This window comes from Armigeres subalbatus, chromosome 3 (genome assembly GCF_024139115.2).
Source record: "Armigeres subalbatus isolate Guangzhou_Male chromosome 3, GZ_Asu_2, whole genome shotgun sequence".
Taxonomy (NCBI): domain Eukaryota; kingdom Metazoa; phylum Arthropoda; class Insecta; order Diptera; family Culicidae; genus Armigeres; species Armigeres subalbatus.
In genome coordinates this window covers 67,762,454-67,905,581 of record NC_085141.1, presented here as the reverse complement: position 1 = coordinate 67,905,581, position 143,128 = coordinate 67,762,454, and the positions used below count along the sequence as shown (strand labels likewise).

The 143,128-nt window shown below is 41.7% G+C and overlaps 9 protein-coding genes and 1 long non-coding RNA gene across 29 annotated transcripts; 5 read left to right on the top strand and 5 right to left on the bottom strand.

The window, feature by feature from the left end:
- Positions 1–30,379: 30,379 nt before the first annotated feature.
- On the bottom strand, positions 30,380–33,546 carry LOC134228120 (leucine--tRNA ligase, mitochondrial). Its single transcript, XM_062709900.1, has 4 exons — positions 33,301–33,546; positions 31,437–33,234; positions 30,904–31,379; positions 30,380–30,834 (listed from the first exon to the last, which is right to left on the bottom strand). Exons 1-4 carry the CDS (start codon positions 33,409–33,411, stop codon positions 30,535–30,537), a joined length of 2,685 nt encoding a protein of 894 aa, XP_062565884.1. The 5' UTR covers positions 33,412–33,546; the 3' UTR covers positions 30,380–30,534.
- Positions 33,547–34,774: 1,228 nt separating this feature from the next.
- On the top strand, positions 34,775–62,636 carry LOC134225423 (dynein heavy chain, cytoplasmic). 8 transcript variants are annotated; one of them, XM_062705492.1, is made up of 12 exons: positions 34,775–35,171; positions 38,339–39,960; positions 40,019–40,528; positions 40,741–40,779; positions 43,276–47,499; positions 47,636–47,662; positions 47,783–50,803; positions 50,865–51,105; positions 51,195–51,396; positions 57,765–57,882; positions 58,029–61,364; positions 61,419–62,636. In XM_062705492.1, exons 1-12 carry the CDS (start codon positions 34,901–34,903, stop codon positions 61,860–61,862), a joined length of 14,055 nt encoding a protein of 4,684 aa, XP_062561476.1. In that variant the 5' UTR covers positions 34,775–34,900; the 3' UTR covers positions 61,863–62,636. The 8 variants fall into 8 exon arrangements, with proteins under 8 accessions (XP_062561476.1, XP_062561480.1, XP_062561478.1 ...); XM_062705493.1 differs by lacking the exon at positions 51,195–51,396 and adding an exon at positions 51,915–52,113 and having other exon boundaries at positions 34,776–35,171; XM_062705496.1 differs by lacking the exon at positions 40,741–40,779.
- Positions 62,637–66,788: 4,152 nt separating this feature from the next.
- Positions 66,789–71,172, top strand: LOC134228170 (conserved oligomeric Golgi complex subunit 1). Of its 2 annotated transcripts, XM_062709959.1 has the most exons (5): positions 66,789–67,033; positions 67,108–68,866; positions 68,928–69,608; positions 69,690–69,721; positions 70,876–71,015. In XM_062709959.1, the coding sequence occupies exons 1-4, from the start codon at positions 66,894–66,896 to the stop codon at positions 69,708–69,710; spliced, it is 2,601 nt and encodes an 866-aa protein (XP_062565943.1). In that variant the 5' UTR covers positions 66,789–66,893; the 3' UTR covers positions 69,711–69,721; positions 70,876–71,015. The 2 variants fall into 2 exon arrangements, with proteins under 2 accessions (XP_062565943.1, XP_062565942.1); XM_062709958.1 differs by lacking the exon at positions 69,690–69,721 and having other exon boundaries at positions 70,876–71,172.
- LOC134228171 (uncharacterized) lies at positions 71,031–73,415 on the bottom strand. 2 transcript variants are annotated; one of them, XR_009983854.1, is made up of 4 exons: positions 73,316–73,330; positions 72,942–72,994; positions 71,519–71,793; positions 71,031–71,394 (listed from the first exon to the last, which is right to left on the bottom strand). It is a non-coding gene; the product is annotated as an uncharacterized LOC134228171 (long non-coding RNA). The 2 variants fall into 2 exon arrangements; XR_009983853.1 differs by having other exon boundaries at positions 71,519–72,994; positions 73,316–73,415.
- Positions 73,416–82,684: 9,269 nt separating this feature from the next.
- Positions 82,685–87,091, bottom strand: LOC134228166 (erythroid differentiation-related factor 1). Of its 2 annotated transcripts, none has more exons than XM_062709953.1 (4): positions 85,889–87,091; positions 83,894–85,750; positions 83,511–83,828; positions 82,685–83,445 (listed from the first exon to the last, which is right to left on the bottom strand). In XM_062709953.1, exons 1-4 carry the CDS (start codon positions 86,857–86,859, stop codon positions 82,839–82,841), a joined length of 3,753 nt encoding a protein of 1,250 aa, XP_062565937.1. In that variant the 5' UTR covers positions 86,860–87,091; the 3' UTR covers positions 82,685–82,838. The 2 variants fall into 2 exon arrangements, with proteins under 2 accessions (XP_062565937.1, XP_062565936.1); XM_062709952.1 differs by having other exon boundaries at positions 83,511–83,831; positions 85,889–87,090.
- A 1,648-nt stretch (positions 87,092–88,739) lies between these two features.
- Positions 88,740–89,312, top strand: LOC134228169 (protein PET117 homolog, mitochondrial). Its single transcript, XM_062709957.1, has 2 exons — positions 88,740–88,994; positions 89,077–89,312. The coding sequence occupies exons 1-2, from the start codon at positions 88,903–88,905 to the stop codon at positions 89,240–89,242; spliced, it is 258 nt and encodes an 85-aa protein (XP_062565941.1). The 5' UTR covers positions 88,740–88,902; the 3' UTR covers positions 89,243–89,312.
- A 1,066-nt stretch (positions 89,313–90,378) lies between these two features.
- On the bottom strand, positions 90,379–107,693 carry LOC134228168 (peroxiredoxin-5, mitochondrial). The gene is made up of 2 exons (XM_062709956.1): positions 107,439–107,693; positions 90,379–91,202 (listed from the first exon to the last, which is right to left on the bottom strand). Exons 1-2 carry the CDS (start codon positions 107,556–107,558, stop codon positions 90,744–90,746), a joined length of 579 nt encoding a protein of 192 aa, XP_062565940.1. The 5' UTR covers positions 107,559–107,693; the 3' UTR covers positions 90,379–90,743.
- LOC134223103 (craniofacial development protein 2-like) lies at positions 92,393–101,993 on the bottom strand. The gene is made up of 3 exons (XM_062702233.1): positions 101,474–101,993; positions 93,891–99,122; positions 92,393–93,843 (listed from the first exon to the last, which is right to left on the bottom strand). Exon 2 carries the CDS (start codon positions 96,310–96,312, stop codon positions 95,371–95,373), a length of 942 nt encoding a protein of 313 aa, XP_062558217.1. The 5' UTR covers positions 96,313–99,122; positions 101,474–101,993; the 3' UTR covers positions 92,393–93,843; positions 93,891–95,370.
- A 642-nt stretch (positions 107,694–108,335) lies between the features above and the next one.
- On the top strand, positions 108,336–109,337 carry LOC134228167 (NADH-ubiquinone oxidoreductase subunit 8). The gene is made up of 3 exons (XM_062709955.1): positions 108,336–108,496; positions 108,560–109,011; positions 109,077–109,337. Exons 1-3 carry the CDS (start codon positions 108,460–108,462, stop codon positions 109,236–109,238), a joined length of 651 nt encoding a protein of 216 aa, XP_062565939.1. The 5' UTR covers positions 108,336–108,459; the 3' UTR covers positions 109,239–109,337.
- A 3,132-nt stretch (positions 109,338–112,469) lies between these two features.
- LOC134221071 (PAX-interacting protein 1-like) lies at positions 112,470–142,816 on the top strand. Of its 10 annotated transcripts, none has more exons than XM_062700256.1 (7): positions 112,470–112,831; positions 115,615–115,822; positions 134,267–135,322; positions 135,383–135,591; positions 137,235–141,280; positions 141,435–141,663; positions 141,732–142,816. In XM_062700256.1, exons 2-7 carry the CDS (start codon positions 115,619–115,621, stop codon positions 142,303–142,305), a joined length of 6,318 nt encoding a protein of 2,105 aa, XP_062556240.1. In that variant the 5' UTR covers positions 112,470–112,831; positions 115,615–115,618; the 3' UTR covers positions 142,306–142,816. The 10 variants fall into 10 exon arrangements, with proteins under 10 accessions (XP_062556240.1, XP_062556242.1, XP_062556241.1 ...); XM_062700258.1 differs by having other exon boundaries at positions 115,475–115,822; XM_062700257.1 differs by having other exon boundaries at positions 115,468–115,822.
- Positions 142,817–143,128: the final 312 nt, after the last annotated feature.

Below are 143,128 nucleotides of genomic sequence, written 5' to 3'. Positions count from 1 at the left end.
TTGATTCATGATGTCCGAAATATGAATCCAAATCAGCTGCTGTCCGAAATTAGAATCAAGCAAATGCTGGACATTTTCATTAATCACAAATATTATACGCAACAATATGGATATATTTAATCCGTAGTTCAAAGATGAATAGTATATGTTATGGTTGCAATGTTAATTTGAACTGAGTGGCTTAAAATGTGTGATTGCAGATTGATTTTAAACCAGAAAGTGCTTAAGCGTCCGAGGTTTGAGTTTGCACGGTATATCAAAACGAAATTACCTCAAGAAGTCAACACAAGTAGAGAAAAGACAGCGTTTGTTGGAAGGAAGGTGATTCCGAACAAGCAGAAGCAAGATGTTAAAATCGAAATCGAATCGAGATCTGCGGAACATACGAAAAAGGGAAAGGACCGAAATGCAAGTTTTGTGGTAAATTTGGACACATTACAAGACCAAAAACTAGTACAGTATTAGCTGTCAATCGAGGTGGCGATAATGACCATCGGGTATTCCACTCTGGAGCCTATCACTTTACGAAGAACCGTGCATGCACTGTTTCTAAATCCACAGGAACCTAGCGGTGCAGTAGTTGCTGCTGATCAGGCTGTGATGAACATTTAGGCGGAAGGTGTTGTGAAGCTTGAAACTAAATGATGCTCAAAAAGTGCTCCCATTGAAGTCAACAATGTCAAGTACAATCCTGGTATATCAAATGGGGGCCCGCTTTAGCCTAGCGGTAAGATGCGCGACTACAAAGCAAACCCATGCTGAGGGTGGCTGGGATTGATTCCTGGTGCCGGTCTAGGCAATGTTTCGTTTGGAAATGGTCTTGGCTATTATGTGGAATGCTTAGAGAACACTAAGCTGCGAGGCGGCAATGTCCCCCCTGGGATGTAATGCCAATAAGAAGAAGAAGAACAACTTAATATCCGTTAGGCAAGGAGTGAGCTGCTCATAATCGCATATTTGTAACACGCGCATTTTTGTTCATTTTGAAAAAAAAAGCCTGTGAATCGTTCAGAAAGCTCAATTTACTGCATCTAATCCCACAACAGTGAAATAGGCTTTACTACCTTGCTTATCTGTGATAAGCTGGAAAATTCTTGAGTTTATGTGGAGGATTGACAAACGATTTACAAAATCAACTGAAATGCAAATGTTACAAATAAGCGATCATGGCACTATGGGGCGGCTCCATACAAAGTAGTGGCCAATAATATTTTTTTGGTTTTTCTGCATTTTTTTAGTATTCTAGTAAGATTAGCATAAGATTTATCATATTTATGTATTTTCATCGCATCCCGAAGGTGTAACTGGTATTTAACCCAGTAATAAGCTACGTACTCTTGAACAATAAACTTGAACGATTGTTTTTAATTTCAGGGGCAGTTAAAATGCAAATCAAAACTACAATAAGGTTGCTGTGCATAATATTAAATAGGAAAGGTACAACTAAAAGCCCAGACCCCTTCCCAATGCCACCCCCGCTTCCCCTAACCAGGTTCTGACCGCTGCACCATTTATTTTTTAAATATGTTGTATAAGATATACATATCCCCCCACTGGAGATATTTTTCTCCGTACAAAACATTTAAACTAGTTGAAAGGATTATTTTTTAATATGTTTCCATTATTTTTACTGAACACATATCAACATCTTTAACTAAGTCCATATTTCATACTGCATGGATGGATACATATAGGGAAACTATTCCGATCTCCATCTCACTGACTGAACATATTTATCTCATCGCGAAATAAAGAAATACGGCCAAGGATGTTGACGATCATTTAGTAATTCGCGTTCAATCATTGTCAATAACTCATTCCAGAGGCTGAATTTCAAAATGTATGTTATATGGTGGACTTCTAGTGCGAAGGATTTCATACAACTCTGCCTAATGGTTCGTTGTTAGAATTTGACTAATAACGGAGTTGGCACGGTAAATGCTGGGTAAAGCGTTCCATTGGTACTTCGCGTACCTGAAGGAATAAAATAGATCCCATCTCGCGGTTAGCCTCTTACCCAGCAACTCCTATCCCTACCTCCCCGTGGTGCTGACTGGGATACGAGCAACCTTAGGGAAGATCGAGTAACCAACCCCGGTGAGAACAGGGAAGGGGGGGAGGTTGCACCTCTCCGGAGGTGCAAATCTTACTGAGCGTCTGTTCTCCATGTCTGGATCCGCTCACAACAGCGTCGATTTTCCATGTTAGGGGCGGTTGATCATTGTCCGAGTGCCAGCGAGGGACTCTTAGTGAAACTGTGCACCATGGTCCACCGGAAATAAGGAGGAATGGTCCTCCGGAAATTCAGAGGGTTTTGTGTCAGGCCCTGCAAGCCAGCCAAAAAAAACTCACGCAACGAACAATCAACAAGAGACAAAAAGAGACTAGTGATTGGAACTGTAAATCTCTCAACTTCATCGGGAGCACACGCATACTCGCCGATGTGCTCAAGGACCTTGAATTCGGCATCGTAGCGCTGCAGGAGGTTTGTTGGAAGGGATCAGTGGTGCGAACGTTTAGAGGTAATCATACCATCTACCAGAGCTGCGGCAACACACATGAGCTGGGAACAGCTTTCATAGTGATGGGCGATATGCAAAGGCGCGTGATCGGGTGGTGGCCGATCAATGAAAGAATGTGCAGGTTGAGAATCAAAGGCCGGTTCTTCAACTTCAGCATAATCAACGTCCATAGCCCAAACTCCGGAAGCACTGATGATGATAAGGACGCATTCTACGCGCAGCTGGAACATAAGTACGACAGCTGCCCAAACCACAACGTCAAAATCATCATAGGAGAATTGAACGCTCAGATTACCCAAGAGGAGGAGCTTAGACCGACTATTGGGAAGTTCAGCGCTCACCGGCTGACGAACGAAAACGGCCTACGACTAATTGATTTCGCCGCCTCCAAGAATATGGCCATTCGCAGCACCTACTTCCAACATTGCCTTCCGTATCGGTACACCTGGAGATCACCACTGCAGACAGAATCACAATTCGGCTACGTTCTGATTGATGGACGGCACTTCTCCGACATTATCGACGTCAGGACATATCGTGGCGCTAACATCGACTCTGACCACTATCTGGTGATGGTTAAACTGCGGCCAAAACTATCCGTCATCAACAATGTTCGGTACCGACGATCGCCGCGGTACTATCTAGAGCGACTGAAGCAACCTGATGTCGCCACTGCATTTGCGCAGCATCTCGAGGCAGCATTGCCGGAAGAGGGTGAGCTCGATGGGGTCCCTCTTGATGACTGCTGGAATACAGTTAAAGCAGCCATTAACGACGCAGCGGAGAACAACGTCGGGTATGTGGGACGAAGTCGACGGAACGATTGGTTCGACGAAGAATGCAGACAGATTCTGGAGGAGAAGGACGTAGCGCGGGCGGTCGCACTGCAGCAAGGTACCCGGCAGAATGTGTAACGTTATAGACGGAAGCGGAGACAGCAGACCCGCCTTTTTCAGGAAAAGAAACGCCGCCACTAAGAAGCGGAATGCGAGGAGATGGAACAGCTGTGCCATTCGCAAGGAACACGCAAGTTCTATCAGAAGCTCAACGCATCCAGCAAAGGCTTCGTGCCGCGAGCCGAAATGTGCAGGGATAAGGATGGGAGCATGTTGACGGACGAACGTGTGGTGATCAAAAGGTGGAAGCAGCACTACGAGGAACATTTGAATGGCGCTGAGAGTACAGGTAGTGAAAGTCAAGGCAGCGAAGGAGATGACCACGTCAGTTCAGCGGACGATGGAATCCAACCAGCCCCCCGCTCGACAACAGACCAGATCTTTACTATACGGCAAATCCTTCAAAAATGCCGTGAATACCAAGTCCCAACACACCATCTGTTCATTGATTTCAAGGCGGCATACGACAGTATAGACCGCGTAGAGCTATGGAAAATTATGGACGAGAACAGCTTCCCTGGGAAGCTTACCAGACTGATCAAAGCAACAGTGGATGGTGTGCAAAACTGTGTGAAGATTTCGAGCGAACACTCCAGTTCGTTCGAATCGCACCGGGGACTAAGACAAGGTGCCTGTTGTTCAACATTGCGCTAGAAAGTGTCATGCGGAGAGCCGGGTGTAACAGCCGGGGTACGATTTTCAACAGATCCAGTCATGATTAATTATTTTAGAGCGTCTTAGGGGAAATGCTACAAGGTTAAAAGACTATTATTCTTCCATTTACTTCCACTATTCACTTTTTATGTATCAACAAACAGATACGTATTTCGTTTCCTACTTGGAAACTTCTTCAGTGTTTTGTTATCGAGTCGATAACAAAACACTGAAGAAGTTTCCAAGTACGAAACGAAATACGTATCTGTTTGTTGATACATAAAAAGTGAATAGTGGAAGTAAATGGAAGAATAATAGTCTTTCAACCTTAGATCCAGTCAATTTATTTTTTTTCGCGGATGACATGGACATTGTCGGCCGAATATTTGCAAAGGTGGCAGAACTGTACACCCGCCTGAAACGTGAAGCAACAAAAGTTGGACTGGTGATGAATGCATCGAAGACAAAGTACATGCTTGTGGGCGGAACCAAGCGCGACAGGGCCCGCCTGGGAAGCAGTTTTACGATAGACGGGGATACATTCGAGGTTCGAGAAATTCGTCTACCTTGGATCCTTGCTAACGGCTGATAACAATGTTAGTCGTAAAATACGAAGGCGCATCATCTGTGGAAGTCGGACCTACTACGGGCTCCAGAAGAAACTGCGGTCAAAAAAGATTCGCCACCGCACCGAATGTGTCATGTACAAGACGCTGATAACACCGGTAGTTCTCTACGGACATGAAACATGGACAATGCTCGAGGAGGACTTGCAAGCACTCGGAGTATTCAAGAGACGGGTGCTTAGGACCATCTTTGGCGGCGTGCAAGAAGACGGTGTTTGGCGGTGAAGAATTAACCACGAGCTCGCCCAGCTTTACGGCGAACTCAGTATCCAGAAGGTAGCTAAAACCAGAAGGGTACGATGGGCAGGACATGTTGCAAGAATGCCGGACAGCAAACCTGCAAAGATGGTGTTTGTTTCCGATCCGACAGGTACGAGACGGCGTGGAGCACAGCAAGCAAGGTGGGCAGACCAGGTACAAAACGACTTGGCGAGCGTGGGGCGCATTCGAGGATGGAGAGATGCGGCCTCGAACCGTGTATTGTGGCGTCAAATTGTTGATTCAGTGTTATCTGTTTAGATGTAAACTAAATAAATGAACGAATTTACAATATTCTCAACTCAGATGTGAATAAGTGCATATTATGATTTGAAAAATGTATTGGACAGAGGCGTCGCGTCCGCATATGTCACCTGTGCACTGCACAGGTCAGGGCACAGGTAGCAATTTTGTCCCTAACATTTAAACTCTCGATAAATTGCTTGCCATTCGTTTCCAAATGTATATTTGAATTATGTGCATTTATCATATGTTTTGTACAAATTTGACGATCAATAAATACATAATCGTAAAATATGCAAAGATTTTTTATAGACAACATGTGATATAAGGCAGGCAACTGAAACGCTGCGATGGGGGCGCGTTATATTTTACTCTACGATGCCGAAACGACGCACAGCCACATGTTGTCCAACACGTGCATTTACAGCCGAGAACGGTTTGCCATATGATGCGTGTATGATGCATAATTTTGTATGTGTAGGTCATTCGCTCTAACCGCAATCAACGATGTATAGGTGGTCAAAGCGTTCTTCGTTGGGAGTGCACGGTTTGGTGCCGATGTATAAAAGCACCGGTTTGGCTACGGCGCATGCGTGATTGGGTGCAGAGCGCGTCCATCGTTCAGACAAATTATTTAAAAAAAATGCACTAGCAGATGTGTACGCTGATGAAGGGCAGTACACATCTAAAACTGTTGGACTTCTGTCTACGTGGTATGAGAACAGCCCTTACGAAAAAAAAGCAGAATAATCCACCTACAGTGAGATTTTGGCCCTTCCTTAGTTATACGGATTTTTTTTCCAGACTCCAGTATTTAAAACGAGATAAAACTACTCAGCTTCCCACGGCGATTTACCGTAAAAGTGACAAAATAATTGCCTACCCAAAGGTGGATGTCATGGGTTGAGTGACAAGTCAACGAATGATAACGCACTGTATTTCATGCTGCCTATCTAAAAGGCTCAACGGATTGAATAGCGATTGTGACATGCTTAGTAACTGTCGTAACGCTGGTTGCATATATTGTACTCGTAATTTCCAGAGACCTCGATATTTATTAATCCAAAACTAACTAAATCAGTCATTAATTTGAGCGAAACTCAATAGCGTTCAATAATAACATATAGTTTGCCTAATGGATGTTGGTAAAACTAAACTTGTTTAATACCTTAAAAATTAGTTAGATTTATATGGTAGCAAAATTTCAGAATTTGCACACACACATGCATATAAGTGGTCTATTAGTGTCTCAAAACATGCTCACATTTGCTATCTAGCTTCCACTGAAGAAATTTTTGAAATCCGTTTCAATTTTAACGTTTTTGCTTTCTGAGATGATTTTTTTTGTACATGCTTCTATGTGTTCCTCAATTAAAATCATATGTTTCTTTGAAACAAATCAGAAAAATAGGTATATTTCCATAACATATCAATTGTTATAATCATATTTTCAATATCAAAATTAATTTGTTTCAAATACCATAAAATAATTCACGAGATTTCTTGATAGATTAATACGTAACACATCTGCGTAACGAAAGAAGCGTTCTATGCGCAGCTGGAGCAGACATACGATGGATGCCCACTGCGGGACGTCAAAATCGTCATCGGTGACATGAGCGCTCAGGTAGGAAGGGAGGAAATGTATAGACCGGTCATCGGACCGGATAGTCTGCATACCGTATCGAACGACAACGGCCAACGATGCATAAACTTTGCAGCCTCCCGCGGAATGGTAGTCCGAACCCGCAAGAATATCCACAAGGCCACATGGAAATCACCTAATCAAGTAACGGAAAACCAAATCGACCACGTTCTAATCGACGGTAAATTCTTCTCCGACATCACGAACGTACGCACTTACCGCAGTGCGAATATTGAATCCGACCACTACCTCGTCGCAGTATGTCTGCGCTCAAAACTCTCGACGGTGATCAACACGCGTCGGAGTCGTCCGCCGCGGCTTAACATTGGGCGGCTACAAGACGGTAGACTAGCCCAAGACTACGCGCAGCAGCTGGAAGTGGCACTCCCAACGGAAGAGCAGCTAGGCGCAGCATCTCTTGAAGATGGCTGGAGAGATATTCGATCCGCCATTGAAGCACCGCAACCGCTGCACTAGGCACGGTGGCTCCGGATCAGAGAAACGACTGGTATGACGGCGAATGTGAGCAGTTAGTTGAGGAGAAGAATGCAGCATGGGCGAGATTGCTGCAACACCGCACGAGGGCGAACGAGGCACGATACAAACGGGCGCGGAACAGACAAAATTCGATTTTCCGGAGGAAAAAGCGCCAGCAGGAAGATCGAGACCGTGAAGAGACGGAGGAACTGTACCGCGCTAATAACGCACGAAAGTTTTATGAGAAGTTGAACCGTTCACGTAAGGGCCACGTGCCACAGCCCGATATGTGTAAGGACATAAACGGGAACCTTCTTACGAACGAGCGTGAGGTGATCCAAAGGTGGCGGCAGCACTACGAAGAGCACCTGAATGGCGATATGGCAGACAACGGTGGCGGTATGGTAATGAACCTAGGAGCACGCGCGCAGGACATGCGACTTCCGGCTCCGAATCTCCAGGAAATCCAGGAGGAGATCGGCCGGCTGAAAACAACAAAGCCCCTGGAGTTGACCAACTACCAGGAGAGCTGTTTAAACACGGTGGTGAAGCACTGGCTAGAGCGCTGCACTGGGTGATTACCAAGGTTTGGGAGGATGAGGTTCTGCCGCAGGAGTGGATGGAAGGTGTCGTGTGTCCCATCTACAAAAAGGGCGATAAGCTGGATTGTATCAACTACCGCGCAATCACATTGCTGAACGCCGCCTACAAGGTACTCTCCCAAATTTTATGCCGTCGACTAACACCAATTGCAAGAGAGTTCGTGGGGCAGTACCAGGCGGGATTTATGGGTGAACGCTCTACCACAGACCAGGTGTTCGCCATACGTCAGGTATTGCAGAAATGCCGCGAATACAACGTGCCCACACATCATCTATTTATCGACTTCAAAGCCGCATATGATACAATCAATCGGGACCAGCTATGGCAGCTAATGCACGAAAACGGATTTCCGGGTAAACTGATACGGTTGAGGCGACGATGGATCGGGTGATGTACGTAGTTCGAATTTCAGAGGCATTTTCGAGTTCCTTCGAAACCCGTAGAGGGTTACGGCAAGGTGATGGTCTTTCGTGTCTGCTATTCAACATCGCTTTGGAGGGAGTAATACGAAGGGCAGGGATTGACACGAGTGGTACGATTTTCACGAAGTCCGTCCAGTTATTTGGTTTCGCCGACGACATTGATATCATGGCACGTAACTTTGAGAGGATGGAGGAAGCCTACATCAGACTGAAAAGCGAAGCTAAACGGATTGGACTAGTCATCAACACGTCGAAGACGAAGTACATGATAGGAAGAGGCTCAAGAGAGGTCAATGTGAGCCACCCACCACGAGTTTCTATCGGTGGTGACGAAATCGAGGTGGTTGAAGAATTCGTGTACTTGGGCTCACTGGTGACCGCCGATAACGATACCAGCAGAGAAATTCGGAGACGCATAGTGGCTGGAAATCGTACGTACTTTGGACTCCGCAAGACGCTCCGATCGAATAGAGTTCGCCGCCGTACCAAACTGATTATCTACAAAACGCTTATAAGACCGGTAGTTCTCTACACAGTTCTGGAGGAATTCCTGGTGACTTCCCGAGGAACTTCGGAAGGACATCCTCGAGGAACTTACGGAGGAATTCCTAGAGAAACTTCCGGAGGAATTTCTGGACGAACTTCCGGAGAAATCTCCGGCTAAATTACTGAAGGAACTTCCGAAAGTATTCCTTAAGGAACTTCCGGAGGAATTCCTGTAGGAGCTTCCGAAGCAATTCCTGGAGGAACTTTCGGAGAAACTTCCGGAGGACCTTCCGGAAGGTTGCCAGGAGAAACTTCAAGAGGAATTCCTGGAAGGACTTTCAGAACTCTTCCAGGAGAAGCTTCCGGAGAAATTCCTGGAGAAACTTTCGGAGATATTCCTAGAGGAATTTCCGAGGGAATTGCTGGATTGAATTGTTAACTAATTGATGAACGAAACGAGGATCCTCCGGAGGAATTGCTGGATGGATTTCCTGAAAAATTTCAAGTGGAAATTGTCTGGAGGAATTCCCAAACGATCTTCCTGAGGAATTGTTTGCGGAACATTCGAAGAAATTCTTGAAGAAACTTCCTAAACAATACCTTGAGGATCTTCCGGAGGAATTCATGGAAAACTTCCGAATATATTCCAGAAGGAACTTCCGGAAGAATTGCTGGAGGAACTTATGGAACAATTTTCAGAGGAATTTCCTGATAAATTTTTGGAGGAACTTCCGAGGGAAATCCTGGACGAATTTCCGGAAGAATCTGTGGACGAACTTTCGGAGAAACCCCTTCCGGAGAAACCCCTAGCCAAAAAGTTCCTGGAGGAACTTTTTGGGTAGTTCTTGGAAAAACTTCCTGGGAAATCCTCCAGGTATATCTTCGGGAGGAGTTCTAGAAGGTATTTCAGAAGGATTCCCGGAAAAATCTTCCGAATAAATACCGCCGCCTCTATTGCTGATCACCAACAGGGTGACGCCGCCACGCCGCCGCCGATAAAATATAATAAATAAATAATAATAAAATACATATTAAATAAATTTTATAATATATATAAACCGTGGTCCTCCGATAATTTAAATGGTTTTTCATTCTAAATAACGGGGTTAATGATTTAATGTAAACTTTTGGTTACTTTAACGAAATGCTAATAGAATATTAAGTTGAAAAGCAGGCCAAGTTCCAGTAGAGCCATTGAAGAAGCAGAAGAAGAAGATGAACTATTTGTAGATACAATAAAATGAGTTTATTCGAATAAAATTTGAAATTGTTGCATCAGAAAATGTACTTTCGAGCATGAAAGAAAAAAATCCGAATACCCCTAACCCCGTTCCCAAAAGCGGGATTCATCCTGACCGGTTTTTACGTCGTTTTTCCCAGTTACATCAAAAATATTACGTCGAAAATGAATTACATTGCTTAAACTTGAAGACGAAATATCAAGTACGTCAACTTTTTGTTACGTCATTCAGGTGTAATAAAACATTATATTTACGACGGCGATGATGTGCATCAAATCTGATGTGATATTACTTTTTATTTTTTACTGTGTACGGACACGAGACCTGGACGATGCTCGTGGAGGACCAACGCGCACTGGGAGTTTTCGAAAGGAAAGTGTTGCGTACCATCTATGGTGGGTTGCAGATGGTGGACGGTACGTGGAGGAGGCGAATGAACCACGAGTTGCATCAGCTGTTGGGAGAACCATCCTTCGTTCACACCGCGAAAATCGGACGACTGCGGTGGGCCGGGCACGTAGCCAGAATGTCGGACAGTAATCCGGTGAAAATGGTTCTCGACAACGATCCGACGGGAACAAGAAGGCGAGGTGCACAGCGGGCAAGGTGGATCGATCAGGTGGAGGACGACTTGCGGACCCTCCGCAGACTGCGTGGTTGGCGAAGTGCAGCCATGAACCGAGCTGAATGGAGAAGTCTTTTATGTGCAGCACAGGCCACTCTGGCCTTAGTCTGATGATAAATAAAATCTGCGTAACGCATACAAAGTGAAATTATAGACACTTCCGAAGGAAGGGTCAAAAATTCGACAAAGGAATAAACTAAAAATAGAATAATCAATAATCAAGGAACGTTTAGATTTCATTGTACAATGTACGGACACCATGTGTCTGATATGTATGACAAGCCAATTACAAATGTGTATTATCCGTCTAATCATATTTTTATATTTCAGTTTTCTGGTTAACATATAATAATTAAGAATCTTATGCTACAAAAAAGCTTGAATTAAAATTAAAAGATACCATTCCATTGAACAGATGAATAGATGTCTTATCTGTCATATTAAAAAGCATAACGATTCTCATGGTGGTATTTTTTTTTAATTTAACGCACTGTGACTTTAAGTTTAGTTTGAGCTTAATTCGATTCTTTTTTTTCATTACTTTATTTTTGTGAATTTCGATACAGTGATCAGTTCTTCACTTAATTCGATGAATGGGATGTTGCCTAAAAGAAGATAGACGAAACATATGGGAAACACACTTGAAGATGAAACGTTTATATTGAATTAGCGGACCCGGCAAACTTCGTCTTGCCCAAAATTGATTGATTGAATGGTAACCACATTAACCATTCTACTTTTTACACAATTTTTGATCAAACATTTCCATTGATAGCATATGAAGACGAATTTGGAATTATACGTTACACTTCTCAATATATTTATTTAGTTTCGATTAAAACTACATTTACTTAAATTCAGGTTAATTTAATGCCGCTTGATACACATTTTTTGTTTTATTGTCCGGTGCGTACACAAACAACGTTGAAGGTCTGCCTACGCGTGAACATGCCACATACAGTTGCCCATGAGAAAAACATGGGGATTCAAGGTTTAATCCACATACTTCCAATGTTTAGTCTTGCGATTTGATGATGGTCATTGCGAACGATAAGCGAATTGGAAATTGAATACGTTTAAATTCAAACGGCAAATCAGTTGGAATTATCGGGATTCTCGGGATTAGCACTTTTTCACTTTAAATTTTCCTTCGAGCAACGGTGCTTGAATGACATTATTCTTGAGTTGATTCACGACCAACCTTGTTCCGGTGCACATTTTTGGTTGATTCAGATTCCGTAGCACCATTATGATAGATCCAACTTTAAGGTGCAAATTGTGCGGTGGTAATCCAGGCAAATCCAAAGAGTTTAAAAACTCCGTTAGATAGTTGGTTGCTTCGTCCAAATTAGTCACAACATCAACCGATTTGTAGGAATGTGATTGAACAATTGCATTTTGAATAATATGGAATTATTATCAATTTCAAAGAATCCACTTCATTATTTTTCGCTGAAAGAATTGCACGTGCACTCAACCAATCGTGGTTTGAAATATTCTGGTCGATGTTAGGAAACACTTTTGAAATAAGCTCCTCTTTCGTTGATGGGAACTGATAAAAGTTTGGTGGAAAAGATATCAATCCGGTGGCAGCGTGAACCGGTATCGATCCATTCCCAATCGCCAACAATTGGTTCGAAAATAGTTCGGCAGAAGGATCATCTTGAAACGTTACTCGCATATTCGTTGTCAACCGCAATTTTGTCACATAACGACACAAATACGAAAGCTTCAGGCAAGCATTGATTTCATCGGCTGCCGTTGACCGGGGAATGGCAGGGAGTGTTTGACGAAAATCACCCGCCAGCAGAATCATTGCGCCTCCAAAAGGTCTTGAATTATCACGCAGATCTTTCATTGTGCGATCAAGTGCTCGTTTGTGTGCCATAGTACATTCGTCCCAGATAATAATTTTACATCTTTGTAACACCTTGGCATTCACAGAAGTTTTTGAAATGTTACACGTCGGTTCTTCAGTCACTTGAAGATTTAACGGTAGCTTAAACGCAGAATGAGCTTGTCGTATTTCAACGTGCCTGCACCAGCCGAATTGAAACAGATGATGCAACCACTGTAGAAACAACAAGCACGATGCGTTTGCCTCAAAATCAGTCAGTAAACTGAAACCCAACCTTCGTTGCTTCAATCCCAACGGCGCATCCGACGTTCGAGTTTGTTGCAATCTCACACACACCACTAAAAGCCTATGCGAAATTGACTTCATCAATTCTAGGAACTTTTTTCAAATAGGCGTAACTGTATTTGACCTTGAAATTTGAAACGGTTAGTATTCTCTCAATTCTCCACATTTCGTTTAACAAACGTTACTACCAGATAGTTCGGAATCTATTATTTCTGTTAGGCACATAAGTTCACCAAAATGGTATTATTGAAGAGCACAGTCGCCGTTCCAAAAATCAAGGTTAGAATCATGTACGCCCATTTGAAAAAAGTTCCTAGAATTACTCTTTTCTTGACGTCTCTCATATTCATAACCACGCATCTCACTGCACAGCGTGTGACAAACGGACAGAATTAAGAACGCTTTCATACAGAACCTTAACATATGTTCGTAAATGTAACTGAAGCATGATGTACTATAGGGCATATCAAGTTAATAGTTTAATATAATTTATATAATATTTTCTACTGCATTCACCACATCTTTTCCCTTCTCCACTCTTTAAACACATTTTTCCAAAATGTCAAAATGTAGATGATTGATTTGGCTTTCGTTCCTCATCAATCCTCATCATTCACAAGTTCAATTCAAATCTTGTTCACACCACCTATAAAACCCTTCAAAACTCCGAACCTAATTAAAATTCAATCCAAATCCGCAGTGAATCCTATTTCAATCCAACAAGTAATTTCTTTCCATATCTATAGTCCTAATCCAAATTTAAACCAAATCCAATTCTTATCCAATCCAATTGCAATTTAAATCCCATCCAAATCAAAATCTAATCCTATCCTAATTCAAACCAAATCCAATCCAAGCCAAATTCAGTCCAAATCCAATTCTAATCCAATATATATATATACAATCGATATTCAATTCTAATCGAATCGAGATTCAATCCTAATCGAATCCAAATTTAAGCGTAATCCAATCCAAACCAAATCCATTTCAAATCTAATACAAAACTAATCCAAACCGAATTATAATCCATTCCGATCCAAATCCAATCTTGATCCAAGTCCGAACCGAATCCAATATAAGTGCTAATCTAAATCCAATCCAGCGGAATAACAAATAATACCTCTGAGTTTACTCGTTCCGATATGAACAAAAAAATGGCTCAAAGTCCTTCTCGCGCCGGAACAAACAAAAAGTTCCTCGGAGTCCTCTCATTCTGGAATGAACAAAAAAAATTCTTCCCAATTCGGAATAAACAAAAATTTCCACGAAGTCCTCTCGCTCCGGAATAAACAAAAAGTGCCTCGGGGTCCTCTCGCTTTGGAACAAACAAAAAAGTGCCTCGGAATCCTCTCGTTCGGGAATAAACAAAAAATGCCTCAAATTTCTTCTCAATTCGGAATAAACAAAAAAATTGCCTCGAAGTCCTCTCGCTCCGGAATAAACAAAAAGTGCCTCGGAGTCCTCTCGCTCCGGAATAAACAAAAAAGTGCCTCGGAATCCTCTCGTTCCGGAATAAACAAAAAATGCCTCGGAGACCTCTCGCTCCGGAATAAAAAAAGGGCCTCGGAATCCTCTCGCTCCGGAATAAACAGAAAGTGCCTCGGAGTCCTCTCGTTCTGAAATAAACAAAAAAAAGTGCCTCGGAATCCTCTCGTTCCGGAATAAACAAAAAAGTGCCTCGGAATCCTCTCGTTCCGGAATAAACAAAAAGTACCTCGGAGTCCTCTCGCTCCGGAATAAACAAAAAAGTGCCTCGGAATCCTCTCGTTCCGGAATAAACAAAAAATGCCTCGGAGACCTCTCGCTCCGGAATAAAAAAAAGTGCCTCGGAGTCTTCTCACTCCGGAATAAACAAAAAAATGCCTCGGAGTCCTCTCGCTCCGGAATAAACAGAAAGTGCCTCGGAGACCTCTCGCTCCGGAATAAAAAAAAGTGCCTCGGAGTCTTCTCACTCCGGAATCAACCCCAAATTCTTACCTTGATAAACTGAAAAAAATCATAAGGGTTGTGTACAAGACACGACCGCCCGACGTAAACTACGTAAAACCGTTTGGTGAAATGAAGAACCTAGCAAGACCCATAATTCATGAATATTACAAAATTCTCGCTTAACTTTTCAAAAGGACCTAAGTAACATTTTTTTCATGAATTAATTCGAGTACTGCAATCAAAAGCTTTCATATTTCTCTGTTGATTGCGCTATTCAAATTAATTCATGAAAAAAATGTTACTTAGGTCCTTTTGAAAAGTTAAGCGAGAATTGTTTTTTTGATTACTTTTGAGACAACACTGGTGTCGAGCAATATTCAAAACATAAAATTTGTTGGATACGACAATTAAAAATATACATTTTGAAAGTAGCTGATATATTCATGTAATTAAGTCAAAATTTTTTAATTCTCGAGTTTTATATAATATGAGAAGTTTAGTTTTGTTTGTTTAATTTGTTAGGAGTTTCACTTTAAAAAATCAATTTCTTTGATGTTTTTCCTTATTTTTCGAAAAATATTCTGAATATAATAATTTGCACTTTGAATAAAATTAGTTTCGGTTAATATTCTTTTGTATAAAATTTTGGTTCTAAAAAGAACCGATTAACCTTCGATAATGTGCAATTCCAATCCCTAACAGCAAAAATGAAAATTTTAGCTGACTGCTACTGATATCATCCTTGCATTTAAATTTCCTAACTAACCGAAGTTCTGCGTAACTAACCGAAGTTTGTCTCCAATTGACCAATTTTATATTGTTATTTTTCTCAATGGTACGCATTGGAAATCACTGACAGCACATAACCAAATTCAGAATCTTGCTAGAAGATTTTACTGAACGCCAAGAGTGTGCTGGTCACAAGTTGTTGCACTTTGGAAAATCCTCTCAGCTTAACACCATTTTTCCACGGTAATGATGGTAATCCAAAGAATTGATTTACTTTAAATGACTCCATTCACTATCGGCAATTACCGCAGCACCACCATTGACGACGCGACCAACATCAACGCGGCAGCCGTTGTCGCTTGGACCGCAAGCGGGCAAAATTTTCACTCCAGTGAGGCTGCCGTCCCGACCGTCGCTCCACCATCGTTGACTATCGCTGTGGGATGCCTTTGTCTCCGCCCGACAATCGCCTCCAATGCTGGCTCAAGGCTACAAATGAAGTATCGTGTCCGCTCTCTGAGAATGCTCGAACGAAAATGACGTGCGCGTATGAGACACGAGTCTTTTATGCATAGAAAAATGGAGCGATGGGCGAAAAGGACCGTAACTTATATCAACCTCATGTCCGTGTTGGGGTTGCAGGATTATTGATTGGGTCTGAATTTTTACTGGGTTTGGAAGGAATTAAAATTTCCACTAGTTTAACGTTGATAATCAAAAATTTCAATAACATTTGCAAATTGGTGGAGAGTTTCCGATTCATTTGATATATAAATCTCAAAAATCCATCAAAAGATAAAGATTATCTTTTAAAATCTTACATGACTACGTGACGGTCCCCAATTTTGAAATTTTCATCTTATACCCTGTATCAGAGTCTCCCCCGTAGTTCACGTCAAAATGCGATCACATTACCAATTTACCATTCATATGAATATATTTACTCCAGCAACTCCCTCCGACGCACGCTTGTGATTCACTTCCGACATTTTTCACTTGGCTGCCACTGATGCCATTCATACGAATTCATATTATATAGAATCTCCCCCCGGGGCGCAATCGTGATTCTGCTACGGACGGCAACATTATGGCGTCGCCAAGTGGCTAATTTGCTCTTTGAATAATATTCGCCTCGCCTCTTCCTTTGTATAGAATGGTGGCCCTGAGAAGAACCGATTAATTCTCTCAGCAACTCCGCCGATGCTGGAACCGCTCTCCACGACATTTCAAATGAAATGCCTCGCGCGCGTAGTAGTAGTAGTAAAATTCTTCTTTATTGTTTCATTTTCTGTTCTACAATTATTTTTTACATGTACAGTGCTCGGCCGGCTTGGCCCTCCAACTTCAATTTTAAATTTTTATGTTTACATTGTTATTTAAGTGTTTATATGATATACTGTTAATATGACGGCCTTTAGGAGGCGCTGGTGTGTTTTTTTAAATTTGATAACCTAACTACTATGTACACTAATATTTACAATAAGAAATTTGATAACCTAGATTGGAACTAGCGCCCTAATTGGAGCCTGATCCGAATGCAAGCAACGGACCCTAAACTTTTCTTTACACTCACCAAAGCGTTCATGTAAGGTTTTATTCCGGCCAGACGGTGGACCTCGGATGTTCTTGTCCTGGGAGGGTGTTGAGGATCATCCTCAGGAATTTGTTTTGGACCCGTTGAAGTTTGAGGTGGTGGGTTTTAGCGCAGCTCTCCCAGACCGGCATGCCATATTCGATCACAGGAGGATGATTTGCTTGTAGACAGCAAGCTTATTTTTCAGGGACAATGACGACCGGCGGTTGATCAAAGGGTACAGTAGTTTCAACAAGACGTTACACTTTGTCACCGTTTTGTCAACCTGTTGCCTGAAAATAAGCTTGCTGTCGAGGGTCAAGCCAAGGTAGCCGGCCTCATTGGCCCATTCCACGGTCGTGCCATTGAGGATGATTTTACAGTCCCCAGGCGGAACAAGTTTAGGGGATTTGGAGTGGGGGAAAATGATGACCTGGGTCTTCGCCGCGTTGATACAGATCTTCCAGCTGGTGAGGTACTCTGTCAGGGCATCCAGGCCTCGTTGGAGTTTTGCCACTAGCGCTCTGATCACTCTACCGTTGTAGACGATGGATGTGTCATCTGCGAACAGAGACAGAATGCCGCCTTCTGGAGGTTCTGGCATGTCGGAGGTGAACAGATTGAAAAGCAGGGGCCTGAGGATACTGCCCTGGGGAACGCCTGCGACGATGTTGTGCGCATTGGAACTCGCTCCGCTGATTGAGACCCGGAATGTCCTTGCCGACAGGTAATTGTTGATGATTTTCACCAGGTAGCTGGGAAGATTATAGCGTTGTAGTTTGTACACCAGGCCATCATGCCATACATTGTCAAATGCCTTCTCGACATCGAGTAAGGCCATGGCGGATGTTTTCGAGACAAACTTGTTCCGTCTGAGGACGTTGGTAACTCGGGTCAGTTGGTGTACAGTTGACCGACCGCGTCGGAAACCAAACTGTTCCTCTAGCAAGATGTTGAGATTTTCGGCAGACTCAAGTAACCGATGATGAATAGCTTTTTCGAATAGCTTGGATAACCCTGAGAGAAGGCTGATGGGTCGATAACTTTTGGGAGAGGAAGGATCCTTCCCAGGCTTCCGGATGGGGATGACTTTCGCTGACTTCCAGGACGATGGGAAGTAGCTAAGCCGGAGACACTGATTAAAGATCAGCGAGAGGTGCTCAAAGAACGGAGCACTCATGTGTTTGAGCTCGAGATTCAGGATGCTGTCGAAGCCTGGGGCCTTCATGTTCTTCGACGATTTGATATAGGCCGTCAATTCGTCAGCTGAGATCTCCAACTCCTCCGAGAAGTCGTTGGGAATCAAATGGATGTTGTTAGCATGCTCGTTGACGGCTGCTTCGTGTGGACTGACGATGTTCTGCCCAAGATTGTGTGAGCTGACGAAGTGACGACCTATTTCAGCGACCTTCTCTGCAGGAGTTATCAAGCGATCCTTAGAGCCATTATTGTCTAGTGGGATCAAAGGTGGAATGGGCCGAGGCTTGGATTTTAGAATTTTGGTCATTTTCCAGAACGGCTTAGCATAATCTGGGAGAGTGCGGATCTTATTCGAGAAGTCGTTATTTTTGAGGTCCACCATTCTGGCCTTGATCATTTTTGTGATTCGATTGCAGCGTGCCTTAAGCTCAGGCAGTCCAGTACGCTGAAACTGCCTGCGAGTGACATTCCGCAATCGAATCAAATCTTTGGTGAGTGTATCGATGTTTAAGGAGTTGCTTACCTGCCGAGCCGTCGGTACGTGTTGCTCTCGGGCCGCCGTGATCGCCTCCTCGATAGCGCACAGCTGGCGGTCGATACTTTCCGGCGTCTCCGGACGCACCTCGTAGTCGACGGTGTTATCGACGCACTGCTGGAAACGCTGCCAGTTCACTCGGTGGTAGTTCCGCCGTAACTGCTGGTGCCGATTGACCGAGGAGCCCAGTTCCGCCACCACCGGATAGTGATCCGAACTGAGCTCCTGGTATACAACCGGCTGCGAGACGTGGTCATTCAGGTTTGTTACGTAGAGGTCGAGCGTTGCGTGGGCACCGGACCGACTCAGCCGAGTGGGGAATCTGGGCTCAGGATCGTGTAGTGGCCTTCCTTAATGTCGTCGCTCTAGATGGTGCCGTTTCGATTGCCGCGACTGTTGCCCCTGGCATGATGCTTGGCATTCAGGTCTACGGCAATGATATACTGACCGTGTCTCCGCGTTAGCTTGACGTTGTCCCTCCGAAGGGCGGCCGATGACCCATCGCCGACTTTGGCTTGGGTTGGGCAGTACGCCGCGATGAGCGTGATTGTGCCAACAGAAGTGATGATTTCGATACCGATGGCCTCGATGACACTGAGCTGGAAGCTTGGAAGCAGGCGACAGTTGATGTTGTAGCGAAGAGTGATGGCCACACCACCTCCCCAGGTAGGCCGGTCGAGTCGCACGATGCGGAAGTCCGGGATGTTGATGTTCACCTCCGGTTTTAGGTGCGTTTCGGTGATGAACGCCACGTCTATTTCCTTCTCCTCAAGGAAATCCTTCAGCTCGATTGTTTTGCTCTTTAGCGAGCAAGCGTTCCAGTTGACCAGGCCCACCCTAGCAGCCATTTTCAATGATGAACATGCCAAGTGTGAAGACCTGGTCGAATCGGGTTTTGCAGCCGCGCAGTCGAGTGGCGAGCTGCGCGAAGATCGGCATCAGTTGCTCCGGAGTGTACAGCGGGGCAGATTCCTCCGGTGGGACGGCTTCGTTCTCCGACTGCCGACGGAACCCAGGAGGAGGGAGCAGGGGCCATTCGCTGGTGGATGGTGCCGACGATGTTGGAGCTTGGACCGATGCAGCTGCCGCTGCCAGTCGCTTGTGCGGCTGTAGCGGTGGGAGTATTGGAATCACACGACGGGTAGCAGGGATGGCTGGAAAGTTCACCTCGTTGATTACAGGAACACGGTTCTTCTTCGGCATGGTCTTGGTGGAAGCCTTCTTCCGGATTTCCAGGAACTCGGCTCGCTTTGGGCAGCCCTTTGTGGTGGCCCGATGTTTGCCGCCACAGTTGGCGCACTTGGGATCTGCCACCTCCATTTTGTCGCACTCGTCAGTCGGATGGGGTTCGCCACACTTGTTGCAGCGCGGCTTCATGCGGCAGTTCCTGGTGCCGTGCCCGAAATTGAAGCAGTTGGTGCATTGCGTTACATCGCGGTGCACTGGCCGATATCGCTCCCCAGTCAACGACGGTGTAATTTATAACGCCAACCAGCTTCAGGTCCTTCCAGGTAGTGGAGCCGTGCTCCAGATGGATCAGGTAAAGCTGGTCGCGATATTTCCTCGCCTTGTCGTGACGAGCGATCTTGTGGACGGCTACTGGCTTCAGTCCGCAACTTTCAAGCTCTGCTTGGAGCTCTTCCTCCTTCATGTCGTGAAGTCCTCGCAGCAAAGCCTTGAGCGGCTTCGTGCCGGGATGGTCATGAGTGTAGTACTCATACTTGTGGACCTCGAGGAACTCCACGACGGATTGATGATGGTCCCTGTTGGCCGGCATCACTTTCACGCCCTCGCTGCAGAGCCGAAAAGTACATTTCAGCCCCTTAGCGATCAGCTGGCGAATTTTGGGCGTAAATCCGGCGGATCGCCCTTCACAAACACGGGCGGGCACTTCTCCTTCCGCTCCGGTTGCACCTGCGGCAGCTGCGATTGCTGCTTCTTCCTCTTTTCGGCGGATTGCCGGCGTCATCAAGCGGCAACGGCGAGAACACGTTGCTCTGCAAAAGCTGCTTGGAGGGTTACCCGCGCCTCCAAGAGCAGTGCGCTTAGGCACTTTTCCAGCGACCGAATCGGCCACCGAGTCTCCCATGACGGGTCCGGGAGAAAATAACGCCAACGCGACAAGCGGAAACGTAAACAGCGAACGAACGAGAAAAAACACTTCGAAAAAATGCGCGAGCAAAAAACACGTCCGTACGTGTTGCTGTCTCGAACTGGAATGCTTCGAGCCTCGCGCGCGCGGGAGAGCAGTTTTCTTATAATCAATAAAGATGGCTCATTAGTCCCGCCTCTTTGTTGTCCGGTATGAATGCAAATATTGTGCAACCGTCACACACTCACCAAAGGGGCGTGGCTACAGGTTCAACTTTATTGATTACAAGAAAGCAGCCCTTCCGCGCGCGCGAGCCATTTCGTTCGAGATGTCGCGGAGAGCAGACCGTGGTAGTGATACCACTACCAGTAGTGGTTCGGTATCGGCGGAGCTCCTACCGGAAATTTTATTCCCGGCGATGGTGTGGGTCGCGCGGTCGTCGTCATCAACATTAGCAGCGCTCAGATTGAATTTTCTTGTCTGAAATAGGAGGAATGACGGCTTTGGCAGGTTTTGTTCTATTATTGTCAGGGGGGTTTTTGTTGACCAAATTTTATGGAATTTGGCCACAATATTCTTTGATATGCTATGATATGATATGATATTTGATATGAAGTACAAACGATCGGCTACCATCAATGAAAGTGGCTCTTGGGAGCGTCCACAAATTACGTAACGCTTAGGGGGGGAGGGGGGGGGGTTTGGCGAAGTGTGACGACCCATACATAATTTTTAGATGCTTCATACAAAAAGTGTGATATAGGGGGGGAGGGGGGTGGGTTGAAATGCCCAATTTTTGCGTTACGTAATTAAAGGATCTTCCCTTAAGGTGACTCGGGGAGGCACTACACACTGTGTTATTTTTCCTATCTTTTGTCTCTTTCTAACATTGTCACCTCGTTATTTTGGAGTGGCGTATTTCGGTTTTCAGTTGTTTGATGTAACTGTAAATGTATCAGCATGTAGATTGTGAGTAAGCACGCGCCGGTGATACTTTTTCAAAATCATATTTGTTGTAGAAAAAATTAAGCATTAATGATAATCAATAGTATCAATAGAACTGGCAAATTGCTGAAGGGTTTCCGAATCGATTGATAAGCAAATGTCGAAAATCCATCGAAAGATAAAGACGCTGTTAGCGTTTGAAATCCTAATTCTTGTGACAGTCTCGAATTTGGAAATTTCCATTTTAAACCCTGTATCTGAGTCTTCCCTTAGACGAAGTTTACGTGAAAAATCTGTAGCAAACATCAATACTGCCATACAATCCATACAATTTGCTTCAGTCATAATGCGAATCAATTGTTTGCATGGTCTCTTTCCGATACTTGCTTGGGATTCAACTACCGACGTTAGGGTTGCGCTTTGAATAAAGTTCATCTCGGAACAGATTTCTTTTCAATCATCAACAGGAAAATACAAAATTAGAGTCTCGCGGGAAGTTTCATGTTGTGCCGACAACATCCAAATCGTTGCAAACGCCACATTAGTGAATAAATTGCTGTAGCAATCTTCCGATGACAGCCTATGCTCGGACCGGCACTAATGCTATGATTCCGCTACCGATGCCAAACAATTATGCTTTGTTCTATGAAGAAAGTTCGTCTAATATCAACATTCTCAATCACTAAAATCATATAACTCCGAATTACGCTAGAAAATTTCACCGAAGAATTTTCCAGTTCCTAACGGTTGCACTTTAGGAAAATTATTTCAACTTAACCTTCCTCCCAAATATAATGATGGTCCTGAAAAGAACCGATTAATTGCCACTTATGTACCTTATTAACAGCAGCCACTGGGCTGCGCGACCGCCATCCGATGATTCGGCTCAACAAACGCCGTCGATTGCCAGATCCGCCGAAGATGGGACACGGATGAAAATGATGTGCTGCTGCTTCCACGACCGCCACCACCACCGACAGAAAAAATTTCATCCGCACCACCGTTGTCACTGGGACCGCTTCTGGACGCCCTGGTCTGCTCGCCGTGACATCCAGAATGAAAATGACGCGCGCACGCGAAACACGGGGCTTTTTATACACATGGAAAACGAAGCAGTGTATCAAAAGGCCCGTACCTTACTGCAATCTGATGTCCGTGTTGGGGATTTATGAACGAAATTGAATTTTTCACCCGGTTTGGAAAGAAATAACATTTCCAATAGTTTAACGTTGATAATCAATAGAATCAATAGAATTGGCAAATTGCTGGAGAGTTTCTGAGTCGATTGATAAGCAAATGTCGAAAATCCATCGAAAGATAAAGACGCTATTAGCGTTTGAAATCTATCCTAATTTCGTGACGGTCTCGAATTTGGAAATTTCGGTTTTGCACCCTGTATCTGAGTCTTCCCCTTAGACGTAGTTTACGTCAAAAAAATTTACACATATAATACACTAAAGCACAAGTATTGTGTTGATCGATCCAACTCCAGCCATTGTATTGATTTTACAATACAAAACAACACTCCTACCGACCGCGTCATGTCGTATTTCAACGTGCCTGCACCAGCCGAATTGAAACAGATGATGCAACCACTGTAGAAACAACAAGCACGATGCGTTTGCCTCAAAATCAGTCAGTAAACTGAAACCCAACCTTCGTTGCTTCAATCCCAACGAACGGCGCATCCGACGTTCGAGTTTGTTGCAATCTCACACACACCACTAAAAGCCTATGCGAAATTGACTTCATCAATTACTCTTTTCTTGATGTCTCTCATATTCATAACCACGCATCTCACTGCACAGCGTCTGACAAACGGACAGAATTAAGAACGCTTTCATACAGAACCTTAACATATGTTCGTAAATGTAACTGAAGCATGATGTACTATAGGGCATATCAAGTTAATAGTTTAATATAATTTATATAATATTTTCTACTGTATTCACCACAGAGCTGTTTGACCTCCTTCTAGCAATGTGGCTGCACTTCCTGCAGACACAACCGCCAGCGCAATTTCTGCTGTTGAACGGACTGAAGCAGTAAAGACATGAGGAACGTTTTGCCAGTTCCTCCAGGTGCATCGATGAAGAAAATACCTCCATTTTGATTTTCGATACCCGTCATCAGAGTGTCGTAAATTGTCTTTTGCTGAGGAGTCAATAACGGAACATTCGTTTGAACTTCCTGGCACAAAGCATCTCGATCATATTCTTGTTCCCGCGCAAATTCTCGATTGAATGCATTGTGCACAGCAATTGACTCAATAAATGACCACACATGAGTAGACGCATATCTTCTATTAAAATCAACGCCTCGTTGTGCATCTCATCGTTCACAGGCAGTTGGCAACTGCCTGTGGCTGTGCGTTTTTGATGCAAAATATCGTCAGTCTTGTCGTCTTTATATTCTCAATCCAGTTGAAAACCGGAATTGGGGGATAGCGAAGTTGGATTTTTCTCACAATCCGTACGTTAAACCTAACTTCGGAAGTTGTGCGCTGTTTTCATATCGCGAAGCGCTATTCAGCGCACCACTTCCAAAGTTAGGTTGAACGTACGGATTGTGAGAAAAATCCAACTTCGCTAGCACCCAATTTCGGGTCTCAACTGGATTGAGTATATTTGTTCCACAACTCGACTGGATTTGTGGATAAAAAATGTTGTTTTTTTCCATAGTCTTCTCACAACATAAGGTTGAGCCGTGTGAGAGAAATTCTATTAGAAATGGTTTAATATATAGATAATAGAATGATTAAAACAACAAAAACAAAAAAAAATCGTGCAAAATGCATAATAAATCGATTCATCGATAATGTTCGATTTCGGTTTTAAAAGTTTACCAGTTATATCATAACATTCTTCCTTGTAAAAAGATGAACAAAACGAATATAGAACCGTTCGAATCGGTCTACCCATTCCCGATTGATGCGCATGCGGTCGTACAAACACCAACTTTGTTTTATATATATAATATGAATGAATGAATGAAAGATGTGTCAAGGGACCTGTTTAAACACGTTTTTCTCGAAATATATCACTTCAATCAAACGGTGCACAGGTTGAAGAATTGATCACGCGACGCCTCTGGTATTGGAGGTAAGTACTTTCTCTCGATAGGACTCGATCCCACGATCCCAGACTGATGCTTAAATCAACTAAGCTACGAAGGACCTCCGAATAACTTGTTTGAAGAAATCCGAACGTGCAAATTTATGACCAATGTTCAGCTTCTGATTTTTAAGAATTTAACGGTAAATCGCACATTGGCAATTATATTACTCAAATGTCCAGAGAAAAATGAATGAAATATAATAAATTAGCAATGATTTGTCATAAATTCAAGAATTTTGTAGAACAACGGCTTTTAGGGGAAACAGTGTTTTTATGCACTTAAAATTCCGAAAATCACTTCTTGGTAAAAAGTAAACGGAACGAATCACAATGTTCACAAGACTTGTAGAGCACACCAATAGCTTCCGTATAGAGGTTGTTGCGATAACTTTTTGGCGTTTATATCTCTTGTTAGATTTGTTAATTGAAAATAGCTCAAAAACACTTAATCGACTTAAGCCACCTCGAAATTTTATCCGAATTAGCTGAAAATTCGACAGGTTTTTTTTAACTTATTAATTAATTAATGTGTTTTTTTAATTCTAGATTAAGTTCAACACATGTGGAAACACAGAGTGCATATGTATAACAAATGAAGAAAGGCGTAAAAAAATCATACGGTTTAAAATACACTGTTCATCGAAAACTAGTAGCTGTCACTGGAGCAAAATACAATCTTTGATTGATCCGTTTTGTAGATAAATCATGAGGTCATCAGCGTAGGCTTATCGTGGAGTTCTAAGAAGGAGGTGCTCATCGTTAAAATACAGAAGAAAAATTGAAGGTCCCAAATGGCAGCCTTGCGGGATGCCTGATGTGGAAATGACGCCAAATCTTTCCATTTTCGCAACCGCAATATCGTGGTTTGCAATGTCGAAGGCAGCTGACAGGTCAGTATAATATGACGTCAGTTTGGGCATGACTGACCATACCTTCCGTTATAATATATTATCGGAAGTTAGGCATAGAAGATTTGGAGCCGTTGAATGTTCAGACATAAAGCGAGTTCGAATAGTTTCGAAACAGCGCTCAAAGAGGTGATACCCCGGTAATTGTCGACGTCTCGTTTATTTTCCTTCTTGTAAACCGAAAACCGGAACCCTCCTTAGCCGTGCGGTAAGACGCGCGGCTTAAAAGCAATACCATGCTGATGGTGGCTGGGTTCGATTCCCGGTGCCGGTCTAGGCAATTTTCGAATTGGAAATTTTCTCGACTTCCCTGGGCATAAAAGTATCATCGTGTTAGCCTCATGATATACGAATGCAAAAATGGTAACTTGGCTTAGAAACCTCGCAGTTAATTGGCCCTGACGAAAGCGAGAAAACAAAATGGCGGCCGGCTGATGCCTTTTTATTTCACCCAGCAAGGGATATAGGACGTCAATTTTAAAATGCTTATTAAAGCGTTAAAACACATTTTAGCCTAAAATTGTTCACTTTTTTGGGTTAGAAATTTAATTTACTTTCATATAAGTAACACGAAAGTTGAATTATTTTGATTAAAAAACCCAGATTAATCCACCTAGCGGTGATGGCGCCTTTCTCGCGCAAAAAAGTAATAAATGTAGCCTTCACGCTTACACCTCGATGATGTACAAGAAAGGCAAAACAGTTACACCGTCGAATGTTATGATAGAAAATTTACACTAGTAGACGACAGATGGCACTGCCAAAAGTTTCTCGAAATTCCTATGTTCGAATTTTAACTTTCGGACAATTTCATAGTACTATGAAACTGAACGAAGAGCATACTTACGCCTAAATGCGTGCAACACGAGCATCTTTATAGTACGATGAAACTCTTAATGAGAGCAAGCCGCGGATAAACTTTAAAAATATTCATAGATGCAAGGCATTTTTCATAACACATTATTGTTCTATGTCACTATATCTCATCACTATTTTAATATTATCTATTTTTTGCAATTTGCAATTATTATGAAATTCAATAGTGATCAACAGCGTTTTAGTCTCTGTCGGATGCAACTTGTTGCAAGAAAATCGGTTAAGAGTTTCTATGTGAAAATTTGGCTAATGTTTTTTATGGCATTTTGTGCACACACACACGCACACACATACACACACACACGCACACACGGACAGACAGACATTTTTTCAGCTCATCGAGCTGAGTCGAATGGTATATAACACTATGGGTCTCCGGGACTTCTATCAAAAGTTCGAATTTGGAGTGAAATGATAGCCTTTCGGTACAACTTAGTTGTACGAGAAAGGCAAAAACATGTGTAGATGAGGAACCTAACATGTAGTTTTTCAAAATTCTAACCCTACGTATTTGGAAATGGAAAAGGGAACGTTTGAAATAGGCAAGTGAACTGACCTTCGAATCCATTGGTCAAGTAAATCTACAATAACATTTTAAAAGCATTTTAAAATATACTTCCAATACTTCACCATGTTGAAAAACAGTGATTTCACGCACACGTCCGTCGCCGCTAGATGGCAACAGCGCGGCTGCGTCAAAGCGAATAACTGTGGAATTGCTTAATGAACCTAAGCTGCGAGGCAGCTCTGTCCCAGTGTGGGGATGTAATGCCAATAAGAATAAGAAGAAGACCGGAAACGTGTTCGCTGACTGCAAGGGAAAATGCCGCTTGCAATAAATCCACAAAAGATTACGAAGGTAAAGGTAAGTTGTCAAGTGAAGCATTAGATGTCAACGAAGAGCTAATACACCGGTTCTGGAACATTCTGATGGCGATAAACTGCCAAAAGCCAATCAATCCTGAAAAGCTAGACAGTTATTGTACAGCCGGTTATATTTGCAGCTGTATGACTAGTATAAAATTCCTGCTACGGTACATAAAGTCCTTGCCCATGCTGGAGATATAATAATTCATTCACCAGCACCACTTGGAATGTTGGCTGAAGAAGCAGCTGAGTTTCTACATAGGCACTTAAAAAAAAGTCGAACTCATCATGCCAGGAAAGCTTTAAGAGAGGATAATTTACATGACGTTTTCATTCGTGCTAGAACTCGAGCAGAACTGCAGTACAACGCATTTGAGTACAGATAAAAATGCTTTTATTACATGGAGTTCGTATAGCTTTCATAGAGCTTTATATTGTATTCCCTTTATTTGATTTGAGGGTTAAGAGTTTGATCCAATTTGAAAAATCCTTAAAAGACAACCTGTTGCGCTTGTGGACAACCTGTGTGGACCATATTGTCACGCTCCGCATCATTCTGGAACCGGTCAACGAATTCCAAGAGTCCCTTTACTTGGTATCCATTGACTACGAGAAAGCTTTCGACCGTCTCAATCACGAGAATATGTGGGGCGCCCTGAGACGCAAGGGGGTTCCTGAGAAAATCATCGGCCTCATCGAAGCACAGTACGAGGCCTTTTCGTGTAGAGTGCTGCACAATGGGGTCCTGTCCGACCCTATCCGGGTCGTAGCTGGTGTGAGGCAAGAATGTATTCTATCACCGTTACTGTTCCTCATCGTAATCGATGAGATTCTAGTAGATGCGATTGACCGTGAACCAAACCGCGGGCTGTTATGGCAGCCTATAACCATGGAGCACCTAAACGACTTCGAATTGGTTGATGACGTTGCACTCCTCACGCAACGGCGCTCTGATATGCAGATTAAGCTCAACGACCTTGCCGAGCGCTCCTCCTCTGCAGGTTTAGTCATCAACGTCAACAAAACCAAATCGTTGGATGTAAACACGTTGACTCCTTCCAGTTTCACAGTAGCCGGGCAACCAGTGGAGAATGTTGAAAGCTTCCAATATCTTGGTAGCCAAATGGCGTCAGACGGCGGTACCAAGATCGACATAGGCGCACGGATCAAGAAAGCAAGGGCTGCCTTTGCGAAAAACAGGCAGATAAGTGAACGCACCAAAATACGAATTTTCAACTCTAACGTAAAATCTGTGCTGTTATACGCTAGCGAAACATGGTGTGTATCAGTGGAGAACACTCAACGGCTGCAGGTGTTCATTAACAGATGCCTGCGGTATATAATTCGGGCCTGGTGGCTTCACAACTGGATCTCAAACAACGAACTCCATCGTCGTTGACACCAGAGGCCGATAGCAACAGAAATTCGGGATCGGAAGTGGGGCTGGGTCGGCCACACTCTACGTAGGGGCGGAAACGAAATCTGTAAACAAGCATTAGACTGGAACCCAGCGGGACATCGCAGCAGAGGCAGAGCCAGAGGCTCATGGCGGCGAAGCCTCAATAAAGAAATAAAAGAAGTCGACCGAAATCTAACCTGGCAACAGGTTAAAGTGATAGCCGGGCAACGCTCAGGATGGAGATCTTCCAAGTCGGACCTTTGCACCACCGGTGGTGTACAGGACCCATAAGTAAGTAAGTGTTGCGCTTGTAGATGCAAAGGCCTGTATTCCGCGGAGTCTTTGGGCAACTTAGAACATATGTAAAATTCAATACACTCAAAAACAATATACAATTTTCTTGTTCGAACTCTACAAGTCTGTGCTTCTATAAAATACATATTTATAGACTACTGTATACAATGTACATGTTACGTTCGTAAATAGCATGGATATATTCCATGGAGATTAAAGGGCGGTATTCCAGGAAGTTTGGAGTCCTTAGAAGCAATAATGACATACATGCAAAACAACTATTTCACATATTTTAAACATTAATCTACGATATGAGTGTGAAATATTGCTGAAATGAAATAAAAATATTTTCGGCCACCTACTTGTATGGAGCCGCCCCATAGTGGGGTGGTAGCAGCTGTTACTCCATTGAACGTCATTTACGATGGCAGTCCAGACTTCTTGTGCTTCACGGAATGAGTGCCTGTCTGAGTGTGAATGAGCGAATACAATAAGTACTGCCGGTACTGCCTATTCCCCAGAAGTAATGCTGGGACGCAGTTCCTGGGGGAAATTATGGCGGAGCCCAAGGGGAGTGTAGTCGGTATTACATGTCATTGGTCGAGCCCGACACTCCAGTACACCCCCGTGTAGCTTTGCAACTACTTAGCACGTGTGCTGGGTCGTGCGTAAAAGCATTCTCTCCGGTAGCAAAAAAACACTGGGCGAAACGTTAAAGAAGTATGAATCTAAACAAAACGGTACAACGAAAAATTGTAAACCGCAATATTATACGAAACGTTATACCGCCAAGAATACAGGAAAATGGTTCAGACTATAGGAATCCTACATTCAGAGATATGCGAAAGCGGCCATCTTGAGCATTGAGAGCTGCCAGAATCTGAGCCATATGAACATTGTTATTTTTGCGGATTGAGAGGTAGTGCGATTGTAATGAAAAAAATTTTACGAAAAGTTTTGTCGAAAAAACAATTTGTTTTACATTGCCCAGTTGAATTAGTCCAGTTTGGCGGTCGTGTTCGTGGGAAATATCGGCGAGAGCCTAACACCTACTAATGTTAATGCAAGAAACCAGTAAATTGTGATGGCTTTCCGCATGCAGCATTGCAATTCATTAAACTTTTTGACCTTATTCTTATCACTAACAGAGTTTCGGAGCATTAAAACCGTGAAACAGAAGGCTGATTACATTTTGAAATTAAATTTAGCCGCCACGCTCCAGCTCACTGCTTAACTACATACTTCCTTTTGCTTTTTGCTTCTCTTCTTGTCATTTTTGGATTTCGCTTTCACATCACCAATTTGTGTTTTCAACTGCTCCTTATCTTCCTTAGATAATTGATTTAAAGTTATACTCAAGATGGCATCGCATCCAGGATAGAGCACGAAGTCAGTGTTGCGAACCTTACGCTGACCTATGTAACTCAAGACCGCGTCTTGGCCAAAGGCAAGATCCAGTGATTGCTGGTGTGTCAGCTGGTTGAGATCCTTTACAGGAATTTTGAGTATGCAGCACTCAAATCCATTGACCTGGGAGTGATAATAATATTTGTAAAAGCTCAAAATCCTATGCAATCAACTATGCTTAATTATACTAACCTTAAATGTTAAATCCAAAGGATAATCTTCATCTACTACGGGCCAGTTTTGCTCAAACACCCCTCGATCCCACTGGATTTCATCCGAACTGATGTTCAACCTGTGAGGCAGTGCCTGAAATTGCTCCCACAGTTCGGACGCAAAATGCGGTGCCATCGGTGCCAGCATTATAATTTGTGCGGCTATCGCCCGCTCATACTGCTCGCTAAACGCTACGACTTCCGGTGCAGAGCGTCGAATTGCATTAGTGAGGCCTTGCATTTTGGAAATGCCCACGCTGAGCTGATGGGAGAATTTATAGTTGAAAGTTGCACCAGCGGAGAAATAGTTTCTCGCATCCCACAGCTTGCGGTCCTGCTGGCGGAACTCTTCTGTATCCGGTGGAGCTTGCGCCAATTGGATGGCTGATCGATATAATCGGTAGTCATGCATGGTCATCCAAATGCGCTTTTGCCAGTTTAGTATTCCGGGAAAAGCTGGAAGAAAAACGATCGAATGTAGTTTAAAGTTTTATTATGGTTTTAGCAACATACTTGCTTCGGACCAATTGCGATGTGAAGTGGGCGCCACATCTCCTAACAATATCATCCGTAATGTATCACACCCATGCTGCTTCAGAACCTCCAACGGATCCACACCGTTCAATTTGGATTTGGACATCTTTTCCCACAACGTTACCACCTGTGATCCAGTTGCTTTCTCGATGGCTTTATTTTTCTTCTCGTCAAGTACTTCCACTTCGTCGGCAGGGAGATATTTGCCACTGCCCTTTAGTCGATATGATCGCCCCATAACCATCCCCTGTACTAGCAGGCGTTTAAATGGTTCCGGTGTGGAAACAAATCCCTTACTGTGCAAATAGTGGTTCATGAACCTGGCATAATACATGTGCAAAACGGCATGTTCTTTTCCGCCGACGTACAAATCTACCGGCATCATTCGACGGGACAGGTCAGGATCTACAAGCTCCGAAGGATTCTTGGTGTCAAGGAAGCGTAAGAAGTACCATGAGCTGTCCACAAATGTGTCCATCGTGTCGGTTTCTCTTCGTGCTTCAGGCGAGTGGCACTTTGGACAAGCTGTTTTAAGCCATTGTTCGTTCTCAGGCAGTGGGAGGCCTACAGAGTCTAGAGGTAGCTTAACGGGTAGATCGGCAACTGGAACAGGAACTGGTCCGCAACTTTCACAATGAATAATTGGAATGGGTGTTCCCCAAAACCTTTGTCTTGAAATTAGCCAATCCCGTAATTTCGAACTAACAGGATATCCACCCATTTTCAATTTAAATGCTTGATCTAAAATGTCTCCACGGAAGTCTTCATTATTGCTCTGAGGTTGTACATCTAACGGTAACTGATAGTGCAACGCAAGCTGGCAATCTGCTTCCACTGATGCTACTCCCAGATAACAATCGTTTCCGTCCGGATAATTGACTTTCTCTGTTACAATAACAGGCAAATTGTGTCCCAAAAGAGGGTTCTCGACATTTAAATCAAGCTTTCCCTCATCCGTTTTATAATGATTCCAGATGCTGGTGGGACGCACAGCCACAAAAAGTGCTTCCTTTAGTTGTTCCGGATATTTAGTCCAAACAGGGATAGTCTTTTTTTCACCAACGATTTTAAGCTCAAAATTATATCCATCGCACTCACCAATCCAATGTTTTTGAAGTTTTGTTATGTCTTTCCAATCCTCTAGCGTAGGATCAGCCAAACCATCGTACAATGCTTTGGCAAACCTCGTGGTTTTAATAAACCACTGCCTCAGAACCTTCTTCTCCACTTTAGCTCCAGACCTCCAAGAACATCCGTTGTCATCTACCTGCTCATCGGCCAGAACTGTCTCATCAATGGGATCCCAGTTGACCTGGGCCTCTTTCTGATATGCCAACCCATCTTCATATAACATCAGGAACAACTTCTGCGTCCACCGATAATACTCCGGATCACACGTCGCAAATTCTCGTTCCCAATCGAAACTAAATTGCAACTTTTCCAACTGTTCTCGCATCTGGGCAATATTCTGTTTTGTCCACTTATCCGCCGGAATCTTCCGCTGCATAGCAGCATTCTCTGCCGGCAGTCCGAATGCGTCCCACCCCATTGGATGTAGTACATTGGCCCCGTTCAGTCGGTAATAGCGGGCCATTGCATCGCTGATAGTGTAAACCCTAACGTGGCCCATGTGCAGATTCCCCGACGGATACGGAAACATTGCAAGCACATATTTTTTGGGTTTACCACTTGCAGGATCGAACCGATAATCGCCCAAATTGTTGCGCCACTTTTGCTCAATCTCCAGCTTCATATCGGATGTGAGGTCTCTGTTTTCCTGTAAAATAGATATGTACAGTAGGTAGAGAATATAGATCATTCGTTTCAATCGAATGATACCCACCAGCAAATTGGATCCGGCTATCGAACACATTCGGCGGCGCCATTTATTACAATATCCAGCAGAAAACTTCTGCTGGAGGGTTTTAAATGCCTTCAATTGAACCAGTCTCATGTTTTCGTAAAATCGTATTTAATGCAACGCGTTTAAATTTAAGCCGAAAAATAATTACACAATCTAACGTATGAATTAACACCCCAGACCACGGAAAACTCTACTGTCACTAATGTGAAAACAACAAAACAAACACCGCCCACGTTTACGAATGTGATAACAAAACAAAATCAATTACCATGTGCGCGGCGCCGGCGGCGTCGTCACCATCGTCATCAGCTGATCTTTTGATCGATTATTTTTCCTGATCTGACAGTAATTTCGTCGATTTCTTGCGTGCATACACAACCACACCAATGAGCTAGACTTAGACTAGTAGGTCTAGCTCCTTGCAACCACACGCCTAAAGCGTTTACCGTGAAAACTGATGAAAATAAGGCTAATGCAGTCCCGCATAATAAATAAAAACACAATATTGCGCTTTTTGCACTTTATAAGAGTATTGCGAGATTTTTTTTCTCACAGTCATCTTTTTCTCACACTCAATACACTCAAAAAAGTTTAATTTTCCGTGTATAACATTTGTGTGTGAGTGCTCAATCTGAAAACAAATAGACGTCAAATCATGGCGGGAATCGATTTAGTGTACACGCTTACATGTGACTAACGAGTAATGGGTTATAATTGGGTAAATTTCAGTAACAAAAATCGATCAATCCGAAATGAGAGTGGGTGTGAGAAAAAGAAGCGAGCAAAATCACAATCTACACATAACTCTTCAAATTGGTGAAATCGGCAATATTTTTCTATAGATATTTTTTATTTAAAAATGGTCAGAATCATCAATATGTATTATATACGATGTAAAATATAGCGTCACATTTTACAATACGGTTATCAAATAATTCTCGGTTGTTTCGATAACTACTCGACATTAACACTTGCATAAGTAGAGTTCAATATCACCGACAAAAATAAAAATTGTTCTATAATTGATCCCCGAAACATTTTAGTTTACTCACGACATGAAACACACGACATGTTTTTAAGATACTGATATAAAAAAAATACTATTCCTTCATAGAGACACCATGTATTGTCTAAGTCCCTTTAACTGTAAAAAATGTTACAAACAGTATTTCTCTTTTGAGGTGAGCCAGCCAAGGGCTGAAAGCCTTTTTAATAAAGATAGAAATAAAATACTTCTATTGGCAGGAGGTTGAATAATACTATTGTTACATTCCTCGAGACATTTTTATTCAGATATATTTTTAAAAAGATTTTGAAACCCGTTTAAAAAGACAAATAAATATGCCGCCTCACGCCCTTCTTCTCGCAAGAGCTTGAAATTTTAATAAAATTTGGGATTTGATTTTGACTTATTTGAGCTAACCGTGTATGAACTGTCAAAAATTTCAATCACTTTTCGAAAATTTTCTGCCGAGTGCAGACGTGTCTAACCGTTTCATCTGGAGAAATTTAAGAAAAATTAGGAGAAAGTTGTGCAAAGTTTGTGATTTTCAGGAACGGATTTCCCATTGTACTCACTATGGGAGATTCACTGGAGGCGACGGTCGGCAGTATGGGTAGTGATCCGCCCCCGTCTGTCGGGGTGGATGCCGAGTCGGTCGCCATTATGGATTACGATGGCTTTACCAATTATATCAGGAAGGCCGTGACTATTCTGCTGCCGGAGGAGGATGTCGTTCCGGTACCGCTGAATGCTGCTCTCGATGATCCCTCGAACCAGGAGTGCATCCGCAAGTTTTTGAGCGATCCGCAAACGCAAGCCCTCTACATTCAGCGGTCCTGCTTCAAGGGTGAGTCTACGGAAAGATATTTTTTTCACTTTGCCAAGATGGCGCACGGCCAGTAGGAATTACTGTTATTTTTGTTGTTGGGTCACTTGGGTGTGTATTGTGTGAGTCATGCTGCGAAATTGTGGCAAGTTTGCAAAAAATGAAAAGGTAAAAATCGATTCTATCCGCTCTTGCCTTATTTTAGGGATGTTTTCTCGGCAAGGTTTTCGCTTTTGTACTGATATTGATTTTGAATTCACTATAAACTATATTTACTAGGGGGAAAAACGGCTTTGGCAGGTTTTGTTCTATTGGCAGGAGGGTTTTTGTCGACCAAATTTTATGAGATTTGGCCACAATATTCTTTGATATGCAAAGAATGCCTAGGCCAAATTTGAGCATAGTCAGTCATAAAAAACCCCCCTGCCAATAATAGAACAAAACCTGCCAAAGCCGTCATTCCCCCTACTACAACTCTAATAAATATAGTAAATAATGGTCAAGTCTTCTTCTTCTTATTGGCATTACATCCCCACACTGGGACAGAGCCGCCTCGCAGCTTAGTGTTCATTAAGCACTTTCACAGTTATTAACTGCTAGATTTCTAAGCCAGGTTACCATTTTTGCATTCGTATATCATGAGGCTAGCACGATGATACTTTTATGCCAGGGAAGTCGAGACAATTTCCAATCCGAAAATTGCCTAGACCGGCACCGGGAATCGAACCCAGCCACCCTCAGCATGGTTTTGCTTTGAAGCCGCGCGTCTTACCGCACGACTAAGGAGGTCAAGTACATTATAAAAATCAATATTAATCCACCTAGTGGTGACGATGCCTTTCTCGATTCAGTCGTTCGGTTTCGCCTTAGTGCGATACACATCATAAATAATTGCCTACATTATGGCTCTTGCAAACTGTATAGCGAATCAACCAACCAAGGTTATATGGTTCAACACACCATTTTCTTCATAACTTTTGAACGCAATGACCGATCGTGATTATATTCAATAGTGATCAACTAGAGTTTGTTTCCCGTCTAATTCAACTTGTTGCGAAAAAATCGGTTAAGAATTACTATACAAAAAAGTGGCTAACGGGTTTTCTCACACACACATACACACGGACTGACAGACATTATTTTGTTCAGTTCGACGAGCTGAGTCAATTAGTATAAAAAAGCAGAATATTGAATATGATAGATTGCTGCCATTGTATTATCCTTCATAAGTTTGTTGTATAATCATCGACTGAAGTATATAATTGCCCACACAAGAATCTTGTGCACAATTTCCCCTCCTGCCTTATTGAAGGTTTTGAAAAATTTGAATTGAATAGGGGAACTGTTCCGATCTTCATCTCACTGTACATATATCCATCTCATTGCTAAACAAAGAAATACGGCAACAATTTCGTCGCTTCTTTTTGTCAACATGCGTGCTCACTGCTGAAAAAAATCATAAAAATAATAAACCAAATTCCTATCCATTGGTTTGTTTTTGATGGGACGGAAATAGGAGCTATGAGATGAAGTGGCGAACCATTCCCCTACCACCCATTTGAGACACTTGAGAACCGCAATCCACCAAAAAGTTGTCCCGAGGTTTGAAGCTATACAAAATTTCACCCATATTCTTGTTTACATTCGAATGCTCATTTGATCGAATGTTGTTGCTCATTCTTGTTTAAGCCAGCAAAATTATATGAAAAAACGGTTCGAACGAATCGCATTTGTTCAAAAGTATCATTCGTCCGTAAACAAGAATTTTTGTGAATAATGTTATACTTTTCTGATCTAGGACTACGCCTTTGTTTTCTATACGAAATAGGCATAGGGGAATTTGTAAATATAAGACCGTCACGAAAAATTGATTGGTTTTGGAAGCGAATACGTCGTCAACGGATTTCTATGATTTTGTATAAATCTATTGCAAATTTATCTAAGATTCAGAATCACATTTCAAATCTCATAATTTTCTATATTAAACTATTCACTTGTGCTCTATTTTCAAACACTATTTGTTGCCATTTTCATCCAATTAACATTAACGCATAATTTCACTCCCCCAATATCAGTTTCCATCTCTCGATCCACTCGAAACAACTAGCCCTTTGTTATATTATAACGTATTAAAGTGGCGAACTCTCGCAAGAGCAGCTATTTATTGATTTTCAATTCTTTGGTAAAATTTGTAAAAAAAAATACAGATACTTGTATTTATTCGTACACTGCCGTGAATCGCATATTTGTCTCATAAGAATAGGAAACCCAGCAAAGATAGGACAGATATGCGATTCACGGCAGTACAGTTCATAGAAATGTCCCCTAGTTTTTTTTATTGAAGCTTCTGTTTGATTTGATGATATTGTAGATCCAGTTGAAAACCGAACTGAGCTCTCGTGACAATCGCATTTTCTCCCATTTCCGAATGTCGCGACTGTATCGCGAGTAGTGCGCATGATGGCGCACGGCTATGACATAGATGCGCATTACTCGCGATGCAGTTGCGACATCCGGAAATGGGAGAAAATGCGATTGTCGCGAGAGCTTAGTTCGGTTTTGAACTGGATCTACAATATTACATACGACGTATGTAACAAAAGTAAACAAAACGGGGTTTTTAATACAACGTGACAATCACACGCGGCTTTATATAATACGCATCGATTTTACTGATTTCAGATCTTAAAATTCTTCAATTCGATCTTTTTGCGAATCGACGTATGTAAAAATTTCTATTTTTGAAGTCTCACTGTTACATACGTCGCTTTAACATATGGGAACTGAGAGCGACCTATGTAACAAAAAAAGCAAAACAAAACAAAACTGCAGTTGCGTCAATCGTGCAACTATGGAAAACCGACCAATGTACACCGACGTACGTGTAGCATACCGGTGTATGTATAATTTTATCGTTTTTCACAGTGAACTTGAATGAACTGAGCTTTGCTGTGAAGCACGCTTATTACGTGTCATGTAATGATGGATGCCAGCGGAAAAAAGTATTGAAAAAAGATTTAGTTTTAAAACAGTTTTAGAAAAAGTTTTGCCAACTTTCTGCAAAGGATTTCTCGAATCCTCATAATTGTTACATACGTCGTTATGAAAAATTATGCTTGATATATTAATGTTAACATAATGGGTAAAGTTGAACATAATAATAATCAACCAAATTTGTTTGGTTTCAGACGACGAAAATGAGCCGCCAACAGAAGGCGAAGAGGAGAAAGATGCCGTAGCGTACTACATTAGCAATGATGTACACTTCACCAATCAACGGATGGCTTCGTTGGTTTGCATCAAACGGGGATCGGTGATCGAAGCAGATAAGTCGATTCACTCTCAAATTCGACTGATCAACTTCTCCGAAGGCTCTCCTTATGAGACGTTGCACTCGTTCATCAGCAAAACTCTTGCACCGTATTTCAAGAGCTACGTCAAGGAATCGGGCCGTGCAGATCGCGATGGCGATAAGATGGCACCCTCGGTTGAAAAGAAGCTCACAGAATTGGAGATGGGTCTGTTACATCTGCAACAAAATATCGACATCCCTGAAGTTACTCTAAACATAAACGGAACCGTGGCACAGGTCGTGAAGAAATGCGCCGACGAAGGTCGTAAGGCTAAGATAACCGACTTTGGCGATAAAGTTGAGGATTCCACTTTTTTGAATACGCTACAAAACGGAGTTAATCGCTGGATCAAGGAGATTCAGAAAGTTACTAAACTGGATCGTGACCCTTCCTCTGGAACAGCTCTGCAGGAGATTTCATTTTGGTTGAATTTGGAACGTGCGTTACATCGTATTCAAGAAAAGCGCGAATCTCCTGAGGTTGCACTCACTCTGAATATTTTGAAACATGGCAAACGATTCCATGCGACCGTTTCCTTCGATACCGATACCGGGCTGAAGCAGACTCTTGCGATGGTGGCCGATTACAACCCGCTGATGAAAGATTTTCCAATCAATGATTTGCTGTCGGCTACCGAGCTGGACAAGATTCGTCAAGCCGTTCAATCGATTTTCAATCATCTTCGCAAGATTCGTAGCACCAAGTACCCGATTCAACGTTGCCTGCGTCTGATTGAAGCAATTTCGCGCGATCTCAGTCAGCAGCTGTTGAAGGTGCTCGGCACTCGGAGATTGATGCACATTCCGTTTGACGAATTTGAACGCGTGATGAATCAATGCTTTGAAGTATTCAGCTGTTGGGACGATGAGTACGACAAGCTACAGGGAATTCTACGCGATATTGTCAAGAAAAAGCGAGACGAGCACATCAAGATGGTGTGGCGCATTGCTCCAGCGCATAAGAAGCTTCAGCAACGCATGGAGCACATGCGCAAATTCCGCCGTCAACACGAACAGCTGCGTACCGTGATCGTTCGTGTTTTGCGCCCAGCTCGCCAGCCTGCGGGAATATCCGGCGGTGGAGATGCCAGCAGCGCGGACGTTAAGCAACCTTACAGTTTGGACACGGCCGACGCAAACGCCATCGAAGAGGTCAATTTGGCTTACGAAAATGTGAAGGAAATTGAGTGCTTGGACATTTCCAAGGAAGGTTCCGAAGCTTGGGACGCCGCTATCAAGCGCTATGAGGAAAGAATCGATCGAGTTGAAACGCGCATCACGGCTCATTTGCGTGACCAGCTCGGAACAGCGAAGAACGCCAACGAGATGTTCCGCATCTTTTCGCGCTTCAATGCACTGTTTGTGCGGCCGCACATCCGCGGAGCAATTCGTGAGTATCAAACGCAACTGATCCAACGTGTCAAGGATGATATAGAAGCTCTGCACGAGAAATTTAAGGTATGCAAATGGTGGGGATTATGTGGCTTGAAATTATGAATGTTATATTTTTTCGTAGGTTCAATATCCGCAAAGTAAAAGTTGCCGATTGTCAATCGTTCGAGATCTTCCTCCGGTTGCGGGTTCGATTATTTGGGCTCGTCAGATAGATAACCAGTTGACCATGTATCTCAAACGTGTCGAGGACGTTCTCGGAAAAGGCTGGGAATCGCACATCGATGGACAAAAGTTGAAAGCCGACGGAGATAGTTTCCGCGCAAAGCTGTCTACTGCGGAAGTGTTTCAGGAGTGGGCTCGTAAGGTACAGGAGCGCAACACCGGAATCACCGGACGTATCTTTCTGATCGAATCCACTCGTTCTCGTACCGGTCGCGGCAATACTCTCCGTTTGAGAGTCAATTTTCTGCCCGAGATTATCACCCTGTACAAGGAAGTCCGCAATCTCAAAAGCTTGGGCTTCCGTGTACCATTGGCCATTGTCAACAAGGCTCACCAAGCGAATCAGCTTTATCCGTTTGCTATATCTCTGATCGAAAGTGTGCGAACCTACGAACGCACCCTTGAAAAGGTAAGTTACTTTATTTCCACATTTAGCTTTGCTTCATCTCACAAAGTCGTAAAATTGGTCATCAACGCCAAATGTTGAACTATCAGAATTTCAATTTGATTACACCGTCATTCACATTCATCATTCCACAATCCCACCCTCCAATTGATATCGCTCCATCCCAAGATAAAATACAAACCAGTATTGTACAACGATATTGTTTTTCCATGCAGCTAACAAATAGGAGTTTAGCACAAAATTCAGTATTCAAGGTAGAGCTAGCAAAAAATAGCATTAGTTGTTTATTTTTGTTCCGTCACTTTGTTTTGCTGTCTTCCTTATTCTATTGTTTTGCCGAATAATGCTTCTTATAACGGAATATTGGTTCACTCATTCTTTGGGATGGAATTATTTTTTGTTGCCCAGTATATATTCGGAAGAGAAGCTTTATGGTGTCAATTATTGGTAACCGCTTTACATGGATGGTTTTTTTTTTCATTCGAAGCTTGATAACATCGTGATAATAGTAATGCTTCCAACTATGGGCCCATTCGTGACTATAAAGCCCAACCCATTGTGACAAGCCAGCATATTACGACCATTCTTCCTACTCTCAGTTGCACCATACGCGTTAGGAATTGTAATTGCGACGCAAAACAGATACCCGGGTAGAAGAAAACAGCAAAGGAATAACTTTTTTTACCATTAATTTATTAATAGCTGAATAGCAAAATCTGATATTGGTTTGTTTGAAATAGTTGCTAAACAAGCAAAAATAATAACATATTTTGTTCGAGCAAATAACTCATAAAAAACTCATTTTGCCATTATTAATTTATTTAGTGCTGGTCCATCTTACTACAAAGTCTTAATAAATAAAACAAATGTACATGATTTGCCATACCACACGAACAATTACGCCTACAGCAATGACGAACGACGAATCTTTTCGAAGCGCGTACTTGTTTGATCGAAATCGTAAAGATCTTCAACTACCGTGAATGTCCGGATCATCGACGATAACGTTGTAGCCGAACGCAGTTCAATGGAATCGGTCCTGTAGCAATGATCGTTGCCGGAGAGGACGTTGAATTGCACAGAAGTCCTTACCAATTAGTTTACATCAATCAGGGTATGCTGGACGATTCATTGGATCACGCCAAGGCAAGCTACGTAATGCCAACCGAATGAACCTCTGCTGAACACGTTCAAACCTTAGGGACCATGATACACACAACACAGTCCATACAACAGAAGTGGTCTCAAGGATAGGTCGTACAAGCGCACAATATGTACAGAGACTTGAAGCAATACGGATGGAAATCTTTGGAAATTTTAACAATAAAGCCCATCTAACGATTTGCTTTGGAAATTATTGCTGTATAGTGAGAGTTAAATGTCAGCTTTGGATCCAACATGACTCGCAAGATTGGAAACCGTCTCAACTCTTTCAAGTATCGTGCCGTCTATCCGGTAATCGAACAATATTGGCTCCTTCAATCGATGGAACGTCATCACAGAACATTTCGGAACACTGATAATAAGGAAGGCAACAGTTTCCTTCCAGTTAGGTAGGAGCTGATGCAAATTTTGTGGAGGTAGCGAGACCAAAAAGTTTGGTCAGCAGCATGCTGTGGTCGATCTTATCAAAGACAGAGCATAGCGGCAGAAGTTAAAAAGAACAAACTTCCTATCCGGTCGCTCGGCGGTACGGTTTGTGTTTATCAAGACTTTTACGTTATTGTATTACAAGAAAAAAAAACATTGATTGAACTCGATAAAGTGTCATTTTGATATTTTTTATATTTTTAATGTTGTTTTACATCTGATTATACGCCTAATCCCTAGTATGAGGACACATTCAAAGTATCATATACTTTTAGAATGTATAAATCCTTTTATTTTAGAATTATAACGAAAGAAACCTGAAAAGTGTTGCAAGTCACCCCGTTTGACGGTATATTATTCTTTTGCTGTTTTCTTCTACCTTTTTTGACACACCCCTCTTAATCCGCAATTGCATCTTTAAGTTAATTTTCAACTAGCTGAATCGTAAATGCTCCAGGAGCACACTAGGTTACGGAAATGTTTTGGCAAATGGGAATTGGACCCTGTCGGGCATACCATCCATAACCCTATAATTTGTTCATTGATGGGCAATTATGTGAGCTAGGTAACTGACAGAGTGGCCTACATAAAACACAAAAAGTAAGAAGAAAAACAAGATAAGATTCAATTCTGATTAATTTCTTATTTCGCATTTCGGTACCACCAAAAAACCTGAACTATATTGTATTTTTTAATGCCAACCAATAGATTTTTTTATATCATAATGCTAAACACCCATAGCATTAAAAGTTCATAAATATCTGCTTTTTAGCTGTATTATTTTTGCTTCGTAATTAGCCAACCATCTACGTGCTTATTATTAATTCCAATGTTTTGTAATTGTCGTTAGGATCTTTTAACTATTTACAAAATTTTGATTTTTATCAGTGATGATCTTAGTCCAAATACTTAGGAAGCAGTAGCACCTTTAAATAATCAGTATTCAATAGTCAACATAGATCCTACTTGGAATTTCATTCAGCATTCAACCATGTAACAGTACACGCTTCAATCGCCGGTATTTCCATTCTTGCACGAATCTTCAAATGTTTCCCGCTTAGTGTATACCTACTTATCCGAATCCGCTTATGACCATATATATCTGCGGCGTGTATTTGTTCGAAACCTTCAACTAATATACATTCTCTATGTTCACACAGATCGAGGATCGTGCCAGCATCATCCCGCTGGTTGCCGGTTTGCGCAAGGAAGTGCTGGCCCTCATCTCCGAGGGCATCGCGCTGGTATGGGAAAGCTATAAGTTGGATCCGTACGTGCAGCGGCTGTCCGAGAACGTGACCTCATTCCAGGAGAAGGTCGAAGATTTGCTGGTCGTTGAGGAACAACTGGATGTCGATGTCCGTTCGCTGGAGACATGTCCCTACAGTGCGGCGACATTTGCTGACATTTTGTCGAAGATCCAACATGCAGTTGACGATCTATCGCTCAGGCAGTACTCTAATTTACATGTTTGGGTCGCCCGCTTGGATGAAGAAGTAGAAAAGAAGTTGGCTGCCAGGTTGCAAGCCGGTATTCAAGCGTGGACCGATGCCCTCACAGGTAACAAAAAGGAAGTTGATCTCTCAATGGATACAGATGCACCAGCTCAACCCACAATTAAGCCAGGTGGTGACCCACAAATCCAGAGAGCGATCCACGAAATTCGAATTACCAATCAGCAAATGTATCTTTACCCTTCGATCGAAGAAGCTCGTTTTCAAATCATGCAGCAGCTATTCGCGTGGGAAGCCATTGTTACATCCCAAACACGACTACAGAGCTCTCGTTACCAGGTTGGACTGGACAAACCCGTATCGCAGACCTATCGGAATTTGTTGACCAAACTTCCTGGAGGTTCAGATCCATTGGAGGGTGGCTATGCCGCTATCGAGAACCAGATCTCCGAGGTTCGCAACTACGTCGACGAATGGTTGCGTTATCAAAGTCTATGGGATCTGCAAGCCGACACTTTGTACGGTCGTTTAGGTGAAGACATAAACCTGTGGATCAAGTGTTTGAATGACATCAAGAAGTCACGTACGACCTTCGACACTTCCGATACCCGCAGGGCTTACGGTCCAATTGTCATCGATTATGCTAAAGTGCAAGCCAAGGTCACACTGAAATACGATTCTTGGCATAAGGAAGCCTTGAGCAAGTTTGGACAACTGTTGGGCAACGAAATGTCCACTTTCCATGGAAAGGTGTCTAAGAGCCGCAGCGATTTGGAGCAACAAAGTATTGAAGCTGCCAGCACATCCGACGCAGTGTGCTTCATTACTTACGTACAGTCGCTGAAAAAGGAAATGTTGGTTTGGGATAAGCAAGTTGAAGTGTATCGCGAAGCTCAACGTATTCTTGAACGCCAACGTTTCCAGTTCCCAAGCAATTGGTTACACGTAGATAACATCGAGGGAGAGTGGTCCGCATTCAATGAGATCATGAAGCGTAAGGATTCCGCAATTCAAACGCAGGTTGCCAGCTTGCAGGCCAAGATTGTTGCCGAAGACAAGGCTGTTGAGTCCCGCACACTGGACTTCTTAAACGATTGGGAAAAGAATAAACCAACTGGAGGGCGTACTCGTCCGGATGATGCATTGCAGCAGTTGCATATCTTTGAAACCAAGTTCTCGCGATTGAAGGAAGAACGCGACAACGTCGCCAAGGCTAAAGAAGCCCTCGAACTGCAGGAATCTGCCATTCCCAACAATAGTACAGAGCGAATGCATGTTGTGCTGGAAGAGCTTCAAGATTTACGTGGCGTGTGGAGTGAACTTTCCAAAATCTGGGCTCAAATTGACGAAACTCGCGAGAAGCCGTGGTTGTCGGTACAGCCTCGCAAACTGAGACAATCGCTCGAGGCGATGATGAACCAGCTCAAGGAATTGCCTGCACGTTTGAGAATGTACGAGAGTTACGAATACGTGAAGAAACTGTTGCAGAGCTACATCAAGGTGAATATGATGATAGTCGAACTGAAATCCGATGCCTTGAAGGAACGTCATTGGAAACAGCTGACGAAACAACTCCGCGTCAGTTGGGTACTATCTGATTTGACGCTTGGACAGGTTTGGGATGTGAACCTTTTGAAAAACGAGTCCATTGTGAAGGACATCATCTTGATCGCCCAAGGAGAAATGGCTCTTGAGGAATTCTTGAAGCAAGTTCGTGAGAGCTGGCAGAACTACGAACTAGATTTAATAAACTACCAGAACAAATGCAGAATCATCCGTGGTTGGGATGACCTGTTCAACAAAGTCAAAGAGCACATCAACTCAGTGGCTGCTATGAAGCTTTCTCCATACTACAAGGTTTTCGAAGAGGAAGCTCTGACTTGGGAGGAAAAGTTGAATCGCATCAATTCATTGTTTGATGTTTGGATCGATGTTCAACGTCGCTGGGTCTATCTGGAGGGCATTTTCTCCGGAAGCGCTGACATCAAAACATTACTCCCAGTGGAGACATCTCGTTTCCAAAGCATCAGCTCTGAGTTCCTTGGATTGATGAAGAAGGTGGCCAAGTCACCGAAGGTCATGGACGTGTTAAATATTCCCGCTGTACAAAGATCGCTGGAACGTTTAGCTGATTTGCTTGGAAAGATTCAAAAGGCACTGGGAGAATATCTCGAACGCGAGAGAACATCGTTTCCACGTTTCTACTTTGTTGGTGATGAAGATCTGCTAGAAATTATCGGAAACAGTAAGAATGTTGCCCGCTTACAGAAGCACTTCAAGAAAATGTTTGCAGGAGTTGCCTCTATTTTGCTAAACGAAGACAATACTGTTATCCTCGGCATCGCATCGCGAGAAGGCGAAGAGGTGAAGTTCATCAAGCCTGTGTCAACGATCGAGCATCCGAAGATTAACGAGTGGTTGACCCTAGTCGAGAAAGAAATGCGCTTCACTTTAGCTTCCTATTTGGCACAAGCTGTTCAGGACATCAAACAGTTCAAGGACCAAATTGATCCGCAAAAATACATGGAATGGTGTGATAAATACCAGGCGCAAATTGTAGTACTGGCTGCGCAGATCCTGTGGTCCGAAGACGTGGAGGCAGCTCTGCAACAGGCTTCCGACAATCCTGGCAATAAATCTCCTTTGAATCGTGTTTTAGCCACCGTTGAAACAACGCTGAACGTATTGGCAGATTCAGTTCTGCAGGAACAGCCACAGCTTCGCCGCAAGAAATTGGAACATCTAATTAACGAATTCGTACATAAACGTACCGTAACACGCCGATTGATCGCCCATGGCGTCAACAATCCCAAGTCGTTCCACTGGCTGTGCGAGATGCGATTCTATTTCGATCCTCGTCAAACGGAAGTGCTGCAACAGTTGACGATTCACATGGCCAACGCACGCTTCTACTACGGCTTCGAGTATCTCGGCGTGCAGGACCGTTTGGTTCAAACACCGTTGACGGATCGTTGCTATCTTACAATGACGCAAGCACTGGAAGCCCGACTCGGTGGATCACCGTTCGGACCGGCCGGTACTGGCAAGACGGAATCGGTTAAGGCTCTCGGTAATCAGCTGGGTCGCTTCGTGCTCGTGTTCAACTGCGACGAAACGTTCGACTTCCAAGCTATGGGCCGTATTTTTGTCGGTTTGTGCCAGGTCGGCGCGTGGGGTTGCTTCGACGAGTTCAACCGTCTGGAGGAACGTATGTTGTCGGCCGTTTCGCAACAAATTCAAACCATCCAAGAAGCGCTCAAGTCCCTCCAGGAAGGCTCAATGAAGGATTCCCAGAGTATTATTGTCGAACTAGTCGGTAAGCAGGTGCGCGTGTCTACTGATATGGCCATCTTCATCACAATGAACCCTGGCTATGCTGGACGTTCCAATCTGCCAGATAATTTGAAGAAACTTTTCCGTTCACTTGCTATGACCACTCCCGATCGCCAGCTGATTGCCGAAGTAATGCTGTTCAGTCAAGGTTTCCGTACAGCTGAAAAACTTGCTTGCAAGATTGTACCTTTCTTCAAACTGTGCGACGAGCAACTGTCCAATCAGTCTCACTACGATTTTGGACTCCGTGCGTTGAAATCGGTGTTGGTGTCCGCTGGAAATGTGAAGCGTGATCGTATCATGAAGATTAAGGATACCATGAAACAACGAGGCGACGAAACAATCGATGAGGCCTCGATAGCTGAAAATTTACCCGAGCAGGAAATTCTAATTCAATCGGTTTGCGAAACCATGGTACCGAAACTGGTTGCAGAGGATATCCCACTTCTGTTCTCTCTGTTGAGCGATGTGTTCCCGAACGTTGGCTACACTCGTGCTGAGATGAAGGGTCTCAAGGATGAGATTCGCAAAGTATGCGGTGAAGAATATCTAGTGTGCGGAGAAGGCGACGAACAAGGTGGCGCTTGGATGGAAAAGGTGAGTTTTCAAAACTTAATTACATCTAGAAGAGTACTAATCAATAAACCAACATATGCAATCTTTCTTTCTATTCCCTATTGTTAATCAAACTAATACAATACCGTCAAAATTGAAACAAATTTCAAACACACAGGGATTCGGTGAAACATGGGTGGACAAAGTGAGTTTTACCCGCTTTCTGTCTCGAATGTGTTGTTCTTTTCCTTCGCTTCTGCGTTTTGTGTAGTTTAGTTTCCTACCTTTGCGAATACTTTTTAATTCCGCCTTTCATATTACGCAGGTTCTACAACTGTATCAAATCTCCAACCTTAACCACGGTCTCATGATGGTAGGCCCATCAGGATCAGGAAAGTCTACCGCATGGAGAGTACTGCTTAGAGCTCTAGAACGCTTCGAAGGAGTCGAAGGAGTGGCCCACGTCATCGATCCCAAGGCCATTTCGAAGGAAACATTGTATGGTGTTTTGGATCCAAACACTCGCGAGTGGACCGACGGTTTGTTCACACACGTTCTGCGCAAAATCATCGATAACGTACGTGGCGAAATCAACAAACGTCAGTGGATTATCTTCGATGGCGACGTCGATCCTGAGTGGGTTGAAAACTTGAATTCGGTATTGGATGACAATAAGTTGCTTACGCTTCCGAACGGTGAACGACTGTCACTTCCACCAAACGTTCGAATCATGTTCGAGGTCCAAGACTTAAAATATGCCACCTTGGCAACAGTATCGCGTTGCGGTATGGTTTGGTTCTCGGAAGATGTTCTGTCTACTGAAATGATATTCGAAAATTACATGTCTCGATTGAAGAACATTCCATTGGAGGATGGAGAAGAAGAGAGTTTCACAACGCAGTCCAAGGCTGCTGATAAAGATGACGAGATGACACCAGCATTGCAAACGCAGCGTGAAATTGCCTCCCTGTTGCAGCCGTATTTCTCTTCAGATGGATTGGTCGTACGTTGCTTGGATTACGCAATGGGTCAAGAACACATTATGGACTTTACCAGACTTCGTGCGCTGAGCTCCCTGTTCTCGATGTTGAACCAAGGGGCACGAAATGTACTGAATTTCAACCAACAGCACCCCGATTTCCCTGTTCCTCCAGAACAATTGGAACAGTATATTCCGAAACTGTTGATCTATTCATTGCTTTGGTCGTTTGCAGGAGATGCTAAACTGAAAGTTCGTTCAGATTTAGGAGACTTCGTACGGAGTGTAACAACTGTCACATTGCCAGCCCAATCTGGCAATCCGATAATAGATTTCGAGGTGACACTGCAAGGTGAATGGGCTCCGTGGTCCAACAAAGTACCAGTTATCGAAGTGGAAACGCATAAAGTTGCTGCCCCAGATGTGGTCGTTCCTACTCTGGACACCGTGCGTCATGAGTCGCTGTTGTACACCTGGCTTGCCGAGCATAAGCCTCTTGTTCTTTGCGGTCCACCAGGTTCTGGTAAAACTATGACTCTCTTCTCGGCTCTTCGGGCCTTGCCGGACATGGAAGTTGTTGGTTTGAATTTTTCATCCGCCACCACGCCTGAATTATTGCTGAAAACCTTCGATCACTACTGCGAATATCGCAAGACTCCGAACGGAGTGGTTCTTGCTCCGGTCCAACTAGGAAAATGGCTGGTTCTGTTCTGCGATGAAATAAATTTGCCCGATATGGACTCCTATGGTACGCAACGTGTTATTTCGTTCCTTCGACAGTTGGTAGAGCACAAAGGATTCTACCGTGTCGCCGACCAATCGTGGGTTTCGCTTGAACGAATTCAATTCGTCGGAGCTTGTAATCCACCAACCGATCCGGGTCGTAAACCACTATCCCATCGTTTCTTACGGCATGTTCCCATCATCTATGTGGATTATCCGGGAGAGACTTCGCTTAAACAGATCTACGGCACGTTCAGTCGTGCAATGTTGCGCCTGATGCCAAACCTCCGTGGCTACGCTGAACCACTCACCAACGCTATGGTGGAGTTCTACCTTGCTTCTCAAGATCGCTTTACACAAGATATGCAACCGCACTATGTTTATTCCCCGCGTGAAATGACCCGTTGGGTACGGGGTATTTGTGAAGCCATTAGACCGCTGGATAATTTGCCTGTCGAAGGATTGGTTCGTTTGTGGGCTCACGAAGCTCTTCGTCTGTTCCAAGATCGTCTGGTGGAGGAGTCGGAACGGCGTTGGACAAACGAAAATATTGACTTAGTTGCCATGAAGCATTTCCCAAGCGTGGATCGCGAAAAGGCTCTGGAAAGACCAATTCTGTACAGCAATTGGTTATCGAAAGACTACATGCCGGTAAATCGTTCCGAATTGCGAGATTACGTGAAAGCTCGTCTCAAAGTGTTCTACGAGGAAGAATTGGACGTTCCCTTGGTGTTATTCGACGAAGTGTTGGAACACGTACTTCGAATTGATCGTATTTTCCGGCAACCGCAAGGTCATTTACTGCTGATTGGCGTTTCTGGAGCCGGAAAAACTACGCTATCCCGTTTCGTTGCTTGGATGAATGGATTATCCATCTTCCAGATTAAGGTTCACAACAAGTACAATAGTGAGGACTTCGATGAAGACTTACGTTGCGTGCTACGGAGAGCCGGTTGCAAGGACGAAAAAATTGCATTCATTCTAGACGAGTCGAATGTGTTAGATTCCGGATTTTTGGAACGTATGAACACATTGTTGGCCAACGGAGAAGTTCCTGGATTATTCGAGGGAGACGAGTACACAACTCTTATGACACAATGCAAAGAAGGTGCCCAACGGGAAGGATTGATGTTGGACTCGAGCGATGAACTGTACAAGTGGTTCACTCAGCAAGTTATGCGTAATTTGCATGTGGTCTTCACAATGAATCCATCAACTGATGGTCTGAAGGATCGTGCTGCAACGTCCCCTGCATTGTTCAATCGTTGTGTCCTTAACTGGTTCGGAGATTGGTCCGACTCGGCGCTGTTCCAAGTAGGCAAAGAGTTTACCGTTCGCGTTGATTTAGATAAACCGTTGTGGAGTGCTCCTGACTTTTTCCCGGCTGCTTGCCCGCTTATCAGCAACGCACCATCGCATCGCGACGCTGTCATCAATGCTTGTGTATACGTCCATCAGACATTGCACAAAGCGAATGCACGCTTGGCCAAGCGTGGTGGTCGCACAATGGCCATTACTCCACGTCACTATTTGGACTTTATACATCACTTTGTGAAATTGTATTCGGAAAAACGCAGCGATCTGGAAGAACAGCAACTGCACTTGAATGTCGGTTTGAACAAGATAGCGGAAACAGTGGAACAGGTTGGTTGTTCGTAAAGTTAGGTTTTTGAACTAAAATCTATCCACGCCTATTTGTTTTCAGGTTGAAGAAATGCAAAAGTCTTTGGCCGTAAAGTCTCAGGAGTTACAGGCCAAGAATGAAGCGGCGAATGCCAAGCTTAAGCAAATGTTCAAGGATCAACAAGAGGCGGAGAAGAAGAAAGTGCAATCACAAGAGATTCAGCAGCAACTGGCAGAGCAGACTATAAAAATCGAAGAGAAACGAAAGGACGTCATGGCAGACTTAGCCCAGGTCGAACCAGCAGTTATTGACGCTCAAGCAGGTACGTTTCTTTGTTCTTTTCTTTTTTTGCGAATGTTTTTCTAGAGTTTCAGCATTTGACATTTATGATAATTGATGTTACACTATTAGCTGTGAGTAATATTAAAAAGAAACAGTTGGCCGAAGTTCGTACCATGGCCAATCCTCCAGCACCGGTAAAGCTGGCACTAGAGTCGGTATGTCTGCTTCTTGGTGAAGACGATCGTGGAGGAGATTGGAAAGCTATCCGTGGCATACTGGTCAAGGACAGCTTCATTACATCTATAGTCAAGTTTGACACATCACAACTAACGTAATTATCGTTCGGTCTTAAATTATTTCTACCTTGTAACTATAATCAAGATATGTGTACGATAATCGTTCGCTAATTACGCTGAAAAACTAAAATCTTGCAACCGCAATGTAGCTTTAAGTGATGTGATCAATATTTATCCAATCTTGTTCGACTTGTAATGTGATAACGCCGATACGAATGTGGAATGAGGAGCGAAACAAATTAATACGCCCTGTTACTTAAACCTGGGAAGGCAGCTAATACAAAGACAGAATTCATTTCATCATTCGCTCCATTATATCGATAACTGCCACTGCTCACACATAATGTAACTAAATGTTGCAATATCTCTCTTTTTCTTTCTTTTTATCACCATTGCCATGAACAACCACGCACCTAACATCCAACTACAAAATCTGTCATAATCAATACTCGACCATTTAACCTCTGGAAATATATATCCAATCAAATCAATACTAAATCCTAAACCCGACCCCATAAAACAATAACCATTACCACAACGATTACGGAAATAGCGGTGAAATCGATCAAGAAACAGCATCTCGTCGAGGTCCGTTCGATGGCCAATCCGCCAGCCGTGGTCAAACTTGCCCTGGAGTCCATCTGTCTGCTGCTAGGAGAGAACGCCTCCGACTGGAAGTCGATTCGTGCCGTCATCATGCGGGAGAACTTTATCAATTCTATTGTGTCTAATTTCAGTACCGAAGACATAACGTAAGCATGATGTTTTCTCTTTCTTTCTGCTATATATTTCTCTTCTCTTCGGTTGTAGTTCGGCGAAGTATCCATATTTCGGGTAGAGTTCTAAGTTTGCTTATCGTGTAGTTGAGCTACATTTGTTCTATGGGTTAAACAATTCTGAAGGTTAAAAATTGTGTCTTTTAACCTACATATAGACAGAGTTCTGCAAAATCGCCTTTTTGATTTTGATCATGAAAGGAAAACAGAAATTATTTCATATCTATTCTTGCCCATATTTGTTACAGGAAATCCTCAGTTATGGCCTTGAGGGATATCCGATACGATTTGTAATAAGTTGGATCTGCTAGACGAAAACTTGGGCCAAATTATGAGTAATTTCTGAGTGACCCTTGGTGCGTTTTTGCAGAACTCCGGCCATATGTTGTCAAGAGCGACGATCTAAGTTACCAAACTCATTCGGAATATGTGTACTTTATAGATCAATATGGTTAACTTCTTTTGTTAGTAGCACGTTAGAACTCTGCACACTTTTGTGTCGTTTTCTGTGATTTGAGCTCTTTTATTTTCTTTCTATTTTCTTGATTGTAGTGCCGTGTTTCGTAGGTAATTAAATAAAGTTCATTGACTCTACCCTTGCATGATTCCCTGGTTTGAAAACCTTATATAGTTATCTATTTTTTCGCCCGTAGCTAGATGTTTCAAATACCCCTTTTTTCGTCCTTAAAAGCTGAATATTTTTTCTCCTTTTTGGACTGGTTATTATTAAATAAGTTTTATAAACTACGCTATGCTAACGATCAATTGAAGTAAACTATTATTAAATTTTATTGTTTGAGCAGTTGTACGACATTTAGTGATAAACTATTTTTCGATTTACCTTTTCGCAGTGTGCCATTTTGCGGTATTTTATTTCGCAGTTTAGAGTTAGTCGGTCTTGGGGTGGAACCAAAGTAAACGCGATTCCATAATTTATTAATATTCTGGTGGATCTAGTCATTCCCAGCAGCTTTACTGTTTTTCAGCTCACTTAGTGCCTTCTTTACCTCATCCAGTGTTGGTGGTTCCACAGCTTGACCGCTTCTTGATAACACCTTCATTTTCATCGTTCAACAAATCCTCGAAATGCTCATTCCACCTTACTGGTACCGTAGTTTTGTCTGTCAGCAAATTTCCCTAACGATCACTGCCATGGCAAGCACTGGCGCAGTTTAATGCCGCCTACCATTGAAAGTCGCGTTAATCCTCCGCATATCATCCCTATCCATGTTATCTTGCGCTTCAGGTATCACACTTTCTTTGAGCTACTTTTTCATTCTGCGGTGGATTCGTTCCTTTTCTGCCCTTGCTACACTGTACCGTTCTCTATTGTATTGGGTACCTCGTCCGTCACTTGCTGTCCAGTGCCTAATACTTCCAGCGCTGTTGTAGTGACCGTTTCATGAATATTCTCCCACAATCTGTTGACGTTCTGGCGGTACTATTCAGCAACCCTTTCAACTGGCATTGGATATTGAAACGCATGGTTGATTCTGTTATTTCCTGTATAAAAGTGCTTATTCAACACTAAGCTGCTTCTGATTAAGGATGCTATGCTATTAAAAGAAGAAAGAAAAACGTCTGAAACAATGTAGACCGCAAAATGGCACATCGTGAAATGATAGAGTGGTTTCCTGCGAAACCATATACAACGAAATGATTTACCGCCAAATGTTATACAATCGTGTGAACAGCGTGTTGCAGCAGTATGCGATGTGCTTTACTACAGGTGTGGCTCAAACCTCAAAGTAGTATTTGTTCAACGAAAATTCGCTCTTTCGAGAGAGAAACTCTCAGCTGGGTTGCCGAAGATGGCCGAAGGCGACAGAATGTGACGTCACGTCTGGCATACTCAGTACAATTTTTATAACAGACGTGACGTTTCACTCTGCCCGCCCACTGTGGGTGGCGATGTTTACATTATTTTTTCGACTAATACAGCCATAAAGGAGTTTGGCCCACACCTTTATAGCCTATTCAGATTACGCCATTAATGACATAATAATTGGCGTTTCAGGGTAAATACGCTTTATGTCATTATTTACGTAATATTCCATACATTTTGCGCTGTCAAAAGATACCCGCTAAAAAGATTCATAAAGAATTTATTACGAACAATTCAAGACAAAATTTTCAAAACGACTTATCTGCTTTCGTAAACAAAGATTCAAACGACGATTTGACGAATCTGATAGCTCTCCCACGCAAACCAACACCATCAACAGGTAGCGGAAGCCTTCATCTACCTATTGATGGTGTTAGTTTGCATGGGAGAGCTATCAGATTCGTCAAATCGTCGTTAGAATCTTTGTTTACAAAAGCAGATAAGTCGTTTTGAAAATTTTGTCTTGAATTATTACGAGAGAGCTTTCGTTCTAACTGGGATGCAGGGAGAAATTCAACAAAACAAAACTGACAAGCGTCACGCTCTCTTTGCCAGAGAGAAAATTCTCTCTGTTTTCATTTCGTTCCGTAGTTGACAGTCATGCTCTTTCTGTCGCAGCAGGGTCGAATGCATGTTAGATGGAAATCTTCTGAACGCTGAAGACTAACTCGGATTGTGATGGTTTTGTGGAAAGCATTTTATATGATGAAAAATAATGATGATAATTATTTATTCTCCACTTATTCAACATGAATTGTTTAAAAAACAGATGCTCTCTAGAATTAACATGAAGTATTTAACTTAAACCTAGATTTAATAGAACAAATCGAATAAATTTTCAAAGTTCAAGGGCCAATGCGGAAGACAATTTAAAACGTAGGAATGGTTGTAAAACGAATATATTTGATGAATAAACATGATTTCATAAATTGTTTCAATTCTGCTCCTTGAATGGTTTAATATACTTTGGATTTCAACATTTTTCACGTGGGACAACTGTACGATTTGAATCGGATGTATATATAAAGTAGAATAACCTTAGATAAAACATGGATTGGTAATGCATTAATTCATCCAAAATCCAGTTTAAATTATATCACATTCACACGATTCGATTTTGTTAGAAGCTGTATCATTGATTGTCGAGTAGAACGCAATGGTTCAGTTTCCATTTTTGAAAAAAAAATTAAATTGCCGAGTTGCCCTTCATACATTTTAGTTCGATAATATTTCTTGAAAATTGGTCCAATCGTCCTTTTTTTATTTATTTGTGAGAATTCCCAAAAGGATCTAAATTTTTCTATCAAATGTCTGTTCGATCATAGTACAGAATCAAAATACTTTTTAAACTTAAAAATAAATTGAGGAATAGTCTGATTCCCCGAAGAACGGCGCACCCAACTAATGAATGTAGCTTCGCTCATTATCCTTAATGAGAGCTTCAAATATTCTTCGAAAATCCCTTTTCATATTTTTTTATATTTTTTTTTCGTAGAAACTTTGTTCAGAAAAAAATGTTCGATTGTCGCCACACAAATGCTTGATTTCGCAAATTAAATTTTAAAACTCTCCTTGAATTCAACCCTGTATTAGCGTGCAAATGAGGAAACATGGAAACGTCAAGATATATTATCTTGCTGCAGTCTGAACACCTCGTAATAATTGGATACCCTCTCACTTAACAAAGTCATAAATAGCCCAATCTGAATAGGCTATTACTGAAGCACATCGAGCAGTATGTTAAACAAATGGTTTTTAAGAAACATCAATCAAGTTCAAAACTCGATCAAAAGTTCACATGTTTTTCTGTAGGTTGATGATATTGTCATGTAGGTGGATTTTAATTCACGAGATGTCATCATTTTTTTTTTCTTTAGAAGTTCGTCTACGAACACAATATTCTTAAATTTTTTTTTGACCTCATTTTTTATATGTTTTTATATTTTATCAGCGTTTTGTTTGTGTAGATAGATCCTGGGCAAAAGCATTGTTTTTGACGGAACTCCAGCTACAAGGCTAAATAATAACGAAAGGCTGGAAGGATAAGAAGCTGTTTTTGCTAGAAGTATCATTTGACGTGTCCCATTATTTGTGAAATACAGGCTTCGGAATTCTCACTCATATGAATAAAAACCCAGGATTGATCCAAACAGCGGAGTGTAATTTTTCCATATTCTCCTTTGAGCAAGTGTTCTCACACGATATTTTATCTGGATAGAAAGACGGATGATAAAGTCGCGAGCGCCGGCTTACCGGGTAATTTAGTTTTGGGCCTTCAAATTCTCCACCTCGCCACTTCTCCAGATAAGTTTTAAAAGCATATTCACAAAAATGTAGGTCCGCGACGGGATTCGAACCCAAAAGAATTTTAAAATGTGTAGAGCGCCCACTATAACCACGCCACCACACGAACCGATTGAAGGCAAATAGAACCTACTACTTATCGTGGCGCATCGTCGTATTGAGGTCTCCAAGCAGATTTTACCAACACTATCACAGAGTGAATTTTTTTTGCTGCACACTGAATCAAAATGAAAATTATCATTTTCACCTGATGTCTAGTTCAAATTTGCGATATTTTTCTTAGTGTTTCCACGCATTGTTTGTTGTTTTCTAACAGCAAACAAGAAAAATATGACAGTTCTAACAGCAACCAAAGGAAAATTTTGTAAACACAGCACCAATACCAATGGGGATGGAGAGGGCTATGCAATCAGTTCGGAGAAACAAAGTAAGCAGCATTTGATTTTCGCGAAACATGGGAAAAGGGATAACAATTTTTCGCACCATCGCTTGTGCCGGAGTTTATCGCACTGTAATTTATCCGGATAAAATGAATGGTGGAGCGATCTGTTGTCGCGTGAGTGAGTGAGAAATCCGAACCCTGGTGAAATATGTTCGGGACTAGCAGACGACACAAACCCTACTTGTGACTCTTAGAAGATGTCATACAATGTTGATATGGATATAAATTTAGCATAATCCAACAAGAACAAATTTGAGGCACCATTGAAAGGCAGAATGCTTTATTTTTATTTTTTTGAGCTTGGTTCTTGACTCTTGGTTTTTGTTTATTGATTCTTGATATTGGTTTAGAACAAATTCTAAATTCTTTTAAAAATAGTTTTATGCTCTCTATTTTTATTATTTGTTTCCTTTTTTAATTTTATTCTGTATTTTTTTTTTCAAATTCTTTATGCCTTATTATTTATTGTTTATTTAACATTCAGTACCTATTCTTCATCATTTCATATCATTGGTCTCTTTTTTTTTCTTTCCTAATTTCCAATTATTTATTCTTTTATTTTGTACTTCTTACTTGTCAATCTTTACTCGGCATCCTTTCTTATATATTTTGCTTTTTGTTTTTCATACTTCTACTTGTAGTATATGGTGTGTTCGTCAATAAATTCAATTCTGATCAGCCCTTCGCTATTTTAGCCTTGTGATTTAAACCTTGACCTAACTTTTTTCATAACGTGCAACCAATTGATCAAAAATTCTATTTCACATTTTTTTTATGAATAAAGTATTTCAAGTACACACACCATATAGCAAAACCGATATGACATACGCCTCAAATCTAATTGATATATCGCTTGTACAAACAGCTTCATTGCATGATGGTTAAAGATGCTTTCTGTGTTCCTAATTTATTTATTTATTTTTTAAAACAAACCACGCGATCCCATAACATTATTTTATTTTTATTTTTTTACAATTCAACATTAATCTGAAATAGTGACGATGTGCGTGAGAAGATGAAATCTAGATATCTGAGCAATCCGGACTACAACTTTGAGAAGGTGAATCGTGCATCGATGGCTTGCGGTCCTATGGTTAAATGGGCAATCGCTCAGGTAAGTTAACGCATCAAACACTTTTACACCTTCACTGCCCATTCGAACATATCAAACTGTCCCGAATTCGCTTGATTTCTCAAGCGCATTATGCTTCTATGTGTATTAACTCATTTTAATAAAACTTAACCCACTCGCTTTTCCAGGTTGAATACGCCGACATGTTGAAGCGCGTGGAACCGCTACGTGATGAACTGAGCTCACTCGAACGCCAAGCCGATACCAACATCAAACACGGACAGGAAGTCAAGGAGCTGATTGCCCAGCTGGAGCAGAGTATTGCCTCCTACAAGGAAGAATATGCTCAACTCATCTCGCAAGCACAGGCCATCAAAACCGATCTGGAGAACGTGCAGGCTAAAGTTGATCGTTCGATCGCACTCCTCAAGAGTTTAGTCATCGAGCGAGAACGCTGGGAAGCTACGAGCGAAACGTTCCGTTCGCAAATGTCTACAATCATTGGTGATGTTTTGCTGTCGGCCGCATTCATTGCATATGGTGGATATTTCGATCAGCACTATCGAAGCAATTTGTTCTCGACTTGGTGTCAACATCTGCAGGCAGCCAGTATTCAGTTCCGAGCGGACATCGCACGAACCGAGTATCTGTCCAATCCGGATGAAAGACTGCGCTGGCAAGCCAATGCTCTACCAACCGATGATCTTTGTACGGAGAACGCGATCATGCTAAAACGCTTCAACCGGTACCCACTTATTATCGATCCATCTGGACAAGCCACAGAGTTTATCATGAACGAATTCAGGGATAAGAAAATAACCAAAACGAGTTTCTTGGATGATTCATTCCGTAAGAATCTGGAATCAGCTCTTCGTTTCGGTAATCCTTTGCTCGTACAGGATGTAGAAAACTATGACCCTATACTGAACCCAGTACTGAATCGTGAACTGCGCCGTACTGGTGGACGTGTGCTGATAACTCTGGGAGATCAAGACATCGATTTGTCTCCATCGTTTGTCATTTTCTTATCTACGCGTGATCCAACCGTCGAATTCCCGCCAGATATTTGCTCCAGAGTCACATTTGTCAACTTCACCGTTACCAGAAGCTCACTGCAATCACAGTGCCTCAACCAGGTGCTAAAGGCCGAACGACCTGATATCGACGAGAAGCGATCAGATTTATTGAAACTGCAAGGAGAATTCCACTTAAGATTGCGTCAGTTGGAAAAGAGTTTACTACAAGCACTTAACGATGCGAAGGGCAAGATTTTGGACGATGATTCGGTCATCACAACTCTGGAAACGTTGAAGAAGGAAGCTGCAGACATCGGTCAAAAGGTCGAAGAAACCGATAAGGTCATTGGTGAAATTGAAACCGTTTCACAGCAATATCTATCTCTGTCACAAGCTTGCAGCAACATATACTTCACTATGGATAGTCTGAATCAAGTTCACTTCCTGTACCAATATTCGTTAAAAATGTTTTTGGATATATTCAGCACAGTGCTGCATAATAATCCTAAACTGGAAGGCAAAACTGACCACACTGGCCGTCTTTCCATCATTACAAACGATCTATACCGAGTGTGTTATGACCGCGTTGCGCGTGGTATGCTGCATGCTGATCGACTTACCTTTGCTATACTGCTGTGCCGAATTCATCTCAAAGGAACTTCCGAACCGAATCTCGACCAAGAGTTCAACTTCTTCCTCCGCAACAAGGAAGGATTGTTCTCTTCGTCGAATCATGTTGATGGCGTAAGTGCTGAGCAGCTAGAATCCGTTACTCGTCTATCAAGTCGGCTTCCTATTTTCCGCAAATTGCTAGACAAAATTCAATCCATGCCCGAATTGGCCGCTTGGTTGCAACAAGGTTCTCCAGAGCAAAACGTTCCCAATTTGTGGGATGAATCAAAGGCTCTATCTTCCATTTCCGCATCTATGCATCAACTTCTGCTTATTCAGGCTTTCAGACCTGATAGAGTCATTGCCGCGGCTCACATTTTTGTTTCCACTGTCTTGGGTGAAGACTTCATGCCTCAGGCAGAAAAGGAACTCGACTTCTCAGCTTGCGTGGAAAAGGAACTCACTAGCAACACTCCGGCTCTACTCTGCTCTGTCACCGGCTACGATGCTTCCTCGCGGGTAGATGATCTGGCCGCTGAACTAAACAAACAAATCACAAGTATCGCTATTGGTTCTGCGGAAGGTTTCAATCAAGCTGAACGAGTTATCAACATGGCATGCAAAACCGGCCGTTGGGTATTACTCAAGAACGTACATCTCGCACCGCAATGGCTTGTTCAGTTGGAGAAGAAACTACATTCTTTGCAACCACATTCAGGCTTCCGATTGTTCCTTACCATGGAAGTCAATCCAAAGGTGCCAGTTAACCTACTGCGAGCTGGTCGTATATTTGTGTATGAACCTCCGCCAGGCATCCGCGCTAACTTGTTACGTACATTCTCCACGGTGCCGGCAAGTCGCATGATGAAGCAGCCCAGTGAACGTGCTCGCCTCTATTTCCTACTCTCTTGGTTCCACGCCATCGTTCAGGAACGGTTGCGTTACGTACCGCTCGGATGGGCTAAGAAGTACGAGTTCAATGAATCTGATTTACGAGTTGCTTGCGATACGCTAGATACTTGGATCGATGCAACTGCTATGGGTCGAACTAATCTGCCACCGGAGAAGGTTCCCTGGGATGCCCTGGTTACCCTACTTTCACAAAGCATCTACGGTGGTAAAATCGATAACGATTTCGATCAACGCCTGCTTTCATCGTTCCTTTCCAAGCTGTTCACGGCTCACAGCTTTGAGGCTGAATTCGCCTTAGTTGCCAATGTGGATGGAGTGGCCGGTGGTCCTAATGGTCAACGGCATATCACAATGCCGGACGGGACACGTCGTGATCATTTCCTGAAGTGGATCGAAGCATTGGCAGATCGTCAAACTCCGTCTTGGTTGGGATTACCGAACAATGCTGAGAAGGTACTGTTGACCACTCGCGGAACGGATTTGGTCAGTAAATTATTGAAAATGCAACAACTGGAAGACGACGACGAATTGGCTTACAGTAATGATGAAAGTCTTGATGCGGCTCAAACTCGGCAGGAAGACGGACGCCCATCATGGATGAAGACTTTGCATAACAGTGCTCTAACTTGGCTACAACTACTACCGAAACAATTGCACACCTTGAAAAGAACTGTAGAGAACATTAAAGATCCATTGTATCGCTACTTTGAACGAGAAGTATCGTCCGGAGCGAAGCTCCTACAAACCGTAGTCAGCGATCTTCAGGATGTGGTTTATATTTGTCAAGGCGAAAAGAAGCAGACCAACTACCACCGTACGATGCTGAGCGAACTGGTTAGAGGAATTCTCCCAGCAGGATGGAGACGCTATACTGTACCGGCGGGTTGTACTGTTATTCAGTGGATCACTGATTTCAGCCATAGAGTACTGCAACTGCAAAAAGTCTCCTCCCTGGTTTCACAAGCTGGTGCCAAGGAATTACAGGTAATTGAAAAGTATAAATCTGTTGGAAATTTTTTATAATATATCTTATTTTAGAGCTTCCCTGTGTGGCTAGGCGGGCTTTTCAATCCAGAAGCGTACATTACGGCTACTAGGCAATGCGTAGCCCAAGCAAACAGTTGGTCATTAGAAGAATTGACCCTCAATGTCACCATCACTGAGAACGGTTCCGATGGATTCGACAATCTGAAGGATAGCAGTTTCGGTGTTTCAGGACTGAAGCTACAGGGCGCACAGTGCAAAAACAACCAACTCTTGCTGACGTCGGCTATCATGACCGAGTTGCCGTTGACGTTGCTTAAATGGACTCGCATTGACGCAGAAAGTGCTAGGGCTACGAAACTTACTCTACCAGTTTATCTGAATTCCACTAGAACTGAATTGTTGTTCACCGTTGATATGACCGTTGCACCAGGTCAAGATCCGCACAGCTTCTACGAGCGAGGTGTTGCAGTACTAGCTTCAACAGCTTTGAATTAATTAGTCATTGTTTGACATGCTCTTATTTATTTCTATGATATTAATTATATGCACTCAAATAATACTTATTCACTGGTAAATGGTTAAACATTTAATGGGAACATATTATAATCCATGAAACATATAGCTGCTGTTCAACATATATGCAAAACTTCAATGAATAATCGTTTACTACTCTGAGTTGTTATTAGCAGGGTATTAAATTTCAGTGCAAGTCATTTAATCTACTGAGAACATTTTCATGAATTTTCTACTTTATTTAAGCCCTTAGTACTAACACTGTTTGACATGATGACTAATATTTGTCAAGTCAGCCTGAAATCCATGTCGTTTTCTAATCAGTCTGCTAGATGTCCGGATAAACTTGACAAAATATGTTTGTCAACATGACAAACAGTGGACTGCGGACTGTAGTGTTCCCACCCACTACAGCTACTTATCCGGTTTGAGAATATGTAGGAACGCTAAGAATTAAAATTTAGCTCCTGGAAAAAAAAAATTGGTAGAATATTCAAATGACTATGACATATTACAACACTAATACACAAATTTAAAAAAAAAATACAGTCCGGTTTAAAACAATATAGTAACAAAAATAGGGGCGATACACTAATTACGTATTAAGGATTTTTCCTTCCTGCTTCCATATAATAAATCCACCCACCCCCCGCACTCTCTCTCTACCCCTAAGTCCTTTCGTAATTAACGGTTAATCATAGTAGTTTTGCATTTAACTTTATCATATACAAATAAAACGTGCTTAATGTGCTACTATTGTTTGTTTGGTATATTTTTCGAAAGACAAAACTATAAAGCCCATCTCGGCCCGATGCCCACATAGCGTACCCTATCTGTACGTGTATTTATAATTTTATCTTCATCGATCACGGGCGATGTTTCTCCAGTTTCCTCGAACCCTTTAGGCTACTATGTCATCTTCCACCGTTTGCAGTTTGCGTGTTCGTGGTTTTTTCAGCCAAATAGTAATAACGACATGGTGATCGGGGATCGCTTTTACCAAAAGATATTTTAGTTACGAGATAAAAATTGTCGCTTCGGTTCCCTTTGTTCTGCTGTCCGAAACATGTGTGGTATCAAACTGTCAAATCGTATATATTTTTCCTTCATTGACATTTAGATCCCCTATCCTCGCCAGCAAAAGATGTTCCGGACGGCGACGACAGCGACAATCTTTATCTAGTAACTAAAATATCTTTTCTTTTCCCTCATCGACCGGTTCACAAGGTCACGTGGTCACGTCTTGTTGAATGTTGGGCCAGTCTAATTTATGTTTGCGATGTTTGTCATCCCTCACCAGCCCTGTGAATGTATGTTGTTGTTGTCTATTGTATGTATGTAAATAGTAATAAATTGACCACCGCGTAGAGAGTAACCGCTTGTGTTTACTTCCACTGATCGCGTCCGAAATACCCTGCCGGGAGTGTAGATCGGTTCCGCTGTTTGCCGTGGGAAGCCTCCGTGACAACTTCCCACAGGTTATGGGCCCAGTTTAGGTGGAAGAAACCGTTAAAATCGGCGTGGAAGTTCCTCGAAAATCGGCCGCGGAGTGTGAAAAAGTTTTCTTTGAAAACCCCCCGTGTGTGCCGTTCGGCAGAAGCAAATTTGTTTTGCTCGTTTTCTGCCTGGGGTGGACTTTTTCTGAGTGGTGCTGCAGCAGTGATTCGCGACAACCGTTTGGGTCTGTGTGAAACCATTCTGGTTGGACTCTGGTGGGCTGTTAGTTCAGTATGTTCAGTATGTGTTTATGTTCTGTGAACTAAATATCAGAGTGCCATTTTGTGTCACGATTGTTGTAGCTGTAGCCTATTGGTAGTGGTGACCGATAGTGTCTCTGTCGTTCTTTTGCCTGCCGTCGGTGTGTGTAGTTACGTACTGTACTTTCGATTGTGTTTTTGATCGAGTACAGGGTGCGCTAAAATTAGCTAAAAGAAATAGAAATGACAGCGAAAGTTCTGATCGCACGTTTGAACAACAAGAACTATCAAACGTGGAAAATAAAGATCGAGACGATGCTATAATTAGTGTCGATCTGTGGCATACAGTGAGTGATCCGAAACCAGAGCCAGTGACGGCAAAGTGGTCGAAAGAGGATCAAAAGGCCAAGGCAACAATAATTTTGTATGTCGAGGACAATCAGTTGCCTTTGGTGAAAGATGCCAAATCGGCGATCGATGTGTGGAGAAAGTTGAAAAACTACCACGAAAAGGCTACAGTTACGTCGCGAGTGTCACTACTGAAGAAATTGTGTAGCCTGAACTATGACGAAGGTGCTGATATGGAACAGCACCTGTTCCGGATCGAAGAGTTATTCGACCGACTTTCGTGCGCAGGACAGAAGATAGAAGCTTCGTTGCAAGTGGCAATGATTTACCGAAGCCTACCAGAGTCGTATAATGGATTGGTGACTGCTCTGGAGAGCCGACCAGACGGTTGAATTCGCGAAGCAGCGGCTGATGGATGAGTACCACCGGAGGACCGAGAAACAAAATGAAGGGTCCAGTGAGCGCGAAGACCGTGCGCTTAAAGTGCAGAAGAGAGGCTGGCGGAGAGTAAAGGACCGTATTTGCTATGGATGCCGAAAACCGGGACACATCCGGATAAATTGCCCGGTGCTACAAAGGGAGAATGTGCTGGATGCGAAGACGGCATAACATTATTAATAACAGAGGAAAAGTAGAAGCCGTAGCAAAACTTCGTGGGGATCTGTATGCTGTGCAAATAGCGAAGAGCTTGAAGACAAGTGCCAAGGGAGAAGAAAAGCGAAAGTTTCCAGTAGGACTGGATCGGGTCCGAGCAAGGGATCCACGCTGGAACTCCGAGTGCTACTGTAGAAAATGGCAAGATAGCAAGGAAGTGCAAAGCAAAGCTGGTATTAGGCGTTTCTCTGAGGAGGAGGTGAAGGACGAAAGCTTATTTTATGACTGTGTGGAAAATTATGAATAAACCGATGCCGGATGAATGGTTTAAGACAACGAAGCAGGAGCTGATGATGTAGGAGAAGTGATGAAACGACTGTGTGCCCAAGTAGAACTCCGTATTGACTTTGTGTATGTAAAACTATGTGGACTTTGCGTTAACTGTAATGCTACGTTTAGACAAGGCAAGTGAATTGAGCAAGTCGCTTGAATTGAACGCGAACTGAACGTGTAAACACCTTAATTCAATTCACTTGAACGAAAAGAAAGTTGAACATGTTCAACTTTTGGCAAGTCAATTGAATTCAACTGAGTTGTTCAATTCACTTGCCCTGTCAAAACGTAGCATAATGCTACGTTTAGACAAGGCAAGTGAATTGAGCAAGTCGCTTGAATTGAACGCGAGCTGAACGTGTAAACACCTTAATTCAATTCAATTGAACGAAAAGAAAGTTGAACATGTTCAACTTTTGGCAAGTCAATTGAATTCAACTGAGTTGTTCAATTCACTTGCCCTGTCAAAACGTAGCATAAGTGATGATAAACATTCTGACCAATGTTGCATATAAGAAGGTGCTGATTCAGTGAATTCAAGCCTTCTTGTATACCACATTGATCAAAATGCTGGAATAGAGCTTGCTGACGTTTGATCATCTTTCTCTTGTACGCGCACAGAATGGATAGGATTTGTTTTCATCGGGAAACGCTTTGGAAGCGTTTCCCGATGAAAACAAATCCTATCCCGTCCGTGCGCATGCAAGAGAAAGATGATTAAACCTCAGCAAGCCTTATGGTGGGTGCAGTTGACCTCCAGAAATGTCAAATCAGAGACTAACCCCCAGGCAAGCTGGCGGCCATTACCGCTCGCGGAAAACTGGATATGGGAATAGGACATACACTTGTGGTATTATTCGTACCATGGTACAAAAATCTTGAAATGAGTGCCATACCAATTATTGTCTTCATTAAAGATAGCCTTGAAACTATTTTCTTGTCGCCTTTTACCTTGCACTGCTAAAAAAGTTTACACACAAAAGACTTTGAAGTATGCTCTTTTGACTAGAAAATATTCAATTATGACTTCAAAGTACGCTCTTTCGTGGGAGAATGGGACTACACACAAAAAGGAATAAATATTATGCACAATTACGACTATCTTATATTCACAAATGAATAACATTAATGCATAAAAACAGGAAAAGTGTGTAAAACTAATTCTTCATAACTAATGCTACGTTTTGACAGGGCAAGTGAATTGAACAACTCAGTTGAATTCAATTGACTTGCCAAAAGTTGAACATGTTCAACTTTCTTTTCGTTCAAGTGAATTGAATTAAGATGTTTACACGTTCCATTCGCGTTCGATTCAAGCGACTTGCTGAATTCACTTGCCTTGTCTAAACGTAGCATAATTCGCATAATCAAATTTTACTTCTTTTGTGGGTAGTCCCATTCTCCCGGAAAAGAGTGTATTTCTGTCCAAAAGAGCATACTTTCAGCTGTGCGTGTGGTACGAATACCACAAGGTGTGCCTCATATTAAATGTCAAAATTTATGAAGAACGAAAGAGAAAGATATTTTTCCATGCAGCGCCATATTTCCAAAATGCGACAGAGCAGATTTTCGATTGCAGCGACGGACACCACTTTATTCCAAAAACATCGCAATTACATCGAATGTTTGTGTGTATAGGGCACTGCACGGAAACATCTCTTCTCGCTTAACTTTTCAAAAGGACCTAAGTAACATGTTTTTCATGATTTAATTTAAATAGCGCAATCAACACAAAAACATGAAAGCTTTTGATTGCAGTACTCAAATTAATTCATGAAAAAAATGTTACTTAGGACCTTTTGAAAAGTTAAGCGAGTCTTTCTCTTTCGTTCCTCATAAATTTTGACGTTTACTGGCCTTGTTGTTTTCTAATTTCTTTGCAGCGAGAAAGAGACAAAGCAGTCCGTGCAGTGCCCTATTGGGTATTTTGTTTATCTTCTCATCCCTCTTCTACACAATGTTGAAAATTTGATTTGCTGGCAGGAGTAAGATTGGTTTTTAAACTAAAAATAGTTATTTCTAAAGTATTCTTGACGTTACAATGGCCAACGTTGTAAATCTGTTAGATATAAATGTAGATAAGCTGTTTGAACAGCATAGTATCATTGAAATTGATCAAATTCATAAGAAGCTTCAGGCGGAAGTTGAGCTGAAAAGGGAGGAGCTCCGAACGATGGTAGGGTAAGTCTCTATCTAGATTATATGTACCTACAATAAGTTCAAACAAATTCTATTGAATCTTTTTTTTTTTGTAGGGAACGGTACCGAGATTTGTTGAAAGCGGCCGACACTATAGGAGAAATGAGAACGACGGCGAGTTCCATAATTGAGAATGTTGACAACATTACTTCCGCCTGCAGGAAGCTCAATGATCATCAACTGATCGGTTTCCGATCCGTCAGTGATCACCCAAGAACGCATAACAAAAACGCCAATAGTAAGTTCCATGGCGTCATTGTTCAAATCAAGCTACTGACTAGCTTACCAGAAATGATATGGAGTGCTATCGATAAAGAAGATTATTTTGTGGCCACGCAACTATTCATTTTCTCAAGACACATATCAACCGGGTTGCAGTTAGATTCTAACAACGAAACTATGGCCAAATTCCCAGTAGCCAAGAAACAGTGGGCAGTTTTAAGCCAATTCTTTTTCACCATCAAGCAAAAATGTGCCTCTTGTCTGGAGCGGGAGGATTTAACAGCTGAAGTGGCCACCAAATGCTTGGCCAGCTTGGTGTTGATGGAGAATTGCCAACTGGACTACATTTTGTCATTCTTCGTACAAATGCGGCTTAAGGCGTATTCTGGAGTGTTATCGGAAGGCTCGCAATACGAAAAGGTTAAAGACAAGATCTTGGCAAGCTTGAAATTGTTGATGAATACTGTGAGCTTGATGTATGAATGTTTCATCGGTTGTAATCAGGAACAAAGTCTTCTAATTAAGGAGCTAATGCTAGTTGCAGACGAAAGTGCACTACCGACTATTCGTTTGATTAACTCTGAGGATCCAAAAATTATCCAGACATTGCCGGACATTATATCAAAATTTAGGCCACGAATTGCTTTGGAGCCTTTACATGGGGAATTGGTTCTTAAAAATTCCCAGCTTTGGTTGCAAAACGTGGAGAAAATCGCAACTGGTCAGTTAGGCAACTTGATGAACCTTGTAACTGCTGTTAAAGTGCTAAATGACATTAAAACACTGTCACTAGAAGCCGCGTGTAAGCCTAAAAACTGGTCAGATGTTTGCATAAAGCTATCGTTCTCGGAGTCATTGGATTTTTATGCCCTGTTCTATAAGCCATTAATCAACTCTCGTATCAAAACTATTATAAAGAAGTGCTGGTTAGAAATAATATCATTAAACAGTAAAGAAATCATGAATCTGGTTTCTTCTATTCCAACTGATAAATCCTTGAAGGATGTTAAAACTTTTGTTTGGACTGAATCTTCGGAAGATGTTCCATTGAATCTAAAAGCTGCGTTAGATCGAACACAGCTTGCTTCGCATTACCTTTTGATGAAGTCAAAAGCCTTTCCTCCGGTTTTGGTTCAACTTGCATCTTCGTTTGATGAACATATTCAGCATCTGACTGCTGATGTGGGCTTGTTCCTGGAATCATCTTCTGCAAATGAAGCAAGCCAGCTCATTGAGTTCTACAGTGACTGTAGTGTAGAGAACATCAACGAACTTGTAACAGCCATCAGAAGCAACGACTCCAACCCATCATCAGATAAACTTATATTCCTCGCTCGACTGCTTATAGCGTACCAGGAATTATGTCCATCTCTCAAGCGATGCTTGACTCCATCGTTAATGGTACAATCAGAAACCGCAGTTCCTTGGCAAAGTGAAAGCAAGTTGAACGATGGGGATCGTTGGAAAAACGTCTCTGGTTTATTAGAAGAAGAAAGCCTTAGATTCTGGAAACTGTGGTTGGAACATTTTGTCGCAAAATGGCCTCAACTGGAGAAACGGATCGATTATCAAACATTACTCACTGAATTTCCGGTATTTAATTAAATAATAATCTTTCAATATTTGTTTGCTTAATTTGTAATTATTCTTACAGCTTTGGGATACTGTTACTATTGAAGAAAACGACGAGCAAAATAAACCTGTGCAATCGACTATACATGTACCCGCTTTACCAAGTTTTCCGCTTCAAAAGTTGTTACATGTGATAATAAGTCTCCTAAATACGCTGGTTCCGCAGACGATTCCTAAAATCATTGTTGTACAAGTAGTGGAGAGAATTATTTCCTATTTGCATGACCACTATCAATTGCTGTTGAAAAACGAATTCGTTCAGAAAAACCAAAACTCCGCCTTGCAATATTATTTCGATCTAAAGTTCGTCCAGCTGCTATTTACCGGACGTGACCGAAAGCAAGTAGCCGAACCATACAATCATCTGATCAATGGCTTCAAATCCTACATCGATCCATTTGATTTCGACGTGTTTTACCCGCATGTCAACGCTAATGTGAAACGCGCTGTCCAGCGAATGCAACATTTCTTCGGCATTCTGGTGACGAACGGTGACCAGCTGAGTTCGATTCTGGGCGCTAACTCGGGCGGTGCAGCCGTGCCTCCCATCAAGGATAAGAACCCCAACATTCTGGCGTTGAGCTCGAACAGTGCGAGTGAGACATGGTTCCCACTGTTGCCCATCGTCACAAAAGAAGCCGTCGTTGGAGCGAGTGGTGCCAACTTGACGGAATCGGGGAAATCGAGTGCTAAAGCGGCTGAGGTGAGTATTTGTTGGCTTATTTTGATTAACATGACTTTTATTGAAGACAATATTCTTTCTATCCTGTTTTACGATTCACAGGATGTATTCCAAATCGCGTAATAGCTAATTTAGTAAGATTGAAACTATGTGTGTGTGTGTGCTTTTGAATGGATTTATTCCCATACTTTCGCCTGTTGTTTATAATATACTAACAGCAACCTCAGAGACGAACCTCCATTTGCCAGAAAGTCTCTTAAATAAGCTATAGATTGTAATAATGAACCGAAAATGTGAATCTGTTTGCCTCAGAAATGGACCATAATGTCCTTTTTAGAACGATTTATTTCAAAAATATTTAGCAAACATAGGCTAGATGTACCAGTTGTGGCTATAGCACCAGTTGTCGCACTAGTCCTTTATATGCCAAATGGCCAATCAAATCACTGCAAACCAAGTTTATTTCGATAAAGCATATTCATATGATACGATAACACCTTTGATCTCCTCCAAAACAAGAGAAGCATAATTGTAAAAATTGATTTTGCTTAATTTTTGACGTGTTTTGTACCAGTTGTCGCACTAGTGGTCCCTATTTGGCCAATCCCGTAAGAAAACAATGGGATTTGTCAAATAAGGAATTAAAATTAAGAATAGTGCCACAACTGGTGCATGCGTTCCTATTATGGATTAATTAATTTTGAGGATAATAACATATTTTATTGTGGTTTTCACAGCTGTTCTAAGGAGCAGGAAGTAAAACCTTTCCCTTGATATATGAAGTTCACCCACATGCCTTTTACTTATTTAAAAAAAATAGTTGTTCTTATGTATGGCGACAATTGGAACACCCACCCTAAATATTTTCACGGTTAAACGACTATTTTCTTCCATTTACTTCCACTAATTAATGTTTGTAACGCTCGCAAATAATTAATCATAAATATTTTATCCCACAAATTGAATTTTACATAAACATGTGTGCTCATTCTACGTTTCGGGTGAATCGAGAATTTTCGATTCGTACTACAGGAAGTAGAATTATCTAGCACAATTATTCTGAATTTGTCATTGTTTGATACATCGATATCAAATTTGCATTCAATATCGTGAACACGAGCTCTGCTGCTTTTGTTACCGAAGAATCTAAAACTGTATTATGAGCACCTAACCAACTACCACAAAATATTGCAAAATTGATCTTTAGTATTACAAATCTAAATTTAGGTAATAGGTACATGTGAGTCTCAACTTACACTTTTCTATTTGTTCCATTTCATATCTTTAGTTACCAAAACCATCTACGAAAGAGGCTCCTGTTAACAAACCTTGGGAGTCAGTTTCCTCGTCAACGGTAACAGCCCAAAATTACGCAAAGGGTGCAGCTGCATTCTTTGGACTTGATAAAGACTGGTTCCGATAAGTAATAAGGCACATGGTAGATGCTTTCAGTGAATAATACTTTTGCGTCTTTAATTTCATTTGTTGCTTCTAATTATAAAGTGACTTATAAATTATACACATGCATAATATTTTACCACAGTTAAATACATTAAAAAAAAAACAAACTATACTTATAAAGTAATGATTTCGTTTGACTTCTGTAGCCAAAAAATTTCACAGTCCAGATTATCTTTTCCGAAAGGCTATGGGTTGCGGATGTTGCCCTGGGAACGGGTTGAAGCTCACAAGATCGCCACTGCTATTTTTTATTGCCACCCTTTTGTCCTCCTTTGTTGCCTCCCTTACCTCCAGCAGCACCTTTATTTTCATTTCCACCTTTCGATTTGCCTCCACCACCTTTTTGCTGAAACCAAGTCCAAATAATATGATCCGAAATCACCATCCACACAAGGTTGGAACCAGGCTCCCTTGTTTGCCTTCATTTGGGGCTCAAGATAGCATATGGTTCCATCCTTCTCGATAATTACATTGCCACCGGGGTTTCCGCCGGATCCACCTCCGCCGCCACCGCCACCGCCACCTCCCTTGCCTTTACCCATACTGGTCGTTACCCGAAACTAGAATTTAAGCTTTATCACCACGTCCTCTCAGATCGAGATCTTAAACTGAACTGCGCGCTTTTCTTGTGGCTCTTGTAGCGTATATACCAAACTATTTCACCACATGCCATCGCAAATCATAAGATTCAACGGTCGACGAGCCAAGATCACCAAACTAAATTATATTACTGCATGCATCAATGCTATAAGAATAAATTCAATTCAGAAAATGTTGGTAGTAGAAAAACGATATATGGTAGGTATAGCATTTTCTCGTCAACTCATACAAAGGAGCACCAAAACAAGATCAGAGATTTATAAATAACCCATTAATTGTGGCGAAAGCAAAACAACCGAACCGCGATATCTGTAAAATGTCCATATTGCGCTTTCAGCAAATTTGCGATTATTGTCGTCATATTTCTTGACCATGTCCAAGGAATCACCCACTTGTTGTGATGCCTTTTTTCGTCTGGAAATACGCTTCTGTATCGTTGCAATAAGTGAGCACGTGGTTCATAAATTGGCATTCTCTTCCAACGACCCAATAAGATAAAGATTTGACATTCTTTGTCGACTTGAGCCGGACTCAGTGTCACGTTTTCATTTTCGCCGAAACATCCAAAACTGATATTAGTTAACTCTGGTGTCTGGCGTAACATAACAGTTTTTCGTATGGTTTTAATTGAAGTTAGGAGACACCTTCTTCGGCGTTCTATAGCGCAGTACAACACGAGCGAGACATCAACATATAGTAATCTTTAAATGGTAGTTTGGCATCAGCCATGTTGATATTGTCAATCAGTCTCCGTTAAATCGTGCTTCATACATGGTGGCAGTTGATGAGCAGCTTATGGGTACGCTGCTTCGTAATCTCAACCTGGACGTTACCACCACCATAGTGTGTTTTTGTGTTGCCAATTATTGGCTACTATCATCACCTCTGCGCTGCCCGTCCATAGAATCTGCTTATAATAGGCATATCAATGATATGGCGCATGCGTATATAGCAATAGTGTAATATGCACAGATGTTACAGGATTGCGTACAAATATTTGTTTAAATCGTGTTCTTTAATTTGTTAATTTATTATAATTGACTTATTTAAGGATAATTTTAATAAATTTAGAGAAATACAAGAAGGAGAGGAAATAACAGCCTTGTCAGGATTTATTCCGTAATTGACAGGAGAAATTGTTTTAATATTTGAAGATTCTCTGTAAGAATGTAATGGTTGAGTTTTATTATAATCCGATGAGACAATCAATTCTGACAATAAAATCTGCCTACTATTATACATAGCACACCATTGTTACAGTTACTACGTATATTTGACACAGGTGATACGTACTCTTGCCTCTTTTGAAATCTCTGTTCACACTGGGTATAATCCACGTATCCAATCTAAAACAAAATTAATACAAAATCAACAAACAATTCTGGCTTAGCTTTGACCAATACAGACCCCATTCGATTTTGGCAATCCATTTTTAAAATTTTTTTAAATTTTTTATCTTGCTTATAAACTAGGGGGACTGGCGGCTTTGGCAGGTTTTGTTCTATTATTGTCAAGGGGGTTTTTATGGCTGATTATGCTCAAATTTGGCCTAAATATTCTTTGCATATCAAAGAATATTGTGGCCAAATTCCATAAAATTTGGTCGACAAAAACCCCCTGCCAATAATAGAACAAAACCTGCCAAAGCCGTCTTTTCCCCTACTTACGGATTATAAAACGTGATAAAACAATCCCTGGAGAGATGTATAGAAAAACGGCTATGATGTGTTGTGCTTAATAGAGCTTTTCATCGTTCCATAAAGAAAAGACCTTCGTTTAGCGGAAATGCAGACTAAATAATTAATACTTAACGTTAGAATGACATGACAGGATGTAGTAAAAGATATTTAATTTATCAGATAAAGATTGTCGCTTCGTTTCCCTTTGTTCTGCTGACCGAAACATGTGTGATACCTAACTGTCAAATCGAATGTATTTTTCCATCATTAACATTTAGATCCCCAATCCTCGCCAGCAAAAGATGTTCCGGACAGCGACAATCTGTATCTGGTAACTAAAATATCTTTTGATGTAGTAAACAAGAACAAAATTAGCTTGCAACCCTATAAATAAGTATACCCCGTATATACCCGTGTAAGCAACATCATCCACACTGTGTTTATTTTGAAAACTTGCCTGACTTGTGGACACCATAACAAGGGGATAATTACTCTAATTAGCTACTTCCCATGCTTATTTTTTAGCAAATTTCCGGATGTTCTACACATATTTAAACATATTGGCATCGGCACATAGTCAAAAAGAAAAGTTTAGGTTTTGACCTCTCGCTTTTCTCAGTGCAGTGCGGTTATGCGTGTCCTTGAACTTGAACGGGCTTGTTGCGAACGCCAAGACGACACCAAACAACGTCTGGGGCGGGTGCCAACAATATAAGGAATGGTACCTACATACGAGCTCAGCGATTTTAGAAAGTCATCAACCTGAATGACGGATAAGTGAAACAGGGTCCGGACGGCACCATTAAGAATAATCCATATATGAGGTGAACCAGTCAAGGGCCGAAAACCTCATTAATAAAGACAATAAAAAAAAAGAATAATCCATCGTTTCAGCAAATTTACTGCCAGGTAGCTAATAGAATACTAAGTTGAAAAGCAGGTCAGGTTCCAGTTGGAATGTGGAGTTATTGAAGAAGAAGAAGATATGTACAGCCATATACACGAATAATTTTAGAAAAGTTACGCGAATTTCGGGTGAGCGTTACTAACGTCATGTACCAATCATAGTTTGTTCAAGACAGATCAGTTACGTGATTTTTCACGTGAATATGACGTGATGATTTTTTAGGGTGTGGTATTTTTTAAGCTTTTAAGTAAACGGTTAGAAAAAAGTACCTAATATTATGTACTTTTTACTCGAATCGGGAGTTTAGTATGGGAACCCAAAATTAGTTAAATTTTTCTTGAAATTTAGTAGAATTTACTTAATAATGTGTAAAATTTAATTGATATTAGGTAAAAATGCTGCATGAGAGCGCATAATTTCGCGTAGTAAGCATTGGCGTAACTAATGAAAAATTCTAGGGGGGGGCTAACTTTTTTTTTAAACTTTTCTATTTTAACACTCATAACACAGAAAGTTTACCATTTTCGCTCGATTCAACTGATGTATGTATATTGTTCGCATGTTGGTCTACCAGATATCAATGGACGACTTGAATATTTCAAATGTTGTTCATCGATGCTCAGCTGTTACAAAAAAACCAGAAATCTCTTAGTTTTACCAAAATCCTTGATAGGTTCAGAAAACCATAGGTGTTGTGCTCCCCGTAAATTGAATGTGAAGCACGATCCTGATTTTTAAAGGATTTTTTGATTTGCTTCAATAAATTTGTTAGGTAAACTCTTTTCGTCAGCTTTCAATTCAGTGGCCTGACAATACCTACGAGCTTTCAAACGGCAATCTGACCACAACAAACTAACCTTTCTTTTCTAGGGGGGGCTAGCCAGATCCTAGGTGGGGCTATAGCCCCCCCTAGCCCCCCTGTAGTTACGCCAATGGTAGTAAGTGCTTTTTATTTGCATCTTTGCCAATTCGCGGAACTTCCACATAATGCTGAATCACATAAGGCTGAACATTCGTGAGAAACCGATTTTAGTGGAAGAATTCACATTTGACGTTAATAGGGGCACAAACTAAAATGATCCGAAACCTTCTTGCGACTTCTTTTTAGTCCGAATAGCTAAACAAATTCGTCGGTAACATATAAAGGAACAAGACTTTATTGTTCTTGGTTCTTGTATTTTGTTTTTGATTCTTGCCAAGATTACTTTCTTATTTTTTATTCTCTATTCTTTATTATTCTTTCTTCTTCCATCTTTATTATTCCTTCTTACTTCATTCTCCCTTTTTTCTTTTTCCTTTTTTATTTTCTTTTTTTCTTTTTTTTTCTTCCTTTTTCCTTCTTTCTTCTTTAACCCTTTCTAGTTCCTTCTTCCGGTTTCTTTCTTCCTTCTTCGTTCTACCTTCCTTCTTCTCAGTTCCTCCATAGCTATTCCTTCTTAATTCCTACTTCTTTTTTTCTGTTTTCTTCTTCCTCAAGTTTTTTGTTCTTCGTTCTTTATTTTTCCTTTTTGCTTTCTTATTTCTTCCTTTTTTTCCTTGTGTTTTTTTTTTCTTCTTCCTTTCTTTTCCTTGTTTTTTCTTCCTTCTACCTTCTTATTGTCTGCCTTCTTTCTTTTACCTTCTCCCTTTTCCTAGTTTCTACTTCCTTTTTTCTTATTCCTTTTTCTTCTTCATTTTGCCTTATTCTTTCTTCATTCTTTCATCTTTTTTTCTTCTTTCTTTCGTCTTTCCTTCTTCATTCTTTTCTTGGTTCTTCCTTGTCCCTTGTTCCTTCATCTTTCTTTCTTCTTTCGTCCTGCTTTCTTCTTCCTTAGTTTCCTTCCTTTTTGCCTTCCTCGTAGAGACCCATAGTGTTATATACCGATCGATTCAGCTCGACGAATTGAGGTGATGTCTGTGTGTGTGTGTTTTTTTTTTTCTTCCTAAACAATGGAGGGGGAATCTGCTCAACAGACATCCTGGGTTGACCAGGAAGTGCGGGGTTAGGGATCACCGAGGGAGGCAGGACTACATCCCCGACCCGCTAAACCGTTTCCATTGCCGCCAAGCCCATAGTCCCTTCGGTACAACCAGAAAGTAATGCTTCAAAGGAGGGCCAGTGCACAACGCACCCTCGAAGTTATCTGCGTGTCCTTGCAGCACCGAACATCAAAACTCGCTTTTTTAGAAGAACACCATGGTATCGTGCCAGCGCGTTGCCGGCTTTCCAGGTGGCCTTACCTCTGCACGACTGGTATCAAAAATGATGATGCCGCGTGCACCCCAAATTGACCTTTCTGCGATAGGGCATATTCGCCAGCACACAGAGGGACTTGCCGACGCGGTGCCTACGCCTGCCCCAGCCTTGACGAGGACCCCTTTCCGTCCTCGGGCTCGGAACCCGCCCGGTTGACCGACGCCGCGAAAGCGACGATACCATGTTTTTCTTCGCGCGGCCACTTGTTCGGTAAAAGGATCGAGTTCGACCACAGAGCATGACCACCGGTATGACCCATGAAGCCGACTCCGATTCCTTGGACCACCTCTTATTTGCGCCTGAACTAACCATCCTTGAGTCCACGCGCCACCTTCTATGTAGCTCCGAGATGATTTGGGCGATAGCCGATAAAACGGCGTTCCAGCCAACTTCATCTTTACACATCCTCCGAACTAGGTTGTCCGGGGTAATTTCCAAACCACATGTGGCAAGCATGTGGTCACGCATTGCGCGAAAACGTGAGCACACGAAGAACACGTGTTCCGCCGTTTCCTCTAAACCTGCGCACACCAAACACTCGGGCGAGGCCGAGCAAGCCAGCTGCGTTACCTGCACTTTGATTTTGCAGCACGCTTAAACGCCGGGCACATCGAACCTCCCATGGGGTGCTTGCTGTTCACAGCTTTGCTGGAACAAATCAAACAATTGGGAGGGTTCGTGCAGCATTGTGCCTTATGTCCCTCCAATCCGCAGCGTCGGCAGAGATTGCTTCTGTCAGGGCCTTTGCTTGTGCCCCGGTTCCAGGCACTTGAAGCAAACTTCGGGTTGCTCGTATATGCCCACAGGGCATACCGACCATCCCACTTCGACGCTCCCTAACTTGACTACCTTGGAGGCGTCCGCTGCAGATAGCCGAACCAATGCTACCTGCGTCCCTGCCGGACCTTTCCGTAGCCGAACGGCTGCGGTGGGCGTCTCCACTTCACACTGTCGCCGCAGTGCCGTGACGAGCTCTTCGACTTCGGTGATCTCGTCCAGGTCATTAACCCCTAAGATTCACCTCCGTCGTGAGTGCCCTCACCTTGACCGTCTCGCCTAGGACTTCCTCCGCCAACTTCTTGTAGGCGGTGCCCTTTTGCGAGACGCCCCGCTTCAGCTCGAGGATCATCTCGCCCATCCGGGTACGTCTTATTCGACGTACGTCGGCGCCGAGTTCACCGAGCTTGACGTCACTCCTCATCGCCTTCAAAACATCCGAGTACTTAGCCTCGTCCGCCGTGATGACTAGGGCATCGCCCCTGGAGCGATTGGCGCCTACCCTAGACTTCTTGCTACCCTCATTCGCCTTGGCCTTCTTTTCGGCCCTGACGTCTTCGGTTTCCTCTTGTTCTTGACCAGGGTCCAGGAGGCGTCATATCCCTCTATTTCCCTGGTCTGATGCGGCTGAGAACTTTCAGCCTGCCGTAACCCCTTGCCACCGTCTTTCCTGAGTGGACGGACCTTTCCAGGTCCTTCCTCCCCCGGTTTTGGAGGTACCTGGCCGGGGTTCAGCTTCCCAGCCCCACTACCCTTGTTCGGGGTAGTAACCCTCCCGTACCCGCAAATACTTGAGCCTCAGTCTGGGTAGACTTTGGCACCACCGTCTTCGCTGGCACGCCTTCGGTCGATTCGACCTTGCCCGAGTCCGCGAATCCTTGGGTCTCAGTCTGGGTAGACCTCGACTCCACCGATTTCACGGGTTTACACTTGGCCGTCCCGACCGCCCTCTCCAGCTTGGCGTCCAGCATCGACTTTCGGAGTTTCTGCAAGCTCCTCTTGAGGTCCTTGCTGATATTATGCTTCGATGACGCAAAGTCGATGATGGCGTCCAGCTGTTCCGTCGCCATCTCGAAGGCCGAAAGCCCATCGCGTTTGCGGTTCATCGCCTCCACAAGCCATGGGCCGTCAATAACCACTACCGGCGTTTTTTTAGCCGAGAGGAAGGTTGAGTGACCCACGCTGGCGCTGCGCACTGAGCTGCCGACTATTGCCTCTGGCCTCCTAGGCGGAGACCTGAACAACCCACCTCTTGCGAAGGGGTTGTCGCCTACACTACTACCACTAATTGAAGAATTGACTTGGTTTTCCATTTTGGTCCCATGAGTTGCTCGGGAAAAAGAGGTCCACCACGCCAGAGCCCAGCATGACGCGGTAAGGGACAATTACTGTGGAGGGTGCCCAGGTACCCCACAGGCTCCGTTAAAGGCCTAGCTCATTATTTCACCCCCCTGGCCATGCATCCCCTCGGCACGGGTCGCTTGACGCCTTGGGATTAGGGGTTAGGGACGATGGTCCCGGTCTATCTCGCAGTGTGTTTTTTTTTTTACAAGGTTTAAAGGCCATCAAAAATCTGCGCGACCGACACCTCGAGCATCCACACTATGCTCGAAGGCGAAATGGGATGGGCTTCTCCCGACTTGCTTAAAATGTGCCTCCTGGACAACTGGATGCTGCGACTACTTGGGGAAACTCGCAGTGTGTGTGTGTGTGTGTGGGGGGGGGGTTTCTTTTTTTTTCTTCCTAAGCAATGGAGGGGGAAACTGCTCAACAGATATCCTACAACCGGTACAACATCGACATCGGTACAACCAGAAAGTAATGCTTGAAAGGGGGGCCAGTACATAACGCACCCTCGAGTGTGTGTGTGTTTGTGTGTATGTATGTGTGTGTGTTAGGATGGCTCAAATTAGTATGGGAAAACTTTTTCAAATTTTTTGATGGCCCTTTTATTCGGTTCTATTTGATGCCCTGATGCTCTGGACAAAATTTTAGCCAAATCGGCCAACGTTTGGGCGGTGCTAAACTCGTTGGAAGTTTATAAGCAAAAATGTATGCAGAAACATCCAAAAACAGTAAATTGCAGCTGGACTATACAACTTACGATGGAGAACTATGATACTCATTCAGATCTTGGAGAATTAAATACAGAATGTTATGCTGAAAACCGCGAGAAAGAGAGAGATTAGAAATAAATTCATCCCTACAACACTCCAGTAAAATGCTAATATCTTTGCGTAATAAACTCTAATTTTCTCGCGGTTTTCAGCATAACATTCTGTATTTAATTCTAAAAGAACTGAATATGTATCATAGTTCTTCATCGTAAGTTGTGTAGTCCAGCTGCAATTTACTGTTTTTGGATGTTTCTGCATACATTTTTGCATATAAACTTCCGACGAGTTTAGCACCGCCCAAACGTTGACCGATTTGGCTGAAATTTTGTCCAGAGCATCAGGGCATCAAATAGAACCGAATAAAAGGGCCATCAAAAAAATTGAAAAAGTGTTTTTTGAGCCACCCTAGTGTGTGTGTGCGCGCAAAACCATGCAAAAATGTCACTCATTTTTCAGGCACTTATCCTTTACCGATTTGCTCGCATTCGACGCATAGTGCCGTCCTATTGTTTCCTATTGAAAATTTGCCATATCGGACTATGGGCTCAAAAGTTATGGCCAAAATACTATTTTTATAACTCACGAGAAAGGCTCCATCAGTGCGTAGGTGGATTAATCAGGGTTTTTTCTTTCTTCATTCTTCCATGTTTATCATTCCTTCATCCTTGTTTCTTCTTGCTTCATCATTATTCCTTCTTCCATCTTTATCTTACCTTTTTCTTCTTCCTTCTTCTTCTCCATTCTTCCCTCATCTTTCTTTCTTCTTTCTTCCTTTTTCCTTCTTCCGTCTTCACCTTTCTCCATTATTCTTTCTTCATTTTATTTCTTATTTCATTTTATCTCACTTTTTCCTTCTTCCTTCTTCTATGTTTTTTCTCCAATATTTCATCTGTTTTCCTTTTCTCTTTTGCCGTCTTCTTGCTTTATTCCTTCCTTCTTTTTATTCTTCATTCTTTACTTTTAATTCCTTATTCTTTATTTTCCTTATTTTCTTTATTCATTATTCATTTTTATTTATTCTAGAATAGACTCAATTATTTATTCTTTATTTTTTACTATTTATTATTTATTCTTTATCTTTTATTCTTTATTTTTTATTCTTTATTCTCAATTTATCTTTCTTTATTCTTTATTCTTCATTTATTATTCATTTTTCTCTACATATACTCAATTATTTTTACTTTATTAAAAAGATTTTCAGCCCAGGGCTGGCTCATCTCTTTTTATTTGTTCTTTATTCTTCATTCTCAATTCTTTATCCTTTATTCTTTATTTTTTATTCTTTATTCTGTATTATTTACTATTTATTCGTTATTCTTTATTCTCTATTCTTTATTCATTATTTACTAATCAATCTCAACATGGTTGGTACAACAACTCGTATGGTTGAGATTCATTTCATCCCATCAATTTCAGCCTTTAGATACATTTCAGCCTTTTTAGACTTTCAGCCCTTCGAGACTTTCAGCCTTTCGGGATATTCAGCCTTATGTAGCCTTTCGTAGGACACCCCAATTCGCCGCTCAAAATATATGTAATAGGAAAATATAATAAATTTTAAACGAACATAACCACAATCTTCAATGTTTGGCTCCGGCACAATAGGCTATTTTGGCTTTAATTTGACCCAAATCGATTCTATTCGCACGACCCAGGGGTGGTATTGCGCACCTCGAATCGGAACGAGCAAACCATGCAAACTGTCATACGACGGAGCTGTCAAAAGGAGATGTGCAATGAGGCCCAAGGTTTCGAGTAACTTGAATGTCGAGGAATACCAAGTAACCAAAAGTTCTTTTAAAAGTACGTTTTTGCAATTCCTGATCATAATACCTGGCTTACAGTTCTTGTTTGAATGATAAAACTTTTCCATAGCAATAAATTGGGTGCTTTAATGGCCATTATGCAACCGAAATGAGTTGCATAAAATCCATTATAACACACATGTGGGAAAAACCAACATTAGCCATCAACAACAACTACATGGCTATACTATTTTTTTAACACAACTAGTCACTTGTCATAATACGAGTTTGTACAATCCCATTGAATTCCACCACTTAATTGTATCTTGACAGATACGTTTTTCGACCTCAACAGTAAGGCCGTCTGAAGACGGCCTTACTGTTGAGGTCGAAATACGTATCTGTCAAGATACAATTAAGTGCAATGGGAATGCAATGGGATTGTACAAACTCGTCTTATGACAAGTGAAGACATTCCACTAAAAAGCTCAAAATAATTTTCTTAACAACTAGTCAGATATCACTTCGATTCAATGAACAAAATCAATTGCTTTCAGGACCTTCTATCAAACGTACGTTTTTGGAGCGATATTATGACCTTTCTATACACTTTCCGCGAGAGAAAGTCAAAAATTAATATCGTAGATAATGAGTAAAAATAAAGGAAGCAAAACGACAGCACGCGACCTTGCTCATTCATAAACAAAACGCACCGCACCGACGTTCTAATTTTGTTGATTCTCTTCGAACGACGAACGCGATCGCTGACTAATATGCGGTAATACATATCACCGCGTACATTCATGTTCATGGGAAAATGCAGGTCATCGGCTTTCAACGTTTATGTTTGTTTCAACGGCTATTTTCTGTTTCGCACTCTGTTCAAGTGGTCTAGGGAGGACGTCTAAATTTCACAAAAACAATATTTGCTCTCCCTTGACTTTTGTTTTCGTTTCTGGCCTTGCGAGAACAATTTTTGGCAATAAAGTGTTCTAGACTCATGATTTATGGGGAAACAACAAGGAAACGAAACACATTTCAAGCGATGAAAACAAAAGGTGCGCTAGCTGGTCTAGTGGCTAGCGTGTTTGCTTTATACGAAGGAAGCCTTGGGTTTAATCCCAAACTGTTGGTAAAAAAAATGTGCACCATAACGTTAATCAACTACGTTTAGGAAAAAAAACCCTTTTTATAAAGGTACTTAAAAATAACCTAAAACCATGTGAGAGTCCTTTCCCACTCTCGACTCCCTGGGCATAGTGGACCCTTGTACTTTGCCACACAAGATAAATACTCATGCAATTGGCGGGCATAGAAATCTATTTCTATACCATTAATATAGAGATTTACATCTCTTTTAAAAAATTAGATTATTAACTGGGGAAATGCTAATAGAGCATTAAGTTGAAATGCAGGTCCAGTTTCAGTTGAAATGTAGAGCCGTTGATAAAAAACGCACATGATCAGGATTCAGGAGTAAGCGTTACAGTACAGCAGCGAGCCAAATATTATTTAAAATAAAGGATTTGTGGTGCCATCTAAGTAATTGTGCGGTTTAACTAAGGATCACGCTAATACAAATAAATCTAACGATGTAGCTGTTTATTTAAATGCCAAGTTTTTTTCTTTCTTACAGATAAGAAACGTTCACAGATTAGATCGTTTTGAACCGGAAATAATGGTAAAACAGTCGAGACATCACAAAATGGGTGTAAAATACAACGATAGTTTAACTTTCGGTAGCATCAAAGTCACATATTTTCTCCAACATATTCGCTAGATGCAAGGCATACTCCTTAATCACATTGTTGCCACTATGCGGTACATCCTCGGCCGTATTGGCTGGGCGCTTTTGGAGCGTAATTCGAAACAGATCTTTGTAGTGATTAACCATGCGTTCACCGTCGGATTTCTTGCCGCTTCCACTAGTCGAAAGCATGCAAAGTTTGGTCAACGTTTTCAGTATGATCTGTAAACGTTTTTCGAATAGATCCAGCAATTTTTGAATCTCATCACAGTCAAAGTTGTTGTTCGTAGCGCTGGTTGTGTAAGATTTAGTCATCGAAAGGTATTCGATCGTGGGTCGACACTGTTTGCACAGCTCGAGTGCTTGCTGCATATGCCGCAGTTTCACCGGGATGGTCTGCGCTAGTTCGCACTGGTACTCTTGTAATGCGATTCGTTCCATCTGGATCTGCAGATACTCTTGGGGCTCATTGAGACTTTCGAAGATTTTGACGGCTTTCTCATAGTGTAGCTTGCAAAGCTGCAGTACTGTTTTACGACGATGTTCTTCGGCGGTTGATCGGAATGAGAAGTGATAGTAAGACGCAATTCTGTCGAAATTTTTTTGTCAGTTCGTAATTTTTTTAAAATTTTGTGTGGATACTATTGTACATACCTGTGATGAATCAGAGCCGCCCGGAAAGAATAAAGCACTTGGCGTGGTCCAGTGGCTTCTTGGTCGCAGATCTTCAAAGCTTTTTGTAGCATCTCCACTACTTCTTGTTCAACTTCCTCGAGGCTCTGAGTATTATCACTATCTGCACTGTTGTAGTCTTGTAGTTGTTTCGCAAGGTTGAACGTAGCTGTTGACAATTCCCATGTCACTAAGGACCATAGATCTGGGTTTTCCTTTTTTGAGCCAAGCACTCCTAGAGCACGTTGATAGTTAGCAAATGCTTCGTGGTAAAATTTCTTTTGAAGGTGAACGTTATTTCTACTGTAAGGAAATAAAAAATTATTAATCCAGAAATGTTTGGTAACTCAAATATTTTATAATACCTTTCGCCCACTAAATGAATATGAGCTCGGAACCGCATAAATCGTCCCATGTTACAGAGTAAAAATGCCAGGTTAGTAGGATCGTGAACCGCTTCGAACAACGTAACTCCCTTTTGCAACGAATCGTACGATTTCTTGGCCAAAATCTGATACAGTGGCTCAATCTTGCATTCGTTTTCTTTGGCTGCCTTTTCGAATACTTCAGTTTCCTCGGTAGGTAGTTCCCAAAACTTCCGGTATTCATCTTGTGCCCAATGCATATACTTTACTCCCAGTTCGTTCCGCACACTGCCCAATCTTCGGTTTAGCTCCCCCTTAGCGTCCTTCGAAGCACACGCTACAGCTGTTTCGTAACACCCGCAACTCGTTATCATCAATTGTTCGATATTCGCCGTTGGTAGAGGGAGCGATTGTTCCACATCGCTTCCAATATCTTTCACCAGTTCGTCCATAATGAGACGATCCACTTGGTTTTCCTCTCCAAATTCCTTCAGATAAATTTCAATATTGTCCCACTTTTTGGCCAATTGAAAGAAGCAGTCGCCTATCCGGCCCAGCAAAAGACTTCGTTGGGACGATACACAAGATATGTACTTGGTAACGACTTGTTGGCATCTTACGGCCGCGTAAATGAAACGAAGGGATGTTCCATATCGCTCCTCCGCGTAGTATCGCTCGGCAAGCGTTGCATAGGTAAGACATGCCTTCTCAAACAACAAAATCTTCAAATGGATGTTCCACGATTTGATCACACCTATTTCGCCCTTCAGCAGTAGTGATCTTGCATCAACTTCCGAAGTTGTACCATCCAGCACTACCCGTTTTTTCTCTATTTTCCTTTTGGATTTCTTCTTCGCGCCTCTCCTGGAAAACTCGATCTCCGTTTCTTGGCACTTATCGTCCTCCTTCCAACCCATTGGTATAGCCTCATCAGAATGAGCAAATTCCGGTTCTGGGTTTAATGGACTGTAAGGTAAAGGAATAGCATCGTCGGATTTGGCCATGTTGGGATGGGTTTCTTCATGGTAGATTTGACGCTTTTCTTCAGCTTTCTCTTTTTCCTTATTCTTTATTTCCTCGCTACTATCGAAATACTGCAGACAGCTTAGACCATCGGCTATGTGCTGTAAAGCATTTTCACAGCGTTCCTCGATTTCGCCTATCAAAGGCGGAGGCCGAGAATTGCATCTCCAGCTATCACTTCCATTGTACTCTTGTAACGTTTCCTCAATACTCTTGATTGCGGCTTCTAGGCGATCGCTGGTGTGATCATCATTGGTGTAATCGTCTTGTCGAGGAGTTGCACTGGCCGTATTGTCACCGAATAAGGAGCTAAACTCATCATCTTCGTCGTCTATAACTGTGTTGAATTTAGGCGATCCTGGATCCGTTTCCGCTGGGATATATAAATCGGACAGAATGTAATGCGACGAAGTCACAATTTGAGGGTACTTTTCCTTCGGCAGTAGGGTAATGCAGTTGTCCAACAGAGTCCTAATTGCTCCGGCTTTAGTAGCGGAAATACCTTCCGCAGAATTTTTCATATTTCGTGCCACAGTATACAACAACATTGCCACCGGAATAGTGAACGGGTTTTGATTTTCCTGTACAGATTTATCAGATTCTTCTGCCTCTGGTTGTGATTCACCTGAAGCGTTGTTTTGGCATAGTGTGGTCAAGTCGTAGAGCTTCACGACATCATCATTCTTCGCTTTGAACAACCAATAAGTATGACCGGCTTTGGTTGCATTGGCTTTCAGAAAAGCTAAGATGTTCTGAGCCACGTTACGTATCATTTGTGGTGAAAATTTGGAATCTTCCAAATGGGGTAGATCTTCAGTTTTGATTAGTTCGTATCTGAAAAGGAAAATTATACCCATTGCGAAAGTTCAGGTTAACCAAAAAATTTATGAATTCCAAACGCATAAAAAAACGTGTGTGTTTTGAGAAACGGTGCTTAACCCACATATTATTGCAAAAAGTCCATAAACTTACCGTTGAACAATGCCATCCAAATGATAGCACATCACCACTTCTGGTACGTTGCACATTAGATTATCCAACCAGTAATCAATTCCTGTTAACACATTAATTGGTTTGGTCTCATCTCGTAACCGAAGGCTGATACACGGTCGATTTGCCCCTCCAAAAATTGGCATATCTGTACCAATCAACATTCGAATATCCTCAAAAGTCCACACCACATTCCGGTTAAACACGTGATTTCTTTGACCAGGATCTGGACAATTCTCATCTTCATCTGGCTCGGGAAGTATCGGTCCGGTCAATGGCAACGGTTTATATTCCTGACATCCTTCATCAACCTCCTCAGCAAATCCTTCCCCATCTCCCTCCTCTTCTTCAGCCTTTAAGCTGTAGTATAAGAACTTAGATGTCAGGTACTTATGCGCCAATGCCTCTCTGGACTTGGTATGAATAAATAGTTTTCTATCATTATCGTTCAGACTATTCAATATGTGCTCGTAAATAAACTGCCGCAACCATTGCCACTCAGTATCTTCCTGTCGCAGCAAATACTTGGCTACGTCGAACTCATCGATCAACAAAGTATTTTCGATACGGTGCACAATCATTGATATGACGCTTTTTCTGGAATACGGCAATTTTAGGAGCCTCTTAATATTCTCAGCGTCGGATACGACATCCACCCCTCCGACACAATCGGGAAACATGTTGGCCATCCGAAAGCTGCTGAAGCCACCCTGATGGGATGACAAAAATTTCCCCAGCCCATAGGAGTTAGCCGAGTTGCTCAACCAGTTCGAGGGAGGCAAGTTCAAGTCCGTGTTGCATTTCAATCGAGCGAATGGGGCCGTACTCTGCACGCTCAGGAAACGCACGATGGCCTTTGATTTGACGTGATCCTTGTCGTTGGCAGGTGCTGATGAGTTGCTATCCTGATGATCCATCAGCGATGAGCATATGTGAATGTCAGCGTCGTCCATCTGGTAGATACTGATGTATTAAAATGTGCTTTGAAAACAACTTTCCGCTGGATCTAGCTTTTAAAACACTGTGTGCACTAAAACACGCATTCTGAGTCACTGTACAACACGCATCTCGGCGGAGATTATTTAATTCAATACCGGGTTAAAAGTTTCTTCTAGAAAATACGAGATGTAACACTGCATGCGCCATTCATAAGAAAGTAACGAAGAGTGGCGACGCATAAAACAATACAAAACAGCTGTTTTTGACATCCGAAACAGATTCGGTTTCGTCGCGTCTCTCACTCCTCCTTCCATGCCACCTTCCACCATAACCTAGGAATCAACCGAATGAGTCGAAAATGACAACAATCGTAGTTTCTCATCGCATTTGTTAAAGCTAGGGATCCTATATTAAGAGATGTGCGAATACTTTTCCAGACGATTTAGCAACGCTGTTACTTTCGTAATAAAACGCTGCCAGCACTTGCCGCACTGAAAAATGTTTAGGCTTGCACATGACTTTACATTCGAAGACACTTTTTGATAATTTTGTCTATCCTCTAGCAGTGCATTTTCGCTAAAAATAAAGAGCTATACGAATGAACACGATATAAGGCATCAACTAGACTACTTTTACTTACGAAAGCAAAACTAATTGTTTATTCGATAAAACTTTTCATAAAATCTATTTCACCAAAATCGCAATACCTTTCGATCAGCAACAATAACGATGTTCATTTGGCTCAGATTTTGACAGTTCTCAATGCTCGATTGGCTCAAGATGGCCGCTTTCGCATATCTCTGAATGTAGGATCCCTAGTTAAAGCTTAATATTAGGGTCTGTTCAAATATTACGTAACGCAATAGGGGGTGGGAGGTTGTTTTATTTTTGTTACGATTTGTTACGCAAAATATAGGGGGTGGGGGTCCTTCGAGAAAATGTTACGCGTAACAATTGAGAAAAAATATTAATTTTTTACAAAAAAATAGTTATTGTCTTCAAAATAGCATAAAATACACAAAAAATAATAATTTATTGTATCGTGGTTCAAATTCTACCAAAAACAATATTTTTTCAAAAAAATGTATTTGTTACGCGTTACGCATAGGGGTGGGGATAATTCTAAATTTTGTTACAGATTGTTACGAGGGGGTGGGGGGTTCTTAAAAACAACGTTTTTCGCGTTACGTAATATTTGAACAGACCCTTAAATGCATCGCTTTATTATTCATTTGGCAAATTTTGAACATTCAAATTTGTCAGTGTTCTATTGTCCTCTTTCGTTTTGCCTTTCTCGTATACCAATGTCGTTTTCGGTTTTAAACCTGGATCAGGTCCGACCCCGACTCTGAATAACCGAACGAAAAACAAATCGGGAACCAAGATGCGGCGGAAAATTTTCCCGAGGTGTAAGGTATAGACGAATCCAAGTAAAAATAAGAAGAAGACACACGACGGTGTTAACTTTGACAGATCCTATACAGCACAGCATAGGAAGATCATTTTAAAATGCTTATAATAAATTCTAGACAAATTGTAATTAAAATCTGATTAATGTAGGGTTCGGAAAAAGTTCTGAATTACATATTCGGAAGCTTATCTCAATTTTTTGAATATTTTCCAAAAACGTATCTATCAAACAGTTCAGAACGTATCATGCTTCAATCAGATTTTAATTACATTTTGTCTAGAATTTATTATAAGCATTTTAAAATGATCTTCCTATGCTGTGCTGTAGGATCTGTCAAAGTTAACATCGTCGTGTGTCTTCTTCTTATTTTTACTTGGATTCGTCTATAGCCTTCAAAGTGATTGCAGAATTTAATAAATTTATTCCAAATTTATTCGACTAAAAAGGAACCCACCTTTTTCTATGTTTTTGCCTTTTGTTTTGATCAAGTTTAAGACAGCCAAAAGGCATCTTCAGGCTGAAAGCGGCTCTCCTCTCTAATTCCGGCAAGTGGGTGGTATCGCCTTCTAAAATCAACCCAAGACCTCAAACAATACATTTAAGTCAGACAGAATCTGGAATCTAATTTATTTTCTCATCAAATGCAATGTCTGCCACATCCAAAGTCGTTTTCCTCGGAGCCTGCATTTCAACGGGTGGTGTTATTGGTTACGTGCATTACAAACAGAACTACGATAGGTAAGGATGAAACCATGGCACGTACATGTAAAATATGTGAGTATGTAACATTGGATATTCTGATGGCGATTATTTTTTGCAGAGCAAGGTTACACGATGGAGTAATAAGAGATATCCAACGACAGCAACAGCGTAAAATTGAAAACACTTATAATCTGCAGCAGCAAATCGAACTAACCAAGCAGTTGAAGCAGGAGCTGCAGCAAAGAGAAGAACAGGAGGCTCGTTTGATGGAATTCAAATCCTAACCGTACGAACGCGTTTCCAATAATCCGCAGAGTAGTAAATATTAATACATTGTTTCATTACATTTTAGTATATATTTTTTTTTGTGATATTCAATTTGTAATTTGAAAGAAACAATGTAGGAAGTAGGTTTTCCAGAATGAGCTCACTCCACATTAGTTAATTATTGAGCTGACTCGCAGAATAGGCATTTGAGACATGCTCAAAATAGAAAAAGCATGCTGCATGTCCACACTATGTCACACCATACCAGTCATCATGTTATGAATGTTTCACCTGATATCAATCATATGTGAATGTGGAATAACGATGTACACCTCAGAATCTTTCTCGATTGGGCTTATTAGTGTTCTTTCACAAATTACGTAACGCTGAAGGGGGAGGGAGGGGGTAAAGCCGAGCGTTACGGTCCATACAAAAAAATTAAACCTTCCATACAAAAAGTGTTACATGGGGGAGGATGGGGGTCCAAAATCACCAAATTTAGCGTTACGTAATTTTAGAAAGAACTCTTCCCAGATAACCAGTAAGCATTATTTAAAGCATTTAAGTGGCATTATATGCGTCTTTACTGCAAAACAATAAATGCCAATAAGCCTTCCAATAAGTACTCCTGTCAATGGTCGGAATGGAAAAAACATTCTGCACGTACCGATTTCTATTCTCAAATGTAAGTTCACGCTATATAGTTCCATATTGGAAAACGTTTGACGTATGAACACTACAGGCTTCAAAGTGGGACTGATGTAGCTGTTTCATTGCACTTCACGAAAAACAACATTGTGCATTCAAAATGCTATTATAAGACTATGCCTCTCATGATTGCTTTGAGAATGCTTATTTAGAACAGCCAGGTTTTCGAAATGCTTATTTACAGCATGGAGCATATGCAATGCCAGTATAATGCTACTATAGTGCTTACTTTAATGCTTATTGGTTACCTGGGTTATATCTTTGTACACGCTGTTCTTTGTTTTTCTCGTATCATTTACAAAAATAAAAAGGAAGGCTAAAATTCTTTTGTGGGGGATGTAATGCCAATGAGAAGAGAAAAAGAAGATTCCACCTCTAACTGGTGTGATTAAATAAACCCTTTTTGAAAAAGTGTTGGCCTAATTTCTTTCCATTGTTCGTAAACTTCTATTTAGCTATAGCAAATATTTATTCTCTTAAATAAGAGGATCTACAAAAGTAACACTTAATGAATTTAGTTATTTGATATTCTTATGAGGATTTTTTGAGAAAATTTCGATGGATTTGAGAAATGGTTACAACGTTTCAAACGCCGATTATTCAACAAGGTAATTTTAGTTTGCACTATTTGATCCAGATGAGTCTATAACCATCGAGAAGGAGAGGTTTGATTTCATTGCTGGTGCCGGATACCATTCAGATAACTTTGTTAGTCGAAAATATGTGCTTTAACATGGTGCAAGACATATTGAATCTTCTTCCTTGCGAAAATCGATTATTTATGTGTGTATGATCCATCGCAATGCCCCTTTAGACTTTGATTTTGTCGGCCAATGAGCAGGATAATCCAGTACCGTCAGGTTCAACGTTAAGCGACTTGATGACGCCATCCTCCAGTACCATCGAGTAGCGTTTGGAACGCAGACCGCCGAGCGGGGGCAAATCGGCACCCAATTCCAGCTTCTTGGTGAAAACGGCAGACGGGTCGGCCAGCATGCGCACTTTCCCGGCGGTGCTGTGCTGTTTGCCCCAAGCGGACATTACGAACGGATCGTTAACGGAGACGCACACGATTTCCTGCACCCCGGACGATTTGATGGTGTCGGCCTTATCGACGTACCCAGGCAGATGCGTCTTGGAACAGCCTGGCGTGAACGCCCCGGGAACGGCAAACAGGACGACCTTCTTTCCCGCGCAAAGGTCAGCGATGTTGACTTTGTTTGCCGGGGAGTCCTCGTATAAATCGATCGATGGAATTTTATCGCCTTCCTGTTGAAGAGATTGGATGAAAAACAATTTGTTTTTATTGCGTGTGTATTATAATTGAGACATATTTGTTTTAGTACAATCACGATATAGACTTTGTACATAGCTTGATTTTGTTTTGAAGCTATGTATGTTGTTATCTCTAATACCTATACCGCTGCGATCAGACGGCAAGCATGGAGCATGCTATCTTGGTGATTTATCTATTGTTTTTCCTGTTGGCTACTTGTTTTTCACTTGATCTTGAAATACTAAAACTCGTTTCTGTTCTTCCACATTTAACGTTTTCTAATTATATTTTATGAATAATAGCTACATTATAACAACCAAGGAATCAATTTTTCTTGGATGCGCATGCGAAACAAGCGATAAAGCTTTGTTTTTGTCGGATATAATAAATGACAAAGATCCGAAAAAATTTGTCAGCAACAAAAAAGAAGACAATTTTGTTGCTAACTTTTCATCCCGTTATTTTGCATTATCTCTACAGAAAATTTGTTTTTTTTTTTGCTATCATAGTTTCTGCTTTTATGGAAATATTCGATAATCTAACTATGATTACAAAATTAGCATCGTATTCTCGGAAATATCAGAGCATGCAAGGCAAATGATTCTTGTCATATTGTGTTTGTGTTCTGATAAAGGCTTGTTGCGAGGTGCGTTTGTCAGTAACAAACTCTGTTGACGACAAAGACGTTGTTAGGCGTTGCTCGAATATTGATTCCTTGATAACAACACTTTTGAGAATAATAAAATTCTAACTTCAGTAAATGAAAAAGCTTGTCAAATTACTAGGAATGAGTTTTTCAATTCCATTTATGAATCATTTATGTTATATTATCTTCTAGTAAGGTACAGTGGGGCAAGTGGGTAAAGGGAAACGTACATATATACAGTGTTGACCCGATTTATTTCCGTAAATGATACCGCAAACAACATTGATTTTCATTAAATAACTTTCACCGCCTGTACTTCATTATAAATGACTTCTGAGTACCTGTACAGTATTCTACCGTACATGCATTTTGCTTTTCCAATGCATAAATTGATTCATATTTGTGAAATGAATTAACTTTCGGTTCCGTTTAACTTTCGGTTCCGGATTTAGTATTACCATATAACACTCTAATATCCAAAAGCCTTCGAATGAATTTAAATTGGTATCATTTGTTCATACACGCTTAAGAGAAATTACTTGTGTTTGAAAAAATATAGAAATGCATTCAATGTTGGAAAATTTTCACTTGCCCCACCCGTGGTAAAAAACAGGCAGTCATTAATTTTTTTTCGTTACTTTTTATGTTCATATCAATATTTTTGTGGCTGAAATTCAAAACTACAGAGAAAACCAAATTCAATTTGAATACTCTTCGATAGAATTAATCTGTGCTTCATCAGTGAAATACCTCACCAAGTTAGTGAAAAGCCCCATTTACCCGCTTAACCTGCTGTACCTTATTAGTTTGTGCAGTTAATTGTCTTATCAAATACATCAAGAACACTGTTATACATCAAGCTTTTGTACACGGTTTTGTGTTTGAAAAGTAAAGGTATTTATTTAACCATATTATTGTGCGATTCCCTGATTTCTAAGCATGTTAGGTAAATAAGTGTTAATCAATCAAATTCTGCTCCCAGCTTATCATTGCCAGCAAAAGATGTTTCATCAGTGACAACAGCGACAATCTTTCTTCTTCTTATTGGCATTACATCCCCACATTGGGACAGAGCCGCCTCGCAGCTTAGTGTTCATTAAGCACTTCCACAGTTATTAACTGCGAGGTTTCTAAGCCAAGTCACCATTTTTGCATTCGTACATCATGAGGCTAACACAATGATACTTTTATGCCCAGGGAAGTCGAGACAATTTACAATCCGAAAATTGCCTAGACCGGCACCGGGAATCGAACCCAGCCACCCTCAGCATGGTCTTGCTTTGTAGCCGCGCGGCTTACCGCACGGCTAAGGAGGGCGGAGGAGGAGAAGGAATATACCGACAATCTTTCTCTAGGGTTTATTGCCTCTATTGAACTGAGAATGAATGCAACACTGGTGTACATGGGTCTTCCACGAAAGGCTGAAAACTCATAAGGCTGAACACGAAAGGCTGAAAAGTAAAAATCTCACATAAGGCTGAAATAACAAAAGGCTGAAACTCGAAAGGCTGAAAAATCGCGAGAAACCAATTTTAGTGGAAGAATTCACATTTGACGTTAATAGGGGCACAAACTAAAATGATCCGCAACCTTCTTGCAACTTCTTGTTGTCTTTCAATTTTTATACAGAATTCTTATTTTTTAGTCTACACAGCTCAAAAATGTTGAGGTAACATAGAAAAGAACAAGACTTTTTTGTTCTTGGTTCTCGTACATATTTGGCATTTGATTCTTGCCAAGATTACTTTCTTATTTTTTATTCTTTATTCTTCTCTTTTCTCCCTTCTTCTTTTTGCTCTTTTCATTTCATTTCATTTATTTCATTTATTTAGTTAACATCTAAACAGATAACACGGAATCAATAATTTGACGCCACAATGCACGGTTCGAGGCCGCATCTCTCCATCCTCGGATACGCCCCACGCTCGCCAAGTCGTTCTGCACCTGGTCTGCCCATCTCGCTCGCTGCGCTCCACGCCGTCTCGTACCTGCCGGATCGGAAGCGAACACCATCTTTGCAGGGTTGCTGTCCGACATTCTTGCAACATGTCCTGCCCATCGTACCCTTCCGGCTTTAGCTACCTTCTGGATACTGGGTTCGCCGTAGAGTTGGGCGAGCTCATGGTTCATTCTTCGCCGCCACACACCGTCTTCTTGCACACCGCCAAAGATGGTCCTAAGCACCCGTCTCTCGAATACTCCGAGTGCTTGCAAGTCCTCCTCGAGCATTGTCCATGTTTCATGTCCGTAGAGGACAACCGGTCTTATTAGCGTCTTGTACATGACACATTTGGTGCTGTGGCGAATCTTTTTCGACCGCAGTTTCTTCTGGAGCCCGTAGTAGGCCCGACTTCCACAGATGATGCGCCTTCGTATTTCACGACTAACGTTGTTGTCAGCCGTTAGCAAGGATCCGAGGTAGACGAATTCCTCGACCACCTCGAAGGTATCCCCGTCTATCGTAACACTGCTTCCCAGGCGGGCCCTGTCGCGCTCGGTTCCGCCCACAAGCATGTACTTTGTCTTTGACGCATTCACCACCAGTCCAACTTTTGTTGCTTCACGTTTCAGGCGGGTGTAAAGTTCTGCCACCTTTCCAAATGTTCGGCCGATAATGTCCATGTCATCCGCGTAGCAAATAAATTGACTGGATCTGTTGAAAATCGTACCCCGGCTGTTACACCCGGCTCTCCGCATGCACACCTTCTAGCACAATGTTGAACAACAGGCACGAAAGTCCATCACCTTGTCTTAGTCCCCGGCGCGATTCGAACGAACTGGAGCGTTCGCCCGAAATTTTCACAGTTTTGCACACCATCCACTGTTGCTTTGATCAGTCTGGTAAGCTTCCCAGGGAAGCTGTTCTCGTCCATAATTTTCCATAGCTCTACGCGGTCTATACTGTCGTATGCCGCCTTGAAATCAACGAACAGATGGTGCATTGGGACCTGGTATTCACGGCATTTTTGAAGGATTTGCCGTACAGTAAAGATCTGGTCCGTTGTCGAGCGGCATCAACGAAGCCGGCTTGATAACTTCCCACGAACTCGTTCACTAATGGTGACAGACGACGGAAGATGATCTGGGATATCACTTTGTAGGCGGCATTAAGGATGGTGATCGCTCGAAAGTTCTCACACTCCAGTTTGTCGCCTTTCTTGTAGATGGGGCATATAACCCCTTCCTTCCACTCCTCCGGTAGCTGTTCATTTTCCCAGATTCTGACTATCAGTTTGTGCAGGCAAGTGGCCAGCTTTTCCGTGCCCATCTTGATGAGCTCAGCTCCGATACCATCCTTACCAGCTGCTTTATTGGTCTTTAGCTGTTGAATGGCATCCTTAACTTCCCTCAAGGTGGGGGCTGGTTGGCTTCCATCGTCCGCTGAACTGACGTAGTCATCTCCTCCGCTGCCTTGACTTTCATTGCCTGTACTCTCAGCGCCATTCAGATGTTCCTCGTAGTGCTGCTTCCACCTTTCGATCACCACACGTTCGTCCGTCAAGATGCTCCCATCCTTATCCCGGCACATTTCGGCTCGCGGCACAAAGCCTTTGCGGGATGCGTTGAGCTTCTGATAGAACTTGCGTGTATCTTGAGAACGGCACAGCTGTTCCATCTCCTCGCACTCCGCTTCTTCCAGGCGGCGTTTCTTCTCCTGAAAAGGCGGGTCTGCTGTCTCCGCTTCCGTCTATAACGTTCCACGTTCTGCCGGGTACCTTGCTGCAGCGCGACCGCCCGCGTTGCGTCCTTCTCCTCCAGAATCTGTCTGCACTCTTCGTCGAACCAATCGTTCCGTCGACTTCGACCCATATACCCGACGTTGTTCTCCGCTGCGTCGTTAATGGCTGCTTTAACTGTACTCCAGCAGTCCTCAAGAGGGGCCCCATCGAGCTCACCCTCTTCCGGCAACGCTGCCTCGAGATGCTGCGCGTATGCAGTGGCGACATCAGAACGTGGTCGATTTGTGATTTTGTCTGCAGTGGTGATCTCCAGGTGTACCGATACGGGAGGCTGTGTTGGAAGTAGGTGCTACGAATGGCCATATTCTTGGAGGCAGCGAAATCAATTAGTCGGAGGCCGTTTTCGTTCGTCAGCCGGTGAGCGCTGAACTTTCCAATAGTCGGTCTAAACTCCTCCTCTTGGCCAACCTGAGCGTTCAAATCTCCTATGATGATTTTGACGTCGTGGCTTGGGCAGCTGTCGTACTCACGTTCCAGCTGCGCGTAGAATGCGTCCTTATCATCATCAGTGCTTCCGGAGTGTGGGCTATGGACGTTGATTATGCTGAAGTTGAAGAACCGGCCTTTGATCCTCAACCTGCACATTCTCTCGTTGATCGGCCACCACCCGATCACGCGCCTTTGCATATCGCCCATCACTATGAAAGCTGTTCCCAGCTCATGTGTGTTGCCGCAGCTCTGGTAGATGGTATGATTACCTCTAAACGTTCGCACCATTGATCCCTTCCAACAAACCTCCTGCAGCGCTACGATGTTGAATCCACGGTCCTTGAGCACATCAGCGAGTATGCGTGTGCTCCCGATGAAATTGAGAGATTTGCAGTTCCACGAACCGAGTTTCCAATCGCTAGTCCCTTTTCGTCGCAGTGGTCTTCGCCGATGGTTCCGATCCGTACTCTCTTGTTGATTGTTCGTTGCTTATGATTTTTTAAAGGCTGGCTTGCAGGGCCTGACACCAAACCCCCTAAATTTCCGGAGGACCATTCCTCCTTATTTCCGGTGAACCATGGTGCACAGTTTCACTTAGAGTCCCTCGCTGGCACTCGGACGATGATCAGCCGCCCCTAACATGGTGAACAGACGCTGTTGTGAGCCCATCTTGACATGGAGAACAGACGCTCAATAAGATTTGCACCTCCGGAGAGTAGCAAACCCCCCCTTCCCTGTCAGCATACGACTATAGTTCCCACCGGGGTTGGTTACCCGATCTTCCCTAAGGTTGCTCGTATCCCGGCCAGCACCGCGGGGAGGTAGGGATAGGAGTTGCTGGGTAAGAGGCTAAGGAGCGCGAGATGGGGTCTATTTTATTCCTTCAGGTACGCGAAGTACCAATGGTACGCTTTACCCAGCATTTGCCGTGCCTTTTTGCTCTTTTATTCTCCCTTATTTGTTCTTAATTCCTTCTTTTTTTTCTTTTTCCTACTTTTTTATTCATTTTTTCCTTCTTTCTTCTTAAAACCTTCCTAGTTCTTTCTTTCTGTTTCTTTATTGCTCCTTCGTTCTACCTTTCTTCTTAGTTCTTCTTCCATAGTCCTTCCTTCTTAATTCCTCCTTTCATGTTCCTATTTCCTTCTTCTGCCTTCCTTGTTCCTTCTTGCTTATTCCTTTTTTCTTGTTTCTTCTTCCTTTATTTTGTTTTGTTCTTCTTCTTCCTTCTTCATTCATTCCTTTTGCTTTCTTATTTCTTCCTTTAGCTTGTTTTCTTTTCTTCTTTCTTCCTTCTTTCATTACCTTGTTTTTCCTCTCTTTCTGTCTGCTTTCCTCTACCTTCTTTCTTTTCCAAGTTTCTTCTTCCTTTTTCTCTATTATTTATTCATTCTACCTTCTCCCTTCTTCTTTCAACCTTTTTCCTTTTCTTTCTTTTGTCCTTTCTTCTTCTTTCTTTTTTCCCTCTTCCTTGTCCCTTGTTTTTTCATCTTTATTTCTTCTTTCGTCCTGTTTTCTTCCATAATTTTCCTTTCTTTGCCCTTTTTCCTTCTTTTTTCTTTTAGCTACTTCCTTTTCTTTTTTCTTCATTCTTGTTTTTTCTTCCTTCTTCATTCCTCCATCTTTCTTGTTTCTTCTTCTTTTTCCATCTTCCTTTTTCTATGTTCTTTCTTCAATCTATCATCTTTTTTCCTTCTCCATTCTTCCGTCTTCTTTCTCTCTTCTTCCGTTTTCTTCCCTCTTCTTATCCTATTTATTAGTTATTCTTTATTCTTTATCCTTTTTTTCTTTATTCTTTTTTTATTCTTTTTTTTATTCTTTATTCTTTATTCTTTACCCAGAGGTAAACCAGCAGAGCTGAAAGCCTCTTTATTAATGAAAAGAAAATTATTATTTACTCTTTATTCTTCATCCTTTATTCTCTATTCATCATTCTCTATTCTTTATTCATTATTCACCAACTACTAAACTGCCGCTAACCGCAAGTCGAGCACATCTGGAAAAACGTGCAAATGAGAAAATTGCTTGCAAAGTTTTTGTAATTTTTCTCGTCAAAAATTGTGTATAAGTAATTTTGATCAGCTCTAAACATCACACACCAAAGAATGTTTGAGTATTTAATGGATCATAGTGACTACAAAGTGAAAAACTCACTTGAGGTGCTGGAAATCGCAATGTGACTGACTTGCGATTACCGTGTACGCACCCAACTTTGCGCAGCTCCTAGCTTTGCGCATTTTGCGATAATTTTTGTAATAGAATGCGTTAAAATCGAATTTCGAAATATAATTATTACTTGTCAGCACAATATACATGTTATCATAACAGTGTAAAGTATATCCAAAATGGGGTTTCTTAAATCCTGATAATTAAAAACACGTCTACTCAAGTTGGCGTTCAAGGTATAAGAGAACGACTTCAGTGAGCATTTATTGAAGGAAACCGAACATCGTAATTTATCGTTTTTACTCTCTCGCTTCTCAAATATCGTTTCATCTCTGAAAGGGTTTAACCCATTTAATCGATTATAACAATCATTTTTCCTTTAGAACTGACATAAATTCATTATCAATTTTAACAACATTAAAAATACTCATTTTCGAATTCACTACTTAACATACTTCAGAATGAATTTGTTATAGACTTAGAACGTCAATTGTCTGACAAAATTTACATTTCCTTATTGAGTTTGAAATTATTTAATCCTTAAACTTATACAAAATCGTAATTGTTGATAATCTTAAATTTTACTTTTTTCTTATATAATTTAATGCGTATCCCAGGACTCAATGTCAAATTACGACTGTACACATTGCTACTGGGTCTTTCAAACGTTTCAATTTTCTTCATCGACTTTTCTTCTTTTCGATCGCGAAATGCTTCGCGTTCTGATGGGGCTAGTTCTTGTATGCTCTTGTTTCCCTTGCTTGGCATAGTCCTTCCTAGCAGCGATCTCTTCATTCTGGAACCCGAAAAACTCTTCCTCAGTGTCAATTGATGCTCGTCGTCGTTTCTGTCTTTGTATTGGCAACCGGATCGTCGACCTGGATTGTCGTGGAACCATGACCTTTAGTTGATTTCGATGTGCATTGCAATTGTGCCTGCCAAAAGAAATTTCAAACACATTAGTTGATATTCTTTTGACATATTTCGCCTCCACCCATCTCTCAATTGCATGCTTGTCATTATTTTTGTACCAAATTTTATCCCCAGCGCTAAATTGAGAAATGGATCTTGAGACGCGTAGCTATAAAATTTATTCTTTTCATTATTAGGTAAAATTTCTGCTCTGTTAGGTGTATCCACAGCGGATGAATCTTTCAAAACTAAACTTTCTTTATAACTACGTCTGGGGTGTAAAAGGTCAACTAAAGTTTTGGTCTATAGCTCAACAACTTTTCTGATGGAAATCTTTCATCAGATGTAGAACAAGTGTTTCTATAATTTGCTAAAAATATGTTAATCTATCATCATCATCAAGTGATTTCGTCATAGGATCTAAAAGAAATTTTTCAATACATCTTTTACTAGTCGAACCATTCGCTCCGCTTGTCCGTTGCTACTCGGATTGTACGGAGGACTCTTCATAACCCTTATTCCTTGACGTTCCATAAATGCAACAAAATGACTAGAATTGAATGGTGGCCCTCCATCTGTCACTAGAACGTCTGGTAGTCCAAATCTAGAGAAAATAACAGTGAACTTCTTAATAACCTTATTCGCATCCGTTCCGTATTTCATTATCTCCACTTCAAGCCATTTTGTGTGGCTATCTACAACTAACAAATAAACTTTTGATTGGAGAAAAAGAAATCAGCGTGAATGCGACTAAATGGACGATTTGTAGGAATCCACGAAGTACTACAAACCGGTTTTGGAACAACCGACATTTTTATGCATGGTTCGCAATGTTTTATAAACTGCTCTATATCCTTGTTTAAATCAAACCAAAGAGGGATCGTCGAGCTATCTGTTTCATTTTAATAATACCGTTGTGGTTAGAGTGAAGCAATTTCAAAATATCCTTTCTAAGAGAATTAGGTACAAATACTCGATCCTGGTACATTACACAACCTTCTACTACCTCTAAATCACAACGCAATGAAAATATTTGGCGCCACTCCTTTTCTACTTTTCTAGGCCAGCCATTCTCAATATGATCTGCCACTTTTGAAAGAAATGTATCTGTCTTGGTTTGCCTCGCGATTAATGAGTAGTCCAGAGGGAATTCGCCGAAATAATTTATACTTTTGATACATCCGCTATCCAGCTTTTTAGGAACATTTTGAGCCAATGGGAATCTTGAGCAGAAATCCGCGTTTCCCATTTTGGAAGAAGGCCTGTAGCATATATCAAACTCGTATATTGACATTTCCATTACATATCTTTGTAATCTTGTTACACATAGCGAATGTTTGCCATCTTTTCCAAAAATGCCTAAAAGCGGCTTATGGTCCGTATAAATCGTAAATTTTTGCCCGAAAAGAAATTTGTGGAATTTTTTTACAGTGCATACTAGCGCCAATGCCTCCAAATGCAAAATAGGGTATGTTTTTGTGCGGAGTTTAACGAAAAGGATGTGAAACTTATTGGTTTTTCCTTGGCATCGATCATGTGGGCTATGGCTGCTCCCAAACCATTGCTACATGCCTCAGATACCACAATGATTGGTGTTGCAGGGGAATAATATTCAAGAAAATTTGCAGTCAATAAAGCGTTTTGCTTTCTTCGAAAGTTTGCTGACATTTTTCGCTCCATACAAATTTTGCGTTCTTTTGTAACAAGGCATATAAACAACTCAATTTAGCAGACAAGTGAGGGACAAATTTACCATAAAATTGATCAACCCTAAAAATGCCTTGAGCTCAGTAGTGTCTGTGGGAACTTTTGCTTTTTCAATAGTTGATAACTTTTCTGGTGAAGGAAGAAGTCCTTTTTCAGTAACCAAATGCCCGAGATAAACAAGAGAGTTTACGAAAAATTTACATTTTTTTAAATTCACTTTCAAATTAGCTTTTTGCAACCGTTCAAGAACCATATACAAATTTGATAAACATTCTTCTATAGTCTCTCCCGCTATCAGCACATCATCTAAATAGCAACTTACATGTTTTAACCCAATTAAAATTTGATCCATCACTTTCTGAAAAATGGCGGCACTAGACGATGCACCCTGCGGCAAACGGTTATAAGTATAAAGTCCCTTGATTGTATTTATTACAACAAATTGCTTTGATCTTTCTGAAAGTTTGAGCTGAGTGTACGCTCCCGCTAAATCAAGGCAACAAAACCACTTGCAACCGGCTAAAGACGCAAATATGTCCTGCGCTAGCGGCAGCGGGTAAGTGTTGGGAATAATTTGTTTATTAATTGAGACTTTACAGTCAATTACCATTCTTATCTCATTATCTTTCTTAGGAACAATAACAACAGGAGACGCCCATTCACTAACCTGTATCGGTGTAATAACATTCTGCTTTTCTAGTGAATCCAAATGGTCAACAACTTTTTCCCTTAATTTGAACGGCACATCGTAGGCTTTCCTAAATATAGGTCTATCCTCTCTCAGGACAAGGTCAGCTTCAAATCCTGTGATTGGATATGAAAAATCACCGTCAAAAACTTTTGGAAATCGTGATTGTATGTCTGATTCAATATTACCCACATCGATTTTCGAAATATTTTCTGCATCTTTACTCGTTGCGTTGATTTGTGTAAAATTTCCAAAAGTTTTTCTCCAGCTAGGATAAAAAACATCTATCCAATTTCTGCCGAATAGCGGGACAAAACGCCTTGTACAATCAAGTATGATTAAGTTTACTTGATGCTGAGTGTGATTAACCATTACTTTAACTGATATTTCACCGAAAATGGATAACTGCTGCCCATCTACCACCATCAAACGACTGTTGCATTTAGAAACTTTAATGTGAGAAAAATACGTTCTATATACTGCTAAACTAATAACTGTAACTGCGGCGCCACAATCTATTTCCATATTAAGTTCAACTCCTTCTACAGACACCTTTACAATACATGGCTCGCTAAAACGACTGCTTGCAATCATCATGCAAGGATAATCATCTTCATCGTCTGAATCTCTTATCTGTAATCGCTTGAAATCGTAGCTGTTGATTTCTACCGGTGCTTCTTTTACAAAATTCACGTTTTTACGATTTTTCAATTTGTAACAGTTGCGCTTTATATGACCTCTTAATTTACAAAATTGCAAATCACGTTATGATGAGGGTTTTCGCCTTGATATCCACTTCGACCTGAATAGCTAGTTCCCGGCTGATATTCATCGCGTTGCCGTTTGTAATAATCATAACGGTTATGATTATATCGCATACGTTCACCTTCTCTACTCGAGCTTCTACTTCTACTACGAAAACGCCTTTTGTAATTGTTTACATTTTGTCTACCATCTCTTTTCATATCGTTGATATTTGACTGATATCCTAAACGATATTTTACGGAGTTCACCTCCTTCGGATACTCGTCCCGTTCAATTAATTCTTTTGCGCGGCACTTAGCTAACTCAGTCCGAATAACCATCTGCTCAACTTCTTCTAATGTCATATCATCTTTCATCAACAGCTTATGTTTCAGGTCCTGATCTCTCAATCCAAAAACTATTTTATCCTTGATTGCCTCATCTCTGTGTGCGCCAAAACCACAATGACTAGCTAGTAATTTCAAAGCTAACACATAGTTTTCGGCAGGCTCATCAATGCCCTGTACACGAGCATGAAATTTATGCCTATGCATCATGTTGGGTTGCACTTTGTCTAGTCTTTCTTTTAGTTTACCAATCATATCAGCATAATCAATTTCTGCTATTTCAACCCCCGGGTAAATAAGTTCTATTTCATCAAATATAACCGACCCACTCAACGCTAAAAAAAGATTCTTTTGCTATTGTCTGCAACATTATTCAACTGGTATAGAATATTTATTCGTTTCATATAGTTAGCAAAGCTTGAACCACGCACGTAATGGTCAATGCTTCCGATTAACGCAGACATGCTGATGAAAAATATCCGATTGTAAACACCTGATTGAAATAGAATGGCTCAAAATGACTTACTTGATCTCAGTTTCTTACTATCTCGTGTATCTTGCAATCGAATCGGTTGAAGATTACCTCACGATGTTCGTCTCACCAGTGCTTGTCTCACAGTGCTCGTCTCACCAGTGTTCGTCTCACTGATGCTCGCTTTACTTTCGTTCACTCAACTCTCTTCGACTCTCGTCTCATCGACGCTCACCCTTTCCAGTGTCGGCCTCGCCGGCGGTTGTCACACGTCGACTGTACTCTCTCTTTTCACCGACTCTTCTTCTTCCACTCTTTATTTTCTTTCTATGTTCTCGCTCTTTTGTTAAACTTAATCACCGTTCGCTTGTTTCTGTTACTAACACCACTGAGTTATTTTCGCTATATTCTTCGCTAATCGCTACACTTATTGTTTTATACAACTCACCGTTGCTTCCAACCACTCACTCTCACTGCTTCTTCCAAAATACTTATTCAAAATCTCTTCGACCCCACTTCTACACCTTCAAAATGGCGGACCAAGTGGGATAATGCAACTTCAATGGCCACGTTTCTTCCCACAAACCATGTGGTACAGTTTCTATATAACTTAGTTTCCCGTTTTACTTTTTTTTTTTTCACTAATTTTTTTTTTTTTCTTTCACCTGGGACAGCTAGTTGTTTAAACTACAATTTCATCCGTTTACAGATTTTTTTTTCATTCCACTTGTTGGAACACTGAATGTTAAAATTTTTTCGCTACACGGCCCTCCTATGCACGCTTCCAGTTTTCACTAGCCGCTACGAAATAGATTAGTTTCTCTTGTTCACAATTGGATCCAACAATTCCACAAATAATTTAATCGGTTTTCACTCGTCGTCCACTTAAAGTATATCCAAAATGGGGTTTCTTAAATCCTGATAATTAAAAACACGTCTACTCAAGTTGGCGTTCAAGGTATAAGAGAACGACTTCAGTGAGCATTTATTGAAGGAAACCGAACATCGTAATTTATCGTTTTTACTCTCTCGCTTCTCAAATATCGTTTCATCTCTGAAAGGGTTTAACCCATTTAATCGATTATAACACAGTGCATGCATTTTTTCGCTGTTAAATTACATATTTTTCATTTTAATAGTCGAAACTTGTACTGAAAACAGTGAAAATGACCAAAATGGCGTGTTCTTAGCCCAAATAACAAGTGACGATTTACCCGAAAAACTGTATTTTTTGTAAATTTTTACAATCGCTGACAACTGATTACACGTGGACCCAATAATTATAATATTGTAGATGCCATCTCATGAGAATTTAGTTAGTTATTTACATTTTTCTTTAAAATATATGATGCGCAATGTTAGGAACAATTTTTCAATACAGTGTACCTAATTTTGCGCACAACTCGTATTTCTTCGATATTTTCAACATTTATTATATACCTCGTCGGAATAGGGTTTACGCAAAAAAGTACTTTTGTTAGCTGTGGCCAATGTACATAAATGAGGCTGTACATACACCAACAGACGTGAAAACATACTAAGTATGTCTAATCATAAGAAAATAATGCTGGGCATCCTCATATTCTCAAATATGCTCAAATATGCCTGCAAATGGAATGAACATAAATTGTAATAGTAGTTTTAGCTGAAAAAATAAAATTTGGACGAAAAATTGTATGATAGACGCTTGCTTCGTGTTAGAAATTTTCCAAGTTATGTGCGCAAAGTTAGGCATATAATAAGGGGTCTGCTTTGAAGTTCAATTTACTATTTATTTTAAATTTTTGTACCAAATTTAGTTCTCAAACAATAATATAATAATAATAATACAGCATGGAAACTATTTCAGGCAGATAGCTACTTTCTGTAAGTTGTACAAGTTGATTCAATTTTGCATTTCCTTAACTGCGCAAAGTATGGTGCGTGCACGGTACTTTTCATCTCAATGAGAAAAGTAACCGCAAGTCAGTCACATTCCGTCGAACAAAACTCAAATTTGTAAAAAAATATAATGCTCTAATAAGTAATAACAAACATGATGAAGCATGCAATCTGAACATTTTAAAACTCTTGGATGCTTTGAAAGCCCACATCGCAGATTTTCGTGATATTGTTATGGTAGTCCGTTTTAGGCATAATATAATGTCTGTAATGTAGTATCAAGATCAAAACTTAACAAGTATGAAAGTATTTCATTTCCCGCTTAAAAATGAAGTTTTACTACCAACAAATTTTTTCAAGCTAATTATTTCAAAATTAAATTAAGGTTAAACTGATAATCGTGAAGGTATCCGGAATTTGAAAGAAAGTATTTTTTCCTAAAAAGTTTCTGACAGTTCGGATGGATTTTTAATCCAAGAAGTTTTCTAAGTATTTTTAATCCAAGAATGTCTGAAGGCTCAGAAATCAAGAAATTAAATGTTTTGGTGGTTTTATGGTTTTAAAAGGAAGTACGCAATGGTTTCTTTTAAAAGTATTTCTGGATTCCCAAAAGAATGTTTGAAATTCTATATGAATTTCTGTAGAAAATAAAGATTGTTAAAACTTGCTAATATGATTAATTACAAGTTTATAAAAAGTCTTAGTTATAAATTCTACCAAGTTTAGATAAATTGTTGAAAGTCCATTGTAAAACCTTAATCATCCCTAATTTCACGTATCTTGTTCGAAATAAGTTATTCGTAGCGATCCATATGAATTTCTGAAAGTTAATGATCATTTCTTGAAATTAGTGGCTTTGAATTTCTCTGGTTCATGACAATAGCTTGCAGGATGTATCTCATGCTTCTTAAGAATCCCGCTACGTCATTTCTGCTTCTTGTCATTTTGTCCCGAGGCCCACCCATGTTTTGGCACGTGGACGTGTCTGTAAGCATGACTATCATTGGTTTTTGCACTCATGAGCTGATAATACAAATAGTAGTACAAATAGTAGTAATAGTATTTTATTGCAAATGATTCTATTAGCTGATGAATCTATTGATAAAATTATTCTCAGATATCAAAAATGCGCTCACCGAGAAATCTCGTTTGTGATTTTGAAGGATATTATCGTGACTCATATGAATAACATCACCTTAAAAAAATCTTTATTATAATAAACTAAAATATATTCCAAAAAACTTTTGCTACATATATGTAGCGTGCAAGTTTCAACACGTTATATTGGAATTTACTGATGCTACGTATATTCCTCTATGCATCAATCTTAAATTAAACCAACTTCCAACCACAACATAAACTAAAATTTTAAATGTTTACACAATTTTCTTCCGCATTTTTCTTTCGAAATGATTTGTTTTTGTATTTGAGAGGTGTTCTATGCACATGTATTTAACAAATATGATCAGTTTGTATGCCATCCTACGAAGTGACTCGATGTGACTGACTTGCGATTACTTTTCCATATGGGACAATTTGACTTGGTATTTTTTTTCCATTTTTCTAGAACAAACTTCTCGCACAGAATAGCCTAACGCATAGTACATGTGAAAATAAAGTGAAATATGATAATTACTCAAAATTGACAAAAGTTCAGATGTGCTCGACTTGCGGTTAGCGGCAGTAAACAGTTAGTATAACATATCGTATGGTTGGAATTCATTTTATCCCATCTATTTCAGCCTTTCGATACATTTCAGCCTTCTGATACTTTCAGCCTTTTGAGACTTTCAGCCTGTCAGGATTTCAGCCTTCTGAGTTTAGCCTTATGAGTATTCAGCCTTATGTGTTACAGCCTTTCGTATGACACCCGGTGTACATACCTCAAACTCGATTCAGACAACCGCATTATCGTTTATTTGACCAATAATACGCCCGCTTTGTTAATTGTTTTGATACCGGTCACCTAACAAATATAATGCGTCATACCCATGAATTTTGCTTGCCCTTATTGGTTTTTAAGTACTCAACCCTTAGTGATCAAATAAAGATTAAAAGACTTCAATAATCGTACTGGTAAATTTGCATAAATAATGGATGCATAAACATAGACACAACCCATCAATGGAAGTTTGCTTTCTCGGTATTAGGTACCAATACAGTGCAAATCCTCTTGAACCATTATCTATTTGCAATCGATTTTTCATGTTCTATTGCAATGTTCTGTTTGTTCATTACCAGAGAACTTTTCTTGGTATACAAACAAATCAAGGATTCGACTGCAACTCAGAGTTTGGTGCTAGCAACATCCTACAACCGTACAAAATCAGCTAAATGATCCGGGAATCGTTTTGCTTCCAAGCTTTGTTGTATAGTTTGAAAATTTCATCACCATTTTAGAAAAAGGAAACAAAGATTGGATTTCCTAGTGCAAGAATTATATAATGAGCTGAATTCTCGCTGATAATGCGAGTGTGGTTATCGTCAATAATGTGCTTACCTTAATCAGGACCATCTTGGAGGTGTGTAAGGAGAACCGCTGGATTGTTGCTGTTGACCGGCCGAGTTGCTGGAGAACACTGAACTTGCTGACGAAACTCTGTACCAAAAGCGGATGCATTTAGGAAAGGAACAGAAAGGACAGTCACAGTATACGGAGACAATATAAACAGACGACACAGCACTGATGGGGAAGCACACGCAATGAGCCGATAGCAAACCAAACTGCAGTGTTTGTGACCCACGAACGTTCACTAAGCCATTTTATAGAAAGCTCAAGTGACAGCAGACCAAATACTAATATTTACATTTGACAAGGAACATTTGCGAAAATGAAATGAAATGATGATGATGATGACGAAATGATGATGGTTTTCATGCAAATTTACCAAAACAAAGACCGAGCCGTCCACTCAAAATTTCGATCAGCTGTTCGAATCTGTCTCATAAAATGGCTTCTTGGGGCTTGGAATGTTATCAATGTGTGACCGCATCAGAGCGATATCAATGAACCCTTATCACAGGTTTGGTTCAACGTATTATGTGCTTGTATAGAGTTGATTCTGAATATTTCGAATAGTCCATCATCATGACTGAACATAATAGAATTAGCTATAATAGAGATAGCTCAGTATATGTGCATAAATATAACGTCTGTGCCTTATTTCAATAATAATATCATATTATACTTCTGAATAGGAAATATCAATTTTGCAGAATGTTTGCTACGTTGCAAATTGCAAGTATTTTGAACATTTAAAACAAGCTCAGTGCTCGTTCAATCACTACCTGTTCTATGTAACTCAGAACTTCAACCTGACACTTTGAAAACTCATGCGCGCGATGTTATCATTGGTTACCAATCCATTAATGATTGCTAAGAACGCTACCAAACTTACGTAATAACAAACAAATCTGTCAAATTCATTACGATTTTGGTCAGGAAAAAGTTGCTGGTGGTACGAATTATCGGAAAAATCCGAATTTCTTCCATTTTCCGCTGCGCAGTTCGCCGCATCGACATGTCGGTCGTAAAAATTTTCTCCCTGGCCAAACAGAGTAAGTACTTGTTTCTCTCATTTGTTTTTCGATGCAAGTTTAAATGTGAATTTTCTCACGCAGGCAGCCGGATAGTCCGTCCGGGCATGCCGATGGCCGGCCGCTCCTACACCAGTGCCGCTAAGGCAACCACCATAAAACCACAAGAATACTATTACGTCAACAACGCTGAGCCTAGCATGGAGATGAGCGATATTACGGACCGTGCCGCGCAGACCATTTTCTGGACCGAACTGTTCCGTGGTGCTGCCGTTACATTGGGCCAGATCTTCAAGGAACCGGCCACCATTAACTATCCGTTCGAGAAAGGACCGCTGAGTCCTCGTTTCCGCGGGGAGCATGCGTTGCGTCGTTATCCGAGCGGTGAGGAACGGTGCATTGCCTGTAAACTATGCGAAGCGATTTGCCCGGCGCAGGCGATTACCATTGAGGCTGAAGAACGTGCCGATGGAAGTCGGAGGACCACCCGTTACGATATTGACATGACCAAGTGTATCTACTGTGGATTCTGTCAAGTAAGAAATAATTGTAGATCAAGCGGCATATCGACTAAAACTCATACCGGTTTCTAAATTTTCAGGAAGCGTGTCCAGTCGATGCCATAGTGGAGGGTCCGAATTTCGAGTTTTCAACCGAAACTCACGAGGAACTTCTGTACAACAAAGAAAAGTTGCTGTGTAATGGCGATAAATGGGAGTCCGAAATCGCGTCGAACATCAATGCTGACTATTTGTACCGTTGATAGGTTTGGCTATGTACACTACATTCGTACAGTTACAAATGTTATTAGTAAATGCAATTCAATATAACAAATATGAATTAAAATGGTTTTGAAACTAGATGTCTCAGCTTTCATTTCTGTCTAACTATTGCTGCAAACAAAGATGGCAAGCAGAAACTTCTAGCCATCTTTGCTGAGAAGTCATGGTATGAAAAAAGTGGAGGGTTGTATCAAATATACGACCGCAAATTGAACGTAGAATTGCGTATAGTGCGATAGTGGATGCAAAATTTGATCATCAACATTTTATGCATGTTCATGCAGTATGGCTATAATAGCCAAAATGTAGGCAATATACTGTTGAAGTGCAATTTCAACATAGGCTGGCGAAATTGAATTTTTCAATAGTTAAAATGCATTAATCAATTGTTTACAATAGTTGTAAAGAATCTTAGAGAGTTTTTTGATCGACTCATACCAAAATATCCAGAATACGTTTTTAAACTGCTGACTCGTACTTCCTGACCTCTTTTCGTGACGGTCCCAAATCTGAAACTTTGGAATGACCCCCCCCCCCCTATCTTACCGAATGACGTAATTCTACGTCAAAATCGGTTAGTCGTGATTCATACTCAATGACGATATAAATAATAAATTAGAATTACACATTTTTCTTCCAAGGTAAATTTTTCTTTTCTTCTTCGCTGGCATTACGTTCCTCACTGAGACATTGCTGGTTTTTATTTAGTACTGCTACAGTTGTTAATGGTAAGGTTTTTAAGCTACGTTATTATTTTTGTGTTCTTAAATCATGAGACTTACACGATGATTCTCTTATCCCTGTAGGAAATAGAATAGTTAATTCGATAATAAAATGATTTTATTCAGTGATATTAGTAGAATACTAGTTGAAAATATAGGGTGTTAGAGTGAAATCAGGAGTGATTCAGTTTCATTCCAAATTTTCGACCACTATTCTAGTTTGAATCTGGAGCCGAATAGAACAAACTCGATGGTTTCCCCAGCAGTGTTCTATTCATGTTTTTCAAATTTTCAATTAAATGAAATCATCATGTTGACGCCAAGAAAGGCGCCGTACTTGCAAAGTGGATTGATCCGTAGATAAAATGACGCATTCATACATCAAAACAATTGGAAAATATTTGAATCTCGTGATTCAATCGTGGTCCAAATCTGCAGAAAATAGAACGGAGCGTTATACCAGCTTTATTTTTTTGACATTTGACTTGTATAAAAAATGAATCTAGAACAGCTGCTGGGAAAATGAATGTTTCAGATTCATATTCAAACTGATAGCCCCGAACGATTTGAATCACTGCTGATATTACCCTTACATTTTAAATATGTTTGACAATTTATTAGAATGTCAGCTAAAAACAGATAGCCTTGCTAGTGCTCGAACATTCTCTAAGCTTCGAGTTGATAAAGTCTGATAGAGAAAGAGCAAAATATGATGGTTGAGTGAAGAGCTCAGAGAATGATCCGCCGGCGTACTTCAGCAAGCGTTGGAGGCAAAGCCCTCAGTTTTATGACTAACAAACGATGATGAAAACAGACGTCAGAAAAGTGTTATAAAAAAAAGAAATTAAAAAATAAAAATAAAATGGCTATGAGAAATGATAGTATTATTTATTTAATTAATGAAAATTAATTAAAAAGAAAACCCGACAAGTCCATCCTGGATACAATATCATCAAAAACAATTATGGATCCGTTAAAACTCTTCGAATCAACCACTAGACACTTTTGTTTGACAAAATTCTGTTCAAAATGATGGAAAACAAACATTTTTCATTTAAAAATTTGTCCTTTGAATCTATTACAGTATACCCCCGTTGATCCGACAAATGTATGGCCGGACTATCGGGGTTTCTCTTGTTAATCCGACTGTCAAATCCATAAAAACGAACCAAAACAAAATCACAGCACAAATTTGAAAACTGACAGCATAATGTGTTTAAATGGGTGTTGATACTTTTTAATCCGGAAAATTCCGAATTAGTGAGATCCGGACTAACGAGTCGTCGGACTAGCGAGGTCCGGATAAGCGGGGGATACTGTATTGCGGTAGTGCCTATTGTTATGGTTTCGCTCTCCATAAGAAATACATATAGGCAATACCGTAAAGCTCCAAACGGAGTACAACGGAACGGTGACGGAAACGGAAAATTTGACAGAAAAGATATGGGCTAACTGTCAAATTTTCCGTTTCCGTCGCCGTTCCGTTGTATTGCGTTTGGGGCTTAACAATAGGACTGACCTTCAAAAAATATCGCAACGATAGACAATTAACTGCGTCCTATTATTGCGGTAGTCGACAGGGAAGTCGAGAAAATTTACAACCAGAAAATTTCCTAGCTGGTCCGGGAATCGACCCAGGCAGCTGGACATGGCCTCTTATTGCTATTGCTTAAGGTCACTCCTGATGGAATCCAAGTTTCAAAGTGCTCACGTTTTCGGGGGCACACCACTCGATACGAAAGCAACGCACAATTGTCATTTTTGTTGATTTAGTTTTGCTGCGTAAAAGTGACAGTTGTGCGTTGCTTCCGTATCGAGTGGTGTGCCCCCGAAAACGCGAGCACTTTGAAACTTGGATTCCGTCAGGAGTGACCTTAAATATATGTAAAAGTTATAGTAATTGAATAAAATACCCAATGATTAACGAACTTGTTTCAATCTTTTCATATGTGCTTCAGCAGAGTATTGACGAATCCAAGTAAAAATAAGAATTAGGCACTCGACTGTCAAATCCAGCACAAAATTGAAAACTGACAGCATAATGTGTTTAAATTGATGTTGATACTTTTGAATCCGCAAAATTCCGAATTAGCGAGATCCGGACGAGTCGTCGGATTAGTGAGGTTCGGTCCTCGGTCCTCAAAATCCCGTCCCCATTTAAAATGCACGGGGACCAAAATACTAATTACACACTGGTGGTACAAGTAGCATGGTACAAGAATCTTGAAATGAGTACCATACCAATTATTGTCTGTATTAAAGATAGTCTTGGAATAATTTTCTTATTCTCTTGTACCATGGTACAAGTATACCAAAGGAGTGTCCTTAAAGGTAGCCTTAAGGTGGTCTTAAGCGGGAAGATACTGTGTATCTTATGTACTCGTTACCAAAATCCTATATGTACTTCAGTTCTCATCGGATGGTCACCCTGTAAGCCTGCAAACTGTCAAAAAATTTGCTGACTGCCAAAAAAACATCGCACCACATTTCACGCACACATTTGCACCGGTAAAGCAAAAAATCGAACTGCGTCAAGATTTTCTTCCAGCATTTCCAAGTCGGTGCATTTAATCCCGAAAATCGGTGAAAAAGTGATCGTTTTCCAGTGAAAATTGTCATCGACTGTGCAACCGAGTGCCGCGAATCAGTAAAAACCAAAATAATTCTGTTCACGTTGCGTGTCCTTCCGTAAAGATGTTTACAAAAGTGCTCAAAAGTTCTGCTACGAAGGATTGATTCTTTTCGCTTTCGCCTCTGCCCCCTTCCGTTTAGGGACGGCTGCCGCGGGCTATGGTTTCGGTGTGTGGGTAGTTTTCCCGAAGAAGTAGTCGCAGTTTGTATACACAACATAGGTACGCTTGCGTGAGTAAGTTCTTACGGTTCTTTCTTCTGCCGTGACGGCGGAAGACGGACACTGTCGGAAGATCCAGTACTGGTTGGCTCATAAGAAGTAAAATTTTAATAGCAATGAGTGATAATTTTTTGTCATTTTAGACGCACATTGTAAGGGAGTAAGAACAGATTTTGGACAATAAGTGAACATTTCTAGAGTGCTTTGAAAATAGGTCGTATGTGCAAAAGAGAGTCTCTCTTTGGATCTATTCTCTTTCGATTATTACGAAACTATACAAAAGTTTACTTCGAATTTCTTGGTAGATATCCAAAGACAATAGCTTTATCTATCATGCTGAAGTGGAAATGTAGCAAAACATGCAAAACTAGCCGATATATTAGCGAAAGAGAGCGTGATCAAAGAGAATCTCTCGTTTGCACATACGACCTATTCTCAAAGCAATCTAGATTTGATTTAGATCTCATCTCGTTTTTCCAAAAATTTGAGGATAATGCTTGCAAAGCCTTTGTGAAACTTATGGATTACTTCAGAAAATTATTTAGAAAAGTCGTAATCAATTTAGTATACGAGTAAGAAGCTAGTGAAAGAATATTTTGCCTTCAATTATTGGGTTTCCTTCAATTCTTCTTCTTCTTCAATGGCTCTAGATTCCAACTGGAACTTGGCCTGCTTTGCAATTTAGTATTCTATTAGCTTTTCCTCAGTTATTAATTGAAAGCCTTTCTATGCCCGCCATTGCGTGAGTATGTATTTTGTGTGGCAAGTACAATGGATACACTATGCCAAGGATATCGATAATGTTTCCCACCCGAAACTACCCTTGACCGGACCGAGAATCGAACTCGCCATCTCCGGATTGGCAATCCTACGCCTTTGCTTGCAAGGCTACTGGAGACCCTTCAATTATTGGGTTGTAAATTGTATTTTTCAAATTGTTTGTAATTGTAACCTATTGAGTATGGTGTTCTGTATATTCTCCCTTATCTAGGCTTCCGCAGACCTATTTTTTCTTCTATTGATTATTGGGAATGTCGATACAAACGACACAAATATACACAATATTGCTATTGCCCCAAATGATTCCCTTGTCCGGCTCGAGAATTAAATTCGCCATCGGTTTGGTAGACCTGAGTATTCACCGAATAGACTATTGAAGGTCTCTAAATCTTTCATAAAAAACTAATTCACCTATAGTGTTAATGCCTTGCTTGCATTCAGCCAATACATTTGTTGGTTTGTTTTTTAGATTTTGTGCACGCACACATACACACGGACACGGCATATAGACGTTTGCTACGTTTGTCGAGCAGAGTTGATTGGTGTATGCATAACCCTATGGGTCTCCCAGCCTTCTATACAATTTACGCTTTTGGAGTGAAATTTTTAGAGTTGTCCGTCTTCTGGTACTTTCTTGTACGAAAAAAAGCAGGGAAGTACCTCGGAGACGAGCCAGCCTCGGGCTGAAAGTCTCCTTAATAAAGAAACAAAAAAAAAAAAAAAGCAGGGAAGTAAGAATGCAAATATCACTACTGGCCGCATTTAAAACCAATTTTCCTTAGCCTGATAAACATTATTAATTAACAAATTATCATACTCAATAATATTGCAAACAAGAAATTTAGAAAACATACACAATAAAACTTATTTTAAAAAGAAGCTTGACACATTTATGATAAAAGTGACATTAAAACAAGACTGCAACATATTCTGAATTTTCTATGATTTTCTCATGCAATTAGTGCTGTCTAATATGAGCTTGAAGTAGCTGGAAGTTTCTTTCCCGTCCTGCTCATGTTTATTTGTTGAAAAAAAGAACGAGCAGGACGGCAACAACTTCGAGCTGCTCATTGGACAGCACTAATATCGATAACAGTATACATTCATCTACAGCATAAAATGCAACCGATGCAATTTTCAAATATATCAAATTATAAATAATGATATTTTGCACAAGACACAATATGTTTTATATTGTTTCTCAGAATTTACGTCAAGGATTCTGGTGATCCGTTAGATAACATCTCACGTGAGAATAAAGACAAAACATTCTTATTAAAATTTCCATCCCTCTTCTAAGAATATACTCAAGGAAATACTCAAGTAGATTTTTTCTTCCATAAGAACGTCTCGCTGTACATTTGTTCTAAAATATAGTCTTGGTCACAAGTTAGCCTTGCGGGCAAAGGCGTAGGATTGTCATTCCGGAGAGGGCTAGTTTGCTTCTCAGTCCGGTCTAGAATGTTTTCGGTTGGGAAACATTCTCGAGTCCCTGGGCATAGTGTATCCATAGTATGTAATTGCCACACAAGATACATACTAATCCAACGGCAGGCAAAGACAAGCTTTCAATTAATAACTTAGAAATTGCTAAAGATTACTTGAGAATCAGGTCAAGGTTCAGTTGGAATATAGAGCCATTAAAGAGGAAGATGGGAAATAAATTCCCGAAATTTTTCATTAGGTTAGAATCATCAGCTCAATTTTTATTTTTTGTTTTCTAGTTGGTTCATTTATTACATTATTTTAAATATCTCAATAATTTAAGCTACTTTTGTTGAATTTTAGTTTGAAACTCTTTCGACCAACCACCAACTGGAATAATGTTTATGAGCTTTTCTAGATTGAATGTTTTAGTTCGTAGTACAACAGTGCAGGTGAAGAAACAGAGTAATGAAAGTGCTCGTCGATGATTATTGTCGCAATGGATTGTTGTCCGTGAAAACAGGGTTATCCCGTCAGTTGTCATTATTGTCCCATTACGAGTATCGCCACACTTTCCAGGACGATGAGTGTGAACGATGAGAGTGGATCGGCGAACGAATCTGTGGCTAGCGCTTCCGCTGGAATAACTTCGGCAGCAGAAACAGCAGCGGCGACGGCGGCGGCCCTAGGATCAGCCACAGCTGTCAGCGCCCTGGAAAATCTCAAAATACGTGACGATCTATTCAAAGGTGTCAAGTGCTTCATTACCGGAACATTAGATTCGAAGGTTAGTATTCATTAGTCTTGTACGCCAAAATGACAGATTTTTGCATATTATGGTACATCATTAGTACTGGAATCCATATAAAGAAGATTAGCTTCACAGGAATCTCAACAAAGTGCTACTCCGAAGAATACGATACAAATATTGTACGATACCAAGTCAAGTCAAGATATACTGAAAACAGCACAGTCGTTGAGGTTGAAATACGTAATGTTACAAAGTAGTGGAACATTATTAGCTCTTCTTATTGCAAGTGAAGACATATTACTAAATGAGCTCTAAAAATAATGTTAATAGTTACATTATTAGTAATTAATAATGCCAATAAAAACTTGTACTTCGCCTTATGGAGGACTAATTTTGTAAAACATTGAACAAGATTACAATACCTACCATAAAAATTAGTGAGATTTATATGGTAGTAAATTTGAGAATTTGCACACATACGACTTGTTCGACCAAATGACCAGTTCGGCCGAACGACATTTTCAATCGGGCATATATTCGGCTAAATGACATTTCCAGCGAGATGGATTTGGCCTACTGGGTCGTTTGACAAAAATGACCCTTCCCGTCTTTTGACCAAGTCATTCAACGAAAAGCCATTTTTTCGAGTGCCACTTGGCCGAATAACACGTTGCACCGAAAGGCATCTAGCCAAATTCTCTATTAGGTCGGAAATGGTTTGATCGAAAATGTCATTTGACCGAAAGCGACATACAGACAAAAGGGATTTTCGGTCGAACTGATAAAATAGGCGAAAAAGTTGTTTGCCTCAACAGGTCATTTGATTGAAAATATAGTTTGGCCGAAAAAGTCGTTAGACCGAGTAGATCTTTTGGCCAAAAATGTTACTATCATTAGACAAGTTTTGTACTATTCCATTTAACTCCGAGTCGAGTCAAGTTACATTATTAGAGACATTGAAGATGGCTTTACAGTTGGAGTCGAAATACGTATCTGTAAGATCACAACGTGGTAGAAATAGTACTAAACTTGTCTTGTAAGAGGTGAAGACATTCCACTAAAGGAGCTTCATAATTTTCCCAAAAATGTTGTTTGGTAGAAATGGTTATTCGGCAAAAAAAAAACATTTGATCCGCAAATGTGCTTTCATCATTTTGGCCAAACGGCATTTTCTGCCAAATTACCTATCCGGCTGAACGACTTTTTTGTGGTAAATTGACCAATTCTCGGGTACTTATTCAAAAGGACGTATGTGATTTTGTAAACAAAGTTTCAGACGACGATTTGTCCGATGTGATTGCCCTCCCACGCAAACCATCACCATAGACAGATAGGGGGAGGCTTCGGCTACCTGTTAGTGGTGTTGGTTTGCGTGGGAGTGCCATCAGATCGGACAAATAGACGTTTGAATTTTTGTTTACAAAATCACATACGTCCTTTTGAATAAGTACCCGAGAATTCATCCGAACGACATTTTAGGCCTAATAGAGTGCTTTCAGAATAGGTCGTATGTGCAAAAGAGAGTCTCTCTTGGCATCCCTTCTCTCTCGATTATTACAACATATTCTAAAGTTTACTTCGGACTTCTTGGCAGATATCTGAAGAAAATGGCTTTAACTAGCGTACTGAAGTGAAAAAGTAGCAAAAAATGTATAACCAGCCTATCTATTAGCGAAAGAGAACGGGGATAATGAGAGCCTCTCTTTTGCACATACGACCTATTCTCAAAGCAATCTAGTAATATCCTTTCCCGCCAAACGGCCATTTCTTTCAAACGACCATTTCGGCCAAAGAGCATTTTCGACCAATCGAGAAATTCGGCCAACCAATTTTTTCAGCTAAAGGAACTGTTCGACCCAAATAAATTTTACTTTAGTTATTTTTTGAGATACTGTTACGGCCAAACAACTTAAGCCTTGATGGGCTTCAGGCAAATGGGTTATTCAGTCAAACAACTATCGGACTTGCGGCATTCGACCAATTTTTTTTTGCCAAACGAACCTTCTCTGTTCAAAAATTCTACTTCAACGGAAATTCTTTGGATATCTACGGGAAATCCTTCAGATTTTCCATACAAAGTTTTACTTAGAAATTATAACGAAAAGTTATACGGAATTTTCAGGAGACCCGAATTATATACCGCAGGCATCTGTAGATGAACACCTGCAGTCGTTGAGTGTTCTCCACACACCATGTTTCGCTAGCGTATAACAGCACAGATTTCACGATAGAGTTGAAAATTCGTATTTCGGTGCGTTCACTTATCTGCCTGTTTTTCCAGATATTTCTTAAACTCGCAAAGATAGCCCTTTGTTTTCTTGATCCGTGCGCCTATGTCGATCTTGGCACCGCCGGCTGACGCCATTTGGCTACCAATATATTGGAAGCTTTCAACATTCTCCACTGATTGCCCAGCTACTGTGAAACTGGAAGGGGTCACCGTGTTTACATCCAACGATTTGATTTTGTTGACATTGATGACTGAACCTGCCGATGACGAGCGCTCGGCAAGGTCGTTGAGCTTACTCTGCATATCAGAGCGCCGTTGAGCGAGGAGCGCAACGTCGAAGTCGTTTAGGTAAGTGTCCCATGGTTATAGGATGCCATAGCAGCCCGCGGTTTGGTTCACGGTCAATCGCATCTACCAGAATCTCGTCGATTACGATGAGGAACAGTAACGGTGATAGAATACATCCTTGTCTCCCACCAGTTACGACCCGGATAGGGCAGCAGGGACTATGTCCAAGGGCTTGACGATCCCTCCCCAGGCCATCTGCGAGTTGTGGGGCTTGCCTAGGATGTGGTGGGGTTTGACAGTGGGCCCTGTTAAACCTCTATAAAAAGCTGCATGTATCCGCAAGTAGGCTCCACCAAAGCGACCGTGTGCCGCTCAAAGCGCACAAGCCCAAGTCCTGGTGTTAGGTGGGACGCTAAACAGCCCTGACACGACGGCCCTCCGACGAGACAGGAGGTTTGCGCAGGCCCAATAAGCCGCCTAGAAAACCAATCATTACGAACAATATAAGAGATAATGCGACTCGATATAATCGGCAAAGACCTAGGCGACGAATACAGGATCACGATTGGAAGCTTGGAACATGGAATTGCAAGTCGCTAGGTTTCGCAGGTTGCGACAGGATGATCTACGATGAATTACATCCCGCAACTTCGACGTCGTGGCGCTGCAGGAGATTTGCTGGACAGGACAGAAAGTGTGGAAAAGCGGGCATCGAGCGGCTACCTTCTACCAAAGCTGTGGCACCACCAACGAGCTGGGAACCGGCTTCATAGTGCTGGGTAAGATGCGCCAACGCGTGATTGGGTGGCAGCCAATCAACGCAAGGATGTGCAAGCTGAGGATTAAAGGCCGTTTCTTCAACTATAGCATCATCAACGTGCACTGCCCACACGAAGGGAGACCCGACGACGAGAAAGAAGCGTTCTACGCACAGCTGGAGCAGATATACGATGGATGCCCACTGCGGGACGTTAAAATCGTCATCGGTGACATGAACGCACAGGTAGGAAGGGAGGAAATGTATAGACCGGTCATCGGACCGGATAGTCTGCACACCGTATCGAATGACAACGGCCAACGATGCATAAACTTCGCAGCCTCCCGCGGAATGGTAGTTCGAAGCACCTTCTTTCCCCGTAAAAATATCCACAAGGCCACATGGAGATCACCTAACCAAGAAACGGAAAACCAAATCGACCACGTTCTAATCGACGGTAAATTCTTCTCCGACATCACGAACGTCCGCACTTACCGCAGTGCGAATATTGAATCCGACCACTACCTCGTTGCAGTATGCCTGCGCTCAAAACTCTCGACGGTGTACAACACGCGTCGAAGTCGGACGCCGCGGCTTAACATTGGGCGGCTACAAGACGGTAGACTAGCCCAAGAATACGCGCAGCAGCTGGAAGTGGCACTTCCAACGGAAGAGCAGCTAGGCGCAGCATCTCTTGAAGATGGCTGGAGAGATATTCGATCCGCCATTGGTAGCACCGCAACCGCTGCACTTGGCACGGTGCCCCCGGATCAGAGAAACGACTGGTATGACGGCGAATGTGAGCAGTTAGTGGAAGAGAAGAATGCAGCATGGGCGAGATTGCTGCAACACCACACGAGAGCGAACGAGGCACGATATAAACAGGCGCGGAACAGACAAAACTCGATTTTCCGGAGGAAAAAGCGCCAGCAGGAAGATCGAGACCGTGAAGAAACGGAGCAACTGTACCGCGCTAATAACACACGAAAGTTCTATGAGAAGTTAAACCGTTCACGCAAGGGCCACGTGCCACAGCCTGATATGTGTAAGGACATAAACGGGAACCTTCTTACGAACGAGCGTGAGGTGATCCAAAGGTGGCGGCAGCACTACGAAGAACACCTGATGGACCTGGGAGAACGCGCGCAGGACATAATTCTACCGGCTCCGGATCTCCAGGAAATCCAGGAGGAGATTGGCCGGCTGAAGAACAACAAAGCCCCTGGGGTTGACCAACTACCAGGAGAGCTATTTAAACACGGTGGTGAGGCACTGGGAGCGCTGCACTGGGTCATTACCAAGATTTGGGAGGCGGAAGTTTTGCCGCAGGAGTGGATGGAAGGTGTCGTGTGTCCCATCTACAAAAAGGGCGTTAAGCTGGATTGTAGCAACTACCGCGCAATCACATTGCTGAACGCCGCCTACAAGGTACTCTCCCAAATTTTATGCCGTCGACTAGCACCAACTGCAAGGGAGTTCGTGGGGCAGTACCAGGCGGGTTTTATGGGCGAACGCTCCACCACGGACCAGGTGTTTGCCATTCGCCAAGTACTGCAGAAATGCCGCGAATACAACGTGCCCACATCATCTATTCATCGACTTCAAAGCCGCATATGATACAATCGATCGGGACCAGCTATGGCAGCTAATGCACGAACACGGTTTTCCGGATAAACTGACACGGTTGATCAAAGCGACGATGGATCGGGTGATGTGCGTAGTTCGAGTTTCAGGGGCATGCTCGAGTCCCTTCGAAACCCGCAGAGGGTTGCGGCAAGGTGATGGTCTTTCGTGTTTGCTATTCAACATCGCTTTGGAAGGTGTAATACGAAGAGCAGGGATTAACACGAGTGGTACAATTTTCAATAAGTCCGTCCAGCTATTTGGCTTCGCCGACGACATAGATATTATGGCACGTAACTTTGAGAAGATGGAGGAAGCCTACATCAGACTGAAGAGGGAAGCTAAGCGGATCGGACTAGTCATCAACACGTCGAAGACGAAGTACATGATAGGAAGAGGTTCAAGAGAAGACAATGTGAGCCACCCACCGCGAGTTTGCATCGGTGGTGACGAAATCGAGGTGGTAGAAGAATTTGTGTACTTGGGCTCACTGGTGACTGCCGAAAATGACACCAGCAGAGAAATTCGGAGACGCATAGTGGCTGGAAATCGTACGTACTTTGGACTCCGCAAGACGCTCCGATCGAATAGAGTTCGCCGCCGTACCAAACTGACAATCTACAAAACGCTAATTAGACCGGTAGTCCTCTACGGACACGAGACCTGGACGATGCTCGTGGAGGACCAACGCGCACTTGAGTTTTCGAAAGGAAAGTGCTGCGTACCATCTATGGTGGGGTGCAGATGGCGGACGGTACGTGGAGGAGGCGAATGAACCACGAATTGCATCAGCTGTTGGGAGAACCATCCATCGTTCACACCGCGAAAATCGGACGACTGCGATGGGCCGGGCACGTAGCCAGAATGTCGGACAGTAGCCCGGTGAAAATGGTTCTCGACAACGATCCGACGGGCACAAGAAGGCGAGGTGCGCAGCGGGCAAGGTGGATCGATCAGGTGGAAGATGACTTGCGGACCCTCCGTAGACTGCGTGGTTGGCGACGTGTAGCCATGGACCGAGCCGAATGGAGAAGACTCTTATATACCGCACAGGCCACTTCGGCCTTAGTCTGAATAAATAATAATAATAATAGGGTCGGACAAGACCCCATTGTGCAGCACTCTACACGAGAAAGCCTCGTACTGTGCCTCGATGAGGCCGATGATTTTCTCAGGAACCTCCTTGCGCCCCACATATTCTCATGATTGAGACGGTCGAAAGCTTTTTCGTAGTCAATGAATACCAAGTAAAGGGACTCTTTGAACTCGTTGACCTGCTCTAGAATTATACGGAGAGTGACAATATGATCCACACAGGATCTTCCGGCACGGAGTCCGGCCTGCTGCCGCCGGAGAGTCGCATCGATCTTCTCCTGAATCCGGGCTAGGATAACTTTGCATAGAACTTTAAGAACGGTACACAGCAACATAATGCCTCGCCAGTTATCGCATACAGTCAGGTAACACTTTTTGGCACCTTCACTAAGACACCTTGCATCCAGTCGATCGAAAAAAATGTGGTGCCCCAGATATTAAGAAATAAACGATGCAGTAGTTTAGCGGATGTCATGGGTTCAGCTTTGAGAATCTCGGCTAATATGCGATCGACCGCTGGGGTTTTATTCGATTTCATGCTTTGGATAGCTGGTTGAATCTCTAGCAGGATCCTAGGCAGATCATACCGAGGTGATGGTGGCCTAGCTGCACTTGAAAAAGTAGTTCGAAGTGCTCGAACCAGCGTTTCAGCTGGTCATTTGGGTTGGTCAATAACTGATCATTCGCGTCTTTTACAAGCATCGTTGCATTCATTTTCGACCCGTTAAAGCGTCGTGAGATATCGAAGAGAAGGCGATTGTCCCCGGTTGCTGCGGCTCTCTCTCCTTCGTCGGCCAGAGAGTTTGCCCACGCTCGCTTGTCCCGTCGGCATGAGCGTTTTACTTTCTTCTCCAGAGCCGAGTATCTAAGAATTTGGCTCCTCTGGTTTTTGATCGCTCTATCGCGGATTTGGCTTCTCTTCGTTTCTCTATCTTCCTCCAGGTCTCATCGGTATTTCATTGATTTCTCTGGGTGCGCAGTTCACCCAGATTATTCTCGCTGGTGGAGATGAAGTCATTCTTGATGGCGGTCCATTGGTCTTCTACGCTGCCACTTTCCGGAATATCTGCAGCACGCGTCTCCAGTTCTTCACCGTGGCATCTTCCAGTTGGCGTGTGTTGAACCGTCGTGCAACTCTCTCCTCCTGCCGATTATGCTACATAGTGGCGAAGAGGTTGGACTTATTCATGAATTAGAGTGCAGCGTTTGTTTAAATGGAACGGTAAAAAAAGGAAGATGTTTTGTGACAACAGTACCAGAATTGTCTCTTTTTGGTATTGAATGGATTGAAATGTTTAAGCTATGGGACGTTCCAATAAATGCCGTTTGTAACACTGTACAACTTGTCAACAATCTTTCAACCAATTCAAACGAACTTTGCAGTTAAACTTGTTACTCACACATTATGACCCAAGGCTCGAGATTATTGTTGCTGCTGATGCTTCCATGAGTGGAGCTGGAGCTGTTTTGCTACATCGATTTCCAGATGGCACAATTTAGGTGGTTTGTCACTTTTCCAGAACCATAACTCAAACAGAGAAGAAATACAGTCAAGCTTGAGCTTGAGCTTGATGACCGCACAATTCGTAGTTGCTACTCCGTGATTGATCAGAACAATCAAAATTGCACAGAGAACCAATAGTTGGGCCTTGGGATTAGCTGTCCAACCTCAATGTGCACAGATTGAGAGTTCAAGATATTAAAGGACCAATAACGGCGCCGGCCACGTCGTTACGGTCATCTGGGAAGGGAAGGAATGTTGGTGTGATGTCCGTTGCTACTAGAGACCGAGAACACCTCCACATCAGCATCTCCACAGTTGTCACAGGAAGGATTTTGGTTAGTTGGGACAGGGTACGTTATTACATGGATCAGGATTCACCTTGGTAAGTGATGCTATCCATGCAACCATTATTAGTTAAAATTAGAACAACCAATAAATTAATTCAACTATTTTAGAAAATTACTTACACATGTCGTCATCTTCGATGACGAACTGTACAATATTTCAAAATATTATTATTCTTACTGAAAGTTCTCAAACAGAGAAGAAATACAGTCAAGGCGAGAAAGAAGCATTGGCGCTCATTTTCGCCCTTACGAAATTTCATCAAATGTTGAAATCAACAGAAAGCTTTGGATACGCCGATTTTCTATCAAGACTCATAAATCAGCATGCTGAAAGCTGAAGAAGAATATGTTATCACAAGTACTCGAATGGAGAACAGCATTAGAATACTTTAAACCGAATCACTTTTATCGCTTCCAATTGCACACGAAACGGTTGTAGCTGCTACTATGAAAGATAAAACACTTCTAAATGTACTTCAAAACTGGGTGGTCAACAACCAATATGGCACCTGATGTAAAATCGTATCGTGCACGACAAGAATCGTTATACAGTTCAGGAGATTGTGTCATGTTGTCGGATAGAGTGGCACATCCCAGATGTGCATCGTACACAAGTTCTAAAGCAGCTACATGCTGGACATCCTGGAATGAAACGAATGGAAGCTAAGCATGCAGCTACGTATTTTGGCCGGAAATTGATGCGGACATAGAAGATTACGTTTGACGGTGCTCCCGTTGCACAGTATTAGCCAAGTCTCCTACAAAGACAACTCTTTCATCTTGGCCAATTCCTACACAGCCACGGTCAATAGCAAGGTTTGGACTAGCTAACGGATGTTATCGTGACTGACAGTGGGACACAGTTCGATTCAAGTTCGTTTGCAAAGTTTTGTGAAAAGAATTGAATAGAACATAGGGGGAAAGACGGCTTTGGCAGGTTTTGTTCTATTATTGGCAGGCAGTTTTTGTCGTCCAAATTTTATGAAATTTGGCCACAATGTTCTTTGATATGCAAAGAATGTTTAGGCCAAATTTGAGCATAGTCAGACATAAAAATCCCCCTGCCAATAATAGAACAAAACCTGCCAAAGCCGTCATTCTCCCTATTAAAATTCCACCATTTCATCCTCAATCGAACGGACAAGCCGAACGGTTCGTCGACACATTGAAAAGGGCGTTAAGAAAAATGGAATGTGATGCAATTGAAGAGGCACTTCAAACGTTTTTGTTCACGTATAGATACACTCCAAACAAATATATTGAAGATTCAAAATCACCTGCCGAAGCGATGCACATAGGCGTACGCAGTGTAAAAGCGTGGCCAAAACTATGTCAATCATTTTGTCGTCTATAAATGCGTTCAATAAACGTTCTTCAATTAGCGTTTTTTTGGTTTTGTTCTCTTTGCATTAATCTAGTAGTGAAGTATGACAACTAGCGGCGTTAGTTATTGTTATTTGATAAAGCATCACTTGGCGTAAAAATGCTGCCTTTGTGAACTACAGCATGCTTGCGACGAGTGGTGTCATCCTCTGACTCCGCCAATGATGATCTAGTCAACAGAATCTAGAAAATGATCTGCTACTTTCTTGTCCTAGTGTATATCCAATAGAACAATTGGCAGCTCCCGAAGTACGAGTCAATCAATCAATTGAGATTGAAGATTATGTTGATGCATTAGAAACCTCTGATGTTCCCCCGAATATTCCGGATAGAACACGGGAAACTGCCCAAATTCATTCAAACATTGAAGGCACACTAACTCCAACTTCCATTGTAAGGGAATCAACAACACGAAGGTATTCAGCATTTTTTAGAGATTTCAATCTATGTAACTTTGACACTAGAAATAAAGAGCTTTCTTGTTTTCACCTCAGTCCAATCGAGACGTTATTTTTCCAGTTCTCTGACTGTTCCATATATACCTACTTGGTACCTGGTTGGTTACAGCGTCGATACACCTATGCCTGGCGAATTTTAGAGCTCCATAATCGTCGGTCTTGGGCGATGTTCCTCCAGTTTCCCCGAACGTTCAGGGTCCCCAGGTCCGATTCAACCGCGTGCAGCCAGCGTGTTCGTGGCTTTCCACGAAGTCGCTGACCCCAATCTGGTTCTGGGCTGTCCATATACCACGTGGATAGTATATCGAGGGGTGTATCTGAAACTGACCAAAATCTGTCCACGTGGTATAAGGACAGCCCCTTCTCTCTTAAATATTGTTTCGCTATTCTTTCTTCCGACACTCGCCCACTGAAGTCTGCCATATTTTATACGATTCACAATATTTTCTTCTTTGTATACTTGTTACAGCTCATGATTCATGCGTCTGCGCCACACACCAGTTTCTAGTTTCCCTCCGAGTATTGTACGCAGAACTTTTCGCTCGAAACCCCCGAAAGCTCTCCAGTCAGCCTCTTTGAACGTCCACGCTTCTTGTCCATAAAGGGCCACTGGTAGAATCAGAGTTTTGTATAGAGCAAATTTTGTTTCCGTCTGCATGCTGCAGGACTCAAGCTAGTTACGTAAACCGTAAAAGGCCCTATTCGCAGCAGCAATATGTCTTTCCACTTCACGGGAAACGTCATTGTCACATGTCCCAAGCGTTCCAAGGTAAACAATTTCTTCAAAAACGTCAAACACATCCTCATCAAGCACTACCTCTAGCATCAACACCACTATATCTTCTCCTATCTCTACCTGCCACCATGTACTTTGTCTTGGCAAAGTTAATGGTTAAGCCTATCCTCGCCGTCTCCCTCTTCAGTGGGTCAAAAGCCTCCACTACTGCTCTGCGATCGATTCCAATGAGGTCGATGTCGTCCAAAAAACCTAGGAGTATATGCGACCGTGTGATGATAGTGCCGTTCATCTGCACGCCAGATCTCCTAATAGCGTCCTCGAGTGCAATGTTGAACAATAAATAGGAAAGTGCATCATTCTGCTTCAATCTGTCTAAGTCACAAACGAGATTAACACTTCGTCTGCAATCCGAATACTTGATCTCTGCCACAGCTCATTTCTTTTAACTCGAACGCTGTTTTGAAATCAATGAACAGATGGTGAGTCTGTAAGTTGTACTCCCGGAATAATCATCCGCAGGCTAAACGTCTGATCCGTCGTTGATCGGCCCTCACGAAAACTTGCCTTATAGATTGGGCATATAAGGCCATCCAACCAGCCGGCAGACAGTTCTTCATCCTCCCATATTTTCTGGATAATGTGGTGGATTGATTGATGCAGCTGCTCACTTTCGACCGGGCTCGACCGCGATCTCGTCCTTCCCAGCAGCTTTACTGTTTTTCAACTCGTTTACAGCCTTCTTAACCTCGTCCAGTGTTGGTGGTTTCACAGCTTGACCGTCGACGACTATGTCTATCCGGCTCCTTAATACACAATCTTCGAAGTGCTCCTTCCACCTGGCTGTCACCATAGTCTTGTCTGTCAGCAAATTCCCCTCTCGGTCATTGCACATGGCGGGCACTGGCGCAGTCTTATGCTGCGCGCCATTGCTAGTTGCGTAAAACCTCCGCATATCGTTTCTATCCATGCTCCCCATCACACTCTCTTCGTGTTGCCTTTTTTTCTACCGTGGATTCGTTTCTCTTCTGCCTTTGCTACACTGTACCGCTCTCTGTTGGAACGGGTACGAGCCACTAGCATTTTCTCGTCCGTCACTCGCTGGCACTCCTCATCAAACCAACCATTTCATTGGCATCGCTGTGCAGTGCCTAACACTTTCTGCGCTGTTGTAGTCACAGCTTCGTGGATATTTTCCGACAATCTGTTGACGTCAGGAGATCCGGTTTCATCTCCTATCCGCTCGTCCAGCTTCTGGTGGTACTGTTCAGCAACTCCTTCAATTGACAAGCATTGGATATTGAAACGCATCGTTCTGTTGTTTCGTGAATTCGTGACGCTGGAGAGTCGCGCCTGAATTTTGCAACTACAAGGTAGTGATGCGAGTCGATGTTCGGACCTCTGAAGGACCTTACATCTATAACATCCGAGAAATGTCGTCCGTCGATCAGCACGTGGTCTATCTGTGAGCAAGTGTCTCCACTAGGATGTTGCCAGGTATGCTTGCAGATATTCTTACGTGCGAAGTAGGTACTGGTTATTGCCATCCCTCTAACAGCGGCAAAGGTTACAAGTCGCAGACCATTATTGTTGGTAGCAAAATGATGGCTTTCCGTACCAATGACAGGGCGAAAGAAACTTTCTCGTCCGATCTGCGCATTTGCATCCCCGAAGACAATGTTTACATCGTGTGTTAGGCACTCTCCGTAGGTCTTTTCAAGGCTCTCATAGAACTCTTCCTTCACGACATCAGGCTTATCGTTCGTTGGGGCATAGATGCTGATCAGGCTATAGTTGAAGAATTTGCCATTCGTTCTCAACACACAAATGCGGTAGCTTATTGGCTTTCACCGGATAACACGCTTCATCTGCTTCCGATCACCATGAAACCAACTCTCTGTTCTGCTCTGTCACCGTCGTAGATGTAGTACTTGAATGAAGTGTTCGCTACGCGATTCACAGCCCGGAATTCACGTTCTCCAGTTCTGGGCCACTGTATTTCCTGGATGGCTGCCACGCCACACCCACGCCGACTTTCTGCAACTTACGACCCAGGAGCCCAACACGTGCGGGTTCATTCAAAGTTCTCACGTTCCAAGCTCCGACTTTCGAATCGTTGTCCTTTATTCGTTGCCGTTGGATCAATCCGTTTGCTCTTCTTCTGCCTTTCTTGGTAACTGTAGAATCTTCGGTAGGCTACCTTACCAGGGTTGCGCAACCTACATCGCGTTGAAGGGGCTGCCTTCTCGATGCTGACACGATGCAGCATGATGTGCACAGTTTAGTTTAGAGTCCCTCGCTGGCACTCGGACGATGATCAGCTGCCCCTAACATGGAGAACAGACGCTTTTGTGAGCCGATCCTGACATGGAGAACAGACGCTCAGTAAGATTTGCCCCTCCGGAGAGGAGCAAACTCCCTTCCCTGTCAGCATACGACCATAGTTCCCACCGGGGTTGGTTACCCGATCTTCCCTAAAGTTGCTCGTATCTCGGCCAGCGCCACGAGGAGATAGGGATAGGAGTTGCTGGGTAAGAGACTAAGGACCGTGAAATGGGGTCTATTTTATACCTTCAGGTACGCGGAGTACCAATGGTACGCTTTACCCAGCATTTGCTGTGCCATAATATATAAAACCTTCATAATAAAAAAACCCAGATTAATCCACCTAGCGGTGATGGCGCCTTTCTCACGTAAAAAGGTAATAAATGTAGCCTTTACGCTTACACCTCGATGATGTACAAGAAAAGCAAAACAGTTACACCGTCTAATGTTAGAAAATTTACACTAGTAGACGACAGATGGCGCTGCCAAAAGTTTCTCGAATTTCCTATGTTCGAATTTTGACTTTCGGACAATTTCATAGTACTATGAAACTGAACGAAGAGCATACTTACGCCTAAATGCGTGCAACACGAGCATCTTTATAGTACGATGAAACTCTTAATGGGAGCAAGCCACGGATAAACTTTAAAAATATTCATAGATGCAAGGCATTTTTCATAACACATTATTGTTCTATGTGACTATGTCTCATCACTATTTTAATATTATCTATTTTTTGCAATTTGCAATTATTATGAAATTCAATAGTGATCAACAGCGTTTTAGTCTCTGTCGGATGCAACTTGTTGCAAGAAAATCGGTTAAGAGTTTCTATGTGAAAATTTGGCTAATGTTTTTTATGGCATTTTGTGCACACACACACGCACACACATACACACACACACACACACACACACGGACAGACAGACATTTGTTTAGCTCATCGAGCTGAGTCGAATGGTATATAACACTATGGGTCTCCGGGACTTCTATCAAAAGTTCGAATTTGGAGTGAAATGATAGCCTTTCGGTACAACTTTGTTGTACGAGAAAGGCAAAAAATGTTTTGTGTCTTCAGTTTACGGCCCTTCACACTCATACACTGTGCTGACAAAATCGGGCACCGCTGTAGCTCAGTAAATTTCAGAACTGAAATTCGAGAAAAAAATTGCTTTTTTGCAGATTTTTGACAAAATATTTACCGTATCTCAGCAACTGAAACGTCACTTTTATTGAGTTCTCAGCAAAAATCATGTTTGCTGCAACTCGGCGGTGTCAACCTACGGAAAATAAACAAAAAAATGCTGAGATCTAGGGGGAAAAATTAGGTGGGTTTGTTTTGATATACTGATCGCCATGCATATTATGTACAATACAAAGTTTGAGAATAAAAAAAATACACAATTATCAAAAGTTTTATTTGGATTGTAATATATCCGCCATTACGCATTACACAGGGGTACATGTACCCTAGGTTGAGAACCGCTATTCTAGGAAACAATCCGCAAAGTTCGCCAGAATTTTTTTAAAAGAAAATTCCGAAAAAATCCTCTGGTATTGTAAGACAATGTTTCTTCCAAAAACATTTTCCAGGAAATAATTCTGGAAATTATGCTAACCTCGTTTTCCCCAAAAATCCTCTTGAAAATTATTGCCGAAATAGAGGACGTTCCATGTATCCATGTACTTTTCTTGATTTTTTATGATATTCAAGAAAACCCTCAAGGTTATTTCCCTGGAAATATCTAAAAGAATTTTCTCAGAAATTACCCCGGAAATTATTCCAGTAATTCTCATACTTTTCAGTCTTTTATTTCGTGTACAAGGTGACTGCAAATTATCCGTACAACAAGACAGGTTTTTAAATATTTTTTGGAATAAATTAAAGAACCAGCATGCATTGCATGTTATTATAATAGGGCTACATAAACCAAGCTGAATTTGTTTACATTAAAATAACCCCTGTGTCCTGAGTTGTACGCCTTCGATCGTGTTGAAAAAAAAAACGATGGCCGCACGTTTCTATACAGATACTTTTCACACATTTTTGACGATTGTGACATGATTTCAAATGTCTCGATAATATGTTCGGTGTTTTGATGGCTGTTGATTTCAAGATAGACCATACCGAATGATAAATTCAATCCAAATCGGGTGAGTAGGAAGGCAATTCCTTTTTGTTCGGAAAACCGGAAAAAAGCATTCACAAAGATTTTTTTTTAATACATGAAATGACGCTCAGTGTTCTCAGAAAATACATCTGTTACAGCCTGCTGAGTTGTTATGCCCATATAACTACCGATTCAGTCCATTATTGTCTGTTTTTGATTTGTAGAAGCAAAATAGAATCAAAATCTGTACGGATAATTTGCAGACACCCTGTAGGGGATCAGTACAAAAGGCCGAATCACAAAAGGCCGAACCACAGAAGTCTGAAAATTTTCTAGTATACCACAAAAGGCCGAAAACCCAGAAGGCCGAACCACGAAAGGCCGAATCTCAAAAGGCCGAATAACACAAAAGGCCGAATCATTACAAAAGTTTCAATCTTTCAATTAAGAGAACTTGGAATATTCACAAATTTACGTTTACTTTTATTATGCTTCCCCATTAAGAAAAACTTGTCCACGTGTTTTGCAACTACTAGCAGCGATCTAATCAATCTTATTCAGTTGAGGTATTTACGTCAGTTCAACGTCGAAGCTCAATCTTTCAATTGAAAGAAGTGGTTTGATGGTGTTTACAGAGTCAAGTTGAATCCTTATATAATGCATTATAGATCAATCTACATTGCAGTAATGAAAGGATGAACATACGTATAAATATTAGCACTTTAAAGTAACGGAGTAATCAAAGAGCTCTCTTTTTCTTTCCTTTGCTGATGCTTCCTTTGTAGTAATCATTATCAGTTAAATTCCCAAATCTAATGCAAGAGCCCGAGTTAAATTCTATCGGATTCATGGCTCACAGAATCGAATTGCCGATTTGCATCAATGTAGGAGTTGTGCGCTTCATGATGCATGGTTGTGCTAATGATGCGCACTACTCATGATCTAATTGCGACATTAGAAGCTAAACAAAATAGACTTTTTCAATTATTATGCTTTTGACTAAAAGCTGTATAACTTACGGTAACGCGGTGTTCTTAAATGTATTTCATTTTCTCCCAATTTGAGAGAAACTGACTTCACAAGACTTCACTGAAAAATCACAAAATAATCCGAATATTCTAAATTATATTAAGTATTTGAATAAAAAAAGTCTGAATGGAAACGGCAGACCAATAAAGTAGACCGGAGCGAGCGCGCGCTCGCTCTGGTCCACTTTGTTGGTCTGCCGATTTCATTCGGCCTTTTGTGGTTTCGGCCAAGATGAATACACCACTAGGTGTTCCAATCTGCCAAATTCACGATTCAGCCATCTTGGATTTTAGTATGGAAGAGCCAGCCGGTTTGTTGTCGTTTTGCACTGAAAATGAATTTTTCACCCCCGCCTTCTTCTCTCCCACAAACTTGGCAGATTGGAGCACCTACTAGTGTATTCATCTTGGTTTCGGCATTTGTGATTCGGCTTTTTGTGGTTTCGACCTTTTGTGCATTCGGCCTTTTGTAATTCGGCCATTCGTGATTCAGCCTTTCGTAGTAGACCCCCCTCTAGTGCATAATTGCAAGTCTGTGGTTCTAGATACAAAAAAGAACGTTGACTAAGAGGTCTTTCAGGTGCATACAGATTAAGTTGCAACGGTAATTTTGGACAATCGATATTTCCGGTGTGCAGCTTCCCGGCAAACGTGGCTAGAGCGGCTATTCGTCTTACCTCCAGTGTTCGATGCCAATCAGACGACAACTTTTCTCGTAAGGTGGCAAGTTCGTCGGGTCGCGCCATCTAAGAAAGCGGAGAGCGTATCTCACAAACTTTTGTTTGAACGGTTTCAATTCTTGCGATACATGTGACTTGGATAGGGCACCAAACAACAGCAGATGATTCAAGTATTGATCGATACTTAAGCCCATCAGATTTCTCGAGCACTAGTCTTCAAAAGTACACAGCATGATTTGTAGGTCGGTGCAATCTGCCGTACTTTTGTAATGTAGTATATTTTCGAATCGTCTGCGTAGAAGAGCCGCCTTTTCCTCAGTCTGGTGATAATAGCAGAAAAACAATCTTTTATGATCAGAGCTTCAAATATTCGAATATTTTTTATGAAGCCCATCGGCCTTTTTAGCGGCAAATGTCAGTACAATCAAGGTTAATTATGTTTTTTTCGTGCGCAGTTACCATACTCAGTGGTAATCAATTGAATGAATCTACGAAAAAGTAAACTGAGTAAGTAGTGCTGTCCAATTAGAGCTTGAAGTAGCTCAAAGTTTCTCCCTGTCCTGCTCATACCCATTTGTTAACAAAAAAGAACAAGCAGGACGGGAACAACTTCGAGCTACTTCGAGCTGCTCATTGGACAGCACTAGTCATTCTATATTTTGAATAATCAAAACACGATTGTCAAAACTCGGAGCGAATGTGCTTCATGAAATTTCATGCTCTGATGAAGATCGATAACAGCGGAGGGCCCAAGTTACTGCCTTGAGGTACTCCCGAATTGTTTGCAAAGCCTTCAGATTCCGATGTGCCAATCTTAAACCGTACCAGACCAGGTCAACCAGGTATGACCTGAACCAATCCACAGCCGTTGATGAGACGTCGAGTATCTTCAATTTAGCAAGCAAAATTTCGTGGTCTACCGTATCGAATGCGGCTTTCAGATCCATGCGTCAACTTGCCATCCAAAATCCATACAACGAAGGCAGCTAGACGTGAATTGTACCAAGTTCGTACTAACCGACCGCTTCGGATAAAAGCCATGTTGGTCGAAATCGATGTAGTTTTTAAAACAGGCAAACAAGGAGTCATTCATAATAATCTCGAACAACTTTGAACAAGCAAATGGAGAGGTAATTCCAGTGGTTGTACTTGCGGTACCAATTGCTTGCAAAATTGAATAGCTGTAATAAGGTGAGCGAGAAGTGCAATATTTTCGGAGGACGGCTGAACGTAGTCGCTTAAATGCGCGTAGGCGTGGATTCGAGCATGAAGGTTTTTGCGAGGGTCAGTTATACCGGTATCTGGAGCAGCAACGTTTAGAGGTATTCCATTTCCAGCGCCAACATCGGTGCTAAGTGCTACATATTCCGCTTCATTTGCTGACGTCGCCACAGTTTGTGGTTTTCTGCTTGCCCAAGAGACTGTTTTTTCGAAAACCTTAAGAAAATATTCATTGAAATTTCTAATCAGTTGTATCAGAACTCCAATTTTCTCTGCATACTAAACCAGCGCAGAGAGATTAGAAATTTCAATCAGTTTATTGTCAGTTTCATTGACTTGGTTCCTTCGAGAGTAGTTGCCACACGCCATTTGCATTAGCTCGACATGAAAACCTATATCGATGAGTAGTGGCAGCGGAACATTCCGCACATCCTTTAGTAGTTGTTCTTTTGTGTAGCCCATTGTGGTCACTCTAGGACTAAGAATGCAGCTCGTTGAAACAGATATTACGGTAAAATTACTGTTTGAAAGGCTGTGCGGAAAAACAATATCCTGCTTCACTTCTTGCCGTATCCCTACTGTCAAATTATGGAAGGCATTCAATTTGCTATTTTTCTCATTAAAACCTTATTTAATCATTCAGAATCAGATAGATTCAAGTTATCAAAAAAAATGTTTTTTTGCCATTTTTCAGATCTCTAAATTGCTTGAAGATGGCGGAGCATCAATCTCTTCGTATATGGATTTTATTACGCATGTCGTGTGTGGACCCAATTATGATGAAAACGACATAGCTCAAGCGGCTGAGTTGTACGACGTTCCATCTGTTACAGAAGAGTGGGTTTTAGCATCGATACGTCTCGGTCGGCCGGTGTCTACTAAGGCATACTTCCCGCTCAAGTCGGCTTTGTTTAGCAATATCACATTTGCTGCTACTCAGCTGGACAATCGGGATTTGAAGAAACTGTACGCAATTATCACCTTTCACGGTGGAAACGTAAGAAATCTATTTAACAAACACACCACACACCTAATTAGTGGAAATACAAAGGGTTCAATCTACGCTAAAGCTAGTAGCGTCGGAGGGGTAGTAATTGTTACACCCGATTGGGTTATTGAGTGTCTGAAAGCGAAGACCCTCGTTGCTCACGAACCCTATCATCCCCGATTGGTAATTACGCCTAGAATATTTAAGCAAGTGCAGCGCCCCACAACTCCCGCACAAAAGGTGGAACCAGAAAAGGCTCTATCCAATATAATTGGATTTGATTTCGAAGAAAATATTGCTAAGACAGAAGTACCAACTAGCGGCAACACTAAGAAGGAAGAGGAAATACCAGTGACACAAGGACTCTCCGTGAACACTGAACAACAGAGAGCACCAATAACCCCAGTCTCAACAGCACCAGTACAGCAGCTAGTTCCACAGGCAGCGCAACCTCATCAACCCCAACTGCAATCATCACAGCAGCAAGCCTTACAAAACAGTCAGAATCCACAGCAAAATACCGGGCCAAGACTGATTAGGCCACCGAACGCTCAGCAAGCCCAATTTCAACAACAGGTGCAACAACATACATTGCAGCAGTCAACACAGAATTCAAATAGACCTACCGGCCCTGTCAACCAGGTAGTGCAACAGCAGCAGATTATAATCCAAAATACACAGATATCTCAACAGCAACAACAACAAATACAGTTTCAGCAGCAACAGCCTCAGTTACAAACTGTTCAGCATCAGTTCCAGAAGGTAACAAGTATATTTACTGTGCCTGTGTGCAATTAAAGTTTATTAATTTTCATTACATAGATCACAATGCAACAAAATCAAAATAACCAGCAGCAACAACAACAGCCAATGCAGCAAGTTCAACTACAACAGCAGCCTCAACAAGCTCCGCAGCAGTCACAACAGCAACAAATGCCGCAACAACTTCAGCAGTCGCAACTTCCACAACAACATCAGCAGCAGCTTTCGCAGCAACAACAACAACAACAGCCATCCATACAAGGACAAAGGTATTTGCTTCCAATCGTTTGTAAAAGTATTCTATTTTATCACGAAAAAAGTTTTACGATAGGTATTTTGAAACTTCGTAATCACTCGTGATTACATCATTAAGGACAAGCCTCCTGGAATCCAAAGCTTGATTCATTTGCGTATTCAAGTGCACACATCTGTCAAAAGTAATCTTGCTTTGCGAGCAGGGTTATTCGGTAATTATTAAACTGTCATTTTTAAGTTTAATTTGATTTTAGTTTTTCAGATGAGACAGACCTTATTATTTTTCGACGAAATGATGAAATAATAAAAATGTCAGTTGTGCGTTAATTCCGTATTCTGTGGTGTGCCCTTGAAAATGCGAGTGGATTTAAATTTGGATTTCGGGAGGCTTGTCCTTAAATGAGGAACCAATTGGACATCCGTAAACAAGAATATTGCTTGTCATAAGACTAGTTTGTACAATCCCATTGAATTCCACCACTTAATTGTATCTTGACAGATACGTATTTCGACCTCAACAGTAAGGCCGTCTTCAGTGTCTCGTACTTGACTCGACTTGTCGAGTCAAGTCGAGTCGAGTCAAGTACGAGACACTGAAGACGGCCTTACTGTTGAGGTCGAAATACGTATCTGTCAAGATACTATTAAGTGGTGGAATTCAATGGGATTGTACAAACTAGTCTTATGACAAGTGAAGACATTCCACTAAAAAGTTCAAAATAATTTTCTTAAGAATATTGGAAAATATTTGATTGTATTGTCCCTTTTATTGTTCCTACAATATCCGTATGTATTTGTGGAACTTTCAGAATTCCATCATTACATGGTCTGGCAATGGAATTGCTTCATAAGCGAGTAAAAATAATATAATACAAAATACGAACTAGCTCTACAAAATGTTGTCGAACCGTGGGCACGTCGTTTTTTTTTATATCAGGGGTTGGGTCTATCGACAGGATTAGACGCCGGCTCGAAAAGTGTCTTGTGAAATTCCACATGAGCACTTTCGGGCACCTGTCAGATCTGGAGATCCTCGTTTGTAACTATAGACCCGCTGTTTTGGCGATTCAAGAAATTTACCGATCTAATACCAAAGGAATAAACCGTTCGTTGGGTGGACAATACCAGTACCAGGGTTCTCAAGAGCAAAGAAAACATTTTCCACTCGGCGGCCATAGGCGTCCTCCAGTTGTCCACAAACCTTCCAATCGTGGCAGTCAAACTAAAGTATCCATTACTTATCTCGCATTCACTACTCAATGGTAATATTAATTTATACACTTTGTTCGATTGACGGTTTGATTGGGACATTCGACGGCTTCACTCTTCTCGGGTCTCTTTATACCTATAAACATCGTTTCTGGTTTTCATGAGTGTGTTTTAAGTGGAGGAGCTCTCGTTAAGTAAGTACTACATCAACAGCGTAACCGACAGTTTTTTTCCTGTTGGGTACATTTTCCACTGCGACCAGTTGGTTGATCTATGTCATAAACAACAGGTAACCTATTATGTAACCGAGAGTAGTAATCCGCCTGCTTTTGTCAATCTTGTCTTAGATTAAAATGCAGGATTACATCCTGCATAGCTTCAAATAGTAGAAACGCCGATTTCACTAGTATCCACAGGTGTTAAGATTTCTAATAAATTTCTTTTTCAGTATTGTATTACAACAGACCATTCATCAGCAACAACCACAACAATTGCAGCAGCAACAGCAGTTACAGTCACAAAATCAATCACCCATGCAAGCCTCAATTCAGCAAATGCAAATTCAACAACAACATCTGCAGCAGCAACAAATACAGCAGCAGCAAATGCAAATCCAACAACAGCAGCATCAGCAGCAGCATCAGCAGCAACAGCAGCATCAACAGCAACTTCAAAATGTACAACTTCAACAACAACAGCAAAATCAGCAAATACAACAGATCCAACAACAAGTTCTGCAACAACCCAATCAGGTTCAGTTGCAACAACAGAATATACAACAACAAACACTAAAACAACAAGTGCAGCATAATGTGAATCAAATTCAGCAGAAAATGGCACAACAACAATTGCTGCAGCAACAACAAAAGCAAATGCAGCAACAACAGCAACAACAGATCTTACAATCCCAGCAACAACAGCAACAGATTCTGCAATCTCAACAACAACAGCAACAAGTGCTTCAACAGCAATCTGTGCAATCCCAACAGCAGTTGATTCAGCAGAATCAAATGTCTATGCAACAAGGTCAACCAAGTCAACAAATAATACAACAGGTTATTCAGCAACAGCAACCGGGTCAATCAAAGCAGAACATTCAGGTTGTTTTCAAGGGAGGCCAAAATCTTCAGCAGCAACAACAAACGCAACAGCAACAGCAAATTCAACAAATTATGTCAAATCTCACCGCCGGGGTAGAAGGGCCGAATGTACCACAACAAATTCAACAGCAAAAGATAATTCGCCAGATTACTATTAACCAAGGCCCCCCTACCAGTGTGCAACAACAATCCCAGCAACAGCAGCAACAACAAATGCAAATTGGACAGCAACAGTTACAGATCAGTCAGCAATCAATACAGCAGATATCAGGACAACAATCTGGGCAAGGTCAGCAACAGCAGCAGCCAGTAATGATACAAAGAACACTGTCACAACAGCAGATTACTCAGTCAGGTCAACCAGGGGGCCAAGGAGGACAGATGATACAACAGATCCCAGGTGGACTTGGTCAGCAACCGAAGATAATTCAACAAACCATTATCCATCCTTCAACCTCCGCCAACTATCAAACTATCACAAAACAGTTGATAGTAGGTCAACCTCCGAATCAACAACAACAACAGCAGCAGCCACAATCGCAACAACAGATTCTACAGGCACCACAAATGCAAAAGCCTATAGGTCCTGGATTACAGCCCGGCCAGCAACCACAACAGCAGCAAATTGTACAACGTATTGTACAGCAACAGGTCCTGCAGGGACCACCTACAAGTGGACAATCTGGACCACAACCCCAGAATATTGTCATTATCAATCAAGGTGGAAATCAGCAGCAGATAATAACATCTTCCTCTGGGCCTCTTCCTGGAAAAATGCAAGCCATGACACAACAACAACGGTTACAATACATGCAGAATTTTCAACAGAAACAACAGCAACAACAACAACAACAGGGACAACAAATAATTGTTAGTGGGGCCGGACCGGTTCCTGGTCAACCGCAAACGCAGCAAATTCTTCAACAATCAGTTCAATCGGGACCAGGGATAGGACAAAATATTGTTCAAATTCAACAACGATCCTTACAACAACCGCCCATGCCAGGTTCGCAGCTGCAGCAGCAGCAACAGCAACAAATTATGACTTCAGTGGGACCCGGAATGATGACTACTACACAACAAGTGCAACAGCAGCAGCAACAACAAACAATTGTAGTCCAACAACAGCAAATGGCACCCAACCAACAGCAAACCATTATTCAACAGCAGATACTGTCCCAACAGCAGCAGCAACCGCCTCAACAACAACAGTTAATTATTCAGCAGCCACTTCAAGGTGGGCAACCTGGCCAGCCACAGCAGCAGATCATCCAACAGACATTATCAACCAGTGGAGGAACAGTTCATCAATTGTTACAACAGTCGGGCCAACAATCAAGTCAAAGTATGGTGGTGCAACAACAGCTTGTGAGCCAAGGAACTCCACAAACGCCTCAATCCATGGAAGGGGGTCAAATTCTGCAGCAAACAGGTCCAAATGGTGAAATCATTCAGCAACAGCTGATTTCCGGGCAATCCACCGGGCAAGTTCAACAACAGCAATGGACACCTCAGAGCCCTATTCAACAATCGAACCAAACTAATCAATCTCCCGTTCAACAGTTTTCTCAGCCGCCTCAAGGAATCCCTCCTGGAGCTACGATTATTCAGCAAACGATTGTTCCGCCGGGAGCTGCGGTTCCAGGTCAAATACCTGGCCAACCGGGTGGACCTCCACAGTTTGTACGATCTACTCTAAGACCACAGGTTCAAAGGCAGATGATTCAACTAGACCCGCAAACTCATGCTACTTTGCAAAAATTGGATCCGGCGAGCCGTCAGGAATATTTTGATCGTTTGCATGCAAAGCAACGACAAATGTTGAGGCAACAGCAATCAGCTTCTTTCCAGGCACGGCCAGGACATCCGGGAGCTCAGCCTGGAATCCGTCAACAGCAAATTATATACAGAGGTCCGATGCCTCCAGGGCTTAATCAACAACAACAAATGCAATGGATTCAACAACAAACAGCTCGTCAAGGAACAGTTCGCCCGGGAGCACCGGGACTTAGTCCGATAACTCAACAAAACGTGGTTCCTCCAGGAAGCCCTATGAATCAGTTTCCGGTGGATCCAAATGTTTCTCCTCAACAGCAACAACGGATCCAACTTGAGCGCCAGCAACAACAACACAGACTCATTCAAATGCAGCTTCAACGTGAGCAAGCCCAGAAAGGCATTCCGGGCCAAACTCAACCAGGACAAGCGATTTCTCCTCGCGGTGCAGGTGCATTTCCTTCAGACATGATCGGTGACGGCACAGCAACTATTGTTCAGCAAACTATTGTAGGACCACCAGGTGGTAGTCAACCACAGGATCCAAATGTTCCTCCTGGAACGCAACAGATGAAGAATCAAACTAAAACTGCTCTTGCGAATATGTTAAGTAATCGGCTTGGAGCTAACGGAAGTGTAGTTCCTAATATCCCTGAGGTAGCTACAGCAGCCGAACCGTCTGCTGCAGGCACACTTCGGATGATGACTGCTCAACATAATGCTGCTTTGCAACAAACCATGACCCCCCGTTCCCCACAAGAATTGCTGGCATTGCAACAACAGCAACAACGTCGTACGCTTGGAAACATCACCAATTCCGGGGCTCCTGTCGGTGCAGTAGTGAATCAAATTGTACAACAAGTTCCTCCGGGAACAACGGGAATTCCCCAATCTTCTTCCACCATGAAGGGTACACCGCCGTTTAGCCCCGGTCGAGCTCCGCTGCCAAGGCCACAATATTACGGACACAATCCAAACCTTAAATTGCATCCGGAACTATTCTTACTGGGTTGTACTTTCTTCATCATTGAGTATGATGAAACGCATAAAAATGACATCGATGACTGGAAAACTATCATCAGGAAGCATGGTGGCGAAATAGAGCAGTACTATAGTCCCAAAGTTACTCATGTTCTTTGTCGAACGCAACGTCACGGTGTTGTCATGCAAGCTATTCGCGATTCCAAGCGATGCATCACTAGTTACTGGTTGAACGACATTGTACTACAGAAGCAGTTGTTGCCACCATGGCAAGCCTTACACCTTCCGACACCTTCCATTTTTGGCAACCAGAAACCGGCCACCAAACACAACATGTCTATCACAGGCTTCGAAGGCGACGAACGTCTCCGTATTAAGCAGATGATCGAGGAATCAGGTGCAAAGATGACGCCGTATTTCAGCAAATCAAATACGGTGCTTGTTTGCAAAAGGATCGACAACCAGAAGTATAAGTACGCCAAAGATTGGAACATCCCGACGGTAAATACAGTTTGGCTGAGCGATATCCTGCTGGGCAATCTGAGTGCGATGCAACAGTGTGATGGTCCAAAATATCAGCAGTTTAATTTGAATTCACCATTCCGGATCGATTACAACTTGGTGATGCATTTAATGAGTAAGTATAAAAGCATTGTTAACAAACCGATAAACACCCGAATTATGTAAAGCTCGTTAAGCGTTCACTAGAAGAGTCCTGTAAATATGGGTTGAGGGTGTGCATTGTGAAATATCCTTCACACGCTTTGGTGTTTTATTTATTTTTTTGACAGCTGCTTGGAAATCACCAATCAATCTAACTCCGGAATCTCACGAACGAGTAAAACGTAGTCTCTCCGAACCACCCCAGCCGGCAACGACGGTGAAAAAAATGCGAACACTGCCTCCATTGGAACCCGTTCCGGTCGAGATTATGTGCCAAAGGCAACCAGACGCTGATAGTATACCAAACATTCTATTCTCTCAAATCGATAACACCGAAGGATTAACGAGGGCTGTCATGTGAGTTTGCGTCCATGGGTTTTATTTAGCCAGAATTGTTTGTGTATAATCACTATTTTTCTTCGCAGGACACTCGGAGGACGCATAGCCAGTGGCTCGGCAGATGCAACACATTTGGTAATGACGCGGGTAGCGCGAACGGTCAAATTGATAACCGCGCTGGTCACGGTTCGATATCTTCTTTCAAGCAAGTGGATTACAGACAGCGCAATGGCGGGATACTTCCTACCAACTGAGTCGTATAAATTAGATGTAAAAGAGTTGAATGAGCTGTTCAAGTGCGATCTGTACAAAGTGCTGGAGTCGCCAAATCGTAACAAATTGTTCGATGGTAAGATATTCTTCATTACACCTCAGGTGAAACCATCCAGCAAGGATGTAAAACAAATGATCGAACTCAGCGGTGGAGTGGTGGAAAAGAATCCTCGTTCGGTGAAGAAAATTCGGGAAACAAATTTGGACAAACCGGGCACTTATGTAATTATTGGCTGCCCAGAGGATCGGATCTTCATTCAACCGTTCATACAAAAGGGCAAACACGGTGCATGTCAGATCTGTACAACCGAGTATGTAATGCAATCGATTCTATCACAAAAGCTGACCATTGAACCGCATATTATCAAGTGGGAACTCAGTTCGTAAGGGTATGTACAGTCGCGTGGCAATAGACAATGTGTGAAAATACCATTGAGATGCGCTATTGAATAGTGGGCAACGATGGCTTAGAGTGTATTACTATATAAGTTACAGATCTTGGAAATCATGAAAGCTATATACTTTAAATTAGTGAGGTTACGCGGAAGATTATTTATAGTCACTATATCGTGCGGATATATTTTAAGGGACGCTAAACTTATGTGTATAAAAATGACAGAAATATGATTATAATCAGTAGAGCAAAATCAACGCAGGTTCGAGATAATGCTTTCGATCGAAGTTTTGAAATAAATATACATGGTTGGTATGACCGTAGAACTCACGAGTGCATTTTAATATCCCCGTATAAGAGTACGTACAATACGAACTACACAGATTAAGTATACATTGGAAAGAATACCCCCAAGTCAGATATATATTAAGAATTTGATAAAACTGAGTTAGAGAATAGAAATAAATAAAATATAGAGATATGACGCAAATTTATAAATCCAGACACATTTGTTTTTTTTTTTGTGTGAAACAAATGTCCTACAATCAAGGGCACAGGGGTAGGGGTACTGATAAATTGTACCTGCCATCAACATCATCCGGGAAGGACAGGAAACCGGGGGACCGACATTGACTTGTTTTTCGTTGAAAACAAAGCTTATAACCTATTTAGATGTCAGAGTTCAACGACTTTATCAAGCTCGTAGTCTGAATAGTTACTGTTAGAATTGTATGTACACCTCGGATCAGTGTTGTAAAATGTCATTTGCATTTGTTTGTATAATTTTCCCAGAACTTTTTCCAGAAGGTAGCTATC

What these genes read in the sequence shown, in the direction of transcription:
- LOC134228169 (XM_062709957.1), top strand. Translation starts at nt 88,903, where the DNA reads ATGTCTGCCACATCCAAAGTCGTTTTCCTCGGAGCCTGCATTTCAACG. An exon ending in TACAAACAGAACTACGATAG is followed by an intron (nt 88,995 to 89,076) that starts GTAAGGATGAAA and finishes TATTTTTTGCAG; the next exon opens with AGCAAGGTTACACGATGGAG.
- LOC134228166 (XM_062709952.1), bottom strand. Translation starts at nt 86,859, where the DNA reads ATGGACGACGCTGACATTCACATATGCTCATCGCTGATGGATCATCAG. An exon ending in TTGGATGGCATTGTTCAACG is followed by an intron (nt 85,751 to 85,888) that starts GTAAGTTTATGG and finishes TTTCCTTTTCAG; the next exon opens with ATACGAACTAATCAAAACTG. An exon ending in GCGGCTCTGATTCATCACAG is followed by an intron (nt 83,446 to 83,510) that starts GTATGTACAATA and finishes AAATTTCGACAG; the next exon opens with AATTGCGTCTTACTATCACT.
- LOC134228167 (XM_062709955.1), top strand. Translation starts at nt 108,460, where the DNA reads ATGTCGGTCGTAAAAATTTTCTCCCTGGCCAAACAGA. An exon ending in TTTCTCCCTGGCCAAACAGA is followed by an intron (nt 108,497 to 108,559) that starts GTAAGTACTTGT and finishes TTTCTCACGCAG; the next exon opens with GCAGCCGGATAGTCCGTCCG. An exon ending in TCTACTGTGGATTCTGTCAA is followed by an intron (nt 109,012 to 109,076) that starts GTAAGAAATAAT and finishes CTAAATTTTCAG; the next exon opens with GAAGCGTGTCCAGTCGATGC.
- LOC134228120 (XM_062709900.1), bottom strand. Translation starts at nt 33,411, where the DNA reads ATGAGACTGGTTCAATTGAAGGCATTTAAAACCCTCCAGCAGAAGTTT. An exon ending in TCGCAATTGGTCCGAAGCAA is followed by an intron (nt 31,380 to 31,436) that starts GTATGTTGCTAA and finishes TTTTTCTTCCAG; the next exon opens with CTTTTCCCGGAATACTAAAC. An exon ending in CTTTGGATTTAACATTTAAG is followed by an intron (nt 30,835 to 30,903) that starts GTTAGTATAATT and finishes TATCACTCCCAG; the next exon opens with GTCAATGGATTTGAGTGCTG.
- LOC134223103 (XM_062702233.1), bottom strand. Translation starts at nt 96,312, where the DNA reads ATGGTGCGAACGTTTAGAGGTAATCATACCATCTACCAGAGCTGCGGC.
- LOC134228170 (XM_062709958.1), top strand. Translation starts at nt 66,894, where the DNA reads ATGGCCAACGTTGTAAATCTGTTAGATATAAATGTAGATAAGCTGTTT. An exon ending in GAGCTCCGAACGATGGTAGG is followed by an intron (nt 67,034 to 67,107) that starts GTAAGTCTCTAT and finishes TTTTTTTTGTAG; the next exon opens with GGAACGGTACCGAGATTTGT. An exon ending in CGAGTGCTAAAGCGGCTGAG is followed by an intron (nt 69,609 to 70,875) that starts GTGAGTATTTGT and finishes TCATATCTTTAG; the next exon opens with TTACCAAAACCATCTACGAA.
- LOC134228168 (XM_062709956.1), bottom strand. Translation starts at nt 107,558, where the DNA reads ATGCATCCGCTTTTGGTACAGAGTTTCGTCAGCAAGTTCAGTGTTCTC. An exon ending in CCAAGATGGTCCTGATTAAG is followed by an intron (nt 91,203 to 107,438) that starts GTAAGCACATTA and finishes TCTCTTCAACAG; the next exon opens with GAAGGCGATAAAATTCCATC.
- LOC134225423 (XM_062705492.1), top strand. Translation starts at nt 34,901, where the DNA reads ATGGGAGATTCACTGGAGGCGACGGTCGGCAGTATGGGTAGTGATCCG. An exon ending in CTCTGCACGAGAAATTTAAG is followed by an intron (nt 39,961 to 40,018) that starts GTATGCAAATGG and finishes ATTTTTTCGTAG; the next exon opens with GTTCAATATCCGCAAAGTAA. An exon ending in CACAAAATTCAGTATTCAAG is followed by an intron (nt 40,780 to 43,275) that starts GTAGAGCTAGCA and finishes ATGTTCACACAG; the next exon opens with ATCGAGGATCGTGCCAGCAT.
- LOC134221071 (XM_062700256.1), top strand. Translation starts at nt 115,619, where the DNA reads ATGAGTGTGAACGATGAGAGTGGATCGGCGAACGAATCTGTGGCTAGC. An exon ending in CCGGAACATTAGATTCGAAG is followed by an intron (nt 115,823 to 134,266) that starts GTTAGTATTCAT and finishes GCCATTTTTCAG; the next exon opens with ATCTCTAAATTGCTTGAAGA. An exon ending in CTTGGTGATGCATTTAATGA is followed by an intron (nt 141,281 to 141,434) that starts GTAAGTATAAAA and finishes TTTTTTTGACAG; the next exon opens with CTGCTTGGAAATCACCAATC.